General features: G+C 41.7%; 2 protein-coding genes and 1 pseudogene across 2 annotated transcripts; 2 read left to right on the top strand and 1 right to left on the bottom strand.

The window, feature by feature from the left end:
• Positions 1 to 6,715: 6,715 nt before the first annotated feature.
• Positions 6,716 to 24,386, top strand: Npc1l1 (NPC1 like intracellular cholesterol transporter 1). The gene is made up of 19 exons (XM_076864335.2): positions 6,716 to 6,766; positions 7,522 to 9,050; positions 11,294 to 11,394; positions 11,746 to 11,918; positions 12,143 to 12,271; positions 12,732 to 12,914; positions 13,462 to 13,576; positions 13,737 to 13,864; positions 14,287 to 14,424; positions 14,781 to 14,870; positions 17,726 to 17,916; positions 18,124 to 18,248; positions 18,789 to 18,915; positions 19,092 to 19,147; positions 21,028 to 21,178; positions 21,449 to 21,680; positions 21,830 to 21,943; positions 22,028 to 22,190; positions 24,190 to 24,386. Exons 1-19 carry the CDS (start codon positions 6,716 to 6,718, stop codon positions 24,384 to 24,386), a joined length of 3,993 nt encoding a protein of 1,330 aa, XP_076720450.2.
• Positions 24,387 to 34,066: 9,680 nt separating this feature from the next.
• Nudcd3 (NudC domain containing 3) lies at positions 34,067 to 143,352 on the top strand. The gene is made up of 6 exons (XM_076836600.2): positions 34,067 to 34,543; positions 39,515 to 39,840; positions 104,873 to 105,005; positions 122,545 to 122,688; positions 135,249 to 135,437; positions 140,656 to 143,352. The coding sequence occupies exons 1-6, from the start codon at positions 34,157 to 34,159 to the stop codon at positions 140,764 to 140,766; spliced, it is 1,290 nt and encodes a 429-aa protein (XP_076692715.1). The 5' UTR covers positions 34,067 to 34,156; the 3' UTR covers positions 140,767 to 143,352.
• On the bottom strand, positions 77,474 to 77,943 carry LOC143405904 (V-type proton ATPase 16 kDa proteolipid subunit c pseudogene; annotated as a pseudogene).
• Positions 143,353 to 144,179: the final 827 nt, after the last annotated feature.

Here is a 144,179-nt window from a genome sequence, read left to right as displayed (position 1 = left end):
GGGTCTTCCAAAGTTGCCAAGTCTGGCCTCAAATTTGCAATCCTCCCACATATCTGGGATTATAGGTGTGCACCATTGTGCCCAGCTCTTCTTTTCTGATGTTTTATTTAGAGCTAAAAATTTCCCTCTTAGCCCAGCTTTGTTCGCATGTGCTATGCCATATTTTCACTTTCATCTGTTACTAGATATTTTAAAATTTCCCTATGGTTTATTATTTAATCCATTTGTAGCAAAAAGTATGTTCTTAAATTTCCATGTACTTATGAATTTTTCAGTTTTTCCTTCTGCTATTGAGTTCTAGTTTAATTCCACTGTGATGAGAAAAGATACTTTCTACTATGATTTCAATCATTTTAAGTGTATCAAGGTTTCTTTGTTGTTGTTGTTGTTGTTGTTGTTGTTTTTGGTGGCCTAACATATTGTCTACCCTGGGAATATTCCATACATTCTTGAGAAAAATGTGGTCTACTGGTGCAAGGCACCATGCCTGACTTACAGAAAATGCCTTGAATGTCAAGGGCTAAACAAACCCACCCCCCCACACACACACTTACACAAAAAGAAAGAGAAACATAAAAACAATCAAATGAAAAAACAAACCTCTCACAGTTTTTTCTGATTGTCTGTGAACCTTTAATACTTAGGTAGGTTTGCTCTGAGCCCAGGGATCAGCCTGAGGTGAAAGCTTAAGGGCTTTTCAAGTCTTTTTTGAGCCTGTGTCCTGCCCTGGGTATTCATGTGGCTTTCCAAATTCTCTGTAAGCATAGTTACTTGTGAATGTCTTACTTTTCAAGCTTCTGTTTCACAAAAGTTCTATTGTATGTCTCTACCTGTATTATCTTGACCCAGGAATGCTTTCTGAGCATTGGCGTGCTTCTAGGTAAAAGAGAAACAGTGTTTGCATTGGTCCTACAGGTATCCCCTAGATACAGGTCTGAAAAATTTAAACAAAAATTTGCCAAAAAAATCTGCCTTGCTGGGTACAGTGCCACATTCCTATAATCCCAGTTACTTTGGAGGCCCAGGCAGGAGGTTTGCAAATTCCAGGCCAACCCCAGCAACTTAGTGAGACCCTGTCTCAAAAAAATAAAAGGGCTGGAGGTGTGGCCTAGTGGTAGGTACCCCTGGATTCAATCTTCAGTACCAGGTGGCAGGGGGTGGGGATAGGAAAGTCCTTCCCTGCTCCTTCTGGATCAAGGGAGGGAAGTGGGAACTGTGCTGCTATTGCTTTAAGGGCAAGGCTGCTGTCATGTTGGGAAGGAGGTGGGGCAAGTGGGCGTGTAAAACTTTTCTAGTGTTTTCAAGTTGGCATTTTTTTGATTGCTTGGTTGCTATAGACCTTTGTTTTCTGGAGATACTACAAAGTTTGTTATGACATTTCTGATTGTGTTGTTAATGTGTCTGGGAATGAATAAGAGTTTGGAGCTTCCTAATCTGCCATTTTTCTTATGGCACTTCTAACTGGCATATTTTACATCTTTATTTTTTTTCCCTCATATGTGATGCCTCAGGACAAAAATATAGTTGCTACAGCTCCAGACTTTCCATCAACATCTAGAACAGTGAAAAGGAGGGAAGGCTAGAGTACCATACAGCTGCATATATCTCCTTTAATGAGGATATTCAGAACTAGATCGCATGGCCACTGCTAGTTGCAAAGTGGTCTGGGAAAGCAGGGAGCAGCCTCTCTTTCTTTTGAATTGTAGGCAAGCACAGTCCTTCACAAAATATAGAGTCTTGGTCCCAATAGAAAAGAAGACAGGGCTGGGATTGTGGCTCAGTGGTAGAACACTCGCCTAGCATGGGCGGGACCCAGGTTTGATACTCAGCACCACATAAAAATAAAGGCATTGTGTTGTGTCCATCTACACCTAAAAAATAAATATTAAAAAAATATTAAAAAAAAAGAAAGAAAGAAAAGAAGACAAAGGTGCTACGGTAAATTGGTTATCCTAAAAGAGCCAGAAGTGAGGTTGCGACTATTCAGATTCATACTGGCCAGAGAATGCACACATGCCCAGTAATGGTAACCAGGGCTCCAGTCAAGTGACTGATTTATCAATACCACCTACCCTGCCTTACTTTCTGGACCCCCAAACCCTCTGAATGCTGCTGAAGTGCAGAGAAGCAAACTATCTTTATATCTTTAGGGCCTGTCTACACATTAGCTGGGCACACTCTGCTTAGCATCCACCCCAGATCCAGCCACAGAGGGCTACTTTGCTTCAGGGTGTGTTCCCTGACTTGGTGATGAGTGCATCTTTGGGACACTCTCTGGACTACATTTCTGTAATGTTCAAAAAGAGAAAGTTAAAAATGAGGAATTGGGGGTATAATTCAGCATTAGAGAATGTGCTTAATAGACACAAAGTCCTGGGATCAATTCTTAGCACTAAGAACTCTGCCCCTCATGAGATTTTCCAAAAATGAGGTGCCTTTTTACAGTTATTAAGTTAGTAAAGACAAATAAACATCGTACATGATGGAGTGAGACACTGCCTATAGTTGCTGGTATCAGTGGAGATAGTCATAAGGCCTTAGGAAATCACTGTGTGCCTGTCATCCAAGGTTGGTATCTATCCTTAATTAGACACCAATAACTAAGAATGTAATAATCACTGATAATTCTAGATTAGCCTGAGGGAAGAAATGATTAGCTGTGTACTTGAGAATCATAATCATAAACGTGATTTGACTCATAAATCTCATCTCTGAAAATTGAGGAAATAAATGAAAAAAAGAAGAAACATCATTAGTTATGAAGAAGTCAACCAAAACTAAGTTATAACAATAAAATATTGAAAACCAGTTCAGCTATTAGCATCAGGAGAGTAGAAGATCCATCACACTGTGGGTCATAATCAAAGACAAATGTGCTAGGGCTGGGGTTGTGGCTCAGTGGTAGAGCGTTTGCCTAGCATATATGAGGCACTGGGTTCAGTCCTCAGCACCACGTAAAAATAAATAAAATAAAAGGTCTTGTGTCCAATTACAACTAAAAAAATTTTTTTAAATAAGATAAATGAGGGCTGGGGTTGTGGTTCAGCAGTAGAACACTCTCCTTGCACGTGCAAGACCCTGGATTCAATCCTCAGCACCACATAAAAATATATGAATGAAATAAAGGTATTGTGTCCATCTACAACTAAAAATAATAAGTAAAAAAATAAGATAAATGTGCTGATCAGAGATTTAAAGCAGCAAAGAGTGTTTGTTAAAGGACTTAAAATCAGCATACTATAGTGATGCAGCCACATCAATGTTTATAGCAGCTCATATCACAATAGCTAGACTATGGAACCAACCTAGGTATCCCTCAATAGATGAATGAATAAAGAAAATGTGGTATATATACTCAATGGAATATTACTCAGCTTTAAAGAAGAGTGAGGGGAGGGGAGGGGAGGGGAGGGGAGGGGGAATACTAGAGGATAGGAAAGGCAGCAGAATACAACATACACTAGTATGGCAGTATGTAAAAAAGTGGATGTGTAACTGATGTGATTCTGCAATATGTATATGGGGTAAAAATGGGTGTTCATAATCCACTTGAATCAAATGTATGAAATATGATATGTCAAGAGCTTTGTAATGTTTTGAACAACTAATAATAAAAAAATTTTTAAAAATGAGTAAAAAAAATAAAGAAGAGTGAAATTATGGCATTTGCCAGTAAATGGTTGGAATTGGAGAATAACATGCTAAGCAAAATAAGCCAATCCCACAAAACCAAAAGCCAAATGTTTTCTCTAATGTGGATGCTAATTCACAATAAGGCAGAGGTGGGGCACTAGGGAAGAATAGTGTTACCTTAGATTAGGTAGAGGGAAGTGATGGGAGGGGAGGGGAGGGGATGTGGGGATAGGAAAGGTAGTAGAATGAAACAGACATTATTACTGTATGTATATATGTGACTACCTGACCAATATGACTTTGCAACATGTACATTCAGAAAAATGAGAAATTATATTCCATCTATGTATGATATATCAAAGTGCATAAATGCATTCTACTGTCATGTATAACTAATTAAAAGAAATAAAAAATTTTTTTTAAAGTCAAGGGGAAGCTAGGCACTGAAGCACATGCCTGTAATCCCAGCAACTCAGGAGGCAGAGGCAGTAGGGATCACATGTTCAAGGCCAACCTGGGCAATTTAGTGAGATCCTATCTCAAAAATAAAAAGGGCTGGGGGCTGGGATTATGACTCAGCGGTAGAGCGGTAGAGGGCTCGCCTAGCACGGGTGGGACCTGGGTTTGATCCTCAGCAACACATAAAAATAAAGGCATTGTGTTGTGTCCATCCACAAATACAAAATAAATATAAAAAATAAAATAAAAAGGGCTGGCTGAGCATGGTGGTGCACTCCTGTAATCCCAGCAATTTAAGAGGCTGAGGTAGGAGGATCTCAAGGTCAAAGCCAGCCTCAGCAATTTAGTGAGGCCCTAAACAACTCAGTGTGATCCTGTCTCTAAATATAAAGTATGAAAAAGGGCTGGGGATGTGGCTCAGTGGTTAAGTGACCCTGGATTCAATCCCTGGTACTAAATAGATAGATAGATAGACAGACAGATAGATAGGGCTGGGGGTGAAGCTCTGTGGTAGAGCACCCCTGGATTCAACAGTCAACCCCCAGTACTGAAAAAAAAATGGGGAAAGTAGGGTGCCCCAGTGTACGTATCATGTAATCACAACTTGACACATATGCCAGGGTGAGACCTGGAGGGACAGGTGCACAAGCAGATGGTAAGATTTTGTGTTGTTTTATATCCCATGTCAGACCATGCTGCTTTCACATTTTTGGTGTTTTAAGAAAGACCCCATGAGACCATAAACTTGAGCTGCATCTATCTGTGGTTTTGGGCTGGAAGCAGCTAGGCTCTGGTGGCATGGGCAGACATAGGAGCTGACATATGGAAGACCTACTGCAGCAGGTAAGGAGCCTGTGACCTAGTACATGTGGTCCTGGTAAGCCAATTGAGTGATTTCTTGCTATCAGCGTTCTTTCTTGCTTTCTTTCTCATTTTTTTCTTTTCTCTTTCACTGGTAATTGAAAACAGTGCCTTGCACATGCCCCACAAGTGCTCTGTAACTGTGTTACATCCTTTTTATTTTGAGACATTCTTGCTAAGTTGCCCAGGCTGACCTTGAACTTGCAATCCTCTTGCAGCAAACTCCTGAGTAGTTTTGATCACAAGCAAGTGCAACTGCCTTTAGCAAAGGTTCTTGACCCAGACATGTGCTGGTTACATGTGCTTGGGTCTAAAACTTTTAGGAGTGTCCTCAATCAGTGACCAGTGTAGGTAGGAAAAATGCCCACATCTTTGTTCTTTGGAAGGAACACTATGGAGTGGGTCCCTATCATCTCCTGAAGGTTCCTAGGGACAGCAGCTCTTCTTTAATCACTTCAGTTGTCTTCCTTTCAATCTCTAGCTCTACCTTTTCACCTACTGCTGTCACCTGGGGTCATCTTCCAAATAAACTGTTCGCACTGGGATCTTTGTCTCGGGGTCTGTTTCTATTTCTGGAGGAACTGAATGATAACACCTAAGACAGACAGAAAGAGACTAGGTTCATGGTGCCAGCCATGGAACAAAGAGAGAGCCAGGAGGTACTAGAGGGGAGTCATCCCTGTACAAAGGCAGGCCTCTTTTGTCCACACCCAGGCTGAACAGCTCTTCCAATCAGGGTCCATGGAACACAGGAGACAGGTGGGGTGATAAGAGTAAGGAGTAAGTTCCTCTCTACAGCTATCTTGGGCAGGTGGCCACATAAATGGCCTTGCAGCATTATCAGCAGCTCAGACTTGGCAATAGGGGCCAAGGTCCTGGCCCATCCTGGTGATAGCAGGATCCCAAGGGAGGCCTCAAAGATCCCTATCAGTAGGGAACAGATGGTATATATCATGTGCCGGAACCCTGGTTTTGGGGGGACACCACCCAGGGATCCCAGCCAGGGTTGGCCAGTGGGACAGGTCTGGTCCAGGGACAAAGGAGAGATGTGAGAGGAGGAGAAGAGGAACAGTGAGGTGAACAGAGGAAAGTCTTAAATATCTGTCCTCTGTCAGGCCCTAGAATGAGCCATTCATTTTCCCAGTTGCCTGGAGGGGACTTTCGTCACTATATCACGCCACTTTAACTGTCTCTTTGTTATCTGGCTGTTTTAATATTAATTAACAACAGTTGCCAAGGATAACAGTGCAGAGGGTGTGTCTCAAGGCATGGTTGTCCCTGGTTCCAAGAGGAGTGGGACAGAATGGGGGTTTGAGGCTGTTCCAGGGATCGTGTACACATTCCAGGAGCTGTGCTAAGCCCCAAGGCCAGAGCCTGGCCAGTTCATGGTTCCACCTCTGCCCCCTGCTCCAGTGCCAACTCCAACAAGGGCTAAGTAAGGGTGGGGGATGAATCATGGGTCTCTGTCCCAGCTGGCTTAGTCTTCCTAAGGCTTCAGTAGCATTGGAAAGTCAGTGGGGACTCCAAGCACCTTCACAAAGAGGCTCAACTAAGTGGGGCGGGCATGGAACAGGGCCAGTTGGTGGGAGGGATAAAATCAGGTAGATCATTAACCAGCAGGGCTCAGTCCTATTGGTTCCAATCAGACAGGCCAGGGCTGTTACTTAGGGATAGGAAACTGACTTAATGCATATTCCTAGGGGCCATCCCTCTGTTGTCTCCAGCTGTTCCTGTTTCCTGCTAATTCCTGTCCTGCCTTAGGATGGTGGCTAGCCTTCAGGGCTGTCTGCTCTGGGGCCTGCTCCTGCACTTGGTGAGTCCAGTGCTCATGGCAACTCCCTACTGCCTTCCTTGGGGCCTAGGCCAGCTGGGTAGCAGGCAGAGGCTGCTGGGTGACAGTGAGAGAGGGCCTCAGGGCCTGGAGGGGGTCCCAGGCCCCACAGAGGAGGGTTGCTAGTAGAAGGTCTCCAGTAACAGAATTGAAGAGACACAAGGTCAGGAGAGGCAGCTGGATAAAGTCCATGACCCTGTGGTAGAGTCTTGGCCTATAATTAAGGGAGAACTGAGTCAAGGAGGTATTGAGGGGATGGGGTCCTGGAAAATATTACCTGGAGCATCCAGAGGTTGGGAGGAAGTCTGGCTTTCACCTGTTAAGGTCTTAATTTACTTTCAAGTCTGGGAGGTAAGTGATGACATTTGGCTGTAAGCAGAGAGTGGGACAGGGAGATCCTGCACAGACTCTCCACAAGAGCCTTAGCCACTGACGTGATAGGGAGGAAGTTCAACAGGTTTATGAACACCTTGGAATTGACTCCATCAGCCCTTCCAGTGTGACCTTCCTAAACTGTAGTCGACAGGGTTACCTCTTTCTTTGAGTGACCCTGTCACTTCCAGGAAGAGTGGTTTGACTGCACCTCGGTCAACACTCTAGGTCCAGCACATGCCTCCAGGAGGCTTCCCACAGCCCCCTGCTCTGTGTCCTTTCTTCCCCCACACTCTCCTTAGCAGCTCACTGCCTAGACAGTGACTGGCCTCAGGGTTCATGCATGATGTCTCTCTGTTCTGCAGGTCCAGGGTGAGCTGTACACACCCCTCCACCAGGCTGGCTACTGTGCCTTCTATGATGAATGTGGAAAGAACCCAGAATTGTCTGGAGGCCTCATATCACTGTCCAATGTGTCCTGCCTGTCCAACACACCGGCCCGCCATGTCACAGGTAACCATTTGACCCTCCTCCAGCGCATCTGTCCCCACCTCTACAATGGCCCAAACAACACCTATGCCTGCTGCTCTGCCAAGCAACTAGTGTCACTGGAAACAAGCATGTCTATCACCAAAGCTCTGCTCACCCGTTGCCCGGCCTGCTCTGACAACTTTGCAAATCTGCACTGCCATAACACCTGCAGCCCCAACCAAAGCCTCTTCATCAATGTCACCCGTGTTGTCCCAGTGGGCACAGACCATCCCCCTGCTGTGGTGGCGTATGATGCCTTCTACCAGCGCAGCTTTGCGGAGGAGACCTATGAGTCCTGCAGCCGTGTGCACATCCCTGCTGCTGCCTCGCTGGCTGTGGGCAGCATGTGTGGTGTATATGGTTCTGCCCTTTGTAATGCTCAGCGCTGGCTCGACTTCCAGGGAGATGTATCCAATGGCCTGGCTCCATTGGACATTACCTTCCACCTCGTGGAGCCTGGCCAGGACCAAGGGAGCGGGATCCAGCCATTGAATGGGGAAATCTCACCCTGCAATGAGACCCAGGACAATGGCATGACAGCCTGCTCCTGCCAAGACTGTGCTGCATCCTGTCCTGTCATTGCTCGCCCCAGGGATCTGACCCCTTTCTTCTACATGGGTCGGATGCCAGGCTGGCTGGTCCTCATCATCATTTTCTGCTCTGTTTTTGTGTTGCTTAACACTGTCCTTGCACGCCTTCGGGTGGTTTCTAACAAGGACAAAGGCAAGATGGAGGAGCCCCAGGCAGCCCCCAGCCTCTCTCACAAGCGCAGACTCTCCCCCCACACCCTGCTTGGCAAGTTCTTTGAGAGCTGGGGCACAAGGGTAGCTTCATGGCCACTGACCATCCTGGCAGTATCCATCATGGGAGTGGTAGCCTTGACAACTGGCATGATGTTCTTAGAACTCACCACCGATCCTGTGGAACTGTGGTCAGCCACCAAAAGCCAAGCCCGGAAGGAAAAGGCTTTCCATGACCAGCATTTTGGCCCCTTCTTCCGAACAAACCAGGTTTTTCTGACTGCTCCTAACCGGTCCAGCTACAGATATGACTCCCTGCTGCTAGGGCCCAAGAACTTCAGTGGAATCCTGTCTCTGGACCTGCTGCTGGAGGTGCTGGACCTACAGGAGAGGCTGAGGCACCTGCAGGTGTGGTCAGCTGAGGAGCAACGAAATATCTCCCTTCAGGACATCTGCTATGCCCCTCTTAATCCACACAATGCCAGCCTCTCTGATTGCTGTGTTAATAGCTTGCTGCAATACTTCCAGAATAACCGTACACTGCTGCTGCTCACAGCTAACCAGACGCTGATGGGCCAGACTTCCCAGGTGGACTGGAGGGACCACTATCTCTACTGTGCCAAGTGAGTCCTTCATGGGTCCAAAGGTAGGAGCAGGTAGGGCTACCATAGACTCTTAGGAACTGGCTAGCAACACAGCCCTACCCTATTCATATCTCTGTACTTGGGCTATCATGTGCCTGATTCTGCACTCCTCTGACCCATATTCTCCTTTGTTGGAGTTCCAGCTCCTTGGAGCAGATTTGCATGTGGCTATCCAGTCCCTCTAGCTCCAATTCCACTTGATCTTTCTGTGGAGATCTTGGCAGGGTCTTGGTTTAAGTCTTCAAAGGAATCAGATTGGCCCAGCTCATGGTTATGTATGTATTTTTTTTTTTTTTTTGCCTCTGTACCTGGCTTCACAGGGCCATTGGTAGCCCAGGAATGACTTAGGGTGAATAGAGAAAGGTGCTCTCAGGACAGGACAGAGCTGTGGTTTGTTTCAGGCCACAGGCACAGGTCAGGGAGTCTCAGTGCTGGTCTCAGCCACATTTTTATTTTGTTTGGAGTTTGGTCCCTGGCCCCGCCTATTTTGAATGGTACAAATAGGATGTGAACAAGGCCATTGGGCAGAGGAAAAGCAGCAGGAGTTCCCAGTAGTAGAGGCTGAGGTGGCAGTGGACAGAGTTCCTCAAAGTGGACTTCAAGAACAAATGAGAGCTAAAGTAGCCAACAGTATATTTGTGCTAATATGAAAATATTTTTTTTAATTTTTAATTGATTTCTTTAAAAAAAATGACAGCAGAATGCATTACAATTCTTATTACACTTATACAGCACAATTTTTCATATCTCTGGTTATATTTAAAGTATGTTCACACCAATTCATGTCTTCATACATGTACTTTGGATAATGATGTCCATTCATATTCCACCATCCTTGCTAACTCCCTGCTCTCTCCCTTCCCCTCCCACCTCTCTGTCCTGTCTAGAGTTCATCTATTCCTCCCATGTTCCCCCTCCCTGCTCCACGAAAACAGTTTTTTTTAAAAAAATATTTTTTAGTTTTTGATGGGCCTTTATTTTATTTATTTGTCTGTGGTGCTGAGAATCAAACCCAGCTCCTCATGCATGCTAGGCAAGCATGTTACCGCTGAGCCACAACCCCAGTCCCTGAAAATAGTTTTTTCAAAAAATATTTTTTAGTTGTAGGTGCACATAATACCTTTATTTATTTATTTATTTTTAAAATGTAATGCTGAGAATCTAACCCAGTGCCTCACCCATGCCAGGCAAGCACTCTACCACTGAGCCACAACCCCAGCCCTGAAAATAGTTTTGACCTTGCAGTCTCTGGCAAGAGACCCCAGGACTCCTGGGATCCCAATTCACACAATATTTGAGATCTACTGGATTAGATGAAAGTGCCAATGGCTTCTGCCTCCTCCTTCCTGCTACTGGCTTTTTATCCTTGACCAATCCCCAAGTATAGGCTGCTTCCCAGAGTGTCTATGCCACAAGCCAGATACTAACTGTCCCTCAGAAATGGCAGAACAGAGAGGAGCTATTCTCTGCCTTGGGGGACGTCAATGATCAGATGTGCTGCTGTTGTATATTATTTTAATTTTGCATGCTTGCAACTCTTGAGTGATCTGATTATGCCCATTTCATAGACAGGAAAAAAGGCTAAGAGGAGTATGGTGTGCGCTCAAGGTCACACAGCAACCAGAACTCCCAGGAGGAGCTGGTGACCTACACACTTACTTGCTCAGAGCCCAGAAGGCAAGTAGAGAGCTTTGTATCCTACTGTATTTCCACAAAAATATACTCCACAGAAAGGGTAAAGTTGAAGGGGACAGGCCTGCCCAAAGGTAATAGTCTTTGTACACACAGATTCTGGGTTCTGGGACCCAGAATCTTAATACAGCATCTATAGGGTTTTGAGGTCTGAATGGGAGAAAGAAGCCAACAAGTGGTACTGAGACCAGTGCAGGACACCATGGCTCAAGTCTTGACTCCCAACCCCTATGCTCATCTGTGAATCAGATAATGGTAGGCATGGAAGGTCTGGCTGTGCAAGGGGATGTGGGAAGCACAGACTCAGCCTTCAGCCCCTGCCTGGCACAGAAAGGTGCTTAAGGGCAGCTTTAACATTGAAGATTGGGGCCTAAATGCAATATTTTTGGTTGTGAGCCATTAGGGACTCACTGGGCCAGGCAATCAGCAGCCAGTGTTCCTCTAGGGTACAGTGGACATGGGATGGGGTGGGCCTGAATGAACTTAGGCAGGGCCAGGAAAGGCTCCTTCTTCTTGTGGTCTCCTTACAGTGCCCCTCTCACCTTCAAAGATGGCACAGCCCTGGCCCTGAGCTGCATAGCTGACTATGGGGCCCCTGTCTTCCCTTTCCTCGCTGTAGGGGGGTACCAAGGTAAGCTGGGTGGGCCCTGGGAGGCCAAGGAAGTGGCAATATTAGGGCAGGAACAATTGGTGGGGGTGGGGTGATGGGTGTTCTAATTGCCTTGTAGTGGCCTGGTTTGTGGGGGCTGCAGATGAGCTGTACTGCCTCCCCTCTATGTCACCCCGTTTTCTCAGGGGCTCCGGTTTTGTGCCTATGCCCAAAGAGTTTGCATTTGGCTTAGAGAGGGAAGTGGGTGTGAGGGAAAGGTCATGAGCAATGGGAAGGAGCAGGTGTGGAGAGGAAGGGAGGGAAACGGATGTAGCTGGAGGTGGAGAAAGGCAGGGATGCAGCTGCAAAAGGGCTGGATGTTACTTATCACAGGTAAGGACTTTTCTGAGGCAGAGGCCCTGGTCATGACCTTCTCCATCAACAACTATCCTGCTGAGGACCCCCGACTGGCCCAGGCCAAGCTCTGGGAGGAGGCCTTCATAGAGGAGATGCGAGCCTTCCAGCATAGGATGGCGGGCACATTCCAAGTTGCTTTCATGGCTGAGGTAGGAGCTCAGAGTCTTTGGCTCTGCAGTTACAATCCCAGTGATCTTGGGTCAGTTCCAATGTCCCTTCTAGTCCTGCCCCTTCCTGGGTGGCTCTAGGAAGTGAATGCCCACCCAGACAGGGTGTTTGTGATGGCCATTCCTGGAACCTCACTTGGGCTCCAAGCAGGTCACCCAGTACCTGGATCAACATGTAGATAGTGGGCTGGCTGGTATGTTTGCAGCGTTCTCTGGAGGATGAAATCAACCGTACTACCATCAAGGACCTGCCCATCTTTGCCATCAGCTACATCGTCATCTTTGCGTACATCTCTCTGGCCCTGGGCAGCTACTCCAACTGGAAACGAGTGGTGGTGAGAGTCAGATGGACACAGCAAGGGGTCCCGGAGTCTGGGACCTCTCCAGTCAATCTTCTAAAACCTTCCTAACCAGGGTACCTCAAAATAGTAAGGTGGACACATCCAAAAAGTCTCTCCCAAAGGGTGATATTTCTTGGAAGTGTTTTATGTTCAAAGGTCAAGAATTTTCCTTCTGCTCCATGACATATCTCCACTTGTCCAGATGCAAAGCTAATAGTTAAAACTTCTTGCAACAAGGGCTCCAAGATGTGGCAGGTGTACCTGTGCTTTTGGGTACAGTGGGCCTGTCTTAGGAGTATGGCTCTACAGAGGGGCATCAATGCAGACATGAACTCCCTGAGGTAGGCGTCACTGAATACCTGCGGGTACTAAGGGTGCCTGCCTGCCTCAGCCCCAGGGAGTGGGGAGGATAGGTCCTCTGGTGTCCAGGAGATTGAACCTAGTTGCTTTGCAGGTGGAGTCCAAGGCCACCCTGGGCCTGGGTGGGGTGGTCATAGTGCTGGGAGCAGTCACGGCTGCCATGGGCTTCTTCGCCTACCTGGGTATTCCCTCCTCCCTGGTCATCCTCCAAGTAGTACCTTTCCTGGTACTGGCTGTGGGAGCTGACAACATCTTCATCTTTGTTCTGGAGTACCAGGTAAGAAGGGAGGAGTTCTCCACTCCCACATGCATCCCCAACATCCCCATCAGACAGAACCTCACATCGAGTTTTTTCTTTTTTTTTGCTGGGCATTTTTGTAGACTCTTCTATACATCAACACTCAGGTTTATACCTCTAGAAAATAGCATGTATTGACATGTACACATTCATTTGGAACTTGTTTTATATCAAACTTATGGAACATCTGGGAAAAGTTTTCTGTGTTAGCATATTAACCACAGTAAGCACAAATCAGAGTCCATTTGGCCACTCACTACAGGCAAATGTTTAGGGTTATGGGGATGATTGGAATAAGCATATTATTGATATCCTGGAAGTACCAGCATTTCTCCAGGCCAGACCTTGGAAGCAAAATGTGCTTCTGTAGAGTGTTAGCAGTGTCAGTCCCTGACTTGAGAAGGTCAATTCTCAGGCCAATTCTTAGGCCTAGTCAAGTCTATGAGCAACCTACTAGCCTACTGCTGATCTTTGAGGGCCAATGCCCTTGGTGGATCCTGGACCCTCTGCCTGCTGTTCCCCACAGCGGCTGCCTCGAATGCCTGGGGAGCAGCGAGAGGCCCACATTGGCAGAGCCCTAGGCAGTGTGGCCCCCAGCATGCTGCTGTGCAGCCTCTCAGAGGCCATCTGCTTCTTCCTAGGTGAGTTGGGAAAAACTCTCCCCCAGGTGCTAGCCCTCTGGATTGGTACTAGGAGCCAGAAGTTCTCGAAGGCAGTGGGTGCCAGCAGACTCCTTCCCTGTGCAGGCACCCACTCTGCCTGTGATGCTAGAATACTCTGACAATCCCCTCCCTAACACAGGGGCCCTGACTCACATGCCAGCTGTGCAAACCTTTGCTTTGACCTCTGGCCTTGCAATCATCCTTGACTTCCTGCTTCAGATGACAGCCTTTGTGGCCCTGCTTTCCCTGGACAGCAAGAGGCAGGAGGTAGGGTCAGTTGGGTTAGGACCAAGGGACCTACTCTGACTGGGTCCCACCTTGGCTGCAAGATGTGGTCTCATTGCCACACAGATGGCCCAGAGAGTGGGAGGGGGGTGGATATTATGCTGACAGGGGATATTGTTGGGGCCATGTATTACAACTTCCGATGGAAAGATAATTTCTTTTTGGTAACTCTTGGAAATAAGATAAAATCTCCTGAAGTACACAAGGTTGTAAAATAAAACATAAATGAGAAGTTAACACAAGTTAGTTGGTGGTTCTGTGATGGGTGTAAAATTCAGATATTTGATCAAGACAGATAACAAAAGTAAAGAAAACAACACACTGGCTGTCTCAGTGACAGTGGCAGTCCTTAGGGGTAGGCAGCCCCTGAGGTCTGCTATCCTGAGAGGTTGCCTCCCTGTCAGGCTTCCAGGCCCGATATCCTCTGCTGCTGCAAGTCCCAGAACCTGCCTCCACCTGAGCACAGTGAGGGGCTCCTGCTACGTTTCTTCCGCAAGACATATGCTCCCTTCCTGCTGCACAGGATCACTCGCCGTGTTGTGGTGAGTTGGTTGAGGGGTGCAGGACCACACCACCCAGGTAGATTACCAGAGAGGAGAATAAAGAGTGGAAGGGTTGCTTGGGAGGCTGAGGCAAGAGGATCATAGACTTGAAGCAACCTAGTGAGACTCTGTCTCAAAATTAAAAAGGGCTGGAGATGTGGCTCAGGGTTCAATCCCTGGGTACCTAAAAAAAAAAAAAAAAAAAACAGTGAAGAGGTTGCACAAGCCAAGGTGGCTGGAGCTTGAGTCAGCCCAACTCGAGGATGTTTCCCACAATGCCCCAGCCAGATTCACTCTGGGAGAAAATGGGAGGTGTGGAAGGTGGTGAGGTTCTCATTCAGCAGTTCTCTCCCCAGCTGGTATTGTTTCTGGCCCTGTTTGGAGTGAGTCTCTACTACATCAGCTACCTCAGTGTGGGGCTGGACCAGGAGCTAGCTCTGCCCAAGGTGAGCCTGGGGAATCTTCCAAGCCCTTGGTCCCCTGAGATTTGGGAGGGGAAGCAGCACCCAGCAGGTGGGGGTTGTGTGGGCCAGGGCATGCAGAATTGCTCATTATCCTCTGTGAACCTGGAGTGGGAAGCCACATCCATGTCTGAAAAGTGCAAAAGCTGAGTGCCAGCTTCAGTCCATAGTAAGAGAGATATCCTGAGTCCAGAGGGCTGATCATGAGTTGGCTGGTCACATGAAGTGAATTGTCAATTTGCTGAGCACAAATCCAGTTTGTAAAATCCTCATCAACACTTGTTGTTTTCTAAGTTATCTCCAGTGGTGCTGGGGACTGAACCCAGGGCCATGCACTTGCTAAGCAAACACTGTACTACTGAGTTAAACCCTCAGTCTATTTTTTTAAAATAATAATCATCCTAATGTGTAAATGAAGGGGTATCTATTTCATTGTAATTTCGACATGCATTTCCCTAATAATTAGTGCTTATTGGCCATGTGTATATTTTCTTTGGGAAAATGTCTATTTCAGTCTTTTACTCATTCGTTTTTTAATCAGGTTGCTTGTTCTTTTTGTTGTTGAGTCTTAAGAGTTCTCTGTGTATTCTGGATATCAGTCCTTTGTCAGATATGTGATTTGCAAATGTTTTCTCTCTTTCTGTGGGCTGCTTTTAAATTCTGTTTATAGTATCCTTTTATGCATGAATTTAAAAAATATTCATAAAGTCATATTTATTCTATTTTTTGTTACCCATGCCTTTGGTGTTGTATCCAAGAAATCATTGCCAAATTCAATGTCATGAAGATTTACCTTTTCTTCTAAGAGTTTTATAGCTTTAGGTCTTATATTTAGGTATCAATTCATTTGGAGTAATTTTTGTAATATGGTGTTGAAGGTCCAAATTTAATTACTTTGCATATGGATATCCAGTTTTCCTGATACATTTGTTAAAAAGTCTGTTTCCCCATTAAATGGTTTTGGCTCTCTTGTCCAAAATCATTTGACCATATATATGAGAAGTTTTTCCTGGATTCCTATTCTGTTCCATTGATCTATATGTCTGTCCTTATGGTCATATAGATCCTGCCAGTACTACACTATTTTGAATACTGTAGCTCTACTTCAAGTAGAGTATGCACCAACATGTACATGATTTTAGTCCTGGTTTCGACTAACACCTTACCATTTTTTCAACCAAGTGCTGCTTTTATCAAGTAGAAGCCCAGGGACACTTTCTGTTGATTATTTTTTTCTGTAGAAATGGGCCGTATTTTTATTTTTCTTTGTATGTTTTGAAATTTTATTTTTGTTGTTGAAAAATGAACACTGAGTCTTATAATGTACTCTAATTTGAGTTTTACATTGTAGCTTTATAATATATTCTGGAGATCAGGCTCTCAACCTGGCCCAAGATTTGCTTTTTAAAATTGTTCATTTTCTTATTTATTGTTAGTATCTCTGTGCTGGGGATTACCTAAGGTGTAGAGTTAATATCTTCTTAGGTATTTTCTGAGCCTGCAACTTTCTCTGGGCACATGTGCTGGTGTCTAAATTCTCCCATTTTTGTAGATCTTTTTGAATATTTTAGTTTAAAAATGTATGGCCCAGGGGCTGGAGTTGTGGCTCAGTGGTAGAATAGTCACCTCACATGTGTGAGTCGAGTTCAATCCTCAGCACCACATAAAAATAAATAAATAAATACAATAAAGTTATTTTAAAAAATGTATGGCCCAAAAGGAGAAAAAGGGAAAAATAAGGGAGGAAAAACAAACAAGTATTTACTCTTTGAATCTCCTTGAAGTCACTTTAGCAGGAGGTAAAAAATGTTGCAACAATGGTGGTGGGAATAGCAATAAGGACTGCTTGCCTCTGTGTCAGCATCACTAAGATAGAAGCAAAGATCAGTGGTCAGAACTCAAGATATTTGATAGCTGAAGGACCTTATTTCCTATCCTGGCTCCTGTAAAACTTCTGCAAGTTGCTTCTGAATGCATACACAGATTCATGCCTTGGATGGGGTGGAGAATGAGTAGTTATTACTGTGCTGAGAGCTGAAATTGACAGAAGTAATTATAATTTACCATGAAAGCTTTACTCTGGAAGCTTCCATCCCTCAATAGAGTTCAGAGTCCTGAGTTAGTTAATTAGATAGGCCAGTGCCTTTCCTGGTCCTTCCTATTCTGCCATCTTCCCTGTTTTCACTGAGTTTTTACGTTATAGAAGGAAACAGACCATGAAGATGCCTGGTGCGTGGCCTCTAGTGTATGCACACAAATATTTACAAGTATATGCAAATATGGGCCAGTCACAGTTCAGCTTGTTAGACTGACTGTGGCAGACTGGAGATAGTGGGAAGGGATAAAATTATGTGCTATATATGTCCATGTTCATGAGTTTGAGAGTGGGGGGGTCGTGTAGGGTGGGTGTGTTGCTCTGAGCTTGTTCTTCCTTATAAGCATATTTCTGTGCATGTACCTGTGATTATACCTATATGCGTGAACATCAGAGTATGTATATCTGTAGGTATACCTGAAACCTCTGTAACTGCACTGTACATCTGTGAGAATATTTCTGATTGTGTACTTGTCTCTGTCCCTCTTTATGTGTACCTTGTGTGTGACCTCTGAACATTTACTATGTGTACCTCTGAGTGTACTTCTGTGTGTGTCACCTTTGCATGTACCTCTGTGAGTACCTGCATGTTTCCTCTGAGTATACCTCTGCCAGAGGCTTTACCTTGCCCCCTTGTGCCCCTTTGGATCCATCCCCTTCTGGGGTCCACAGGTCTACCCCCCCTTGAGCATGTACTTCTAGGGGCACATAAGGTCTCCTGACACTCTCTGATCCTCCTTCCCAGGACTCATACATGCTGGATTACTTCCTCTTTATGAATCAATACTTTGAGGTGGGGCCCCCGGTGTACTTTGTTACCACCTCAGGCTACAATTTCTCCAGTGAGGCGGGCATGAATGCCATCTGTTCCAGCGCAGGCTGTGACAGCTTCTCCTTAACCCAGAAGATCCAGTATGCCACTGAATTCCCTGATCAGTAAGTGCAGGCCAACCCAGAACCCCAGCCTGCTTCCTGTCTTCATCCTCCACTCTCCTCCTGTGCCCTCTTACTGCCTGCTTTGCTACTGCCTAGCCCACCTGCAATCAAACGCCTGGGGAGGCCTAACATGGGGGTTAAGCTACAGGAATTACCCACCACCCTCCCTGTTAGTCCTGGCCCCTCACTTCCTCCTGCTGTCCTCAGGTCTTACCTGGCCATTTCTGCCTCCTCCTGGGTGGATGACTTCATTGACTGGCTGACCCCATCCTCCTGCTGCCGCCTTTATATCTCTGGTCCCAATAAGGATGAGTTCTGCCCCTCAACCGAGAGTAAGTGTGGGGCCTAGGGGGCTCACTGCCCACTACAGCTTGGGGAAACTGAAGCAAGAGAAAGGAAAGGAGTGGTGAGCCTCTCTCTCAGCCCGCAACCTCTATAGCAGTGACCATTGGGGCCAAGGGCACAGAGTAAGCCTCAGGAGTCCCTGAGGAATACTTGGGTGTGTGACCCACCAGCATTTATACCCTTGTGTCTCTTAGAAGTATTGTGCCATGCTCAGGGGGCATGTTTACCATGGGCATTGGGTGGAGGAGTCAGGAATAGAGCTAAGGCTGGTGCACGATTTTGCATCAGTATCTGCTGCATTTGTAGGTAGAGGGAGAGCCTGTGTTTCCTACCCCAAACTCCCCTTCCCCACCTGCCCCTAGGTGCCAGGGTTTCTATAACTGAGGGGATCATTTCCCACATTTAGAAATGACAAATGCAAATATCCCTAGGAGCTGGGTGCCTTAGATAGGGGCAGAGGAGAGGGGATTCAGAGCAGGAGCTGCATGACCTGAGGTGCTGCTGCCCACAGTCCCCCTTCTCTACAGACTCCTGGAACTGCTTAAAGAATTGCATGAGCTTCACCTTGGGCCCCGTGCGGCCCACAGTGGAGCAATTCCACAAGTATCTTCCCTGGTTCCTGAGTGATGTGCCCAACATCAAATGTCCCAAAGGGTAGGCTCAGAGAGGGGCTTCCACTGGGAAGGGTGGGTAGACCTGTGGACCCCAGAAGGGGATGGATCCAGAGGGGCACAAGGGGGCAAGGTGAAGCCTCTCTGGGGTGCAGAGAGATGAACAGACAGGAGGAGGCCTCATCCCACTAATCCTTTGTCCTGGCCTCCTCCTTACAGTGGCCTGGCAGCATACAGCACCTCTGTGAATTTGGGCCCAGATGGCCAGGTTTTAGGTAAGCATGACCTTGTTTGGTGAGAAGACCCAAAGTCAGCTGCTTCAGAGGTCCCTAAGGGTCCCAGAAATAACCTTTCTAACTTACATCTTCTTTCCTCCCTCCTATGGGGAAGGGGACAGATTGTAATTGTTCAGGCCCTGTTAGCAAGAGTCCTATTTCCCAAGTCCACATCCTCACACTTTACTCTTTCTTCCACCTCAAGTTCATGATCAGCATGAACTTTGTGACATTCTTTCAGCAGCTTCTGTCATACTTAGGAGCCTCCTACACTAACCCTGGGCTAAGCACCTTTTCACAAATGCATAAATCATATCCAGATGTCAACAGAAGGCAGATGGCTGAATAAGTTAGGATGTCTTGCTATAGTGCAATCCCAGCAACTATCAACAGCAAAAAGGGATACACACAGGAAAAAAGGACCATGATGTTAGCTTCATACAGCAGGTGGTAGAACCAGACAGCTATCTGCATGAGAAGCCAGCTGTATCTAACTCTCTATATATACACTCAGCATAGGGACCTCAGTGGAGCAGGTGTGGAGATGGGTCTGAGGGTGGGTGAAGGAGCTACCAATGGATTCTCTCACTTTGTAGTGAAACAAGTCACAGTTTGAAATCTTAGGTACAAATTGACTGTGTAGCTTACTCACTTACCTTCCCAATTAACTCTTCCATGAAATTCCCATCTTCCAAGAAAGGCACCCCCACATCTGCCCCAGCCCTGGTCCTTGGGCAGTACAGGCTATGTAGAGTCAGTGTGGACAGAAAGGGGTGGCATGTCTCAGTTAGGAACAGAGAAGCAGGTCATGTCATGGAGGGGGCATGCAGGGAGCCATTCTTCCATTCCATGACCTGGGGCAGGTTTGTACCCACCTCCAATCTTAGTCTCCTCATGTGTGCACTAGGTTATTCTACAGCAACACTTCTCAAAGGGAAAACCCTGGATATGCATCACCATCACCTGGAAATTGTTAGAAATGCAAGTTCCCAGGACTCACCATGACCTACCAGACCTAAATCTCTGGTTTGGGGTGGCCATCTGGGTGTGAACCACTTCCAGGTGGTTTAGAGGGCTAGTGAGAAGCTCTGAAGTCACCTTCCTGCTTGAAGATTGTGTATGTCCAGGTCCACTTCTCTTCTTTTTTCCTCCACTTCTCTTCTTTTTTCCTTTTTTCCTCTACATAGATCTCTTATTTCTTTTCCTGATGCTCATGCCACTGTACACAATTGAGAAATAACTTTTATTATACTTGCTGGCAGGAGCCATAAGCCACAGCTATTATAATTCAGTGGTTTTCATTTTTCTGTCTTCTTTTCTAGTCTTTTCCTATAGGAATATATGAATTTTAAATACAATTAATTTGAAAAATCCAATGAATATTTACAGGGAGGGATTTGGGTTCACCAGGGAGATTTCTTTGGGTTCTATCTATCAAGGTCAGGCCTGGACTTGGGCCTCCCACATTGGTAGGACCAGCTACAGAATTTTTGGGGCTGGTACAAAATGAAAATGCAGGCCCCTTACACACAAAATTTACCATGAATTTTGGATGGGGGTGGCAGAGCTCTGAATCCTGTCATTGTCCCTAGAGTGCTGTGAGGGTGTCCTGAACAATTTTGACTTTTTTTGAGGGGTTACCAGGGATTGAACTCAGGAGCACTCAATCACTGAGCGATATCCCCAACCCTATTTTGTATTTTATTTAGAGACAAGGTTTCACTGAGTTGCTTAGCACTTTGCTTTTGCTGAGGCTGGCTTTGAACTTGTGATCCTTCTGCCTTAGCCTCCCAAGCTGCTGGGATTACAGGCATGCACCATCGTGCCTGGCTACCTTATGACCTTTGACTTTCCTTCTCCCATGCACCATGGCCATCTAGCCTCCCAGTTCATGGCCTACCACAAGCCCCTGAAGAACTCACAGGATTACACAAAAGCTCTGCAGGCAGCCCAGTTGCTGGCAGCCAACATCACTGCTGACCTGCGGAAGGTGCCCGGGACAGATCCAGACTTTGAGGTCTTCCCCTACACGTGAGGACCTAGTGGGCTGGGCCAAAATAAGGTGGGGGTATCTGTAGGAAATGGGAGGTCAGAGCAGCAGGTTTTTGAGCAGTTGCAAGAGACAAGGATCAGCTTCAGATCTGAAGGCTCCAGTAGTGGCCTGGAGCCTGATCATTTCCCATGCTGGTTAATATACCAATTTGTGCCTCTCCAGGCCTTAGTATTGTCCTTCTGAAATGGGGGGATCCTGCCCATTAGAAAGGCACTCAAGGCCTGTGCTGTGACCATGCTCTCTGGCAGGATCACCAACGTGTTCTACGAGCAGTACTTGACTGTTCTCCCAGAGGGAGTCTTTGCTCTTGCCCTCTGCTTCCTGCCCACATTCATTGTCTGCTACCTCCTGTTGGGCCTGGACACACGATCGGGCCTCCTCAACCTGCTCTCCATCATCATGATCCTCTCGGACACCATTGGCTTCATGGCCTTGTGGGGCATCAGCTACAACGCTGTGTCTCTCATCAACCTCGTTATGGTAACTTGCTAAAGAACCCTTGGAGGGGTGGTTGGGGATTCAGAGTCATTGGATACTCCCAGTTCTATACAGAATTGATGCCTGCCACTCTTGTCTCATTCCCCACTTCTTCCTCTGTCTTCTCAGACAAAGCCCCCTCTCTTCTATAGGCAGTGGGCATGTCTGTGGAGTTTGTATCCCACATCACCCGCTCCTTTGCCATCAGCACCAAACCCACCCACGTGGAGAGGGCCAAGGAAGCTACCATTTCCATGGGCAGTGCAGTGAGTGGAATGGGGTGGGTTTCCCTGTGCCCCACCTAATACTTTGTGTCCTAATTAACACTTGGCTGTGATCCATTCTGTCAGGTATTTGCTGGGGTGGCCATGACCAACCTGCCGGGCATCCTCATCCTGGGCTTTGCTGATGCCCAGCTCATACAGATCTTCTTCTTCCGCCTCAACCTACTGATCACTCTGATGGGCATGCTGCATGGCCTGGTCTTCCTGCCAGTCATCCTTAGCTATGTAGGTGAGTCCTGGACCTGTTTTTTCCAGGGTGTTACAGTTATGATAAAAACCACAACAATGGTATGTGCCCTTCAGAAAAACTCAGGGAGACACAGCACTAACAACAAATGTCAGGAGCATGAAATGGCAGAGACCTTGAGTTTTGGAAGTTGCTGTTTTTAACTTGACATGTTGTGAGCATCCTTCTTTGTTAGTGGATCGTATCTCAAAGACTGCTTCAGTGGCCCACTCCCTGCACTGAAGTCAGATTTTAAAAAACCCGATCTTCAACAACCATGACAACAGCAACAATTTTGTTTTGAATTGCTGTAGATCAAACCAAGGGCTTTGCACATACTAGGTAAGTGCTCTACACATACCAACCAAGAAATACATTTTATGTTGAGAGGTGATGAGTGTGAGCAAATAGGTAGATACATAGAACTAAGACAAATGGTTCACAAATAAAATAATGCTTGTCTTTACTATATGTGAAACATTCTGACATTTTTGGTTCTATCCCGTCATTAATCTAAAAAATGCTGGTGTTAATCTAAGTTAATTTCATGACTACTTAATGGGTGGCAACCCATAGTTTGAAAACATCATATTATTGTATGGTTCTACCATGATTTATTTAACCAGCTTCCAACTGTTGGACATTAAATTATTTCTGATTTTACACTATTATTACCAGTGCTGCAGTGAGTGAACTCGTGGCTAAGTCTTTGGCCTAATCCTCCAATATTTCTTTAGAGAAGGCCTGTGGATGTTGATTGTTAATACCAATTATTAATACCCTTCAGAAAATTTTACCATTTAAACTTGTACCAGCAGCTTGTGCAATTGCCCATTTCCCTGTATCCTTATGATGGACATGGTTATTAAAAGTCATGTTCTACACCAGGTACAGTGGTACATGGCTATAACCTCAGTGGCTTGGGAGGCTAAGACAAGAGATTGCAAGTTCAAAGCCAGCCTCAGCAACTTGGCGAGGCTCTAAGCAATTTAGTAAGGCCCTGTCTCACCAAAAAAAAAAAAAAAAAAAAAAAAAAAGGGTGGGGAAAAATCAATCCCCACAGAGATTTAAACTAAGCCCCTGAGGATGAGGGTTTTTCTGGCTCTCAGGGTGGCGAAGGTGTGAGGAGTTCAATTTTACCCCTTCCCCATTAGACTGTATTAGAAATATAATATTATTAGAAAACATTTATAGAAGGGTATGTTTGTACATCAACATATTTGTGATTCTCTTGTCATCCCCAGAAGTAGATTTTATTATCATTCTCACTGTACAGATGAGGAAACTGGGACATCTACCCCAGATCACAGACTTGGTCAGATGAGAAAGGGTTGTAGCCCACAGCTGCAGTGTTCCCACTGTGACACCATATTCTCTTATAATAACTTCATGACCCTCTTTGAAAGAGAAGATATGTGCACTGGGGATGGTGGGTGATACCCAAGAAAGGGGCAAGGAAGACCATCTCCTCAGGTCTGCTCTGAGAAGGGAAGACTCAGGTCTCAAAGCCACAGGTGGTACTGCTTCTTGGAGGTTCCCAGAGTGCCTGGGGGATGTAGGGGTGGCCAGGAGTTTGCAGAAACCCACCCTTGCACATCAGTCAGCACCTCCCACCTTGAGGCTTAGACCACATAGGCAGTGACCCAGAAAGGCAAGAACAGTCAGCACCCTGTGGGATCTTTGTGTCCTGAGTTTGTTGTACATAATAAGGAATAGCATCTCTTAGAGTAAGGTTAGCTATGGATGTTGGCACCAGATGTCCCAGGAAGAAAGGGAGAAAGAAATTTGGTTTCAGGGTTTTCCCTAAGAGCATGCTTACAAAAGCAGATGGGTGGGGTACCATGGAGGCTGGCTGAAATGGATACTGGCGGGGTAGAACAAGTGCAGGGGAGGAGCAGGGGAGGTGCAGGGGTTGGGGACTCAGGTCCTCTTTGATTGTGTCACTGTCTGTGTCCCCTGCCTGCCTACCAGAGTGTGGGTCTCTGTCCCTATCTCTCTGCAGGGCCTGATGTCAACCCAGCTCTGGTGCTGGAACAGAAGCAAATCAAAGAGGCAGCAACAGCCAACACAGCTTTCTGCCGGAAGCACTCCTTCCCTACCAACATGACCAATGTCTATGTCAACCACGGCTTTGAGAATTCTCCCTCTGGGGCTGGTGCCATCAGCAGCTCTTTGCCTAGTCACGTGCAGGAGTTCTGATGGAGTCAGAGCCCATCTAGTCTCCTTGACTCTGTACCAAGGGACCATGAGGGTCTTCCCTGTGGTAGTGGTCTCTTAGCTCACACCCTCTGAGGGTCTGGGGGAGGCTGTTCCAGGAAAGTGGCTGTCACTCTGGTCATGAGGTACCCAGCAGCACTACTGGTGGCCCCTCTGCTCCTATAGCAGGTCCCTGAAGTCCATGTCACTCAGGTGTCTGTCCCTGTGAGGTAACCTCATACTTGAAGGCTCAGGTTTGGGGGCTGCTGGGCACAGACACATCCTGTGTTTGTGTCAGGCCCCAATTCTCTCATGGGTTCCTTCTTACCCACTTTCCCTCCTTTAATTCTCTTGTCAAAAAAGTCTCCATTCTGTGTAAGCCTTTAACATTCACCACTGTCCCTGAGAACAGAAACTGACCCCTCATGGGCTATTGTAGGAAGGCATCTGTGAATTACTTGGGGGGCCTTCACTTGGTATCAAAGCCAAGGAGATTTAGGTTTTATTTTGGGAACTATCTTAGGCTCCCCTGAGCGCATTAGACTGCCCAAGGCACATGACCTCTATCTCTGCTCTACTAGGAAGACCCCTCTTGTAGCTCCAGAGTTGGGCGTAACCCAATGGGACACGCCCACCTCCTACCTTATTTGGCAAAGAACATTCCATGGAAAACCTCTGATGTTCCCCAATATAAATAAAGCAAGTGGGGGGCTCCATTTTGCTCTTTTTAGTGTGGAAGCTCCATTCCTAAGATTGGTTAGCCTGTCCTGCCTGGCTTTTAAAATTACTTCCTGTGTTCTGTGGTTTTTTTCACCGCCCTACTTTTCACAGCCAGCCCATTCTATCCAGAGGAACCCCATTTCCACCACCCACGAGGTGGATGTGGGTGGGAGGCTATGACATGGCAACAAACAAGGTAAAACAGATCCCTTCAGACCTGCCCTCTTGTGTTTTTTTCTGGTGAGTCACAGAATGATGTTCTCACAAATGCTTTGGTCATGGGTCATGACCCCACCTGGAAGATGGTGTTTGGTTTGGTCTCTAGTTACAGTGACTAGTAAGGCTATTCCTCCAGTTGAGGCCACTGCATGTCTGAAGGCTGGGAGTTTTAGGGGTTAGGCGGGTCCTACCACCTCAGTCTCATGCTTAGAGCAGAGCTTAGTTGGCTTCAAGTCAGCTCAATATGAGCCTCCATGGAGAACTCTCCAGAAGCAGAAGCTATAGTGGAGAGAAAAAGATGACTTGCTTTGTTGAAAGCACACAATTCAGGGCTGGGGATATGACTCAAGTGATAATGCACTTGCCTGGGTTCGATCCTCAGCACCAAATAAAAAAAAAAATGTTGTGTCCACCGAAAACTGAAAGATAAATATTAAAAAATTCTCTCTCTCTCTTAAAAAAAAAGAAAGCAGAGAATTCAATAAATATTTGTTGAGCAGAAATAGTATTTTAATGTCACATATTGTATTCTGGCTGCCTTTTTTTGTTTTTTGCAAATGACATAAAAAATACATGTGGTGAAGGAATTTATGGAGAGCTTATGTTAAGTTCTATTTCCTTTCCCTCTTTAAAAAGATTAACCAGCTGGGGAGAATGGTGCATGCTTATAATCCCAGCCGCTCAGGATGCTGAGGCAGGAGGATCACGAGTTCAAAGTCAGTCTCAGAAACTTAGTGAGGCCCTAGGCAATTCAGTGAAACCCTGTCTTTAAATAAAATACAAAAAAGGTGGGGGAAATACAAAAAAGGGCTGGGGATGTGGCTCAGTTGTTAAGTGCCCCTGGGTTCAATCCTAGTACCAAAAAAAAAATAATAACCAGACAATGATGTGCCCTTGCCTTGTGAGTGCCTATGATGAGTAGGATTAATTACCTCTCAGAGAGTGCAGAGACTGGGAGTCAGTGAGGGTAAGAGGTGCAGCTTATCCCTTTCCAGGAATAGTCTGTAAGTAAGGAAAACCTGAGGAACCAGCAGAAGAACCTAAAGATGTGTTCAGGAGGGAGAGACCCATATGCAAATACCAGTTTCTGGGAAGGTTTTTTACCAGGACAGTGGATAAAACTGTCAAGGAACTATCCAGATCTGCCTTGAGCCTCTTGGCTTCCCTCTGTGTCCAGCCCTTGCTTGGCTGAGGAGCTGCTGTGGCTTCCTATGCTTAGAGGGCCTGACTGCCTGTGACAGAAGAATGAGCAAAGGAGTGAAAAGGAGTTAGAATTTTTGGAACATGCTGTTTGCTTTCTGGTCCAGAAGAGCCCCAAACACCAGGTGTTGTTAGTCCATTTTTTCAAAGGTCACAGGCTGGACAGGAGGAAAAAGGAGGTCTGATAAAGGATGAGTTGCCAGGGAATAGAGGTTGTGGAGAAACTGCATAAGTTACCCTGTTAAAAACACCACGGGCTGGAGTTGTGGCTCAGCAGTAGAGCGCTCGCCTAGCACGTGTGAGGCCCTGGGTTGAATCCTCAGCACCACATAAAAATAAAATAAAGATATTGTGTCCATCTACAACTAAAAAATAAAATATTTAAAAAAAATGCCACAGGTGCAAGATAGATAAAGGGATCTGAGGAACAAAATAGCTTCTGAGAAGAGTGACATTTCAGATCAGGACAAAGGATAGTTCTTTTCAGTAAATAGTGTGAGAGGGATGGGACTGTGGATCAGTGTTACAGCACTTGCTTGGCATGTGTGAAGTGCTGGGTTTGATTCTCAGCACCACATTTAAATAAATAAATAATAAATAAATAAATAATAAATAAATTAATTAATTAAATAAAGGTCCATTGACAACGAAAAAAATGTTTTAAAAAACCCTACATTTAGGGCTGGGGTTGTGGCTCAGTGGTAGAGGGCTTGCCTAGCATGTGTGAGACATTGGGTTTGATTTTCAGCATCACATATAAACAAATCAATAAATAAAGGTCCATCATCAATAGCTAATCAAATTAAAAAAAAAAACCCTACATTTATGGGTCTGGGTTGTGGCTCAGCAGTAGAGCACTTGCCTAGCACATGAGGCACTGGATTTGATCCTTAGCACTACATAAAAAAATAAACAGATAAAAAACAAAGTTAAAAAAACCCTCTACATTAAACAAACAAAACAACACAACAAAACAGTGTGAAAGCAGTTGAGGAATCATTTGGAACAAAATAAAGTTATATCTATACTTTATACCACACATGAAACAAAAGTACAGATAGATTATAGAACTAAAAATAAAAACAAAACTGTACAGCTGTCAGAAGAGAACACAGAAGAATATATGATAATCTTGGGGTGGAAAAACTTTCATAAGCACAGAATCAAGAAGCTATAAAAGTAAAGACTAAAGGTTTGACTACATTGTAGTTGAAAACTTGCATAAATATATGCACAACACAAAAATAGTGAAGAAAGCTGAAAGATAAATGAACTGAAAAAAATATTTGTAACATATTTAACAGGGATTAAAATCAAGACTACATAAACAGAGGAAGTGGTTACGTGGATAATGTGGCTAATTGTCCCATTGAAAACAACAAAAATTCTGGCAAAAATAAATCCTATTCTGTTTCAGTCAGCTTTTTGTCGCTGTGACCAATATACCTGACATGAACAACCTAGAAGAGGAAAAGTTTATTTTGGCTCATTCTACATAAACTATTTGGAATTATTTTGAATGAGAATTCCACTTATTCAGTATGATAGACATGTTTCTATGTATCAATATATAATAAATCATATATATCTGCATTTGTATATTATCTATCAATCAATGTCAGTATGGACTCAGGTATATTCATTTTATGTTTTCGGTTCTAATATAATACTACTTTGTCATTAATACTATTGCCAGGAAGCAGAAAGAGATTGAGTTCAAGAAGTCAGGGATACTATAATCCCCAAGAGCATACTGCCAGTGACCTACTTCCTCCTGCCATGCCCTACGTGCCTATAGTTACCACCCATTATTCCATTCAAATTATTAACCCATCAAAAAGATGTACCCACTGATTAGATTACCACTCTCAAAATCTAATCATTTCACCTCTGAACATTCCTGTTTTATCTCACATATGAGCTTATCCAAACCTCATATCCAAACTGCAATATATCCACTAGATGACTACTAATTTAGGAATGTTATAGCATCTTGATTAATAGAAACTTTTATAGTTATGAAATATCTACAAAATATGCCTCTTTATCTCTATCATTTGTTCAATTCTATTAAGTTATATATACACATATATGTATGTTTTGTGTATACATAAGGGTTACTTACAGGTTGCTTAAAGGGTAAGTAACCCTCTTTTTTCCTCTTTTTATACTGTACCATTAGGAAAAAAGTCACTATGCGTATCCTAAGCATAAGGAGTGAAGTCATGTTCCACCTCCATGAGTGGAAGTATCTACATATACTATTTGGAATTATTCTTCTTTCCTCCCCCTCCTCCTCATCCTTTTTTTTTTGTTACCTCAGATTGAAACCAGTGGTATTTAACTAGTGAGCTACATCCCCAACCCTTTTCATATTTTATTTAGAGACAGGGTCTCACTGAGTTGATTTAGGACCTAAGTTGCTGAGGCTGGCTTTGAACTCACGATCCTCCTGCCTCAGCCTCCTGAGCCACTGGGATTACAGGCGTGTGCCACCATGCCTGCCACTATTTGCAATTCTTCTGAACAGCTATTTGACTATTCTCTTCCATTTATTTGTTCAGTATGACATATATATATATATATATATATATATATGTACATATATATTTATCTATATATCTGTATATGTGTCTTATATATCAATCAATATAAGTATGGACTCATATATATTCATTTTGTACTTTGTGTTCTAATATAATGCTACTTTAGTTTGTTGCTTGGCTTGTTCCAGCTCTGGTTACTGGGCACTTTTTCAGTTGACTCTTATTCCTTTGTCATACCTTATAAATGTGTGTTTTACTGCTTTTCTATTTTGAGACACTGCAAGATGACCCAGACTAATCTTGCATATTTTCTGCAGTAATTCTAGAATCACTTCTCCAAGGAGTCCTGGTTTTCTATTGGAGAATAATATTAGAAACCAAGATCTGGGTTCTGGGGTGTATTTATTGATGCTGAGGCAATGCTTCTGGATTCTTTCAGCTGAGAGCAAGGAAATATGCATGTACACTAACCAGTATAGACACATTTCTATAAATGATTCTACATGTAGTCATATTTATCTATAGTAAGCTAAACTTAAATTTATACCAATGTCTCCAACTTAGACTCATTATCACATGGATCATTCTAGCCTCTTTCCTTTGCTTTTCTGTAACCTCCTATTCCAACAGTGAAAAATCTGGCTTCTACTACCCACAACCATTTACTTGATTGTTTTTTCCACCCTATATCTAGTGATTTCAGAACTGATAATCTATATTCTTCTGGGAAACATAAGGATACTTGTGTTAAACTCTTTTTTTTAATATTTATTTTTTGGTTGTAGGTAGATGCAATATCTTTATTTTATTTTATTTTTATGTGGTGCTGAGGATCAAACCCAGTGCCTGACGCATGGTAGGCGAGTGCTCTACCTCTGAGCCACAACCCCAACCCCAACCCCTTGTGATAAACTCTTATTGGCCACAGTTCAAAGTCTGTGTACTGTTCCTTTTGCCTTCAGTCTTACTGACTCTGTTCATTTCCAAAGTTACTTAGGTCACTAACTTTCTACTACTCCCTTCAGATAAGACATTTCATACATTTGTAATAAAGTTACATTATTACATTTGTCATATTCTGCATTCTGTTCTCAGATCCCTCAATTTCCTAAGCAATTTTGCATATATTAACACTCTACGCCTTAGATTTCTGAGTTTTGACAAATTTACAGTGTCATATATCCATAATTAATATCTTACAGAATAGTTTTACATCCTAAATAATTCCCATACTTTGCTATTCAATCTTTTCTCACAACTGAGGCCTGGAAATCACTGATCTTATTACTCTTTCCATATTTTGCCTTTTCCATAATGTCATGTAATTGGATGATAGGATTTTCTGACTTCCTTCTATTTCTTAGCAACATGCATTTAATATTAATCCAGTTTTTTTTGGTAGTTGTATAGCTCATTTTTTCTTATTGCTGAGTGATATTTTGTTTTATGAATATACTACACTTTGCTTAACCATTTATTTATTGAGGAAATCTTGGTTGCTTCCAAGTTTTGACAACTATGAATAAAGTTGCAATAAATATTTATTGTAGGTTTTTGTGTGGACATAATTTTCAAATAAGTTGGGTAAATACATAAGAGCACAATTGCTGGATTGTATTGTAGGATTATATTTAGCTTTCTATTAACTGTATTTTCAAAATAATTTTATATATTTTTTGAATAGGTAATGCATGTGGTAATACCATGTGGTATCAGATTCAAAAGTAAGTCTCTGTTCTCTTTCTTTTTTAATTTAAAAAGTTCTTGTTTATTTTTTTTAATTAGTCATACATGACAATAGAATGCACTTATATACTTTGATATATCATACATAGATGGGATATAATTTCTCATTTTTCTGAGTATACATATTGTAGCATCACATTGGTCACACAGTCACATCTGTTCTCTTTTATACTGCAGTTTCTGTTGATTTTCCCTCTCAGGAGACTATTTTATTTCTTATGATAATTTTAGATGTTAAAGAAATTATTAAAAATTTTGAAATGTAGTGAGATGACAGCAAGTCCTTTCAAAGTCTATTGAGGCTCACCCAATAATTCATTACTTCTTCAGGGCAGAGATTCTCAGAATGTAGTATGTGAACCCTCCGGGAGGTGGGGTGGTGGGGTGGTGGTGTTGGTTTGCTTTCAAGGTCAAAATAACAATATTATTTGCCTTTTTACTATGATAGCATTGGTGGTAATGGCCCCAAAGCAACGAAGGTAAAACTGTAATTGTCTCAGCAGAAATCAAAGTACTTGCATTGCTAGGGTATTGTAACAAAGCACCATAGACTAAAGTGGATTAACAGAAATGTATTCTCTTACAGTTCTAGAGGCTGGAAGTTCAAGATCAAGGTGCTGTCAGGATTGTTATCTGGTGAGGGGGCTCTCTTCCTGGCTTATAGTAATCTCATTGTATCCTCATTTGATCTTTCTTTTGTGTAGAGATCAAAATGGAGATCCTTTAAAATTAAAAGCTTCAAATAGTCCTCCCAAACCAAATATTCCTATGGCAAGTATGGGGGACAAAGGAGCTAAAAGTGACATGTCCTCTTGGCTAGTACAGTCTAACTAAATCTACATCTATGTATATCCTTACTTTTGTTTCTATAAATTGCAACAGTGTTCATAAGACTAAAGAGAAACAATCTAGCTGCTTCTCCCCAGTTTGATCAAACTGCATAAAATTCATTTTTCCTTTTTATATCTTTTGCTTATTTCTTAGGCAGGCAGGCCTAGTGGCTGCCAGTAACAAGGTTGCTAATCTCTCTTCCTTTTGGTATAAAGGTATCATCCTGGCGCCAGGGATATAGCTCAATTGTTAGAGTGCTTGCCTTTCATCACAAGGCCCTGGGTTCTAATCCCCTAGGCAACACACACACACACTCCTCTAAAAAAGAAAAGGTATGAGCTCTATAGGGTTGGGCCCCACTCATTTGACTTCATTAAACCTTAATCACCTTACTGAAGTCTGTATCTCCAAATACAGTCACAATGGGGTTAATGCAACAACATATGAATTTGGGGGAGACACATTCAGTCCATAAAAGGCACCAAACTCCACTAGTAGGCATTGTAGCACTGTATTATTCACTGCTTTGCACTTCTGGTAAAAATTAAAAATACATAGTTCCACTTGTGAGTGCTCCTGATGAAGTGTTGAATTTTTAAATTTTATTAATTATTGACATTTGACAAAAAATCTTAATATTCTGTGTCATGAAAAGAGAACTACACATAAAATACTTCTGCTTCATTTTGAGGTGGCAGTTGCTTCGATGCAAAGCACTTGGACAACTGAGTTGTCAGTAAATGAGTTAAACCTCTTTTCATGGACTATCATGTCTACTGCATGATAGAATGAAGTAAGATTGTCACCTCCAGGCAAACAATTGATGGTATTTAATGCCAATAATAAAGTTCAAGTTTTAAAGCCAAAATTAAAAAATTTTGAAACATACATCCTACCTCTATAAGCTTCCCAATAACTAAAACATTCTCTGGTGAGGTCAATGGGAAACTAATCCAATGTGACTTTTTTTTTTTTTTTTGTACCAGGGTTTGAATTCAGGGGCATTCAACCACAGAGCCACATCCCCAGCCTTATTTTGAATTTTATTTAGAGACAGGGTCTCACTGAATTGCTTAGCACCTTGCTTTTGCAATCCTGTCTCAGCCTTCCAAACTGCTGGGATTACAGGGTGGGCCACCTCCCTGGCCCAATGTGACTTTTTTTTTTGACATTGTGTAATAAAACTAGTGAACATTTGGAAGAACTGCATAACATAGTGTATCATGTGAGGATCTTACTGTCTTTCATTAATCCAGACATTAAAAAGATTTGCAAAAATGTAAAACTGTTACTCTTCTCACTAAATTTTCACTGCTTTGAAGAATATTATTTTTTCCTGCAAAATAATGTTAACATATGATGTGTTTTTATGGTTATTTAAAAATGAATATATATTTGAAAAACTAATTTTAATTTCCAATATGATAAATACTGATAAACAAAACTAATACAAACCAAAATTTTTGGAGTCTTCAACAAATTTTAAGAGCATAAATGGGTCCTAAGTAAAAAAAAAAAAACTTTTCAGAACCACTGCTCTAGGGCAATTTACTTCAGTGTGACTTAATTTAAAATTCATCAGAGACCATACACTGTGAAGATGTTAACTTGCAGATTTTAGACCAGTATAGGTGTAAGTCATTTGTCCACTAGAAATGATTACCTACAGTTTTATCATCTTGTAGAACACCAACCTGATTAGCATATATTCCAACCATCTTACATTTAACATTTTCTTAAGATATCTGTAAACATCCAGTTCCTCAAAAAACTCTTTGAAGCAGTTTTACCTCTGGTAAAGTTTTTTTGAGATTATACTTTGACACACACTTAGGTACATATGACACATAGATATAGATCATAGTACACATAACAGACTTTTATTTCACAATGATAGCATATTAGATTCTTTATTTTGCACGGGGCATTTCCAACTTATAAGTGGATGCGTTCTATGTTTTTTTTCTTGTCCTTTTAAAGTCATCTTTAATTTCTTCTGTTGCAACAGGCCTGAGTTTCACTCAGACTCTTTTATTGGGGGGTGCGGGTTTTCTGGGGCGCTTTACCACAGAGCCACATTCCCAGCTCTTTTTATTTTTGAGACAAGGTCTCTCTAAATTGCTTGGGCCCTCGCTAAATTGCTGAGGCTGGCCTTTAATTTGGAAATCCTCCTGCCTTCGGGCTGCCTGAATTACGGGCATGCCCATCTCGCCTGACCACAGCTCTGTATTAATAAGAAATTCATACAAATAACAAGCACAGAACTTCCCTTCTCCGACCTACTACCAACTAAACAAGCACCACGGTCCGAGGTTTACCTAGGGGCTAGAGATATTTGGGCGGGAAGTTAACACCACAACACATGACAAAAACCAACCGATCATGTGATGCTACTCACTTCAACTCTTCCGCCCTCTTCGAACATGGCCGCCAGGCACGCTCTGCCCAGTAACCATCGGCTTTCTTGTGCGTAGGAGCCACAAGGGGGCTCACGTCAGGCTCTTTTAGCGAATGCTGCTCTGGGGCAAAGCCCAGTGGGGCCGCGGGGGCCGCGGAGAGCATACTCAGTTTGAAGGCAGGAACAGGCGCGGACCGGAAGTTCCACGGCCTCGCTGTCCGGGGGAGCCGTTAGGAGCGCACGCCGGAAGTGGTCAATTGGCCGGTCCGTGTTGGTGCCGGTGGTGGGGTCCCTCGGACTGCGGAGACATGGAGCCCGGGGCTGCTGAACTATATGACCAGGCCCTGCTGGGCATCTTGCAACACGTGGGCAATGTTCAGGACTTTCTGCGCGTTCTCTTCGGCTTCCTCTACCGCAAGACTGATTTCTACCGCCTGCTGCGCCACCCATCGGACCGCATGGGCTTCCCGCCCGGGGCCGCACAAGCTCTGGTGCTGCAGGTGAGAAGGGGAACGTGTGGGCCGTGGGGTCACCTCCCGGCACGGGGCCAGGGTCCCATACCCTCGACCCTGCGCGCAGCTCCTCTCAGGCCTCCGCTTTTCCCCGGGATCGCCGAGGTGACCCCGAACGAATGGCCGTGGGTAACTTGTGCGGATCAGATATCAGGCTGCTCTGCGGTGCGAGCATCTCTGGCCCTATGTCGGAGGTACCTGGGTGTCCGAAGCAGCCAGTCGGCTATTGGCCCTGCTTCACGGTTACGATCATACCCTATACAGTGAGGGGGACTGCTGGGTATAAGGTGAAAACAGTGTTAGGAGAACCAGAGGAAAGACATTTACAGTAGCAGAAACTTGCACGTTCCAGAGCTACCAGACCAGAGGTGGCAAGGATAACCGAAGTAATGTGTTGATCTGTGGGTGTGGCCGCTTGTTCAAATATGATATCCCAGGTCGATATGATTATTAAATTTGCATTTGGATTTAAATCTATACATCCCAGGTTAATGTGTATGTGTGTGTGTGGTTGAAGCACTCTTAATTCTTACTGAATTAAGAGTGCTTCAACCTTACTGAGGTTGACCGGGTCCTTTTGAATGTAGTAATAAGCATTTTCTGAATATGTTTTACAGTCGGCTGCCACAGACACTGGTGATGTGGGTGTTTAAATACTGGTCTTGTTACTTGTGACGCTTACAGTTAAGAAAATAAAACACAGAATATAATAAAGAACTTGCAGGACCACTTAAGCAATAGAGCTGGTTGAAAGGAAAGGAATAGGGAATTGAGAAGGTTTTGTAAGAGAGATGGGGCTTTTGACAAAATTGAAAGAAGTATTCAGGTGAGCATTGAGTGTAGGAACCTGAGAAGATGGAAATACTGCTGATACCTCCCATGGTTCTCTAACACCTATAAAGTGCTTCGTATTTCTGTCTGAAATCTTATTGCAGGCTCCAGGATGATGATCAGGTTTTACTTTCTTTAGCACCTCCAGGAAGAAACCAAAGCTTAGAATGACCCAGTACCTACAAACATAATGATGGTCAGGTGAGAAGTAAGGTTGGCACTCCATTAGGGTTTCAGTTTCAGAATCAAAGGCCATTATTTCTCAGCCTTATTGGAGGCCCAAGTACCTTCTGAATGACCAGAGAGCTGTCATTGGTGGTTTTTAGCAGGACATTAAGGCAGTTTAATGAAATCTTGTTTCTTGATCTTCAAAGTATCTCTGAAATAAAGTTGAATTTTATGTGTAGTTCAGTAAGGTTGAATGATGTGATAAGAACACACAGCTTATTCATCATAGATTTCTTTGGGGGGTACTCTTTTTGGAGGAGGGATTGAGCTCAGGGGCACTTAAACACTGAGCTACATCTCAGCCTCCTGAGCTACTGGGATTATGTGTGTGTACCACTGTGTCCAGTAAAAGATTGCTTTTTGATTACAAATCTCTCTGCGCCCTCTGCCCCCAATCACTCTGCTACTGAGCTATATGCACAATCCTTTCCTTTTTTTTTTTTGGTATTGGGGATTGAACCCACAGGCACTTAACCACTGGACCACACATCTCCAGCCCTTTTTTGTATTTTATTTAGAGACAGGGTTTTGGTGAGTTGCTGATAGCCTTGACAAGTTGCTGATAATCCTCCTGCCTCAGCTTCCCGAATCACTGTGTGTGCCACTGTGCCGCCTTCCTCTTTCTATTTTTATTTTTGGCAGTACTGAGAATGGAACTTAGGGGTGCTTTACCACTGAGCTACAACTAGCCCTTATTTACTTCTTATTTTGAGTCAGGGTCTCACTAAGTTGCCCAGGCTAGTCTTGAACTTGGAATCCTCCTGTTTCAGCCTCCTGAGTCACTGGGATTACAGGTGTGCACCACCATACTCAGCCTGGGACCAAATCTTGCAGGAGATGGAGGACTGGAGAGATTTGAAGTAGAAAAACTAGAGGTGGAGAACATTTTGGGAAATAATCATTGAAGGGCAGTATGTTTCACAGAAACCAAGGGGAAAGTCTCCAGCAGATGACTAAAAGGGGTGTCTTTTTTTTTTTTTTATCCCCCTGGAAGTCGTTCGCAAACATTAGCATTACCCAAGAAACTTTTAAAGTACATTCTTTGGCCATTTTTGTTGGATAAATATGGGTGAGTTCTGTGTAATCGTTTTCACAGAAGGTCATGTGGCAGGAGACTTGTAAAGGTGATTACTATATTGGCAAAGGTGTTGAGGGTAGGACAATAAAATATTGAATCAGATTAAGTGGTTTGATAACAGCACAGCATTATCTTTGGGTGGGGGTAGGTCATCTCCTGAACATTTCCATTTATCTGCCTCTTAGATTGGCTCTCATAAGATTCCTTTCTGTGACTCCCTCACCAGAGGTGGGATGCTTCAGCTGTCTGTGAACATAGGCAAAGATGGGTTGGATGGGAGTGTTGTTGGACTGCTTTCTGGAACTTGAAAGCTTTCCTCTGATATTTTGGGGAGAGGACTGTTGGTATAGTTAGTGTAGGGTGTCTCACACATTTCTTCCCAGTCTAAGCAAGTATGGATGTACAACTTGAAGGACCCTTAGCATAAATGATATATGTGAAAATTGTATTCCATTCCATAAGGTAGTGTATGTTTTAAGAAAATGCCATTTTTGGTAACTTGGTGTTTATCTTGGAGTTCAGTTTGAGAAGTGCTGCTAAGTAGAAGTCCTCAGTATAAGAATTGGGAAAGCCTGCTGTGTCCTGTTCCTTATATAGCTTATTGGGAAATATTGGGAGAGTCACTTCACCTATTGTCAGGTGAGGAGGTTAATTGGAGGTCGGGTATATCTCTTAATCTAGTATTCTGTGACTCTAAAATGAGTACTAGAACATGTGGTAGCTGGGAGGTCTTTGTAATTTGAGAGTACTTCTAGGTTGTGCTGGTCAGAGAAGGTTGGATGTGCTGAGTAGCAGAGGTAGTATGCACTCTGAGGACCATCTGATCCCCCACAGTGGGGGTCCTGTGTTAGAAGTTTTAGGTTGTGAGAGAGATTCTTTGCTACTTTGCTTTTTGGAGTTAAGTAGATCTAGGACTTTGAGAGGTGGAGTGGCTCTGAGGGCAAAGGGACCTGAGCTGTTGTCAGGATGAAATGTTGGAGAGAAATGAGTCAGGACTTCCACTTATCTGCAGAATAGAAATGGGTCTAGGATTGTCTCCAGTTTTTAACCTTATAGGATTTTATTATTTTCCTCTGTTTACATTACCTTTTGCTGCTTGTTGTGTCATGTGTAATTTTTTACTATCCTTTTTATTGACAGGACTGTGGGTGAGTTACTTGATCCCTCTGAACCTTATTTGTCCTCATTTTTTGAATGTTGGTGGAGTATTCTTCCTGTGTTATTTAATATTTTTCTTCTAGCAATGGGGATTGAACTCAGGGATTCATGCATGCTAAGAAAGTGCTCTTACCACTGAGCTCCATCTTCAGCCCATTCTTCACAGAATTTTCAAGAGTGTTTTATAATTGTTCAGCACAGTTCCTATAGTAGCACCTGTCTTTTGTTCTTTCTTCCTGTGTAGTGTACAGACATTGTTATTGAATGCCTTCTGCATTTTAGCCTTCTGGAGTCTGACTCCCACCCGTTTCTCCCGTTAGTTTCTTAGCTATTCCTTCAGCTACTACAGAGGCTCTGTTTCTTGATGAGCCTACTTCTTAGAGCTGTAGCATTTGGAAGATATGCCTCTTCTTTCAGGTCCAATTGAGATCCCCTTTCTACTTCCTCTGATTTCTTTCATCAGAAGTGCTCATTCCTGCCTGCAGTCTTGACAGGATATCAAGTATTCCATCATGCCCCTCTTGTATCAGAGTTGTTGGGTGTGGATCTGTTTTAACTTTATACTTTTTTGATGGAGGAGTCTGAGTATCTTCAGGGGTATGACTAAGATACAGAAAATGATAAGGACTTGTCTACACACGAGATCTGCAAACGTAGAAAGTTGTTGATTTTGTGTTCCTCATATATTGTTAGGCACACAGTGGATGTTTGTAGAATCGAATGCCCATGCCTCCTTTCAGCCCTCACAGTGTAAGAGGGTAGCAGCAGTTCCGTAAGATTAGGTGCATTTTTTTTAAACACTTTGTGTGTGTGTGTGTGTGTGTGTGTGTGTGTGAGAGAGAGAGAGAGAGAGAGAGAGAGAGAGAGAACTGGGGATTGAACTCAGGGGGACTCAGCCCTATTGTGTATTTAGAGACAGGGTCTCACTGAATTGCTTAGTGCTTTGCTGTTACTGAGGCTGGTTTTGAACTCGCTATCCTTCTGCTTCAGCCTTCCCAGCTGCTGGGATTACAGGTGTGTGCCACGGCTCCCAGCTAAATAATTTTATTTTTTTAATTTATTTTTTATGTGGTGCTGAGGATCAAACAGTGTCTCACACATGCTAGGCAAGCATTCTACCACTGAGCTGTAACCCCAGCCTAGCCTAGGTGCATTTTGAGGATTGAAGTTCAACTATATTTTCGTCTTTCATTTTTTTAAAAAAATTTTTTAGTTGTCAATGAACCTTTATTTTATTTATTGATATGTGGTGCTGAGAATTGAACCCAGTGCCTCACACATGCTAGGCAAGCACTCTGCCACTCAGCCCCAGCCCCAGCCCCTCATCTTTCATTTTTGAGTCTGAGTTGTTGGCACTTTCACAGACCCACAGTACCAGGAGAATGTTCTTTGCATTGTGACTAAGATTGGGGCCTATAAAAATTATGATAGCTAAGATCATCTATGTAAATATTGTTAGTCTTAGCTTGTTTTTGATTTTGTTGATTTTGATACTTTACTCTTAAAGGTTTTTGGTGAAGTTGCAGCACATTTCCATTTTTCCAAAGAAAAGTTTTCTGTTTACTTCTTTTTTATTCTATATTTTATTTTTGCTATATTTCTACAGGATGTGTGGGATGGTACTGGGCAAATGAACTGACTGCTGGATTACTGTTTGATTTTAGGTATTTAAAACCTTTGATCAGATGGCCCGTCAGGATGATGAGAAGAGAAGGAAGGAACTTGAAGAGAAAATCAGAAGAAAAGAAGAAGAAGAAGCCAAGGCTGTGGTAACTGGTACAGCTGAGAAGGAACCGGTCCCAGTCCCAGTTCAGGAAATAGAGATTGACTCTCCTGCAGAATTAGGTGGGCCTGGGGATACACAGAAAGTGCAGCCTCCAGGTTCACAGGATGCTGAACAGGAAGTGGCTGGTGGCTTGGAGGAGGCAGAAGCTCCAGGAGCAGCGGCTGGTGCTGCTGTAGTCCCTCAGGAACCACCAGCGCTCCCCAGGTAGGAAATCCTCCTCTGCAGATTCCTTCTTTCTCTCCTAACAACTGGTGGTTGGGTTTATCCATATTAGTTCTCATTTGTAAAGCACCAGTTCTTTATCTCGGTATTTACTTAGCTCTGGGAATACAGTTGACTTGTCTTCTTTCTTTTTCTCCCTTGTAGGGTAGTATCTTTCCACAATCATTTAACCAGTTGAGGGCCAGGGCCAGAATTAGACATAACATGTAGAGGTTTAGCATGAGCATCTTGATTTTCACATTCTCCCTGTAGGAACACTGCTAGGGTATGTGTCACATGCTCAAGATATGATGTACACTTGAAGAGGCAGTTCAATGTAGGAGGCCTAGATTCACATCCTTTCTCTCCCATTTCCTGAATGCATTACTTTGGGTAAACACTGTAATCTTGTGATCCTAATAGGACCTGTCTCATAGGGCTGTTGTGAATTTTAAATGAACAGCAGGTCAAGCAGCTAATAAGTGACAGAGCTTGAATATGCCACTGGGTTTTTCTGCATCAAGGCTTGTGCTGTATTGTACTTAGTTTTCAGGAGATGTTTTCCATATAACATCAATGAGTCATGCAGTCTTTCCTTGTGGTCTGGGTAAGGAGAGCTGGTAGGCCTTGTGTGTGACTTGGGGTAGTGTCTGCAGGACAGTTGTGATCTTCCTAACCTACTTTGTTTTTAGAAAAATTTACTCTTTCCTCTTTGATAGAACTGCTTCTTGCTTTACTTCTTTTTTTTCCTTCCCGTGCCTTGCACTCCAACCTGTTTTGGGTGAAGTTTTTTCCTCCCCATATTTTTGGTTGGTGCATTATAGTAGTACTCAATGGCAGGATTTTTGTGTGTGGGGGGGTGTTGAATCTAGTTTCTAGTTAATGAAGCAACTGAAAAACTTGTAATGACTTGATATGAAGTTCTATAAAGAACAGGATAGGGTAAGGCTACAGTTTTTTTCAAGGATTGAACCCAGAGATACTTAACCACTGAGCTATATCCCCAGCCTTTTTTAATTTTTTATTTTGAGACAGGGTCTCACTAAGTTGCTCAGAGCCTTACTAAGTTGCTGAGACTGGCTTTGATCTTGTGATCCTCCTGCCTCAGCCTCTCAAGCTATTGGGATTATAGGCATGTGCCACCATGCCCAGTGTAAGACTACAGTTTTAAAGGTCAAGCTAAATAATGGTGTTCAGAGAAAAAAAAAAATTGTATGGGAAACCACATTGATGAAGAAGGGCAACAGGTCTTGAATATGGAGTTCTGGAAGAGAAGGTACAAAATAAAGCTTTGGAGTCCAAAAGTGGGGGTTTAGGGTAGAGAGAGACTTCTGATGTTTCCTTTTAGCTTGAAGACCTTTCTTAACATTTATTGTAGTGCATATCTATTAGTGATGAATTCTGTCTGCTTTTGTTGTCTAAAAGTGCCTTTATTTCATCTTAACTTCTAAGGATAATTTTGTGGAGATAGAATTTCAGGTTGACACATTTTTTCTTTCAGCTTTTTAAAGATTGTCATCCCATTGCTTTTGGCTTGCCTTGTTTTTGATGAGAAGTGAGTGGAACTTCTTTATTCCTTTGTATGTGATATATTCCCCATTCCTACCCACTGGGCTGCTTTTAATATATTTTCATATACTTCATGAGTTTCAGAAATTTGATTATGATTTGCTTTTCTTTGTGTTTATTTTGTTTGGGGATTTTTGAGCTGCTTCTAGCTCTTATCTTTACTTCCCACCCCCTAATTTCTTTTCTCATTGTGTTTCCTTTGAAATAGTTTCTGTTGTCCTCTCTTCAAGTTTACTATCTTTTCTCCTTTAGTGTCTGTAATCTTTAGTTAAATTCATCCAGTACATTTTTTTGTTTTGGTTTGTGTTTTTCAGTTCTACATGTCTCTTTGATTCTTTTTTGTGGCTTTGATTTCTTCTAATATTGTTTTCTTTAAATCTTTTTGTTTATCCGTATGGGTAGCTAGTCAGCCATTCAGGTATTTAAAGTCTATCTGCAAATCCCATTATCTCAGTCATTTCTTGATTTGTTACTCTTAACTGAATTTTCTTCTAATTTTGGATCATGTTTTCCTACTTCTTTACATGTCTGGTAACTTTTTTGGGGGAGTGGAGTGGGATACAGGGGATTGAACTCAGGGGCACTCAATCTCTGAGCCATATCCCCAGCCCTACTTTGTATTTTATTTAGAGACAGGGTTTCATTGAGTTGCTTAGTGCCTTACTTTTTGCTGGGGCTGGCTTTGAGCTCATGATCCTCCTGCCTCAGCCTCCCGAGCCACTGGGGTTACAGGTGTGTGTCACCACGCCTGGCATATGTCTGGTAACTTTTGATTGGATGTTAGATATTAGGAGAAGTGTGTTGTTGAGTCTCTGGATTTCATTTTCTTCCCTTAAAGAGTGTTAAGTTTGTTTTTGTAGGAAATTTGTTTGCATATCAGCATTATCTTTCAAAGTTTGTTTTCAAGCTTTATTAAGGCATGTCTTGGTACCTTCTATTCTGGAGCGATTTTGGAATATCTATTTTGGAATGCTTTGGGTGTTCAGTTAGGTCTTCCCATTTTGACTTGTTAAAACTTGAACATCTTACTGCCCTGTGTGAACTCTAGGAATCATCTAGATCATTTACCCAGGTATTTTCTACTTGCCTCATGGAGTTACACACTACACATGTGTAGTTTAGTGTTCAACCAAAGACTAAAGGGACCTCTAAGCAATTTTTTTTTTTTACAATGTTTTTAGTTGTAGATGGACACAATACCTTTATTTATTTATCTTTATTTGGTGCTGAGGATCAAACCCAGTGCCTCATACATGCTAGGCAAGTGCTCTACCACTGAGCTACAACCCAGGCCCCACTAAGCAATTTTTTGGAGTTCTATGTGTACTTCTCTTTAAAGAAATCAGACAAGAAGATGAAGGTTGAATAGGCATAGTTGTTTGTGTTAAGGCTGCTGTAACAAAATAAAATAGCTTGGGTGAATTATAAATAGTAGACGTTTATTGTACGCAGTTCTTGAGGCCATTATTCTAAGATCAAGTTTCTGGCATTCAGTGTCTAGTGAAGGTCTATACATCTTAGTCTTCTCACTATGTCCTCACATGTAGAAAGGATAAGGGAGCTCTCTAGAGTATTTCTTAAATGGTACTAATCCCAGTCATGGGGAAACCCCTTAACCTAATCGGGACCCGGAGTACCATCTCTTAATAACACCATTTTGGGGTTTGGATTCAACATATGAATTTGGTGTGTGTGGGAGGCTTAGACAGTCAGTCTCTAGTGATGTGCACTTCAGTTTTATTTATTCTAGTATTACATCAAAAAATTTTGGAAGAAGTCCTCAGAGATTGGGTGTTTGATTTGTTGTCTATAAGTTGGGAAGCCCCAGCTAGTACAGTTCTAGACCACTGTAATAGAGGAAAAAAATGCAATAAAATGAGCCACAGGAGAGTTTTGATTTCTCAGTGAATATAAAAGTTATGTTGACATTATATTGTAGTATATTATGAATGCCATGCATCATGTCTAAAAAAAGTACATACCTTACTTAATTAGAAAATACTTTTACTTATAAAATAATAAAAAATGCTAGCGATCATTTGAGCTTTCATTAAGTCAATGAATACATAGTATCTTTATTTTTATGTGGTGCTGAGGATTGAACCCAGTGCCTCACACATGTGAGGCAAGCACTTTATCACTGAGCTACAGCCTCATCCCCAAGTCATAATATTTTTGTTCGTGGAAGTGTCTTATCGTAATGTTGAAGGCTGCTGTGGTTGCTAAAGGTTGGGGTGGCTGTGGCAATTTCTTAAAATAAGGTAACAGTGTTTTTTTTTTTTTTGGTACCAGGGATTGAACCCAGGGGCACTTAACTACTGAGCCACATCCCCAGCTCGCTCTCTCTGTCTTTTTTTTTAATATTTGTTTTTTAGTTTTAGGTGGACACAATATCTTTATTTTATATTTATGTGGTGCTGAGGTTCAAATCCAGTGCCTCATGCATACTAGGCAAGCACTCTACCACTGAGCCACAACCCCAGTCCCCCCAGCTCTTTTTATGTTTCATTTTGAGACAGGGTCTTACTAAGTTGCTTAGGACATTGACAAGTTGTTGAGGGTGGTTTGAATTTGCCTCATGGAATCACACACTACACATGGGCAGTTTAGTGTTCAGCCAAAGATCCTCCTGCCTCAGCCTCCCAAGCTGCTGTGATTATGAGCGTGTGCTACCATACTTGGTAACAACAGTGAGTTTTGCACATTGATTGACTCTTCTTTTCATGAAAGATTTCTCTGTGGCAGGTGATACTGTTTTGATAGCATTTTACAGACAGAACTTCTTTTAAAATTAAGTCATTCCTCTCAAACCTTGCTGCTGATTTATCAACTAAGTTTATGTGATATTCTAAATCCTTGGATTTCATTTCAGTTGTATTCACTGGAAATAATTTCCATCAAGAATATTTGCTCATTTATAAGAAACAATTCCTGTTAATGTTAATCTGTAAAGAAACAAATCTGTTAATGTTTTATCGTGAGATTGCAGCAATTCAGTAAAATCTCCAGGCTCCATTTTTAATTCTAATTCTCTATTTCCACCGCATCTGCATACAGTTGCTTCCTCCATTGAAGTGTTAAACCCCTGAAGTTATGCATGGGGATTGGAATCAACTTCTTCCAAACTCCTGTTAATATTGATATTTTGACGTCTTGCAGTGAATCACAGATTATTTTAATGGCATCTAGAATGGCAAATCCTTTATGGAAGGTTTTCAGTTTACTTTGCTCAAATCCATTAGAGGAATCATCATGGTAGTTATAGCCTTACAAAATTTATTTCTTAAATAATATGACTTGAAAGTTGAAATTAGCTGGAAATAGTGGTGCATATGTATAATCTCAGCTACTTGGGAGGCAGAGAAAGGAGGATCACAAGTTCAAGGCCAGCCTTGTCAATTTAGCAAGTCCCTGTTTCAAAATAAAAAATTTAAAAGGGGGCTTGAATGTAGCTCATTGGTAAAGCAAGCCTGGGTTCAATCCTTATATTGCAAAAAAAAAAAAAAAAAAAAGTTGGTTGAAATTTTTCCTTGACTATTGGTTAAAGAATGAACATCGTATTAGATATGAAAACACTTAATCTCATTATACATTATCAGAGTTCTTGGGTGACTAGGTACATTGTTGATGAATTCAATCATATTTTGAAAGGAGTCTTTTTCTGAATAGTAGATCTCAATAGTAGGCTTAAAATATTCTGTAAATCATCTTGTAAATAATGTGCTATCATGGGCTGGGTTTGTGGCTCAGTGGTGAAATGCTTGCCTAGCATGTATGAGAGGCACTGGGTTCGATTCTCAGCACCACATCTAAATAAAATAAAGGTCCATTGAAAACTAAAAAAATATAAAAAAAAATGTGCTGTCATCTAGGCTTTGTTTTTCCATTCATAAAATACAGGCAGAGTAGATATAGTTTAATTCTGAAGGGCCCTAGGATTTTTGAATGGTGAATGAATACTGGCTTCAATTCAAGTCACCATCAGTGTGTAAGAGAGTCAACCTGTCCTTTGACTTTGAAGACAGGTATTAGGTATTGTCTTCTCTTTAGCTAAGAAAGTCCTAGATGGCATTTTCTAATAAAGGCTGTTTTATCTGCATTGCAAATCTATTGTTTAATGTAGCCACTTTTTTTTTTTTAACCTTTATTTATGTGTGGTGCTGAGAATTGAACCCAGTGCCTCACATGTGCTAGGCAAACTCTCTACTACTGAGCTACAGCCCCAGTCCTGTAGCCACCTTTTTCAATTGTCTTTTGAGTAAATTGCTGGAGCTTCTATATCAGTACTTGGAACTTCATCTTGCATTCTTCTGATAAAGGGATAACTTCTTTCATTAAATCTCCTGAACCAATCTCTGCTAGCTTCAAAGTTTCCTTTTGCAGCTCTCTCACCTCTCTTAACCTTCATAGAAGTGAAGAGAGTTGGAGCCTTGCCTTGGATTAGACTTTTTTTTTCTTTTTAGGTAGATGTGACAATATATTTTGACATATTATACATACATGGAGTATAAGTTATTCTAATTAGGATCCCATTCTTTTGACTGTACATGATGTGGAGTTATACTGGTCATGTATTCATATACAAGAATAGGAAAATTATGTCTGATTCATTCTTCTGTCTTTCTTATTCCCATCCCCTCTCCTTTTCTTTCATTTCTCTTTGTCTAATCCAGTGAACTTCTTGGATTAGAATTTGGCTTAAGGGAATATTATGGCTGGTTTGATCTTCTGTCTTCACCATAAGAACTGTCTTGATATCAGCAATAAATGAAAGGGCTGGGAATGAAGCTAAATGGTCAAGTACCCTTGGGTTCAATTCCCAGTACTGCAAAAAAAAAAAAGAAAGAAAGAAAAAGAAAAAAGAAAAAGAAACGATTGCTGACATGGATATTGTGATGATCAGTTTTATATGTCAGTTTGGTAAGACGACAGTCCCCAGTTATGCAAACACTCATCTGAGTGGTATTGTGAAGGGATTTGTAAATGATGGGTAAAACCATAATTGGCGGGCTGGGGATGTGGCTCAAGTGGTGGCGCGCTCGCCTGGCATGCGTGCGGCCCGGGTTCGATTCTCAGCACCGCGTACAAGCAGAGATGTTGTGTCCGCCGATAACTAAAAGATAAATATTAAAATTCTCTCTCTCTCTCTCCTCTCTCACTCTCTCTTTAAAAAAAAAAAAAAACCATAATTGGCCAACTTTAAGCAAGGGAGATGGTTATCTTGCTGCTGGTTCTGTTTCTTTGGATGATCCCTGATTGATAACATGTTTTCAGGGTATAATGTTAAGTGAGAAAAGGAGAATTCAAACTAGTACCAAATTTGAAAATTATTTAAAATTATATACATCCAGAGGAAAGGAAGGCCTAGAAGGAAGTAAATATTTAATGGTGGTTATCACAGTGGAGAAATTATGAATATGTTTTCATCTTTGTCCCTTACTGTATTTTAAAATTTTCTACAGTGAGCATATATTTTATACATGTTTTTTTTTGTATTTTATAACTTATAGTTTTCTTCACTTTTTTTTATATTATTTTTTAGTTCTAGGTGAACACAATATCTTTATTTTGTTTTTATGTGGTGCTGAGAATCTAACCCAGTGCTTCACGCATGCTAGGTGAGCGCGCTACCACTTGAGCCACATCCCCAGCCCCTATAATTTATAGTTTTCAAAGGAAATTTGTTTTTGATTGCCAATTAACAAACTAGAATAGCTGTGTTATTGTTCTGTAGAGATTCTACTTTTTTGTTCTTGAATCATGGAGTTTGGTTCTGGGTTAAAATTCAGGTTAATTTTGTGAGTTCTGCCCTAGTATAAAGTGAAGACTTGGGTGTGTTTCAGGAAACTAACATTTCTGCTTGGTAGCATTCACTATGGGTCAGATTGGACTGCTGCGGTAAGAATCCTGATTTTCCAGCACTTACCAAGGACTGAAGCCTTCTCTCTCTTCAATTACTGTTTTTTCATGAACAAAATAGCAAGTTGAGGCACAAATCTAGAGAATGCTGCATCTAAAACATATTTTGGTGGAATTTGAAAGTTCATCTTTTTTTTGCATTCTGTCTGAATCTGGACCCCAGGTTGTTCTGTCAGTGTCCAAGGTAGTTCTGTCCTGCTGTCAATTGAATACTTTAAGAGAGTCTTCCTGTGAACACACTTCTGGGTACTGTGTCCAAAGTTAATTGCCTACAACCTAGGTCCTAGATTGCTATTTCTAAAACCCCTGTTGGGCCCATGTTTGCTGCTGGTTCTATATTTCTTTAGCAGACACTCTTTTCTTTTATTCTACAATAAAGTCATATCATGTACTTATTTAATTTAAATAATTCAGATAGAAACTGGAGAAAAAAATGATAATAAGGATAATAAAGATTTTGGGGCTGGAGTTGTGGCTCAGTGGTAGAGCACTTGCGTAGCATATGTGAAGCACTGAGTTTGATTCTTAACACCACATAAAAATAAATAAATAAAGTTAAGGTACTCTGTCCATCTATAACTAAAAAATAAAGAACATACAGGAAATAAACATTAACAAGAGATAATAAAGATTTTATGTATTTATATTTTGCATGTCTTTTATAAGCTGTTTGTTATTGTTTGTGGTATACTTTTTTGTGTTTTACTGAAGTATAATTTACATGACAGAACAGTGCACTCTGTTTTGGAATATAGTTTATGACTTTGGGCAAATACAGTCTTGTCATGAAAGTCCTTAATCATGTTAGAGACATTGCATCATCCTGGACTTCACTGTGCTTCTTTGTCTCAACCCTCAGGCCCTGCAATCTTGGAAGTGTTCATCCCTAAAGGTTTTCTAGTATATATTTTTATTTATATATAGTATTTTTATAATAAAATCACAATTATTTTTTTGATTTGGGGTTTGTGAGGGAATTTTAATTAGACTTTTTTGGGGGGGGGGTACTAGGAATTGAACTCAGGGACACTCAACCACTGAGGCACATCCCCAGCCCTATTTTGTATTTTATTTAGAGACAGGGTCTCACTGAGTTGCTTGGTGCCTCACTGAGGTTGGCTTTGAACCCATGATCCTCCTGTCTGGGCCTTCTGAGCCACTGAGATTACAGGCATGTGCCAATATGTCTGACTTAATTTTGCCATCACTCTAATTTTAGTACTTTCCCAGCTAGTAAGCTGCAACTGTCCTGAAATTTCATTCTTGGTCTACTATCATTGCTATTATCACTTGCTCTACTATCATTGCTTGGACACGTCAAGGAAAGATCAGAAATGCCCCAGAGCTGAGCCTGGCATGGTGGTGCATACTTATCGTCCCAGTTACTTAGAAGACTGAGATTGAAGGATCCCTTCAGCCCACAGGTTCAAGATTAACTTCAGCTTGAGTAATAAAATGAGACCTTGAAGAATGCCCCAGTACTTAAATTGCTACCTTATTCCTCAAAGTAGAAAAATTTGGCACAGAAAAATTTTCCTATTTGTACAGGATAGTATTGGAGAATGTACTTAACAATATTCTCAGTTTTTCAAGAGTTGTCTTTGTCTATAGACAAAACTGTGAAAATACTATTTGAGTCTCAGGGTTTATATTGTACTTGATCAGTGACCAGTGCTTGTAGGCATGACTAGCACTGCAGAGGTAGTGGGACACACAGTCTGCAGCATCTTACATCTCAGTCATAATCAGGCAAGAGTTGCCTGTTAGGGTCTGCCTTTTGGGTTCCATCTCAGTAGGTTTGATGTTGGCTGACAGCATGAGCTTCACAGTACTTGTAGTTCAGGCTGTTGACCTGCAGGTGTCACTGCAAGGCAGTAGAATGTTAGTGGTATTTGGTGGTGCTGGGATGCTGACGAAAATCTGAAAGGCTGTGCCAGTTTTGAGTTTTTCCTTGTATAAGACATGAACAGAATTCTTTTAAAATGAAGGAAAAAAGAGTAGCAAATAATGTCAGTTATCATCTGGAAATAGTCACCTTGAGTGCTGGGACTGGGTGTCTTGTTGTCCCTTGGTTGAAAGACATGGTGCTCCCATGCTGTTATTGAATGGGCACCTTCATGAGCCTGTGCCCAGTCAGGCAATCCTTCCTTCTCTGTACATGGAAGCAAAGTAGGGGCAGTGTGAGAAGAGGGTATCATGGAACTATTTGACCTATGAACCATTTCGTACCATATAAACTGGTATTTTCTTTTATTTTTAATGGTGTGCATTTGTGCCCAGCTATTACAGGGACCTACATGCTTCTTGGGAAGTGAATGACATTGTTTGGAAGAGAAAGATTGGGTTTCCTAATAGCACCCTTGGCAGATGCTCCATCTCCATTGTTTTTTTCCCTCCTGCTTTAGTCTTTGCAGTCTCTTCACTCTCCTTCATGCTTGCACTCATTTCTACCTCATCAGCAAGGTCTCTCCAGTGCTGTGCACCTCTGCTTTGCCCAGCAGGTAATCATGTCTTCTCTGAATTTGCACCTCATTTCATTTTTTTCCCTTTGGGGAAAAAAAATGGCTATTCCCATGTCTTCAGTGATGGGGGCAGACTTATCCATCCTTTCTTATCTCCTAGCCCTGTGCAAGGGGAGTACTCTAGTGGTGGATTTCTTTTCTTAGCACCGTTTCTTTGGATTTACTTAATGTCTTAGTTCCTTCAGACTGCTGTAATGAAATATGATAGCTATAGCTAGGATGATTTATTAACTGTAGACATTTGTTGCTCATGGTTCTGGAGGCTGTAAGTCCAAGATCAAGGTGCCATGAGACTCAGCATCTGGTGAAGGCCCAGTTTTGGGTTCATATACCTCTATCTTCTTGCTGAGTCCTCTTGTGGTAGAAGGGACCAGTGAGCTCCTTGGGGCCTCTTTCAAGCCCCATTCACGAAGACTCTGCCCTCATGACCTAATTATCTTCCAAAGGCCCACCTCTAAATATCAACACCTTTAGGATGATTGCTAGGGGCAGGGAGGGGGAATTAGCCCTTATTTTACAGTTTCATCACTTATCTTGACATCAGTACCCCTTGGTGTTCCTCAGGTGGATTCTCAGAGTAGACAGAGGCCTGAATTCTGGGCCTTGGGCTGCTGCTGCTTATATAGTCACACTACTGGAGAAAGTTGGACTCTTGCCTCATCTCTAAGGGAATTCAGGCATAAGAGGCCTTCAGAGGAGTTGATTTAAAGCACAGGTCAGCTAAACCTTGATATGGATTGTTTAGAGGACTTTTTTCCCTCCAGACACATTGCATTTTTATTTTTTATTTTGCGATTCATTTATTTTTATCTTGTAATACAGCTTTACTGGCTTCATTTTTAAAGAAAGCATCAGTTTATGTTGAGTTTGTTGGGTACTGAAGCTGTATTAAAAAATGACCTGGTAGGGCTGGGGTTGTGGCTCAGTGTGAAACACTGGGTTCGATCCTCAGCACTACATAAAAATAAGTAAAGTAAAGGCATTGTGTCCTTCTACAACTAAAAAAAGAGAAAAGAAAATGACCTGGTGGGCTGGAGTCATGGCTCAGTGGTCGAGCGCTTACCTAGCACATGTAATGCACTGGGTTCCATCCTCTGCACCACATAAAAATAAATGAACAAAGGTATTGTGTTCACCTACAACTAAAAAAAAATATATTTAAGGAGAAAAAAGAAAATGACCTGGTGTTCTGGCACATCAGAGTTGGAGGGTCTCAGGGAGCAGACAGGTTGGGGAGGAAGGAAGAGGCATGATACTATCACCTGAAAAAAATGTATATTTCAAAATATTGAGAATCACTGATCATCCTTTTTTTGTAAATGAGGAAATTGAGATCTGTTGTGCTTTGCTTAAAATCCTACAGTTAGTAGGGCTAGAGGTGTTGAAATTAAAGTGGTACTACATCCATGGGCTGAACATAGATTGATCTGCTTTGCTTTGTGAAGAAAAAAGCAATTACTACCAGATTATCTGAGAGATACTTTTTAAAGCTAAACAAAACAAAAAACTTATTTGAATTTTTTTCTATATTTTATGGTAGGGCTTTTTCCCCCTCTACATTAAAAAGATAATATTTATACCTCACAAAAAATTGTTAGAACTTGAAATAGAAACCACTGTAGATGTAAAAGTGTAAGATTCCTTTGTATTCATTGTCAAGCAATACCTCAAATCTCCCTGTCCTGTGTTATTTTGAAGCAAATTCTGCCTTATACCATTTCATCTGGTAATGGTTTCAGCCAGTGTTTAAATTTTCAGTTTTCTCAGTGTCCTAATTAAAAAAAAAATAGTTTGAATTAGACTACAAAATAAGACTGCAAACACCAGTGGCTCATAGTTAACCCTCTATTTCTCTTTTTCTTTACCCCTCAAAATTTCTTTGTTAAGTGGGGTGTGGTAGTACACATCTGTAATCCTAGAGACTCAGAAAGCTGAGACAGGAGAATCACAAGTTCAAGACCAGCCTTAGCAAATTTAGCAAGACCCTCAGCAACTTAGCAAGATCCTGTCTCAAAATAAAAAGGGTTGGAAATGTAGCCAGTGGTCTAGTACGCCTGAGTTCAATCTCCAAGACCAAGAAAATAATTTATTTTAAAAGAAATCAGGTTGGGTTGGGGATATAGCTCAGTAATAGAGTGCTTTCTTGCCTAGTACAAGCAAGGCCCTATATTTGGTCCCCAGCATTGCAAAACAAACAAAAAAAGAAAAAGAAATTAATTTGTTTGTTGGCTTTGCCATTTTTTTGATTTTGCTGATGGTTACCCATGATATGCTTTAACATGTCCTATGCCCTATTTCCTGGAGTTTGATTAAGAGAGTAACATTTTTTGAAAGTTACAAGTGTAATTAAAGTGAATTGCTTTTCCTACAGGTAGCCATTGTCAATACCTTCTTTTGTAAATATGTGTGTGTGTGTGTTTGTGTATACTTTACTATTATATACAGTATATGTGTACACACACCACATCTGTGAGTATTGACTTTGCCGCATCCCCAAATGTGCTGTGAACACTTGTGCTTGATAAGCAGGTAGCACTGTTGCTAGGCACCCTTTTCCTTTGTGCACAGGTGGATTTTTACCAGTCTTTACAATTCCATGAGGTAGATTGTTTGCTTACCAGTTTGTAGTTAAGAAAAATGGCTCATGCTCCTGTTGATTATGAGCAGTGGAAGCTGGGCTTGTCTTAGGATGGTTCACTCTGAGATTCTCCAGGTTGGTTGTCCTTGCAATCACTGGGGCTTTAAAATGCAGATTATTGGGGCTCTCTCCTGAGAGATCTGACTTAATTGGTCTTAAATTTTAGTTTTCTCAGTGTCCTAATTTTAAAAAGTTGTTTAAATTAGACTACAAATAAGACTGCAAACACCAGTAGCTAATAGTTAACCCTCTATTTCTCTTTTTCTTTACCCCTCAAAATTTCTTTGTTGGGTGGTGGTGCACATCTCTAATCCTAGAGAATCAGGAAGCTGAGGCAGGAGAATCGTAAGTTCAAGACGAGCCTTAACAGTTTAGCAAGACTGTCAGCAGTTTAGCAAGATCCTGTCTCAAAATAAAAAGGGCTGCATGTCATGTATGGATTTTTAGAGGCTTTCCAGTGACTTTGAAATGTTGCCAAGATTTTTCTTAACTGCCATATAGTATTCCACCCTAGAAACATTAACATAATTTTTGAATGAGTATAAGGGGGTGTATTTAAATTGTTTCTAATCTGCCAGTGTCTTAACTGATGCTGCAGTGAATATGCTTGTGTTTCTTGGAACATGTGATTGAGTATCAGTTGGATGAATTCCCAGAACAGGAATTACTTGGTCAAAGGGTTTTTAGTTTTGATCGATGTTACTAAATTAGCCCCAGAGAGATTCTACCAGTTTGCTCCCACTGCCAGCTTGTCTGAGGAAACCTGATCCCATCCAAGTTCTAGCAAGGGGTCCTAACCCATTTCTGGGTTACTTTTACCTTTTTTTCTTTGGATTTCTTTGAAATGCCACTAAGTTTGTTTTGGTACTGGATCTGAACCCAGGAGTGTTCTACCTCTGAGCTACACACCTCCACCACCCCACCTTTTTTAAAAAAACATTTATTTTTTAGGTGTAGATGGGCATAACACAATGTCTTTATTTTTTTATGTGGTGCTGAGGATTGAACCTGGGTCCCGCCCGTGTGAGGTGAGAGCTCTACTGCTTGGCCACAATCTCAGCCTTCTCCACCCTTTTTTAAATTTTTGAGTTTTGAGATAGGGTCTTCCTAATTTGCCCAAGCTGTCTTTGAACTTTTGAGCTTCTTGTATCAGCCTCCTGAGTAGCTGGGATTTCAACTATGCACCACCACACGGGGCTTCCCTTCACTTTTGACATATTTTAGATTCTAATTTGGCATTGTATATGTTTCTGGGTTTTTCCCCTTTACTGTTCTGTTTATTGATCAATACTGAACCATTTATTTGTTTGTTGGTATTGAGCTTTTTAATTTACCATGGCTTTATAATACATTTAACACTTGATAGGATTGGAGTTTAATCTCCCCCCCACCCCCTGACTTTTCTTGACTATTCTTTGAAATTAATTTTTTCATATGAAAATTCTGTTGAAATTTTCCTTAGGAATACATCAAATTTGTTTTGGATTAGAGAAAGTTGACTTTTTTTTTTTTTTTTTTGAGAGAGAGAGAGAATTTTTAATATTTATTTTTTAGTTTTTTTGGCGGACACAACATCTTTGTTTGTATGTGGTGCTGAGGATCGAACCCGGGCCGCACGCATGCCAGGCGAGCGCGCTACTGCTTGAGCCACATCCCCAGCCCAAAGTTGACATTTTTATACTTTATTTTTTTAAATATATATTTTTTATAACTTTAATTAATTAACTAATTAACGTGGTGCTGAAGATCGAACCCAGTGCCTCACCTGTGCTAGCAGCCCCGACATTTTTATACTTTCTAAGAACAGTTTTTGTCTTATTTACTCAAAATTTGTTTTATGATGTTCTGTAGAATTTTAATGTTTCTATTCAATAGGTTCTGTACACCAAATACTGAATTCTCTTACTGGTTGCTGAAGATTTTCTAGGTAGGTAGACTGTTTAGTATTTATTACATTTAGTAATAAATGATATTTTATTGCTATATAATAACTATATTTAGTAATAAATTATATGTTTTTCACACTTAGAAAATTTTATATGTAACTGTATATTTTTCTCCCCCTCAAATTTTGTTGCCAAGCAGCTGGAAGGATGAATCTGATAATCACAAAAGCATAGGAGGGGGAACTTCTGTGGGTTTTTCTGGCCAGCAACACAGCTTTGCTGATCTGAGAAGCTGACCCACCAGTCTACGTCGTGTTACCAGTAGACATGGGTTTGGAGTTCTGGGGAGAAAGGGAATTGAAAAGCATTTGAAAGTCATTAGCATTTAGATGCATTTAGATTGGATGAGTATCATTGAGGCAGAGACTGCAGGAAGAGGAAAGAAGAGGTCCTGGGATTGAGCCTGGATTTTGTGGACACAAGAATTTTCTGCTCGGGTGAGGAAGGAGGGGCCAGGAGAGTGAGGAGGGAGACTCTGCTTACAGGAGCAAGAAGGGGACTGGGAGAGCCAGCCTGGGAGCTAATGGATTGAGGTCCAGGATTAGAGAATCCTGGAAGCAGAGCACCATTGAGGTCAGACTTGCTGCTGCAGCTCTAATGTGTCCTGAAGTCTTCATGAGTGCTTTTGTTAGACTTTGTTGCCCTTTCACTGAGATGCATATCTAGGATCTCTGTGCCATCTCTGCTCTGTGGTTGCCTTGAGTTGTTGTTCTCTGCTTTCTGTCCTGTGCGTGGTGGCTGTGCACGTCCAACTCGCCATGTATCTGTCCATTTGTACACTGCCCTTTGTATCTTTTCTTTCTGCCCCTCCTACTGCTGTGCTCTTTTCTGTGGGCAGAGAGTATGGAGGAGACAAGTCAGGCATGCATAGCTGAGCCAGCTCCATCACTGGCCCTAAGCTGATGTCACTGACTTTTCCACTGTGGCGTTGTCTTTTCCACTGAGGCATTCCATTTGGCGTTGTCTTACTTTCCCATGCAAGTGGGAATTTTATCTACTTGTTCACTGGAGAGCCCAGCACCTGGCACACAGTGGGGCACTTGGTAAAGAGCTGAACAAGTTAATGATGGGAGTTAAAACTCATGTTTAAAATGATCAATTTTGGAATTTTAACATAGCTCATGAATGGTTTCATATAGCAATCTTTAACCTTTTTAAAAAATACTTTTTAGTCGTTGATGGACTTTTATTTTATTCATTTATTTATATGTGGTGCTGAGAATTGAACCCAGTGCATCACACATGTGAAGCAAGCACTCAACCACTGAGCCACAACTCCAGCCCAACATTTGACTTTTTTCATTTTTCTAAATATTTATGCATATTCTTTACTTTCCCATCATCTTAGAGCAATTCTGAGTTGTTTTTTACTTGTGAATGGAGTCCTGAGGCCATTTCTCCATTCTACTCTATACTGAGCCTCAGGCTGTGAGGTCAGAGGAGGCTCTATTTTTTTTTTTAATATTTATTTTTTAGTTATAGGTGGACACAATACCTTTATTTTATTTTTATGTGGTGCTGAGGATCGAACCCAGTGCCTCCCACATGCTAGGTGAAATGCTCTACTGTTGAACCACAACCCCAGCCCGAGTCTCTGGTTTTTGATGTGTGTACTTTTGCCCATCTCTCTCTTCCCCTAATGCATGTGGCCCTTGTGTGACAGCCCATGACTGAGCAGACCACATTCCCATGGCCTTGAACTTTGAACAGGCTTGAAAGAGTTGTAGTGTCCTGAGTTTTCAGTGTTTTTATTAAGCTGAGGAACTTACTGTGGAAGTAGCATCTGAGTATCTGACTGATGTAGGGCTTCAACTTAGCACACTTGTGGGGGCAAGTCTTTCTTGCAGAGTTCTTGAGATCCCTTAGAGTAGGGCATCTTAGATCAGTTGATTCATTATCCTGTGAACTGCAAAATGAGATCTGGAGCTCTGGTCCCATGAGCAGAAGCCATGGGTTCTGGAGAGAAAGGGTCAAGCATGTGTCTTATATGCTGGCAGCTGTGAATGGAGCCATCTTGTTGTTGGCTAACCACGGACCAGCAATGTAAGTGTCAGTGTCTGATGATAATGATGATGATCTGCTTTTAAAAAAACACTTTGATGATTCAGATCTATCAAAAAATTTTCAAAAACCATATTAAAAATCCTCATACTTTCTTCACCTGGCTACTCAAATGTTGTTAGCATCTTTTTTTTTTTAACCTTTTTTTTAATAGTTGGAGATAGACAGTATGCCTTTATTTATTTTTTTATGCTGTGCTAAGGATCACACCATGTGCCTCATATATACTATGCAAGTGCTCTGCCACTGAACTCCAGCTCCAGCCCCAAATGTTAGCATCTTTTATAACCAGGGACTGCTATTAGCTCATCTGTAGACCTTGTTTAAATTTCTCCCATTGTTCCAGTTATATCCTGTTTTCTTGGTCTGGGGTTCAATCTGTTATTGTCATTGCATTTTTGGTTATGTCTCCTCTGCCTTCTTTATCTGGGACAATTTCTTAGTCCTTGTTTCTCATAACCTTGACACTTTTAAAGAGAACTACCTAATTGCCTTACCATTTGGCCACATCACCAGCCCTTTTTATTTTATGTTTAGAGACAGGATCCTGTAGAGTTGCTGAAGCTGGCCTGAACTTGGGATCCTCCTGCCTAAGCATCCCGAGTTGTTAAGATTATAGGCTCCGGGAGCACACGGACAAAACTTATTATAGTTCTGTCTGATGCTTCTTTATGACTATATTCATGTTACATATTTTGGGTAAGAATACCACAGAACTGATGCTATGTTATGGTCACCTCATGTCAAGAGGCTCACAATGTTCATTTGGCTCATTCTTGCTAATGTTAACTATGATCACTTTGCTGATGGTGGTGATTGCCAGCTTTTTTCTACCATGTAGTTACGATGTTTCCCAGTGTTATTAATAAGTTTCTTATAGGTAGATACTCTGAGAGTAAGTAAATATTGTTTTTCAACAGACTTTTGCCCACTAATCTTGGCAACCATTGATTATTCTTGCCTGAAACAATATTTACTTTGGTGTTTGCCAAATTATTTTATATTTTCACCATTCTGCATTTATTAACTATAATCATACTTGTCAAAAGAAAAAATTATAATGAATTTAGTTTAAAGATCAAATTGGCTTTTTATTTGTGACTCAAGAATCAGGAAACACCTTATTTTATGAAATAGAATGAGTGTTCTCTTGAGCTGAGAAGGGGATTGGTTTGATAGAAAATGGCTGAGGTAAGCAGATATGGAGCAAAAAATAGACTGTCAGAGTTCCTTATTCTACTGACTCAGGTTGACTAGAATTGCCTTTTTTTTTTTTTTTAAACTGGCCCATTTTAGAGTTTAGTTTGGGTGATTTTTAGCATGAGTGACTCTATTTTGGTCTGGTCTGTTGGGACTTAGTGTAAGAACTTCAGTGCAAATCAACGGCATTTTTAAATTTTTGTTTAACGTCCTGAAAGGAAGAGTTCTTTTTTCTCTTCTACTTATTTATTCATTCATCGTTTGTTTGTTTATATTAGTATACATTTGTTGATATTTATCCCATAGTTTATGATCCATTGCTAACATATTTTATTGCTCAAGTTGTTCCTTCTAGTTGATGTAGTCTTTTTTTAAAAATACATTTTTTTTTTTATGTGATGCTGAGGATCGAACCCAAGGCCTTACATGTGCTAGACAAGCACTCTACTGCTGAGCCATAATCCCAGCCCCTAGTTGATGTAGTCTTTAGACATGTAATCATCATTTCAAAGCACTTCTTTTTGTTCTTACCCATGAGATGTTCCAGGTTTATGTTGTTTCCCTACTTTAACTGTGGAGTAGATCTTTTCTCTAAAGAGGCTTGATGTTTTGATTAGAAACCAGAAGCTGGGCCTGTATGTGCCTTTATACTTTTAGCCAGTCCCAGTGATGAGCAAGAAAAGTGCCTATCTCCTGCTCTTTTTGTGTTTTGCTTCTTTACCTTTTAAATCATTACATTCATCTTTTATCTTCTGATTCCAGCCTTTTTTCCCCTTTAAAATTATTATTATTATTATTATTATTATTATTATTATTATTATTATTATTATTTTGGGTACCAGGGATTTAACCCAGAGGTACTTAAACACCGAGTCACATCCACAGACCTTTTTAAATTTTTAAATTTTGAGACAGTGTCTTACTAAGTTGCTTAGGGCCTCACTAAGTTGCTAAGGCTGGTCTTGAACTTGCAATCCTCCTACCTCAGTCTCCTGAGTTGCTGGGATTACAGGCATATGGCACTGCACATGGCCTACTTTAAAAAATCTTGTGGTATAGAGTGTAAATCTTGGAGTCTGAAAATGCTACATTTGATTGGTAGCTCTGGCTCTGATAAGCAATCTGGCCTTGTGTAGATTCCTTCATTGCATTGGGTTTAATTTTCTTATATATAAAAAAGGAGGCTGTTGTAAGGGTTAAATGAGATAGTTTAATTAAAAATTTCAGTACAAGCTCAATACAGTTACATATTGCTCAACAATGAGGTAAGTTCTGAGAAAAACATCGTTAAGTGATTTAGGAGTTGAGTGTACATTTTAGAGTGTGCTTACTTGAAGCTAAGCCTACCACAAACCTAGGCTGTATGGTAAAGCCTATTACTCCTCGGGTATATACCAGTATAGCATGTTATTGTCCTAAGTACTGTTGACAGTTGAAACACAATGGTAAGTATTTGCAGACCTAAACATAGGAAAAGTACAGCAAGATAAAAAATGGTACACCTGCATAGGGCACTCACCCTGAATGGAGCTTGCAGGACTAGAAGTTGCTCTGGTGAGTACGTGAGTGAGTGGAGAGTGACTATACAGGCCTATTATGTTTATCACACTATTCTAGACTATATAAACACTGTACACTTAGGCCAAACTGTTGATAAAATTTTTCTTTTTCAATAATAAATTAACCTTAGCTTACTATAACTTTTTAACTTTATAAACTTTTTTATTTTTTAAAACTTTTCAACTCTTGTAATAATACTTAGACAAACACATTGTATAGCTGTACAAATTTTTTCTTTCTTTATATCCTTATTCTATAAGCTTTTTTTGGTGGACGTTGGGTACTGGGGATTAAACTCAGGCAAGGGCACTTAACCACTGAGCCACATCCCCAGCCCTTTTTTGTATTTAGAGATAGAGTCTCACTGAGTTGCTTAGGGCCTTGCTAAGTTGCTGAGGCTGGCATTGAACTTGCGATCCTCCTGCCTCAGCCTTCTGAGCTGCTGGGATTACAGGTATGCACCCCTGTGCCCGGCTCTATAAGCTTTTTTTTTTTTTTTTTTAAAGAGAGAGAGAATTTTTTTAAAAAAATATTTATTTTTTAGTTCTCGGCAGACACAACATCTTGGTTTGTATGTGGTGCTGAGGATCAAACCCGGGCCGCATGCATGCCAGGCGAGCGCACTACCGCTTGAGCCACATCCCCAGCCCATCTATAAGCTTTTGTTGTTGTTGTTTTTAAATTTTAAACTTTTGAATTTTTGAACTTTTTTTGTTAAAAATTAAGATACAAACACACATATTAGCCTAGGCCTGCAGAGGGTCAGGATCATCTTTATCACTATTTTTCACCTCCATGTCTTCAGAAGCAGTAACATGCAGGGAGCTGATATTTCCTGTGACTCAGTGCCTTCTGAAGTCCTTCCTGAAGGACTCTTCTTGGGGAACTGTCACTTTTCAGAAATATATCTCTGGTAGTTTGCTTGTTTTTTTTTTTTTTTTTCATCATAGAACTCTTCATAAGCAGATAATGTACCATGAACATTCCTCTCATATTAAAAAGGTTTTTTTTTATTTTTAATATTGGTTGTAAATGGACACAATACCTTTATTTTATTTATTTTTATGTGGTGTTGAGGATTGAACCTAGTGCCTCACACATGCTAGGCAAGCACTCTACCACTGAGCCACAACCCTAGCCCTAAGAAGGTTTCTTATATTAAAAGGTTTCTCTTAAGAAACCTTCTGGATTTGGGATCATGTCTTTAAGACTTCTTAAGGACTTCGTTGAGGTCTGCAAAAACTTCTGCTGAACTCTTCACAGTGAGTTTTCTTGTAAATTCTTCTTTTTTTCCTTTCTTGAAGTTTCCTTTTTCTCTTGTCTTGTTTTCAGCTTTGTGTCCTGTTCCAGTTCCATTATAATCTCTTGGGACCATCATTGTATTTGTGGTTTGTTGTTGGTAGACACATCATTGTCTGGTGCATGACTGTACTAAATTTGATTCTTGGATTCAGTAAATATTTATGCAATGAATAAACATTTATGTTTGTTTCAGGCCCTTGGGGTAAATTGGGTTTGGGAATGCCAGCTTGTTCCAGTCACCTCTTCTGTCTTTGCTGGCCTCTATCAGAGAGCTTGGCCTCTGGCTGATGGAGAAGAGCCTCTACTTCTCTGTTCTTTGTTCCCCTGAGCTCTTGTATGGTTTGAGTCAGGAAGGAAAAAAGGAAGGATTCTTTCTGGCTGCCCACTACCAGGAGTTTTGGAGTGGGTGTTTTGCTGTCCCCAAGTTAAATGAGCAGTCCTGATTCTGTCTGGGCACATTCTGCTTCTGAAAACAAACCCCCACACTGATCTGTGGGTGGTATTACTGTGTTGTACTTTGGAAGGGACTCCTCCTTCCTCCCTCCCTCCTTTTCTGGCATAAATTTTGTGTCTTTTTTTTTTTTTTAATTTTTTAAAAGTTTTTAGTTGTACATGGACACAATACCTTTATTTTATTTATTTTTATGTGGATATGAGGATCGAACCCAGTGCCTCACAAATGCTAGGCAAACGCTCTACTACTGAGCCACAACCCCAGCCCAATCTTGTGTCTTTATTGATCCATTCTTCTCTAGGGGTGTGGTGCTGACCAGTCAACAGCAGGTGCAATCAGCCCTCTGGGGACTGGAGGAGGTGTCAGGCAACCTTCTTTACTACAGAGCCTGTGAGAGTAGATACTGGGAAGGAAACTTTTTGATGTCAGTCTTCTGCAGGTGGCCAGGCCTCACTGTAGCTTGGACCAGAGTCCTTTCTCAGGGAGAGTCAGTGCTCTCATGGGCTGTGAGCAGGGTCTGGAACATGTGTCTGATTTGATCACACATCCTGGTTGTCCTCCCACCTCAGTTCCTGAAGGCTTTGTGACCTGGTGATTTCAGAAAGCAGCAGTGTTTGCACACTTTCCCCCTCCCACCCCCACCAGCGTGCCTCCTGCTTGGCAGGCTTATCCAGAGCTTCCTGTTCCGCTGCTGCCAGAGCTCCACAGTAAGTGGGTAGGTAGGACTAGCTGTGACCTAAAAATACTTCAGCATTATTTGGGCGTCCCTAGTGAGAAACTGAATACAGTAGGAGAAATGTCACTTTGGAAGCTCAAGTTCTCCCAGGAGAGCAAACTTCCACATTCTTTGTTTCCCCTCAGTTTTGCAGGTAGTGTGACTGAGTCTAAAGCCATGTGGCTGAGGCTGATGTTTGAATGATTGGTAGTAGGGCCTGTACAGGTGACTATGGTGACCAGTGGTCTCACTGGATACTTGTGAGGGGGGGGAAGCCTCCTTTCTGAAACCTTTGAACCCCCTCCCAGCGCAACGAAAACAAGCCTCAGTCTTTCCAAATAACAGAAGCAATAAAACCCATTAGGTACCTCCCAGAGCTGAAGAGCCAGGAGCATGCCTCAGAGGTGTGTTCAGGTTATAGGATGTGATTACCACCCCCACCAGCATATTGATTGGTAGTGCCTTTTTGAGAGGCACTTAGCACCAGCTGAGCATTTTCACATTAGTGTGGCTCTGAGGAAGAGGACTCTTAGATTTTCTATTTTTCAGCTTTTTTTCTTCCCTTAGATTGACCCTGGGTGGTTGTCTCTTCTTGTAGGGACATTTTGAGCTTTTCATTGAGGCTGTGCTATATGGGAGCACCTGGCAACTGGTGTCTTGTGTAGGCTGCTGAAGCATCTCATTTTGAATGGCCATGACACTTAGTATCCATGGTCATTTCTGTCCCTAAACTGTACTTCTTAGGTAGGCTTTTTAGCTCTGGGGCCAACCATCTGCAATTTTGCTGCTTATACCTTTATTTAGACTTGACTCTTTGGATACCTCCTACCCCAGAACTTCTTTTTCCTCAAAACTTTTCTTCCATTCTTTTGAGAGATGATACATACACATGCCAGAAGTGATTAAAGAAGTGCAGGAATGTGTGTAGTGGAATTTCACTGTCCTTTTAGCCATAGCCCAGTCCCTGCTGTGTTCTCCATAGAGAGACTGATTTATCCCCTACCTTACATGACTGCTGTGATCAGTGTCTTATATATTAGTCAGGAGGTATTTTATGGAAATATAAATGCACTTATTTATGTCTCTCCCCCTACTATTCTTTTAATAGACTTATTTCTTTTTAAAGTGGTTTTAGGTTCACAGCAAAATTGAGCAGAAAGTAGAGTTCCTTCATAACCTGCTCCCCAACTTACATTGTCAAAACCCTGCATTCTCTACCTTTAAAATTTTCTCTTGAGACTGGGGCTGTGCCTCAGTGGTAGTGTACTTGCTTGGCATGTTTGAGGCACTGGGTTTGATTCTCAGCACCACATATAAACAACCAAAAAAAAATTATCTCTTTCACAGATGATAGCTACTGTTTGTATTACTCTTCCTTTGCTTAATATTCTTTACCAGAATGGTCCTTATCATGTTATGCTACATGAACTGTGCTTTAGCTGTCTTTGTGTCTAGTCTTTTCAGCCTCATTCCTGGTGGAATTATAGGGACCATGGTGACCAAACAAATGATTATGAGATTTAAAAAAAAATCCTGAAATATTTTATTAGAAGTAATGTTGAGGAAAATTTGAAAATACAGGTTAAAAAAAGGGGGGATTTAAAATGCTTCCTGAAAATTTCCAGGGAGTATCTGTGGTATAGGCACGGGTCTTGTTTCTGCTGGCACCTGCCTTTGGACTGGATACTCTTCTACATCTGTACTGGGCTTTGTTCATATGCCCAGGTACTTCTATGCATGTGAATTTCTTTGTTGTATTGCAGATACTTTGAATTGAAAATCCAAAATAAATGACACTAATTTTAAGTTGCTGTTGCAGCGTAGTGTTGTGTCACATGTTGAAAGGTTTCAAACTCCCCAACTTCCTAAAGATGGAGGTTGCACTTTAAGAACACAATGGGAAATTTAGAATAAGGAATAGAGGGCTGGAAATTATGTGGTAAACACCAGTGTTGTTGGGAGTCTTAATCTAAAAGCCAAGGAATGGGGTTACCTTCCTAAAAGATAATTGACCACATAATAAAAAAATAAGTAGGGCTGGGATTGTGGCTCAGCGGTAGAGTGCTCGCCGAGCACGGGCAGGACCCGGGTTCGATTCTCAGTACCACATAAAAATAAAGGCATTGTGTTGTGTCCATCTACACCTAAAAAACAAATATTTAAAAATAAAATAAGTAAAGCTTATGTCAGAATTTGGTGGTTTCTTGGTTAGGGTTCCTATTTCTGTGACTGTTTTCAGTGAATGAGCTGTGTCATTCTAACCTAGAGCTCCTGAAGTGAAAGAATATGTAATTTAATCCAAATTAATGGGGCCATGGAGCCATTTTCCTTGGTAGTTTTTCTGCTGTCCCTTTGAGAGACTGTTATTTGGAGGCCCAATTTAGGAAATAATTTTGTTGGTCCTTTATACTACCTGAAATTCTCCTCACTTCCTCTGGAAAATATGTCTTTGAAAATGTTCATTAATGTGTTTTCCTCAGTACTGTGGATTGGATCCAGGTTTTGCTCATGCTGGGCAAATGCTGTACCACTGAGCAATATCCCCAGCCTTTTATTTTATTTTGAAACAGGGTCTCACTAAGTTGCCCAAGCTGGCTTTGAACTTGTGATCCTTCTATTTCAGCCTGCAATTCATTGATTACTATTATTTTTGGGTATGGGGATAGAACTCAGGGGCACTTGACCACTGAGCCACTTTCCCAGGCTTATTTTGTATTCTATTTAGAGACAGGAAGGGTCTCACTGAGTTGCTTAGAACCTGGCTTTTGCTGAGGCTGGCTTTGAACTTGTGATCTGCGTCAACCTCCCGAACTGCTGGGATTACGCCTGTGATGATGATGATGATGATGATTTTTAATATTTATTTTTTAGTTATAGTTGGAAACAATACCTTTATTTCACTTATTTGTTCTTATGTGGTGCTGAGAATTAAACCCAGGGTCTCAAATGTACGAGGCAAGCGCTCTACCGCTGAGCCACAACCCCAGCTCCTGATTATTATTATTATTATTTAAAAAATCTTGTAGTTGTAGATAGACACAGTACTTTTATTTTATTTATTTATTTTTATTTGTCGTGAGGATTGAACCCAGTGCCTCAGATGTGCTAGGCAAGCATTCTACCACTATGCTACAACCCAGCCCCATTAATTTTTTTTTTAAAGAGAGAGAGAGACAGAGAGAGAGAGAGAGACAGAGAGAGAGAGAGAGAGAGAGAGAGAGAGAGAGAGAGAGAGAGAATTTTTAAAAAATATTTATTTTTTTAGTTTTCAGCGGACACAACATCTTTGTATGTGGTGCTGAGGATCGAACCTGGGCTGCACGCACACCAGGCGAGCACGCTACCGCTTGAGCCACATCCCCAGCCCCCCATTATTTATTATTTAGAAAGAGTGTACTCCTTTTGTAAACATGTAAACCTCAAGACCCCTTTGACCAACCCCCAATCCTAGAACCCTCCTAGAAATAACCTCTGTTCTTAGGTTCACCTTTTATTTATTTAAAAAAATTTCAGCAATCCCAGTTTTTTTAGTGTTGAAGCTCACTTGTTCGTCCCTATGAGGGCAGTGCCCCCTCTCAGCACCAGGAGGCTATTTGTTGGGCCTGTCTGAAGCCCAGATGCTTATTAACTCCATGTCCTTATTAACCTCTGTCAGTATAGAATTTGTTGCCCCCTTCTCAGGGTTTAGAGATTCTCAGTTTTATGCTCACTTCTATATTTGAGGTGGTTGTCAGCCTGTCTGGAAGTTGTATCAGCTTTCCGCAGCTGATCTTGGATGGGGACTTGATGTGAACTTAACTATACCAGCTGCTAGTTCTCAGGAAAGGTAAGGGCCCTGTCTTCATGAAGTGTCTGTCATCAGCCTTACTCTTCAAACTGAGTGTCTGCTTTCTCCATTTTCCTCCCCCTGGTCTTGATGCCTCTTGTCTTTCAGTGTGTATTCCAGTGTGTAGAGTTATGTGTGTGTATGGGCATGGGCATATAACCATTCTGTAGTTATACCCCAACTCCATCAACTCTCAAAATTCCTCAAGTCAGACTAGAGTTGACTGGATTTCTAGCCATCTCTGTCTCCCAACTCTGTTGGGATGTATCTTTTATATATCTCAGACCAGGGTGTTTGAGGACTTTGTTCTAACTGACCCATATCCTCCAATGGTCTGTGGTTTTCCCTCTCTGGATTGTTTTTCCCTCTAGCTTATAAATTGGTTTAAGTCTCATCTGCACACATGTACACTGAAATAACAGGAAACCCCAGTACCACTCCTCCTTCATCTAAAGCTTTTGGTTAAGTCACCCCTTCCCTTTACTCTGAGCTTCTTGAAGTCATGTTTATCTCTTGCTTCTTTTCTTACCATATTTATGCCTAATGCACTCTCCTTCCTCAGCTTCTAGCACATTTTTCTCCTAGCTCCCTTATTCCTTTTCTGTTTCCCTCACCTTACAGGCTGTCTCCTCTTTTCCGTCCTACTCTGTGGACGCACATAGTCCCATCATATCCAGGCTTGGCACCTCACACTGATGTCCAGTAATCTCTCTCTCCAGCTCCTATCACATCCCTCCTGTGGATCATTATTACTTGATGTTTGAAGTCTACAGTTCACTTTTTTTTCCCTTTTCAAAATATGTTAGAAAATCTGAAATTTTAGAAAATCTTGGAAAAGTTAGAAAAACTGAAAATCTCATCCTAATGGAACTGTGCTTGTTTCTTACTGCTTTCCTGATTTGGGGGAGAGAAACTCTGACCACACTCATGCACCTGTTGTCCTCCCCAGCATCACAGTGCTGTTTGTGGAAAGCAGGCTATGCATGGCACAGTTAAATAAACTCTGCTTCCTTCCTCCTCCTTCAATCAGCAGTAAATCCAGAGAAAGAAGAGATTTCTGCCAAGGTTACAGGGTTGCCCTGTGTGTTACTGAGTTCTGATTATGTGATCTTTAGATATCTCCGCATCACCAGGCCTGGCCATTCTGCGGTTCACTGGCTTACCTGGGCTTAACCTTCTAGGTCCAGACCTATAGGATCCTGGCTTATCTCGTGCATTGGCCTAAGGGTGTTTTGGGAAGGAGGTTCGCAAATTCTTGGTGTATTTGGCTTTTTCTGCTGTGTAGTGTTAGTGAGCATTCTTGCAGGTCTGACAGCATTTAGGACTATGTTAATTAACCCCATCTTCTAAGGGTTCCCAGTTAAACACAAAGCTGGGAAATACAGCTTCTCAGTAGAACCACCTGCTAGGGAACTAAATTGAATGTGCCCAGGTAAGCCTGAGGCATCACACACCTCTTGCCTGTTTATGATAGTGTCAGATTATGAGTCTTCAGATAGTCATGGTGCTTTGGTGCCCTTCTCTTGAACCTTCTGAATCTCATCCAAGGTCTGCTGCTGGTCATTAGTACAGTTTGATGATTTTATAAACTATCTATGGAATTGCTACCCATAGCAAAGTATTACCAAAATAAACAGTAATTGAAAGTGTGCCCCTTGCCTCCTCCTAGTCATTAACTCCCACACCCAGGTGCTCAACTGTCCTGACTCCTGGGGCTGTAGTAACAAATCACCACTAACTTGGTTGCTTAAAACAAGATAAATATAGTCTTTCATGGTTCTGGAGGACCGAAGTCTAAAATCAAGATGTGAGCATGGCCATACTCTCAAGAGGTTCTATGGGAAGATCCTTCTTATTCTTTCAGCTCCTGGTGACTTCCAGACTTTCCTTGGTTTGTGGATGCATCACTTTGTCCTGCCTCCATTGTACATGATCATCTTTGTCTCTTTTAAGGTTGCTTGCCTCTGGAGATAGGGCCCATGAAATTACAAGGACAACATCACCTGAAGATCCTAAACACAGTTACATCTGCAGAGTCCTTTTTTCCAAATTAGGCTACGTTCACAGGTTCTAGGGATTAGGACATGGACATATCTTTTTTGTGGGTTGCCACTCAACTCACTGTAGCCGCACAGTAGCTTTACCTGATTTTGAAGTTTACATATGGAATCATATGGTATGGACTCTTTTCTTGCTGACCTCTTCTGTTTTTATGCTTGTAAGACTCATTTACAAACAGAATCAATAGTTCTTTTTCATATAATATTTAATTCTGTGGCTATAATTTAATTCATTCTATCATTGATTGTTGTTTTTTTTTTCTGTTCAGAATTCAGAGATCACATATTGCATTTGTGTCTCTAGACTCTTAAACTAGAATAGTTATCATTTTTTCTGTTATTTCTGACCTTAGCTTTTTATGAAGTTGAAACCAGTCTTTGTCTGGTTGCATCCCATGATTAAATTCAGATGAGTCATTTTTGTCCAGCCCTGGGTCTTATTGCACTGGAGGACTCTGAGGTGGAGAGCCCACTGTTGTAACTCTGGATGGGTGCCCTTGGAAGGGTTGGTTATTTGCTTTTCAGGAAAGACAGTTTTTTCTTCATCATTAATAAAGAACTTGCAGGGAGACAATCTGAGGCTACTACTACAGCTTTATGTATCCATTGATGGTTCTCCCCCCCAGTATCAGTTATGCTATTGGTGGTTGCAAAATGATAATTTAAAAGATTCCTTAGTCTGGGCATGGTGGCATATGCCTGTATTTCTGGTGACTTGGGAGGCTGTAGTAGGAGGATCACAAGTTGAAGGCCAGCCTCAGAAACTTAGTGAGGCCCTAAGCAACTTGGTGAGATCATCTCAAAATAAAAAGTAAAAGGGCTGGGATGTGGCTCAATGGTTAAATGCCCCTGGGTTCAATCCCTGGTTACCTCCCCCCCAAAAAAAGATTCCATTATTCTACCCATAATAGCTGGCATTCCTTTCTCTATTATTATTATTATTTTATTATTATATTAAACTACTGTGGACTTAAGGATTTTCATTCTGTTTCTACTGTTATTAATTCCTTTGATTTTTCAGCCCATTGGTTTGGCCAGTGGGAACTCCTTAGCCTGGCTTGTTTGTCTGGCATGTCTGTGTTGTTCTTTGAGCACTCCTTGATCTGACACGGAATGTACTAGGGTCACTTGTGTGTTCTCTGCCTCAGCTGTGGGACCAGTTATTTTTCCCAAGAAGCTCTGGCTTTGTTCTGGTAGGATGATATTTAATGTACAGACAGGCAGTGTGCTCACAGCTGAGAATAATTACTTCTAGATCCTTCCAGTGGACAGAGCTAGGAATCATATTTTTGAATCACAAGTTCCTTTTGACATTTCCAGTTCAAATCCACAGGACTGCTCTCTCTGTTTTGGTTTGTGCTTCTCTTCTCTCACAGTAAGAACCCCAGTTTCCAAGATCAGTGTTCTGTTTCTTCTATTTTAATGTACATGCAGAGTATTTTAGAATTCCTATACCTGCACCATTGTTGTCATCAACAGCAAACCTATCAGGAAAGGCTAAGGATTTCTCTGTAGTTGCTGTTGTCATTAGAACATATCCCACTTAGAAGTTACTTGAATTCTTTTTGTGGTTGCAACATAGTTAGGTTCATTTCAGTTTGTATTCAATTTCAGGGCTTTTTGAAAATTGGCTTTTTGGGGCTGGGGCGTAGCTCAGTGGTAAAGGACTTGCCTCGCGTGTGTGAGGCATTGGGTTTGATTCTCAGTACACATAAAAATAAATAAAGACACTGTGTGCTCATCTACCACTAAAAACATTTTTTTAAAAATTTACTTTTTGATTTTTTAAATCATTTCATATTCACAAGTCAAAGTTTTATGAAAAGATGTCTGGAGAGCAAGTTCATGCCTGTCTGCTTCAATGACCCCACCCCTACCAGGAACAGTTTTGAGCAGTTTTTGGTATACTTTTCTTGTTTTTCTGTCAAAAATAAATAATGCTACATCATATGTGTGCATGTTTTTTAAAATTTCCTCTTCTTTGTTATAAATAAGCTAGTGTATTCTGTGTACTCTTACATTTTTTATTTTTTAAGCTGACAGTGAGTATGTCCTGGAAATCCTCCCCTCACAGTTTATTGAGATCTGCACTGATTATGATTGCAGCATCAGCCTCCAGTGTATCACTTATTGATCCTGCAATCTTCTGTGAAGGGGCATTCACACAGTGTCTTATATTTTACATATGATTTCACAGTGATAACCTTGTGCTCTCTGGTGTTTTAATTTGGACAGGGCTTATATCTTCAGGATACATCCCCAGAAGCAGATTCCTATGGAAAATGGCTGTATAGTTTTGGTAGATAATGCCAGCCAAACCTCCCTTGAGGGTCGTGCCATTTTGCATTCCTTCCACCATGTATGAGCAGCCTTGTTTCCACAGCTCACTAGCCAGTATGTGTATAAAATTTGAATTTTACTCATCTGAAAGGTGGTGTGCACTGATGTTTTAACATTTTGTTTTAATTGTGTTTTAAGATATACAGTCTTAAGAGTACTTTTTCATTTTTCTTTTGGGATTTTAGAACTTCATCTATAATATATATTATTTTTAAAAAAAATTTTATTAGTTATTGATGGAACTTTATTTATTTATTTGTTTATATGCAGTGCTAAGAATCGAACCCAGTGCCTCACACCTGCTAGGCAAGTGCTCTACCATTGAGCCACAATCCCAGCCCCTATAATATATATTATTAATGTTTTCTCTCACTTTATCTTTTTGTTTCTTTTTGGTGGTACTAGGGATCAAACCTAGGGCTTTGAAAATACTGTTTATTTTATTTTGTTTTATTGCTTCTGAGTTTTTGTTTTTGTCAAGTAGTTTTTTTTTTTTAATATTTAAAATGTTTGTTATAAAATATTTAATATTTTTCTTTTGTGGTGTCTGGAATTTTGAATCAGAGAGATTTCCCTTTCCTGAGGTTTTGAAGGCTTTCACCCATTTTTCCTGTAGTGCTTGTATTTTTTACCTGTAGTTCTGTGAAAACAATCTTTGTGAGTTTTCAATTTTTATATTTATATTTCTGGTCTATTTGGAGTTTACCCACATTGTGAAGTATGGATTCAATTTTATCCTTTCCGAATGGCTGTTCAGTTGTCCTAACAAAATTTATTGTAAAATGCAGGGACTGTGTTTAAAAGAAGACTCAGGCAGTACCCCAGAAACGGAGAGAGCTGTAGGCTGAGACTTTGAACTACATGAAGATGGGGACCTGGCTCAGGTGTGCACTTAAGATCTTGTGATTCAGTGAGGGTATGAAGTCCACTGATTTTCCTAGAAGTTCACAGGGTGGGCCATGGAACCTATAGTGGTGCTCCTGCTACTGAGGACTGTAACTTCTTAGCACCAGATACCATGGGAAATGGTCAGCAGGCACTATTTATAGAGTTCCTGCTCCTAAAAAAGTGTCTTGAGGCTGTGTCAAGGCTGGGGAGAGCCCTGTATACTTAAAGATAATCACTTAAGGCTTGCTATACCACAGTTTCCTCATTTAGAAAATGACAGAATTGTTTTAGATTATTTCTAGGGTCCTTTGAACCATTAAATTGTATAATTCTGGGGCTGGGGATGTGGCTCAAGCGGTAGCATGCTCACCTGGCGTGCGTGCGGCCTGGGTTCGATCCACCACATACAAATAAAATATGTTGTGTCCGCCAAAAACTAAAAAAAAAAAATTAATCAATATTAAAAAAATTCTATAATTCTTTGAAAACAGTATTTGTATTGAACATCTATCTACACTTCATTGAGTGGTAGAGTTCCTGGCATTTGAGGTTTTGCCAGTGGTTGTTTGGATGATGCCTCATAACCTATTCTTCAGGACTGTGTCAGTATTGTGGCCTCTACCTTGATCAGGAGCTCAAGTTGTGGCCTAGGCTGACTTGAAAATTAGCGGAGCCTGTGGGTGTCTAGCCTTTTTTCTTGGTGAATGCAGTGGGATCCAGGTTATTTTTTTCTATAGTGAGAAGCCATGTTGCCAAGCTGAGTGTTCTACTTGTCCTTGGGTCTTGTTTTACTTTTCAGACCTGTAACACTTCATCTCCAGAGAAGTGATTGTACTGAAGAGCTCCAAGTTTCTGTTTATTTGAAATGTAAAAACTTCCTAAACTCCACTGTCTTGACTGCCCCCAGACCAATCCTCCATTTTTATTTTTATTTTTTTTGTGTGTGCTTGAGATTGAAATCAGAGGCTCTTTACCACTGAGCTACATCTCCAGCACTTTTTTATTTTTAAGATAGGGTTTCACTAAGTTGCTTAGGGCCTCACTAAGTTGCTAAGACTGGTTTCAAACTTTTGATCCTCCTGCCTCAGCCTCCTGAATTGCTGGGGTTATAGGTATATGCCATCGTGCCTGGCAGTGCTCAATTTTTATAACAGATATTTTATAGCGTCCTTCTTTTCTATCGTGAACTGAAAATAGATGACATAACTTATACCTTATTTTATTTTATTTTACTTTTTAAAGAAATTTTATTTTTTAGGTGTAGATGGACACAACACAATGCCTTTATTTTTATGTGGTGCTGAGGATTGAACCTGGGTCCCGTCTGTGCTAGGTGAGCGCTCCACTGCTGAGCCACAATCCTAGCCCCTATACCTTATTTTATAGTAACAGATAATATACATGTATACACACATACTTAAAAAAATCAGGGATTTATAACCACTTTTTCATTATATAAATGCTGGCTTCCCTAACAAGGTATTTGCTATTATGGACAGATGTGAGTAAATGCTACATGTGAAGCCTGGAAGTGTTTGGATCAACTCAAAATATAGGCAGTCCTGCAATGGTGATAAATTTTTGAAGAATGTGACTAAATTTTACTAATGGCCAGAATCGGACAATTTTGCACAATAGTTATATTCCTGGAAAATTCGCAGTATAATAAAGCCACACAAAAAATAATTAAGGTTTTTATGTAAAATCAAGTTAGTTTCCAGGCTCAAGTGGATTATGAATAGGTTCCCACCTCCCTGAATGTCTGAAAGTACACCTTAAGATAGTACAGGACAAAGGATAGTTATTTACATGCCTGAGGCATGCTTCTGTCCAGTGATGTGGTTGAGGGTACCCTCTGCTGTCCTGCATGTCCCTACACTCCTGGAGGCACCCAGTATTCCCTCATAATTTTCTGTTTTTGTTCACATTTGAAAAGTTGGAATAATTTGCTTTATGATTTTTTTTTTTTCTATGAGAACTTAAGTTATATATTGGTCAGTGTTTTCTTACTTAGGAATTTTTCTGGAGACATGATCATTAGGGGATTTTAGAGGTATAAGTTGTATGTGTTCATATGTTCTGGCTAATTATATAGTGAAATGTTAATTTCATGCATAATGGTTACATTTGTTCAGGAACTGTAACTAAAGTCCTGTAAATTAGGTGTTTTGTATGAAATTTCAAAGCAGTTCATAAAATGTTGTTTGTAAGCAAAATATAGTTTGCTCCTTGATAGAATTACCTAAAATATCTTCAAGAATAGATAGGTAGTACACATTTCCCTTACACTCTCTCTCTATATGTGTGTATGAAAGATGTGTGTGTATGTGTGTACCTGTCCCTGATAATTCCTATCTCAGAATAGTGAAGTGTCTGAGTTTGAATATAGGCCTACATGAGTTATATTTATAATACTATAAAACATCTCCTTGGGGAGACTACCTGTGTTCAGGGACCATCTGCTTGTACAGCTGAATTGTCTGAGCCCTGATTTTGTTTTGGTAGAGCTGGGCACTTGGACGCTGTCCTGTCACCACCTGTTCATCTCAATTGTGAATAACTCTCACATGGCCCTAGGTCAGGGCCTGGCTCCTAGACTTCCCTCTTTCTTTGTTTCTGCCCCTTTACAATCACTTTTGCTGAGGCATGGCCACCCTGCATGTGGACTCCTTTCTTTCTGCCTTTAGTGCCTCTTCAAAAACTGCTTGACTTTTAGCAGCAGGGTGCAGGTTGTCTACAGCCATCTCACTCAGCACTGGGAGCTTTTCAGTGCTTTCCACAACATCCATGATGAATGGGAAATTGTTAGTACTTATTAGAATATCTCCAGCATCAGGGATTTCAGGATGATTTGAAATGACCTCTTCCTTTTGCAGATCATACTAATTTTTAGAGAAGACTTCTCTTCATATGTGATATACCCTTCCATTCTTCCATTCCTTGTGTTTGTTGAGTACCTTCTGTGATGTGTCAGGTCTTGTTTTTAGGATTTGCACACACATAGTGGGAGATGCTTGTGGGACTGACAGTTTAGGGGGACTTGGGCAGACAGCTGTAGTCTAGCATGATGAGTGTAGAGGAGGGGATCATACCCAGTCCCTAGAATCTCAGAAATGTTTCCTAGACTGGGGGTGCCTTTGCTGGCCTTTGAGAATTCTTGGTCTGGGGAACCAGGAGAAGGGAAGAAGAGAAGGATGCAAGATTTGTGTTAAGGATTTTCTTAGAGGGGTGGAGTTTGGAAGGAAAGTTTGAAATGAGCAGAATTGGGTCCATTCTTGTTCTTGGGTCTGTTGTCAAGGGGCCACCTGAAATGTGTGATAATAGAAAAGAATTATGAAGGAGGTCAAATATGTTTTTAAAGACATTGAAAGATATTTCAATGGAGGAAACCAAAAATCTCTTAATGCAGATCTTGCAAAAAAGCATAGTGGCAAGGACCTGACTAGTGTAGTCTATACAGTTAATTCACTTGGAGCCTTATTTCATGATATTTGTGAAATTCAGGGTAGGCTGGAGTTGAATCCTGAATACATGACTTAAGTTTTTGTACCCTCACTCCCAGGTTAAAGCATTCAGTCCTTTTCAACTTTATTTTCATGGTTCATTCATTTCCTTTTTTGGATAGTGGGTGTAGGAGGGATATCTGGTTCTGTTTTCTTCTGTGGAAATAGAGGCATAGATAGTTTTAGAGTCTCAGGTAGCTTAAAAACCCAGATGTAGTCAGTGGTGAAAGATTTTTTTTAAAATTAGTGCATTATAGTTATACATAGTATTAGGGTTCATTTTGATAAAATAATACATGCAAGAAGTTTTATTCAGTCCCCATCGCCTCTTTTCCCGCCTTCCCCCTATTCTGCCGTCTCTCTTCTATTGGTCTTCCTTTCACTCTTGTATTTGTTTTTGTTGGTATTTTCTACATATACATACAGGTGAAATTCTTTTTAGACATTTATATACATATATAGCATGGTATTGTTAAATTCATGTGAAAGATGTTTTTCTTTTGCCTAATGTAATTTTGGTGATGGTACGAATTCTAAATGCTGATGGTTTTGAAAAAGGGCTTGTGGTACATAAAGTTTGATATCTTATTTGCAGGGTCATGTGGTAACTGCCCACGTATTGCTAATGCCGTGGAACACTTTCATAATTGGTGAAGCAAGTTCCTAATTGTCTTCTGCCCTTTCCTTTTTGGGAGAGGCCAGGTCTAGGTCATAATGGTAATGTTTTCATTTTTATTTAAAAAAATTTTTTTTTCGTGGTACTGGGGATTGATCCCAGGACCACATACATGCTAGGCATGCACTTTCCTGCTGAGCCATATGCACTTTCCTGCTAGCCTTGTTTTTAAATTTACATTTATGATGATACTTTATAGTTTAATTTGCATTCCTTTATTTATAGGAAAAATTATATTTTCTATCTGATTTTACTATTGGCATTTCCTATTTTGTTAACTCATTCATGAGTGTCTGGATATTGCTCTTCTATAGAATTTTACAAATAAAATGTTCCATGTTTTCTCATTCACTGCTTTCCTTTTTCTAGTTGGTTTGCTATTTTGTCTTCAGTGATTTAATTTATATTAAGATTTTAGAAAATTTTCTTCCTTGATTGTTGTAGGCTAAATGTACCATTTCATTATCTACAAAAAGGCTCAAGACTCTTCTTCAATATTGCTTGATTTCTTTAAAGTGAATTTCACTGGAACTTGATGAGGTTCTATATTATACCTGTTGAGGATATCATTTTAAAACTGCATATTAACTTGAAGAATATGATTGCTTTTATTCATTAAATATTCCTTGTAAGAAGTTCTATCATTCCATTGTTGGTGGCTTTCTTTTTTCTTCTATTAAAATCAGTTACCAAAAGTTAGCCCCTAGGCACTGGGATCATAACTCAGTGGCAGAGCGCTTGCCTAGCATGTGTGAGGCCCTGGGTTTGATTCTCAGCCACATATAAATAAATAAAAAATAATGGTACATTAACAACTAAAAAATATTCAAAAAAAAAGTTTGCCTACAGAATTGTTTGCAAATCTCATGTGCCCTGATTGCGTTAGTAGATAGTTAATGTTGGTGTTGTTTTTAGGAATTGTGTCTTTTCCAATATTTATTATAAGTGGATGACAGGGAAGCAGTTATTTAATTAATTATAAAAGTAATAAGATCAGGTTTTAGATAATTTGAAAAATGGAGAAAATTATTCTAGTTTGATCCTGCTAGTATCTTGTTCAGTTTCCCCTGATTTTAAAAAAAATTACATTTGCTATTAGATAATTTTAATATTAGAAAATACATGGTCAATGTGACAAGTGAATTACAAATATGTAAAAATAAACATTTGCTCTGTCCCTTCTAATTGTGCAGCCAATGACAGTATAGTGTGGATGCATGCACACAGTTTTTAAATTTAGATGTAATTCACATATCTTAAAGGTTACCCTTTATCATGTACAATTGTGCATTTTTAAGTGTATTTACAGAGTGTGCAACTATCACTGTTATCCAATTCCAGAACATTTTTATTACTCTAGAAAAACTTCATACATATTTCCTCCCAAATTTTTCAACCTTACACAATCACCAATCTATTTTGCCTTTATAGATTTGCCAATTCTGGATTTCATATAAATGTAATAATATGTGGCCTTTTGTGTCTGACTTCTTCACTTAATAGAATGTTTTTAGAGTTTATCCATTTTGTAGCACATACCTGTGCTTTGTTTCTTTTATTGGTTGAATGATCTTTTGTTGTATGGATAATTCATCAGACATTTGAATTGGCTCTTAGGAGTAATGGTATTATAAATATTCATATACAAGCTTTTATGTAGACATATTTTTATGTAGGCATATTTTGATTTGTTTTGGGTATATTCTTTGGAGTGTAATTGCTGGGCCATTTTGAGTAACTGCTGGAGTGGTGTTTTATGAGATATGCTTCCATATCCTCACCAACACTTGTTATCCTTTTAAAAAAATTTTTTAGTTGTCAATGAACCTTTTTTTTTTTTTAACTTGTTTATATGTGGTGGTGAGGATTGAACTCAGTCCCTCACACGTGCAAGGCAAGCCCTCTGCCACTGAGCTACAGCACCAGCCCCATTATCTATCCTTTTGACTATAGCTATTCTAGTGAGTATGAACTGGTATCTTGGTATCTCATCATGATTTCCCCCCCACCCCAAATCTGAACACTTTATTGTACACAGCTTGGAGCCAGGGCCTGGTAGCTGACCTTTCGCCTCCAACCCTGGGCACTGGGCACAGGGGGCAGTTCCATCCAAGGAGTCTTGGCAAGGGGAACCCCACAAGGCAGCACTCTACCTAAAGGGTACTATATAGTTGGGAGATAAGGGTTGCTCCACAACTGACAATTCTACTTCATCTTTTACACAGAGCACTCTGGGGCAGTATGTGTGTGTGTGTGTGTGTGTGTGTGTGTGTGTGTGTGTAGGGATGGAGGCTGGCATTCTCACTGGTGGGGCCTGGATGGGAGATTAGTGGGCCCAATGTCCACAGCACAGGGCGGAAGGGGCCATTGCCAGTGCATCTGTGTCAGCCTGTTAGCTCTGGAATGAGGGAGGGGGTGATCTTTACATTGTGTTCTGTGGCTGGTGACTTTGAGAGGCTACTTTGTGGAAAGTATGAGGGCCATGATGAGACCTTAGAGGCCAAGCACCTCAGTCAAGATTAGGATCAGGATCATGCCCACAAATAGTCAGGGCTGCTGGGCAGTGCCCTGAATACCAGCATCCCCCACAATGCCAATGGCAAAGCCAGCTATCAGGCCGCTGAGGCCCACACTCTGACCTGCACCCAGCTGGAGTAAACTCCTGTAGAGGCTCATACCATCATTCAGGGAGTTGGCAATGAGGACTGCCACCACCAGGCCATAGATGGCAAAGATCCCAGCCATGAACACGGGGTGATGGACTTCATGATCCCCTCTGGCTTCATGACTTACACAGCTGCGATGCCGATGCCACTCTTGGGCATGCAATAGGCAACAGCCAGGGCACTGAAGATCACGGCTGACGAGGCGCTGATGATCTCGAAGAAGAACGATGCATACTCAGGGTTGTTCTTGGTCTCGGACATGCCGGGCAGGGACAAGCTCAGCGCGCTGCAGCTGGTTAAGAACAGCGGGCCAACCAGGGGGTGCAGAGGTGAGCGCAGGCATCTTTTTCTTGTTCCTAGGTCTTCAGGGAGGAAGCTTTCAGTCTCTCACCATTGAGGGTGAGGCAAGCTGTGGTCTTTATTCTTTGTTTGCTTTAATCATTTGGTTGAGAACATCCTTTAGTATCCTCATAAGAAAATAACTATGAGAAAGAAAGTTTTTGAGACCTCATTTAGTTCTACTCATCTTTCTGATTTTCCTGGAAGAGAGGGCTTCTTGGGACATGGGAGTTTTAATTTAAAACCAAGTCAGTTCTTAGCAAATGGTTTGTCCAGGATAGGTGCAGTTCTGGGTAAGTTATAAAGAAAAGAGGTTTATTCGGGTTTATAGTTCTGATTCAAGGTCAGGGGTCCACATCTGTTGATAGCTTCTTGTTGACAGAGTCCTGAGATGGTTCAGGTGAAAAGGAATATATGGAGACCTACCCAAACTGGCTTTTATAGCGGACCCATTCTCAACATAACCTGTTAACCTATTAACCTATTAATCACGTGAATGGAGTAGTCATTCATATAGACAGAACCCTGATCACCTTGTCCTACCTCTTAATTTTAAATTTCGTAATGGGGAATAAATTTTAACATGAGTTTTGGAAGGGACAAACAATATTCAAACCATAGCTGGGACTGATGGTTCCAGGCAAATTAGGGTGAGCTGGTCACACTGCCACATGCCTGCATGTATACATCACTGATAATTGAATATTAAGTTGAAAATATTCCCTGCATTGCTCTGCTTTCTTCTGGCTTATTGCATGTCTCTTAGGTAGCTGATACATTTCTGATTTTGCTCTTGGTATAATATGTACTTCTTTACTCTCTATAAGCTCTTATTTCTTCCTGCATTCAGTGTTGTAAAAGTACATTATGCTTTATCTGAGTTTGGCTCTAATTTAATCCTATGTACTGGGTGCTTGCTGAGTTTTTAGCTACAGAGTCTTGTCATTTATCTCTGAATTTATAGATTCCCTTAAATTCATGTAATTTCCTTCCCTTTATTTGCTGTCTAGATCTTCTGTAATTATGGAATTGGTTCACTAGTTCTTTTATTCCCTTTCTTCCTCTTATATTCTGTGTCTCTGACTTTTTTGCTCTTTTTCCTGGAAACCCATACATGATTTCCTCAACTGTGTATTCTAGTCCTCGCATGAAGTTTTGATTTTTTCTTTGCTATCATTCTTAGTTTCCAAAAGCTCCCCCCTCCCCGCCCCCGGAAGTGATTCTTATTATTGTTTACATGATATTGTGTTCTAGATTCAAGGGTGCAATGTTGCATTGTTGAGAAGATGGACATACAGATACACTCAACATTGCTCTCACAGCTCTCTCACCCTTACACAGTGTTCTTGCATACAACCTCTCACATGTGTTCACACATGCACTCACACACATGCACACACAAAAATGCATGCTCTTATACACTTCATTATACACCAGAAGGATTGGGAGGGAAGGAGAGGGGAAAGGCTAGCATGGCTGGGAGTGTTGCTGGAATCCCAGGCCAGGAGCAGGGAGCTGATGTCAGGGATTGTCAATATACCAGGTACATATAGTATAGCAGTATGGTCACTTGTCCCCAAAGAAAATGAAATGGCAAGAGTAATGGTGAAGTAAGAAAGAAATTTAATATTCAGTATTGCCATACTGGGAAGACAAAAGGGAACCAAACATCCTCAGCCCTGTTTTAGGGGTATTGACGTGAGCTTCAGGTTTGGGAGGAATTGGGGAAGGGTGCAAGAGAGATGTATAGTTAAAAGGTCTTGATCAAATTTGGTCAGATTGATGATAGGTCTGGTTCTGTGAAGTCCTGGAGAAGTTACTGCTTGAGGAGACAATTTTGTTCCCATCACGAGATGATTGCTTCTACTTAGTGGGGAAACAGCCTCAGTTCTCTTACAGGATAATTGCTTCCACTGGGTGGGTGGGTGCATTCAGGGGTGATCTGCCTGTAGGGCTTGCTTTTCTTAAAATCCAAGGTGACTGCAGGAGAGAATGACTTAGAGAAAAGGACAACAGAAAGGCAGGATGGAGTTAGTTCCTTTAGATTTAGGACAGTGACTGGTAACTTACAGTTGCTACTCCAGTTACCTGAAACAGGATGCTGTAAAAGCGGACAGTTGACAATTTTCTGACTATGATGTCCCCGCCATCTTGAAAATACCTTAGTTATTTCCTATCTGGTGTCATCAGCCTTAAAGGAGAACGAGAGAGGTAGGTAAATTTTAAGGCCAATCAATCTTGCATTACCAGTTTTTAAACAGACACTCCTTAAATGATTGACATTTCTATGTGCAGAGTTGAGCAGGAATCTCACCCAAAGTTTAAGATAGAAAGGAGATTGGTAACACAATGGAGGCAGAGATGTCAAGTTTTTATTCTGCTTTTAGTTACCCCATTGGACATTGCAGGGCTAAAACAGTGCTTTTAGCAAAGCAGCCTATAAGTCCCTGTTATAGGAGGTGGCTATCCTGGCCCAGGCTGGTGGAGAGATGTGAGTTGGGGGTTGGACAGTAATGGGAAGGAGGGCTTGAGGGATATAGGAATACATAGAAAGATAATCCTGGTCCCTAGTATCCTTTTTCTTCAGGCAGATAGGAAATGTATGTCTGTTTTCAGCTAGGAGAGGATGGTTGGAGATATAAATGGAAGATTCCAGTGGACAGTTGGCAGTGGGTTCTGAAGTTCTGGGAAATAAACAGAGATTTGAGCTAGAGTTGGGAGTTATCATCTTAAAAAGTGGTTGTGGCCATGACAGTGAAATGTCCCTGAAGGGAGTGAGGAGAGCAAAGGAGGGAGGTCTACAAGGGGTAGAAGAGGGCTGAGAAGAGTAGCTGTAGAAGAGGATAGGACAGATTGAAGGTGAGTCTGGAGGTTTCTGCATCAGAGATTTAATAGGAAAGTCCTATTAAGGCCTCAATGACCTCTGAGGCTAAAGAATTGGAAGGAGAGGGCAGAGGTGGTGGCAGACCTCATTGGAGGAGAATGCTGGTTTTAGTGGTTATTTGCCTTGGGTAGGAAGCAGGTGAAAGGAGTCAAATTCATTTGATCAACAGTAATGTGACTGAGGTGGAGAATACATTTTATTCATGTGCTCTTTGCAAATTTTTGGAGGTGGGAGTTTTGTTCTCTACATTTAAAGATGTTTGGCAGTCCCAGCCTCTTGGTGTTGGGGTGTTCATACTCCTGCGCACCGCCTTTCCTTTTGCACATGGTCTTGTGGGTGTTAGATGTTGCCTGGGTATGTCCTTGCTGGATAGGTGTGCTGCTGTTCAGAGCCACAGAGGCCTTGCCAGTCTTAGCACCATCTTTACACTTATCATGGTGTTAGATTTATAGTTATAGGGACAATAAAGTCCAGAAAGAAATTCTTCATAGTGACTTAGTGAGCTTATCTTCCCAGGGCCCACCATGGGGTTCTATAGAGCTTTTTTTAAAAAATCACTTCTTCCCAGCAGTCTGTACTATTATGCAGTACCTTGCTGTGCCTCTATAATAGTCACTGAGTTCTTGGACTGGGAAAGGAATGCCACTTTAACCCCACAGCTGGTTCTTTCTCAAAGCTGCCCAGAACAGCAAAAAGTGGTGGGATTCAGCATATGAAGGACTTAAGAGTTCAGTGAGTCTGCATTCCTGGCCTCAGACATCAACGGTTTGTATGTGAGTTCTCCCTTAGAGGAGCCACAGGGCAGCCAAAAGGCTAGTTCTGCTGCCTGGTCAGTCTCTCTGTCTGCCCTTCCTGCTCCTTCTGACTCGATTATATTAATCAAACCATTCATAGCAAAGGAGTGACATTACAACCTTGCTTGTCTGCTCCCTAAAACAGGAGAAGGAGGTACAGAGGCAACGTTGTGAGCCTTTGCCTGGCTGCAGCCGGCTCCTGTTCTTTTGTTGACTTCCTGGGTTTTGTGCCACCCCAGGAGGAAGCTCCTTCAAGCTGTCTTGACAGTGTGGGGCTGTCTTCATTGTCCTGGTGGAGTGCTGTGCCTCTATCATCTCTATACCTGGTCTTGACTTCTTACCTTAGTCATAGAACCTTTTTTGTCTTTGTCCTTGGAACCTTCTTACCCGTGTCTCAGGGAATCTGCCTTCACTCTGGTTCTTACTTAGTTTTGAGCCACACTGCTCAAAATTTTGTGTCATCCATATGGTACAGGAAAGGCATTTTTCTCCTCGTCAGTGATATTTTCTCTCCCCTGGGCCTTTTCTCCTTTTCCTTAGATACTTTTCCTGCACAAAGAGATGTTATGCTGAAATCCACAGTGCATACTTTTGTGTTCTTTCTTTTGGGGTGACTCTGTTAGCTGTCACAGATACTGCTCTGACTTCCTTTCCCCTTTCTGTCCTTCCTCTTTGCCCACCTTCTTTTCAATTTAGCCTGTTTTATTTTCTTATGTATTATATACTAAGTTGCATGTCTTTGTAGTATAATAATTAGGTAAGTTATGATGTGTATACATGCATAAGAAACCATTGCCCAGAGTCTCCATGTGCTCCCTCTGTGGCTGGCTTCCTTCATGTTCATCTTTAGGTTACCACTTATTTGCTTTCTGTCATAACAGATTAGTTTATGTATTCTAGAATTGTGTAGGTAGAATCATAAGAATGCACCTTGAAAAAACTTAGTTTTAAAAAATGGTGGTAAGATACATAGCACATAAAATTTACCATTTTAGCCAATTTTAAATGTACCATTCAATGGCATTAAGTACATTCACATTGTTGTGCAACTGTCACCAACATCCATCTCCAGAATTCTTTCATCCTCCCAAATTCAGACTGTCCCCACTAAACAGCACCTCACTTCCCTGCCAGTCCCTAGCAGTCCCCATTCTGTCTGTGTGAATTTGATTACTCAATCATACAGTGCCTTTTTGTGACTGACTTATTTTGCCTTGTGTAATATCTTCAAGGTTCATCCATGCATCAGAATTTTCTTTCCTTTTAAATCTGAATAATATTCTATTGTATGGATAGACTATATTTTGTTTATCCATTTATCCATTGATGGATATTGGGTGCTTCCATCTTTCAGTTGCTATGAATAATGCTGCTATGATTATGAGTGTACAAATATTTCTTCAAAGTATATACTTTTCTTGGGTTTGATTTCTTTCAGGATAATTATTTTGAGATTCAACCATGTTATATATAACAGTGATTCATTTTTTTAAACATTTATTTTTTAGTTGTAGGTGAACACAATACCTTTATTTTTTATGTGGTGCTGATGATCAAACCCAGTGCCTCACGCATGCTAGGCAAGCTCTACCACTGAGCCACAACCCTTGCCCAGTGATTTATTTTTATTGGCTTGTTCTTGTTGTTCTCTATCCACTTGTCTGTTGGTTGTTACAAAGCTATGAAGGAACATTTGTGTACAAATCTGTGTGGATGGATGCTTCATTTTTTTGTGAATAACCTAGGAGGGGAGGCTCTGCCCAGGGCACGCCACCATTCACCAGCATTTTAGGGTTTCAGTGGCTTCTCATCCTAATCGCATTTGATATTTAAGTCTTTTTAACTTTAGACATTCTCATAGGTGCACAGTGGTATTTCATTGTGGTTTGAATTTGCATTTCCCTAATAAGCAATGATAGTGCAGTTCTTTATACCTTCTTTGGTGATGTGTCTGTTCAAATCTTTTGTCTATTTTTAAAAATTGGGTTGTTCATTTTCTTTCTAAGTTTTGAGAGTTCTCTGTATATTCTAGATATGAATACTTTATTAGATATATAATTTGCAAATATTTCCTCCTGTCTTTGGGTTGTCTTTTCATTCTCTTAACATTGCCTCTCTTTTTGGTGGTGTTAGGGATCAAACTCAGGGCCTTGTGCACATTAAACACATACTTTACCACTAAGCTACACTCCCAGCCCCAAATTGCCTTTTGAACAACAAGTCTTTTGATGTCATTCAAAATATCAATTTGTTCTTTTATGGATCACATTTTTTTGTGTCACATTTAGGAAATCTTTGCCTAATACAAAGTCACAAATATTTCCTTCATTTTTTCTATGAGAAGTTTTATAGTCTCAGATTTTGAATTATTTTTAGTGTATGGTGCATGGTGTGGCTTAAAGTTCATCTCTGTATAAGGATGTTCAGTTGGGCCAGTATCATTTATTGAAATGACTGTCCTTCTTTCCTGAACTTTTGTTTTTTGATGCTACGGATTGAACCCAGGACTACCACTGAGCTACACCTTTAGTTCCTAATCACTGAACTGTGTGTGTGTTTGTGTGTGTGTGTACGCACGCGTGTGTGTGTGTACGCACGCGTGTGTGCATGTATGCGTGTGTAATATTACTGAGCTATATCCCCAACCCTTTTTTTTTTTTTTTTAATTTTTTGTTTTGAGACAGGGTCTTGCTGAGTTGCTGAGCCTGGCCTTGAACTTGCAATCCCCCTGTCTCAGCCTCTCAAGTTGCTCAGATTACAGGCTCATATCACCAAATGTCCCCCCACCTCCATTTTCTTTTGTCATCTATATTTTTGAAGGGTAATCCTTCCTTATTCCACACCTCTCCTCAAGCAAGTTATTCCCTTTTTCTTTATCCTGTGTCTTCCTTCTTTGTCCGTGGTTCAGCCCAGTCCTTGTCTCTTACTCTTGTGTTAGCAGTTTGATTTTTGTCTTTTTAAGTTAAAATCTGGCCCTTGGGCTGGGTTGTGGCTCAGTGGTAGAGCGCGCGCCTTGTGTGTGTGAGGCACTGGGTTCAATCCTCAGCACCACATAAAAATAAATAAAGGTATTATATCCATCTACAGCTAAAAATTTTTTTTAAAAAAATCTGGCTCTCTCACACTGTGGAATGTTTCTTGGGGCAAGAGTGAGTGACCTTTCTTTAAGTTTTCAAGTTTCTTGATCTCCTCCACATTTGATGCTATTGACTGCTCTTCCTTGAAATAAGTGCGTTTGGTTTCTGTGCTTTTCTGGTTCTTTTCCTCCCAGTGATTAGTCTTTCAGCCTCTTGGGCTTATCTTCTTTCCACCCTTTAAATGTGGGTGTTCTGGAGATATGTCTATAATCAGCCCTTGTCTTTCTTCTTGCTGTAATCTCCTCCCTTGGAAAACTTATTCACTTCCAGAGCATGAAACTGCACATCTGTGGCTCATTCCATATTCTCTGTGTTTGGCCCTATACCTTGGTTGTCCTCATATCCTGCAAATCTACAGGATCTTGTCTGTGAAGGATCCTACCATTCTCCCCATTGCCCAAGGTCAGCACTGAGTTATGACTTCACTGTGTTTCTCTTGATATCCTGAAAAAAGTGAGCATATCCTTGAGGAGAAAGACCTACAGATCATTTTTCTCTACATCTGTTCTTTTGGAGTGAGGATGGGACAGTGAAGGTGGTAGGCAGTCTATGTCTAGTTCCTGCCTTAGCTAGAACAGGGCCTCTGGTCAGGATGGGTCATGTGGCTGGGCTTATGCATAATGGGGGGACTCAGGAATCTGTCAGTCAGCTTAGACTAGATTTTACTGTGGAGACAGTTCCCACGTGTCAGCAGAGTCTAATTTCTCTCTGATGTTACTGTCCCCTGTGGTTTGACTACAGTTCTGAAATCAGGGAAGCCAAGAGTCTTCTCAGAGCCACAACATTGGGAAGTGGAATCATCACCTGTGAATTAAACTTAAGGTGGAATTACATCACACCCACTCTTTCTCAAGTGCCTCTGACAAATGTTCTGGGACTCTCTGAAGAGCCTTTGGTCAGGTCATCGGTCACTCTCCATGTCTCTCTTGGGGCAGGCAGGGTCATCTGTCCTGGGGAGTGCCTATGGGAAGACTGATGGAAAGGCAGCCCATGGCTCCCAGAGGCTTTGCTGATGCTCATGTTCATTGTGTGCTGTAAACCAGGAATTAACATTAGCTTCTGCCTGTTAGACTCCCAAAAGGACTGGCAGGAGTGCAATAAGGAAAAGGAGAGAAACCTATTAAGTGCAAGGATAGTAGAATCTGGAGGTCACATGAACATATCACAGAATGACCACAGTGTGGCAGCGAGTGTTAAGGATCTGACTCCATCTTCAGTCCCTGAGTCTGCTAGGTGCAGTCAAGGACCTGGTAGACTTCTTGCATCTTGGAGAATAGGGGTGAGGCCAGGATTTAGCTCAGTTACCCAGAGTTCACAACCTTTGACTGTTTCTTTAGCCTCTCTAGGAACCTGTTTTGTGGAGATGACGGTCCCCTACAGTTGTGGTGAATCTTACATGTAGTCCTGTGTGCTGAGGCAAAGATACCCCTTGCTGGTGGCCTGTCCTTCTTCATCCCCTTGCACTGCTATTATGTATGGGTGGTCCGTGGTATGAACTTGACATCACCTAGGATCTATGGTTATAACAATACCTGAGACTGGATAATTTATATGTAAATCATTTTCTCAATTTTGAAAGTCCAAGATCAAGGTGCTGGCAAGTTGGGTGTTGGTGAGGGCTTCTCTCTGCCTCCAGGATGGCTCCTTGTTGCTTCATTGTCTGAAGGGGAGGAAAACTGTGTCCTTGCATAGTGGAAGGGATGGAAAAGCAAGAAGGCCTGAATCAAAGTGTGAAATATGATATATCAAGAACTATGTAATGTTTTGAACAACCTACAATAAAAATTAATTAAAAAAAAAAAAAAAAAGAAAAGAAAAGCAAGAAGGCCAAATGCTGGGATGTGCCTCTTTTATAAGGGCCTTAATCCCATTCATGAAGGAGGAGCCATGATAGCCTAATCACCTCTTATACCATTACATTGTTTCAATACCTGAATTTTGGAGGGGACACATTCAAACCATAGAAGATGACAAATGTCATTTAAAGAAGCATTTTTAATGCTTCATCTGGAGATATTTGGCTTTGGTAAGTGAAGGTCACAGCTGTTGAACATGCCTGGACTGTCCCATGTCAACACTTCCTGATGGACTTTCAGTTCTGCTTATACTAGGCCTGCTCCAGGAAATGAAATACTCTTTCTTGTTAAAGGCTTTTTTTAAGCCAAGAACTAATTGCTTTTCCTCTGCAGCCTGAGCAAATGCTCTTTTGTCAAATTTGACTTTATGGCATTTGTTTCATTGAGGCTGTACTTATTGAAAAACTGTATAATTTACTACAAAGATTTCTCAAATGAATTTGATGAATATTGCCAGAAACCAGGTCGGAATTCTAAGGTATTGCTTATTTACTTCTCCCCACCCCGTGAGTTTTAGTTAAATCATGCAATTATGTTTGATGGAGTATGCAGTTCTATCATTAAAAAAGGTAACTGTATAAGGATTACTAATTATACATTTGTTAAAGATCTTCCTCTGAAATACATTTAAGGAAGACAATAAAAAGTGACTGGTGGGTATGTAGCGAGTTAGACAATCTGTTACCTGGATGTCAAATAGAAACCAAGACAACAAAATACACAGTTACATCTTACATGTTGGAAGGACTCCAGTTGAATGGCCTATGGCCTGGGTCTTTGGGTATCCTAGGCAGATATCCAGCCCTATCAAAACAGGCTTGTCTGGAGGATCTTAGCCCATTTACATGCAGAAGAGGATCAAATTGGCTAACACTGAGACTTTATAAATAGTAGGACTGTTTCTCCAGCCTGTCTTCATTCTGTTCAGCGCTAAAATTCCCTGGCAGCTTGTAACTAATGAGAATGGAAAAGTACTGTTTGCAGAGATTTAAGCTGGCTGACTCGAGTGCTCCCATGGTGCCTTGTCATCAGTGGTTGCATTTGCTGCTCTTGAGGGTGGCCATCCTTTCCATGTTGAGCTGTTATCTCAGGTGATGAAAACAGCAATATTTTACCCAAGACCCCAAAATGGTCTCAGGGAAATCCTCGTTTGTCATTGTGAGAATATGACCACATCTTGCTGAGCAAGAGAAGGATGGGCCAGGGCATCCACTTGGACTTGAATAGCTTAGCCTTGTGTTTCAATTTTAGAAAAATTGGACTGAAATTGTCTTAGGCAAGTGTGTAGAATGTCGAGCACACGTGAGCTCTGTATAGCTTCTGTAGTGAAGATGCTGTTTCCCCCATTTTACTGATGAGCAGACAGAGGCTTAGAGCTAGAGATAACTAGTCCAACATTGTACTGCTAGACAGTAGCCAAGCAGGGATTTTTGACAAAAGTCTATGCCCTTAAGCACTAAGTGGTGCTGCCTCCTCTTTTCTTTTATTTGGAACTCTTGAGATGTGTATTGCTTTAAATCTCACTTTTTTTTTTTTTTTTTAATAACTCTTTGCCATGGCTTTTCATTTTCTCATTAGGGAATGCATTGCTTCATGGGACTTCACAACAACTCAGAGCTGCTGAACCTAGTTCCCAGCTGCATATATGCCTGTTTGTGTTGTGTTAATCTGGCCAGATACGTGCACACCTGTGGGGATATACACAGTCACCCCTTCACCCTTCTAAGAAGCAGTCAGTGTGGAGAAACCTTTAGAGACTTTCCAAAGAAGATGGTATTGGAAGTTAACAGATTGAGAAGGGAAAAGCAGGGCTGGGGATGTGGCTCAAGCGGTGGTGCGCTCGCCTGGCATGCGTGCGGGTTCGATCCTCAGCACCACATACAAACAAAGATGTTGTGCCCGCTGATAACTAAAAAATGAATATTAAAAAAAAAAAAAGAGAGAGAGAGAGAAGGGAAAAGCACCCAGCCAGAAGGAATAACCTGTGCAAATAAATGATGGCATTAAAATAATGTTAACATTTCTGTATTCCTGGGGGAAGAGAATGAAAGGAACCATACTTTCATTTGCACACTGTGAAGACCCAGATACATGCTAAAGAATTGGAGTTTTGACTTTAGAAAGTAGAAACACCAGTGGTCTATAACTCAAGACTGTTGTGTTTTGGTTCTTTAGGAAATTAGCAGGTAGTAGGCAGAGTGGATAATGGACCAGGAAAGACATACATCAGGAAGCTATTTAGGGCTCAGGGTTATTTGTGCAAGTCACAGGGATTTTATGTCCTTTGGAGCTTGCAGGGCAGGAGGAAAGGTTGGTCAAAAGCAACCAGGTGGCAGTGCATGTGGTGGTTGGGGGAGAGGGAAAGCCCGGGAAGTCCAGGGGTAAGGGCATTGATATCAGATGTTTTAGCAGTATCAGCTGGACAGAAGTTATAAGAAGACAGGTTTGGATTTGAGGCTTGGAAGTCCCTAGTGATGAGCAGAGAGGTGTGGTGGAAGGTAGGGTGAGGAGAACATGACTCAGGATCTTTAATTGGAAAAAATAAGGAAAAAGGTAGTGCAGGCCTGAACAGAGGATGATTTAAGAAGAGTTGTGAATCCTTTTGTTTGATTTTAGGGAAGGGTGAGTTATGAGTGTATGAAGAGCATGATGATCTTAGAGACAAAGGGATATTGATGTACAGGACTGCTAGAGGTGGGAGCAGGAACCCTTCACAGGCCCACAGGATTCAGCATTAGTATTAGGGATGCTTAGTAATCGATGCCAAAGTGTGTTTCTACAAATGTTCAAAATTAGGATTCTGTCAAAGTAATTTTTCTCTTTATAAAAAAGGATTAACCCTAAGATTCCATTGAATAGCAAATTCCTGAGTTTGTTGGCATTTTCTTTTTGCAAATGTATAGTCATATCCTGCATAATGATGATGGTCTTATAAGATTATAATAAGGCTGAAAAATTCCTAACACTTAGTGAATGTATGGCTGAAGAAGAGGCAAGGGAAAAGGAAAGTACAGGAGAAGAAAAAGAAGAACCTCTAAGAAAATTCATAGAGGAGGGTTTAGCAGAAGCTTTTGCAGACTTCAACAAGCTGCTATTTGAAAACATGGCTCCAACACCCAAAGGTTTTCATTACTAGAGAAGAATGTTGATGGTTTATTATCTGCTTTATAGCAAATCTATGATGCTGAAAAGAAACCAGGCAAACCCCTATGGACATATTTCTGGAAAGAGTGCCACCTCAAGAAGAGCCTCAGGGACATCTTTCAGGAGGAATTCCCAAAGAAGATGTTGTTACCATAGGAATGGGACATAGGAAGGTCTATTCTGAAGACCTTTCATTGGGACAAGATGGTGGAAGTAGAAGACAGTTAAAACGATCATCATCCTGACCTTATATAGGATTAGGCTAATGTGTGTGTTTGTGTCATAGTTTTTAACAAAAAAAAATTCAAAATATAAAAAGAAAATTTAAATACTTAAAAACAGATAAAAGGCTACTGAATAAGGATACTAATATACAATATTACATTACTTTAGGGCAGTTGTATAATGTGTTTGTGTTTTAAGCTAAATGTTATTATAAGAGTCAAAAAGTTTTTATAAAAAATTAATTTTATAAAGTTACAGTAAACCAAAGTTAATTTATTATTGAAGAAAAAATTTATAAACAATGTAGCCTAAGTGTACAGTGTTTATATAGTCTAGTAATATCTAGTAACATCCTAGGCCTGCGCTTCACTCACCACTCACTCATGTACTCACCAGAGCAACTTCCAGTCTGCAAGCTGCATTCAGGGTGAGTGCCCTAGAGCGGTGTACCACTCTAAATCTTTTGTACTGTCTTTTTACTGTACCTTTTCTATGTTTATATATGTTAAGATATACAAATACCACTGTTACAGTTGCCTATAGTATAGTTTTGTAGCCTAAGACCAATAAGCGGTATGGCTAAGATATATTGTAGGTTTTACCATCTAGGTTTGTATGAGTACACTCCACAATGTTCACACCACAGAAAGGTGCATTTTTAAACATTCTTTTGTTTATCATCTTGTGACTATTTGTCAGTACCTGTTATGGTTTAGATATTAGCTGCTCCTCAAAAGCTCATGTGTGAGACAATTCTAGGGGATTTAGAAGTGAAATGATTGGGTTATTCCTATTAATCTGCTGATAGGGATTAACTGGGTAGTAACTATAGGCAGGTAGGGTGTGGCTAGAGGAAGTGGGTCTCTGGGAGTGTGCCTTTGGGGTATATATTTTGTCCCCAGTGAGTGGAGCTTAGTCTCTCTCTCTTTCTCTCAGCTTCCTTATTGTCATGTCCTGAGCTGTTATCCTCCTCCACACCCTTTTGGCACAGTGTTGTGCCTCACTTCAGGCCCAGAGAATGGAGTTAGCCATCTATGGACCGAGACTTCTAAACCATGAGCTCCCTAAAACTCTTAACTCCTCTAAAAACTGTTCTTGTCCTTTGGTCACAGTGGTGAAAAAGCTGACTCAAACAGTGCTGTATCTGTACAAAGATCCTTAGGGATTGAATAGTTTATTGCATTCGTGACAGTTTTCTGTTCTTTACATGTACTTTCCCCAGATCTGGGGCATGTGGGTGGGGGGAGCAAAAGTTGTTTTATATGAGTGACTTCCCAGATAAAAGGTGGTGGTGTGTTACAAAGGGGCTGCTTTACCTCTTTTGGTGGGTCTGGTAATAGGTGATATAACAAGGCAGTGAGGTGAGAAGGTGAAAATAGTGGTTGGAATCCTGTACCTGCAGACACTGGCCTGAGCCTTCTTTATTCCACAAACATTGTTCTCAACAGGGTAGATTTTCTTTTTATAGAAAAAGTGCTTGTCTCATTTTGTGATAGCTTTTCATGAAGCTGAGATGTATCTAAGTGTGTTGCTCTCAGATGAGTACACTGGGATGTCACTTGAATAAAATACCATAGATTATATTCTTGCATTTCAGCTGCACAGTTTTATTTACAAACACAAGCATTTCAAGGTATAATGAGAGGAGGCTGGTATTCATAAAGAAGACTGACCTTAAAGTTGACACCTTGTAGGAGAACATGACTGGGCCTTGAGTTGTGGTAGGGACTCTTCACCACTGTCTTTTTTTTTTTTTAATATTTATTTTTTTAGATGTAGTTGGACATGATACCTTTATTTATTTTTATGTGGTGATCAGGATTGAACCCAAGGCCTTGCAAGAGCGCTCTACTGCAGAGCCACAACCCCAGCCTCCTCAACTGTCTTAAACAGAAGCCAGCCTCCAGATCCTTACTAGGACAGTAGAGGACATTGAATTAAACAGCATCCAGTCCTTAGAATTCCAGAGATGTTTTTGTAAATTAGAAACAAAACTCAGAGTTTGGTTTACTTTTATCTTGTTTAATAATGTCCTAGGAATCCTAGACATTTCTAGAATGTCTTCTAGAAAATTATTATACAGTTTTATTGCACTTATTTTGTAAGTTCTGTTTTTTATATTGACTGTCCCAGTTGTATGCAAGGTATGTTGCAAACTGTGCTAGATATATTTTGTTCTCTTTTCTAGAAGATTGTAATCTCATATGGGGCTTGCATAACAACTATAAATAATCCCTTGTGGCTGTATTGGTTAATGTAAAATGAACCAGTGAAAAAATGACTGCTCTCTATGTTTTGAATAAAATATGATATTTGATGTCATGATGTTGAGTGAGAAGGAGCTGTAAAGAAAAGGGAAAAATCCCTGCCCCACTCTCTCTTTTAGTTAAGAAGGAAGTTCAGTTTTGATAGAGGCTTGAAGGCAAGAGGACAAATGAGCTGAGACAGGAGCAGATGGGCAGGTCAAGGTAAACTTGAGTCTAGTTTCTGCCATCACCCACACTTGGTTTCTAGAGTCCTTGGTTCTGTCACTTGTTTCCCAGGTGTATACCCCATACCCGACATACATTCTTTTTTTTTTTTTTTTAATATATTTTTTTTAGTTGTTAATGGGCCTTTATTTTATTTATTTGTATGTGGTGCTGAGAATCGAACCCAGTGCCTCACGCATGCTAGGCAAGCGCTTTACCACTGAGCCACAACCCTAGTCCCCCATACATTCTTAAACCCTCAGGCTTGTACCATTTCTATAGACTGGTACCCCCAGACACCCTCTAGATCCAAACTCTTTAGCATTCTGCTGCCCACTCTCCACATGTCAATTGTATAGTGACTTTTTAAAAACAATCAAATAATGTCACTCCATTTCAACCCTGCAGTGACTTATGATCACTTTGTGATTAAATTCTGAGTTCTGATTTAGAAAGTCCTGTACTGATATCACCTGGTATGACAGCCTCTTCTTTGGATCATAATAATATTAATAATATTGGTAATCCACATTGATAAGATTATTATTTGGATATGAACAGAGGTGGTGGCAGCTGACACTCTTAAGTCAGATGCTGTTCTGAGAACTTTGTATCTACCTACTCATTAACCCAGTAGCAGTTTTGGGACTGGCACTCATACAACCCCATTTTACAGGTGTGGAAATGGAGGCATGAACCTACAATCACAGTGGGTTTGTAGAGAGCTGGGTCCCAAGTTGTCACTGTAGCAACCAGGGGTTTTGAGGTGCCACTTTGTGGCTTTCAATTGACTGTGAGTTTGTGAGTTCTACTTTATTTCCTCATGTGCCCCTGGCATCTGCAGTAGTGCAGGAACCTGGCAGGTGTTGGGCTAGTGCTTATGGATGGCAGGTGGGGCAATCTTTGATGGGCCAACTGGCTGCAGAACCCTATCCTGGGACCCTGGGATCCCAGCATGGGCAGAGGAGCCCGAGGCAGTGCCTAGGCAGAGTGAGTGGGGCATGGCAAGGCCTTGGGCAGGTTGCTTTCACTCCTCATGCACCCATATTTCAGACAGAATAGATTGGTGCTATTGCTGTGGTAAGCAAAATTAAACGGTGTAAAGCTTATTTTAAGCTCTACAGATTAGGTAACTGTAGGTACTGAAATTCCTTCCAGGATTTGATATTCCCCAGGAAACAAAAGACCATCTCACTATTCCATATTGAAGTATTTAGGCTTAAAACCCATCATTGCTCTACTATGAGTAAAAGAAACCAACACCCTCCACACACTAACTATTGTGAAAATAGAAGTTGGTTATTTATGGAACGCCCTGTTGGAAGATCGCTAACAATTTCGCCCCCAAAAACAGCAGGAGCAGAAATAACCACCTTCTAGATAAAGCAAACGGAAAGACATTGCCAGCACTTGCTATGTCAAGTGCCATGAACAATGGCAGCCAGCGGGGAGTTATGCAGAGAGAAAAAGCCCTTCTATTTGCTTTTCAGAATTGGTGGGACTGGGGAAATATGGGAGGCAAAGGAGGAAAAGAGTAAATACAGTAATCTTGAGTTAAAAGTGATGCTAAATCTTTCTGCTTGGAACTGTGACTCAGTATCCAGGACTGAAATCTAATTGACCAACTCCAGTCTTATTAATTACACAGAAGAAGGGCATGCCCCTCTTAACACTTCACATAGGGTGCATGATGTCAACACACATTAGTTCTCTAAAGTTAGCCTGGATCATGTGACCAAGGCCTGTCTACAGGTTCCTGCACCATCACTTGATGTATTCCTATTTTCTTCTTTCTTCACTGGAGTCATTATGTCCAGTCTCATGCCAGGGCATGAAGTTAATCCACCTCCTAGGAGGATGGAAAATTTTCAAGGAATTTATGAGCATGTGTTAAAACTGCCCAGTAACTGATAAATGTCTTTGGGTAGATACTTAAATACCCTGTTTCCCCTTAAACTCCATTGCTCTCAGATTCATTCAGTGTTATTACTGTGATAGTATAGCAGCGATTTCCTAATTCTTCCTTCATTTTAAGTTGGTGCTCTTCTGTAAGAAAGAGTTTTGTACCCTTCCTTTCATTCATTTTTTAAAAATTGTAGATGGACACAATACCCTTGTTTTATTTTTATTTTTATATGGTGCTGAGGATTAAACCCAGTGCTTTACATGTGCTAGGAAAACATATGACACTTGATTTTCTGAGTCTAGCATATTTTGCTTAACATGATATAGTCCAGTTCCATCCATTTTCCTGCAAATGAATTTTTGAGGTATTCACTCTTTGAGCAGTGCTTGTAATTGTTGTTTGTTCATTTCTTCACAAGATACTAGATGATCTCTGACCATGTGACATCCTCCTTGCCTTCTCCTTGCCCCTTCTGTGGTGCAGGAGAAACTGCAGTGCTGTGTGATGAGTTTTCACGGCCAGTGACTTTCAGACTTTGACTGCAACCTGCAGTCATGGTGAGAAATGCATATGACAAGGCTCCCAGGTAACACATACAGGTGGATTCACAAAACAACTTGCTCTTTTCTCTGTGCTGTGCATCTGCAGGTGTTCACTCCACTTTGTTCAGTTCTAATCCACAGGGAGATTTTATACAAAACACTGTTCTGAGGCATACATCCTCCAACAGTTTATAATTTATAGTCTTATTGTTCTAATCCTTTTGTTGTACCGAGGATAGTGGTCTGGATTAGGACTAGGTGTAGAGGTATGGATTGGGACTAAAGTTGGGGTGAGGGTCTAGATCAGGACTAGGTGAGGCCAGTCTGTGAAACTGTGATTTGAAGGAGGGATTTACCAGGTCTGAGTTGTAAATTGTGGTTGAATTGATGGATTCCATTATAGAGTTGATGGATCTTTGGGAACAGTTGTGCCATGGCCCGAGCTAGAGACTTTGAGACCATGAAGGTGTTTGGATTCTTTTGCAGCGCTGCATTACCCTGCCTCCCTTCTTTGACCCCTGTCTGATGCTGGGCTAAAAGCACTTGCACCTTCCCTACTTTAGAGAAAGATGTTTTTGAGAAATTGTGCTACTGGGGGTTTCAAAAGCTTGAGTGGTAGTAGTTTTCCCTGGCTTTATTTCTCAGTTTGGCTTTTTGGGAGTTGAATTAGTAAAGCTGATATTAATGCTTCTGATTTTGAATAAGAAAAGAATATTGAGTTAAAGACTAAGAGATAGGGCTGGGGTTTTAAGCAGTTACTATAAAACTAAAAGCAAATTTTCAAAAGTGTGAGTTTCCCTGACTGACCTATAGCAGATAATCTCCTGACTGCTCAGGTGGCTTGATAGGACCAAAAGGCTACCCTGGTCCCTGGAATGTTGCCTATATAAGTTGAGGGCCTGTTCAGAGTGCAGCAGCCTAGCAGAGGCAATTCAGAGACAAGGGAGCTGCAGGGGACTCTTTGTTACTCAGCTAGGCTGCATGGCACAACACAGAAGGTCAAAAAAGACAGAAATTGATTCTTTGGACAAAACAAATGTTAAACAGACAAACTTCTGGTAAATCTGGTCAAGAGAAGAAAGGAATTCAAAAGAAACCAAGGTGGAATGAAAAGGGGGTAATGACTCATAACAAACAGAGAAGGAAAAAATTATGAGAACATATTCTTGGTAGAAAATGGGTTCAACTCCCTTTTAGTTCTTGAGGAAGAACTAAAATTGGTGCATTTGATTATATTAAAACAAAGAGCTCGTGTTTAGATATCTTAAAGTGTAATGACAACTTGCAAAGCAGGAAAAGGTCTTAACAAACTATTAAACCAATGAAGAATTCTTACCAAAATATATAAAGAGCACTCACAAAAAAAGGAATTACAAGTAAAACCACAAATGACATGAACGGAATTTCACAGATATAGCCAATAAGCATATGAAGGAGCATCATGAGTAAGCAGATAAAAGTGAGTTAAGACTATACTGAGGGGCTGGGGTTGTGGCTCAGTGGTAGAGTGCTTGTCTAACATTTGTGAGGCACTGGGTTTGATCCTCAGCACCACTTAAAGTAAATAAAATAAAGGTATTGTGTCCATCTACAACTAAAAAAATAAAAAAAAAAAAAAGACTATACTGAGATCCAGGCTAGTGGCACATGTTACTGCTACTGTTCAGAAGGCTGCAAAGTGGCACATGTTACCACTACCGCTACTGTTCAGAAGGCTGAAGTAGGAGAATTCCAAGTTTGAGGACAGTTTTGGCAACTTAGCAAGACCCTGTCTCAAAATAAGTAAAAACAATAAAAAGGATTGGGGATGTAGCTAAGTGGTAGAGCACCACTGGGTTCAGTCTCCATTATTGGGGGTGGGGGGTAGGAAGGAAGGCTATACGAGATACTGTTTTATATTTTATAACTGGCAAGGATTTACAAATTCTGACAGTATGAAGCAGGGCTCCTGTGGGTTTGCAGCATTACATTGCAGGTGAAGGTGAGTTGGGGCAGTCCCTTGGAAAACAGTCTGGTATTATCACTTAAAGTTGGACAGGTATACACTTTTGACCCAGCAGTTCTACTCCTACGTGTATAGCCAAGACAAATTCTTCATATTTTCAAAAAAGGAGGGAATAGCTAACGAACGCCTACGAAACTTTCGACCTGCTTCATCACTTAGCAACATGTTATGCTTCCTGCTTCATCTTTCTCTCTTCTCCCAGACATTTGTTGGTTTTGTTTTTGATAGAACAAATCCCAAACGTCATATAATTTCACTCGTAAGTACTTCAGTAAAAATAAGAACTTAAATTTGATGTAATTATCATAGCTTTAAAGTTTATAATTCCTTTAAATCATCTGATACCTAGTCTGTGTTCACTTATTCCTGATTGTCTTAAAAATGTCTTTTTGTGGGCTGGGGATGTGGCTCAAGTGGTAGCGCACTCGCCTGGCATGCGTGCGGCCCTGGTTCGATCCTCAGCACCACATACAAACAAAGATGTTGTGTCCGCCGAAAACTAAAAAAATAAACATTAAAAAATTCTCTCTCTCTTTAAAAAAAAAAATGTCTGTTTGTTCTTGTTTTCTTTTTTTTCCTCCCTCACATGAGCATCTGAGTAAGCTCTAAATACTGCAGTTGGTCACTGGGTCTCTAAGACTCTTAACTTAGATTAATTTCTCTTCTCTTATCCCATGCCACATATTTGTCAAAGCAATTTGTGACTTTGTCTAGTATAATTTATCAGAATCTGGGTTGATTGGTTGTTGTGTATTTGTGGTTTTGGTGACCATGTTTTTCTTCCCCTCATTTTTTCTACCAGTTGGTGGTTAAGCCTTTAGGTTTAAATAGATTTTAGGCCCATGTTTAGAGGCAGAATATCTCCCAGTTAGTGTTTGGCATTAGGCCATCACAGACCTTCTGAGGTTGTTCTGGGTCAGTCCATCAGCAGGTTTCCTATCAGCATTTCACCTGGCGCTTAGCTGTAGAGGAATGTTGCCAACTCATTGTTTTTATCATATATCACAAGATTGTAATTTTTCTCATTCTGTTTTACCTTCTTCATTTATTATTTAGAATTCTCATTTAGGACCTTGACTCTTGTAGAATTATGGTTCCTATCAGTTTACTAATGAATTTTTAGAAAAAATTGTACTCTTGCCAAAGCTGTCCCTTGGATTTTTGTTTTATGAACTCATGGACTTTAAATGTACTTTGTGATTCAGTCCACTCTTGACTTTTTATGGTTTTTGATGTATGGATTATATCCTGGTGGAAGCCCCTTGAAATTGGCTCATGTATCCTTCCAACACGACCCTTCAGATCTTTGAGATTTCCTTGCTTGCTGGGAGGATATGCAGCTCAGGCTTTCCCTGTGCATTCTGGCTACCTCTAGAGGAACACGGACCCCTCTTGGTGGATTACCATCATCTTTGAAGTAGGTCAGCTACTGTCCTTGGAAAACTAATCATGGTAGATGCTAAACTGGTGATATCAAGTGTAAAAAACATTACTGATGTTAAATTCTTAGAAAAAGAGGCTCAAGGGTAAGAGTGTGAATTATTGGGCACAATGTATAATATATCTCTCAAAATGTCTCAGAGGGTCAGGAGTCATCCCTTATTCATACAAATTGCCTTGTGAGTCTTCTGTCCATAGCCAGAGGCTCTCTAATAGGCAAGTACTCAATAATAAGAATAGTGTCATGAGACCCAATTTTAGCCATTTTACATGATTTATCTCATTTATTCCTCCCACCAACCTTTGAGACAGATACTGTTAGTATTTTCATTTTATAGATCAGGGGACCAAAGCATAGAGAGACCCAGTGACCCACTCAAGATAACCTGTTTTTGCACAGAAATGCCAAGCTTGACCAGGGTTTGAATCCCACAGACACACTAGGCATGTGAAATACAATATTGAGGGAAAGCCCTTGACTGCTCAGGGACTGGACTGGCTTGGAGACTTTGAATTGTAGGACATTTTGAGACCAGAGTCCATGGTCTGTGGTAGTTGCCACAGTAGCACCAGCAGTAGCAGTAGCGCCTGGTGTGTAGTTGGCTGAGGTGACATGGTGTCCACAGCTTTGGCCTCTTGAGGGTTCACATCACTGTTAATGCAGAAGCATGAACTTAGAAGTAAAGCATGTGTAGCAATGAAAGGAGCTTGTAAAGAAGGGGAGGAAGATCCCAGCAGGAGGTAGAGATACCGCCCAGCAGAGAGCTGACCTGGAAGAGTTGCAGGAGAGCTGCTTGGGAAGCTGGATGGGAAGCCTGGAGTGATGACCCAGTCTGACCCTATCCCTTTGTAAGAGAGAAAGTTGAAGGTATATAAGTATAGGCTGTGTCCTAGGCTGCATCTGTGTTGCTAGGACTGGGGTATGCATGGCAACTGGGAGGCCAGGGCCAGAGTGTAAACATCATGTGTCATGTTAGGGGATTGAGAGTAGCACACAAGGATGAATATGTGGAGTGGACACTCCAAGAAGGTGAGACCAAAAAAAAACAGGACATGGGCCAGGCAGGTGACAAGTAGGAGGCTTCAGGAGCAGGGCAGTGGGCCATAGGGTGGGCCTTCTTTATAATACTTCAGAAATGGAAGAATCCCGGAAGAAAAGTCATTATATTTTCACCAGGTGGAAAAGATTTTGTTAAATCTTTGGTTGAGACTAAGCATAGGCAGGAAGAGGTTGACAGAGCGTGGAGGAGGATTCCTTTGTAGGAGCAGAGAAAAAATTGGGGGGAGGAGGAGAAACCATGACAACTAAAACTGTATCTTTAGGGCCTTGCTGAGGTATTAGACTTTGTCTCCAGGCCTATGGGGAACCATAGAAGGTTGTTGAAGACCACATGGTCACAGTGGTAGAAGAAGAGGCCAAGAAAGGCCATGGCTGTGACTCACATGGGGCATATAGGGTCAGTGAGAAGAGAAGGAATTGTGTGTGAGAGATGGAGAGAGTGAATGGAGAGAATGATCCATTCTCTCTACTGACTGCCTTGTACCTATGGCATGCACCTGCTGCAGGCATGCACACCACACATGTATAATTTGTATGCACACAGCACACTCACATGTGCACATACCACATTTAGACATACACTGTCAGTCTGCTGGAGAGTCTGTAAAAATATTACATAGACTGGGTGGCTTATAAACAACAGACAGTTATTTCTCACAGTTTTGGTGGCTGAAAGTTCAAGATCAAGTTGCTGGCAGATGCAGTGTCTATTCAGAGCATGCTGCTCAATAGATGGTGCCTTTTTTTAAATTTTATTTTTTATTTTAATTTGTTATATATGACAGTGGAATGCATTACAATTCATATTACACATACAGAGCACATTTTTTCATCTCTCTGATTGTATACAAAGTATATTTAAACCATTCGTGTCTTTATACATGTACTTAGGGAAATGATGTCCATATCATTCCACCATCTTTTTTAAATAGATGGTGCCTTTTATGGATCTTCCTTCACATGGTGGAAGGAGGGAGGGAATCCCTTTGAGGTGTCTTAATAAGGACATAATCTCACTCATGAGAGCCCATCTCCATGACTAATCACCTCCACACCTTCTCTCCTACAGACATCACTTTGAGATTGGAGTTCAGTGTGAATTTTGAGGGGACACAAAATTTCAGAGCACATACATATTGTAGTGCTTCTCCTAAAAGTGCAGGGGCAGTGGAGTTCAGGTGGGTGGTGAGGTGTGATGTGAGTAGTCAAAGCTGGGGTGACTCAGGGCAACAAGGATAATAGGATGTTATAATTGACAAAGTGGTTGTGGTCTTTGTATCACACGCAGGGTGAGTATGAATGTTTAAAGTGTGGATAGAATTGATTACAAGACATGAAGGAACGGCTTTTTGGAGGGTAGGAGATGGGCAACAACACTGTGCTCTGGGATGGGAAGGTGTCAGGCCCAATTTTCTGCTACTGACATCTTCACTTTGACCATGACTTGGGAGAGCCAACCCCTGGTTTCTTCTATCAGATAATAAATGCCTAATGTGAGCTTGAAGGCAGCACTTATGGCCCCATTGAGTTATAAATCCATTGCCAGTTTAGGGCTCCATCTTTCTTGACAAATATCTTTAGGTGAGGGTTTGGCTTCTTTTTGCTCATCGTTTTTTGTACTTGGCACTAAATGGTACTTGGTGTTCTAAATCCAGAATTTTTTTTGTGATCCTTAGGCTTTTAAAAACAAATGGAAGGAGAGAGGACTTTTTGTTTCCATTGGTAGTACTGGGATAGGCTGACTGGGTGGGATGGTTCCCAATCCAAGCACGAGTCCTGTTCCTACATGCTGGCATGCTGTACCCACCTCTGCAGGTGACTGTCTTCTGGTTCATCCCAATGCAGAAGTGCCCTGGCTTGCTGGGAAGGACTTTCTGCCTGGAAGGGTCTGGCAGTCAGAGACAGGATCTGTGGCCATAGTGCTGGTTGTGGGGTCGGTTCTTCATTTTTCTATTAAGATGTTAAAAATCTTGTTGTCCCAGCTCATCAGTAGTGGGAGCCTCATTGAGACCTGCTCCATAATCTGCAGCCTGGCTGCTGACTCACTGTCTTACTCCCACCTTTGGTGCTTAAGCATTGGTGCATTCTCGTACCCGCCTCCCTAGGCCCACAGCTGCAGGGGTGGCCAGCGGACTCTCACTTGGAGGGGCCCAGAGCCACCTGCACTTGACAGGACGCTTATTTTTATATACTGTTGGCTGGAAATAATCAGTTTTATTTAAAGAGAATGTGGATTCAGAGTGCTAAAAAAAGCACCCAGCAACTTGCTAGGGCTGTTTTAAAAGGAGTGATTCTCTTGTCTCCTTTGGAAGGAAGCTGCAGGACCATGCAAAGGGAACTGAGGATTCGGAGGGAGGATGGGTCAGGTGGGTCATGCATTACCAGAGTTCTCTCCAGGAGTATAGAGCTTTGGGAGCAGGGCATGGGATCAGTCTGGCAGATACCCACCAGACTGAGACTGGCAACCCTTTGTCCTTAGAGGAGCAGAGCCCATGTCACTGCTGGTGGAGTGAGTGTCCTCTGTGTTGGAGCAGCTGTCCACAGCCCCTCCCTTTTACATTTTCTCCTTTCTAGAGGACCATCTTCCCCCATCCTCTGCCCTTTCTTTTGAAGGTACTAGGGATCAAACCCAGGGCCTTATATGTGACAGGAAAGTACTGTATTGCTGAGCTTCATCCTCAGCCCCTTCTCTCCACTTTTGAGGAGTCTTTATGTTTATTCTCTGATCTCTGTCAAATGCTAAGGCCATGTTGGCTTTCATTTTGTGTGTGTGTGGATATTTTATTAATGTTTTCATAATTTTGATTAATTTCACAAGGTAACATCGATGTAGGCTATCTGTGAAGGACATCTATTTCCTCCCAGTTCCCAGCTTTAGAGGGTGTTGCTGCTGCCTTTTATTCTTTTGGAGAGTCATTCATTGATGTTCATGTGTGTCCATATTAGATGGGAGCTTAATGCTTCAGTTGGAGCTCACATGGGAGGGTCCTGTGGACACTGGTAGCTAGGCAAGTCTCTCTGGCTATCCCTGCTCCTCCTCATCCTGATTCAAGGGACTCTGGGATTGATTCAGGAGGGCACTGGGTATTAGGTCCGTAGGGAACATTACTGCCTCCTGTTGACACTTTTCAGAAGAGAATTATTTTTTTCTTGTTGGTTAAAATGTCTGCATATTATAGGGAATTTGAAATAATACCTAAAGGTACAAAGAAGAAGGTCAGATTCTTTGTTAATCTACTACCAGAGCTAACAACAGAGATTTAACCTGCTTCCTTTCAGTTTTTTTTATATGTATATGCACATATATCATTTCTTCTTCTTAGAAGTTGAGGCTATACCATACATAAAAATTACAGATCTCTTTTTCCATTTTTATAGTATGTTGAAAGCTTTCTTTAAATAGTCTAACTAGTCTTTGAAAACAGTTTATTGATTGCATATATATTATCTTTCGTTTGCTGCCTTCACTCCACCCTGTTTTCTCAAATCATGGAGGCAAACATGCTCTGTGTTTCTTGGTTCCTGTGTGTCATCTCCATGCAGTACATTACTGTCCCTGTGGGCAGTTTCAGGCTGGCATCCATACTTATTGGTCCTGCTAATATTCAGTGCTGAATTTTGAGTTTCATCTCTGAAATCAATTCCATTAGCTACTGTGGTTGTTTGGGCTGCCACAACAAAGTGCCACAGAAAGGCAGCTTAAATGACATTGATTCTATCATGGTTCTGAGGCAGGAATCAGAGATTAGGGTGTTTGGCCTCAAACTTCCTGAGAAGGCTGTAGGAGAGGATCTTCCAGCGTCTTCCAGCTTCTGGCTGTGGCCAACAGTCCTTTTTGTTCCTTGGTTTGTAGCCTCATCACTTCAATCTCTGCCTCTCTTCACATAGCCTTCTTCTCTGGGTATGTTTCCCCTTTGAGAACACCAGTCATAGTGGGTTAAGGCCCACTCTAATGACCTCATTGTAACCAGATCACGTCTGTAAAGATCCTCTTTCCAAATAGATTACATTTTTAGCTCTTGAGGGTTAAGACTCTGACATATCATTTGGGAGGATACAATTCAACCTTTAACAGCCATCATTAACCAGCTCAGAGAACTTGGGCTGGATTGAAGGCCCAGCCTCATGCATGTATAGAGATAGGCACACCCAAAGTGGGCAAATATATTCTTATCTCAAAATTTTAGCCAGAAAAAGGATATCCTCTTTTACCATCCCTTCCTGACCCTTGTTTTATGTCTCCATCAGCACAGATATAAGCAAATGAAATTTTGTTTTCCCACATGATTGAAAGGACGTGTACCTGTTGTTTTTGGGTCCATGGGGCTCTCTACCAGATTTCATCTGCTGTTCTCTGAGCAGGCCCTGGAGAAGGTGACTGAGTATACTCACTTCAGGATGTTCAGTGTCTGGCTGCCTCTTCTGTTTTAAGGCTTTTGTCTGTGACTTAGATCCTCAAATGAGTAAGTGGAATTGTGAGTCTAACCTCATTTTAATTAAGTATGTATATGACTAACATTGTTAAATTTTATGACAGATATTTTCAACATCAGCTTCTTGGCTAGGCATGTTTGCATATTGTTTGTAACAGATATTCAAAGGGATTTGGTTGACTGGCTTTTTTTAGGCCATCTTAGTAAATATGTAGCTTATGTCTTACTAATGATGCAACAGCGTAATGCAGTCCTTTGGCTTTGACTTACTAGAGAAAATAGAGACTCAATGTCAGAAAAGGATTGAAGTCTGATAGTTGCAGAATTAAATTGTTTTGCCTTTTTAAAAATATAGGCCCTGCCAAGCAGTGTATAAGAAATCAAGCACCACTTGGGGCAGTGTTGCTTGCCTATAATACCAGTGATTCAGGTGGATTGCAAATTTGAGGCCCTAAGCAACTTAGTGAGGTTGTGTCTTAAAATAAAAAATAAAAATGACTGGGAATGTAACTCAATGATGAAGTGTTCCTGAGTTCAATTCCTAGTCCAAAAAAGAAAAGGAAAGAAAAACCAAGCTTCCATGAGCAAGGATTTTGTTAATGAGAGCATATTTGACTAGTTGGCAGGCCTAGTTCTGAGTACTGTGGCAGCTGGCAGGACCCGGCTGTGCTTTGATGGTGGTCATAGTTGCTTTCCTAAATGTGAGGATTCACATATGGGTTTCTTTTCTGTAGCTTTTCTCTTGTCCTGTGATTTCTTAGGAAACCATGTAGAAGGATCAGAAAGGAAATCCTCCCAAAATAGAGGGGGTTGCAGATGCAAAAGCAAGTGAGCTTGACATGAAACTTGGGTCTGTTACTTCTCAGGATGTTAGAGTGGAATATGCCAGGCTGCCTTCGGGGCCTGCTGCTCATGTCTGCCTGGCTGCATCTCTTCTTTCTTATTCTTTCTTAGGATTCAAGAGCAGTTCCAGAAAAACCCTGACAGTTACAACGGTGCTGTACGTGAGAATTACACCTGGTCGCAGGACTACACTGACCTGGAGGTCAGGGTGCCGGTGCCCAAGCACGTGGTAAAGGGGAAGCAGGTAACAGCTGGGGCAAGGGAATGGTTCAGCCAGTCTGAGGTGTCTCTGGAGGGACTCAGCATTGTTGCAGGAGGATTAGGATCAGCTTCAGAACATGAGGCACATTCCTACTCCTGCCTCAAGCCTCCTTCTACCAGTGAGGTTCTTTCAGCTGTCTGCAGGACAGCAGATCTAGTTCTCATTCTGAGCAGCATCAACCCCAAGAGGGAACTTCATATATTTGATTTCCTCAACTGACTTAATTAAGTCATAGGCATTCTCAGGGCCCCATTGAAGATGGTCAGCTTCTTACTTTTTTTTTTTTTTTTTTAAAAGAGAGAGAGAGAGAAAAATTTAATATTTATTTTTTAGTTTTCAGCGGACACAACATCTTTGTTTGTATGTGGTGTTAAGGATCAAACCCGGGCCGCACGCATGCCAGGCAAGCACGCTACCGCTTGAGCCACATCCCCAGCCCTCTTACTTTTTTTTTCTAATATTTTTAAAAAATTTTTTTAAAAATATTTCTTTTAGTTGTCAATGGACCTTTTATTTATTTATTTATTTATTTATTTATCTATTTATTTATTTATCTCTCTCTCTCTCTCTCTATTTATTTATATGCAGTGCTGGAGGTTGAACCCAAGGCCTTACACATGCCAGGCAAATACTCCACCACTGAGCCAGCCACAACACTAGCCCTTCACTTTTCAAAAGTATACTCAAACATTACTTTGGTGAATTCTACATTTCCTTTAAAGATCAAGTCTGCCTCAGTGTGCCCAGGAAAAGTCCAGTCGGCTGAACTCATGAGGACTCAGGTGCCTGCATAGTGGATGGATGTCTTGTGGGTTTCCCAAATTCACCAGTCTAGGGCCTAGCAAACTCACATTAGAGAAATGACCAGTGGGTAACACCCCTCCATGTATGGTGAACTATGTGCCATGTAGATAAAAGATTTGTGATGCGATCACTGGGCAGGAGGAGGAAGAAGGAGAGACTAAGTATGTGTATCCTAGACATTGCAGTCCTCCCAGGGCAGCAAGATGGCTGTACAGGAAGGAGGGACAGGCCCAGTGTGCCTCAGCATCCCTATCTCCTTCTTCTGATATCTGTTTATTATTGCTTGTTTCACATCGGTGACACATGAGCACTGAGGGCAGGCTTCCCTGACCCCAAGCCTCCTTTCCAAAGTTGGTTTAGGTTCCCTAAAAAGCATCCTGTCCCTGCCAGGGCCAATGCTCTGGTGTTGTTGGATGCAGCCCATCACTGGTTGGGCTTCGTGGCCCGGCCTATCATCACCAATGCTCTTGGGAAACTGGTCCCACTTATTCAGGTATAAGTGCCACACTATGATCTTTTTCTTTCCTCTTGATAAGCACTAAACTGCTTCTGTATTTTTTAATGTGGACTCTCCCTACACCCTCCTTTAAACCATGCCAGGTCATGTTTGAACCTCTTTGCAGCCCTGCCTAGTCTTGAAGCAAATTGAAGAATCTGAGGTCACAGTAACTGAATTGCAGTCCCTGTGGGCTGTGCCCTGTGGGCTCTTTCATGGGACAGAAGGTGTGTCAGGTGTAGCTGTAACATGCACATCTTGAGTTGATTTCTAAAACCTTTATCTAGTGAGCTAGAGTGAGTAGAATTTAATCTTTTAGAGGGAGAAAAATGTTTCATCAGGAAACTGTGATAGGAATATTGTTATAGGTTGTTGTAAATAGGTAGGCATCTTAAAAAAACCCAGGTAATAATGCCAAATGTGACATTACATAATTCCAATCCATAGTATAACAGACTTGATTTGTGTCAGAACTGTGTCCTTACTTCAGACTTCCTAAGAACCTGCAACCAGCAAAGTATTATTGTTTTATAGATGAGATATTGAAACTGAGAAAAGTTATTAACTTACAGACATGTGTTTCCGTCCTTGTTTAGCCTAGAATAGGGAGCATTCTGGATACAGGTTTGGGTGAATGAATAGATGAATAAAATATAGTTTGTAGGGTGTGGGATGCTATACTATAAAATTATGCTTTTATTCATCTTGAATAGATGTATAAAGAGCAGAGCTGTGGTTTGGTTTATGTGTGCCTGCTGTAAACTATACTTTTCTCTCTGGGCACACTCCTCACTTTATAAGTAATCAGTAATGTCTGATGTTGTGGTGCAGACCTGTAATCCCAGCTGCTGAAGAGACAGAAGCAGAAAGATCACAAGTTTGAGGCCAGCTTCTGCACCTTAGCAAAACAGTGGGAACATAGCTCAGTGGTAGAGTACCCCTAGGTTCAATACTTAGTACTGGAGGAAAAATAACAAACAAAAAAGAATAAATAAATAATCAACCAGCATTGCTACTTTATGGAAGAAGAGATTTTGTAGAGTGTGTAACAGGAAGTTGAGTTGCATTTATTTTTGTGGGGTACTCCCTGCTCTGACAGTGGGGTCAGACTGGCTGGCACCCCACACCCTACAAAGTGACAGATCACTAGGCTCAAGGTAGATGTAAAATCCAAGCTGGGTTTAAGCAAGAACCTCCAGCCCTCCTGCTGCATGCCTCTCCTGCATGCCTCTCCTCAGCATTCCAGTCTCTGCTTGGAATAAGCAGACGTCTTGCACCTGAGCTGTTGGATAGGGCCATGGCAGGCCCACTGTGACTTCTAATAAAGAGAAATAGCCAGTTTTGGATGAATGTAGTTCATTCTGTGACAGGACAGATAGGGCATGCTTATTTGCCATGAACAGGGCAAAAATAGGAACCACGAACCTTTATGATATCACAACTGTGAATCAGTGAACTGTGGATGGTGTAGCTTTGGCAGAAGCAGTTCTCTGCATAACTCTTCCTTTCTCACCGCCCCCCACTCACCACCCATTATAGTATACCTTTTACCAGTACCTCATGACCCCTAGAATTAGAGTTCAGTATAACTTTAGGTTGCAGATCAGATCAGATCAGTAGGGATTATCTGCACAGAATTCCAGCTTCAAATGACTCCACCATGTCTGGTTTGAATAAATCAGGAACAGGTGCTGGCTGTCCTGAAGAATTTTCTTGGGGAGGAAAAGATTAATATAAAGAGAGTCATGAGGTCAGAGGGAAAGGGAGAGAAAAGGGAAATTGCGTGGAAATGGAAGGAGACCCTCATTGTTATACAAAATTACATATAAGAGGTTGTGAGGGGAATGGGAAAAAAATAAGGAGAGAAATGAATTACAGTAGATGGGGTAGAGAGAGAAGATGGGAGGGGAGGAGAGGGGGGATAGTAGAGGATAGGAAAGGTAGTAGAATACAACAGTTACTAATATGGCATTATGTAAAAATGTGGATGTGTAACCGATGTGATTCTGCAATCTTTGTAATGTTTTGAATAACCAATAAAATAAATAAATAAAAAGAATTTTCTTGGGGTGTTAGTGGGTTTGGTGTTATTTCCATTTCATTGTCTGATAAGGTTTCCAAGTTCACTTTGGGGAAAAAAAATATATATATATTTTGGGGGGGGGGCTTTAATCTGACTTTTGGGGCTTTCTCTGAAAGGGTAGAAAATAGGTCTGTCCTTAAACTAGATTTTTTTTTTTTTTCTGGACTCAATAGACCCAGGTTAGCTGACTACTCTTGCCATTCCTTCCCCAGAAACCGTGCTAGCCCGCGAACTGGAGGTTGGAGCTATGACTCCTACTCTGTGAGCACCAAGTTATAAGGGTCTTGCCCTGTATATATTGCAAAATGACAAACTGTCCTGCCTCAGATTTAGATTTATTTTCTCTGAAATGCTTTTGTTATGACCTCTAGATTAATTGGTCCTGTTTTTTTTTTTTTTTTAAAGTAAATGGGTTTATAATCTTTTTTTAAAAAAATTTTAAACCACAATTTCAGGGTGGTTTGTTTATTTGTTTGTTTATTTATTTACTTATTTATGTTTTTGGTACTGGGAATTGAACCCAGGGGTGCTTAACCACTGAGCCATATTCCCAGCCCTTTTTTATATTTTATTTAAAGATAGGGTCTTGCTAAATTGCTTATAGCCTTACTAAGTTGCTGAGGCTGACTCTGAAACTGTGATCCTCCTACCTCAGTCTTCCAAGCCCATGGGATTACAGGCATGCACCAGCGCTCCTGGCACAGCCCTGCGTTTAACAATTATAACCCTAGATCTGGCTCATTCTGCAGTGGATGTTTTCTGAGCACATGACCTATTTGGTGATTACCAAGACAGACCCCAGACTGCAGTACAAAGTATATATACCTTTTATTGCATGGGTAGTAAGTGTCAGCACATAATGAGCAAGGCAGTTCCAGGTAGCAGCATGATACAGAACATAAAATGGGTAGTTTGTATGTGTATCCAGAACTAATGGAGTGCCCATCTCTGTGATCTTCCTATCCTACTTTCTGGCCCACTGCACACTTACTGAAGATGGTGAGCAGTATGTGCAGGTCTCAGCTGTCAGAAGCCAGCGCTTCCTCCTATGGCTCCCTCCTATACATAGAAGTCTCTGAGCATTTCCTTATCACACTGGATGGAAAGGTGGAAGGAAGGGGCTTTTTGCATCAGCCACTGACTTATTTAGTATTAGGGTATTTGTGAAACTCACTGATGTAATTTGCAATTGTAACCTACTTGTGAAAACCTTCATGGCCTACATAGTGGAAATTTTTCTTTTATCAATAACATTTTTTCCATGTCATTTTTATAATACTGTAAACATCTCTTTAAAATTTTGGCTTCTCATTTAGTGATCTGAGAGTTTTAGTCATGCTTAATTTAAAACTTTGGAGTAAGTTCATTTCATTGGGTTTCACTAGTCTAAGGGCTTTTCCTTAGAGTTGCACTTTCTTTTTGGACTGGCTCCTTTCCAGTTGCTCCCTAACCGTACCTGTCATAGCTGCCTGTCAGCAGTGTTTATTTTTGGTTTTTGTCTTTAGCACCTATCAGATATAATCATGATGGTAGCCACGATTGTAGCACCTCGACAGATTGAGTCAGAATTGGTTCTGTTGGTGATGGAAAGGCCTTATGTAGGCAGCTCTGTTTGTGTTGGGTCTGGGCAGGGTGTGAGACTCAGGGTGTTACTGGATGGAGCATTGCAGCAGAGTCCAGGTCCTCTATCCTCCAGCTGTAGTTTGATGCCTTGCAGACATCAGCAGAGCTTTTCCTTTCTAAAGTTTTTTCACATTGATCTCTTTTCTGCAGAAATTGGCAAGGACACATTTGCTTCTCAAGGGTCATGGGAAACAAATGAGAGTATGTGCACAAGGCATTAGTATTGGGGTATTTGTGAAACTCACCAATGCAACTTACAAGTGTTTTCAGAGGAAAAATAGAAGATTTCTTATTTTACATATAGCATTTTAAAAAATCACTTCACTGGCAAATTGAAAGAACAGTTTCCCAGTATGAAGCTTTTTTTTTTTTTTGGTCCTGGGGGTTGAACCCAGGGCCTTGTGCATGCGAGGCAAGCACTCTACCAACTGAGCTATACCCCCAGCCTCAGTATGAAGCTTTTAATCTCCTGCCTCAGTAGAATGTGGTTTAGTCATTTCTTCACCATGTTCTTTGCATAATCCACTTTCTGATGTTCAGGAAAAGCTGCTGACTTCTTTCCCTCCCTTTCCTCATGTACCCTCAGAATAGGGACAAGGAACTCTGAGTTGATGACAGATATTCATGTGATTGCTTATCTGACCAGGGTGGTTATAAACCTGGCATTTAATTGAATCATAAAATTTAAATGCTTTTGAAAATTGAACTGTGGAGATTTTTATTTAACCTCTCATTTTGCAGTTGAGAAAATTCTCCTGGTGAAATGGCAATAGAATGGAGACCAGAACTCAAGCTCCCACCCCACCCTGTTTTATTGACTGTTTTGCATGGAAAATGCTGAGAAATTGTTGTAAACAAAATCATTATTGAATGATAAGGAAATCTGTTTCTTCCTGAAATGTCCTCATTCTCAAAGATACGGGTGGGTGCTCATCACCCTATTGTATGCCCATACCACCTCTGTCTTCATCCCAAGAACCTTCCAGAGCCCCTGGACATGGTTTATATGTCTTTTACCAATCCTCAGGTTTAGACCTGTGGTAGCATTTCCTGAGCTTTGATGCTGATACTGGAATTTGTGCTGAAAGCTCCATAACATATGGCATTCTCTTCTTAGAACTTATTTGGAAAACACCGTAGGAAGACTTTTTATTATAGGAAACTTCCATAACAGAAAAGGCTAATAGACTACATTTATCTACTTTATTTTTAAATCTCCCTAATTTTTGAATGCATGACACATTTGTATGTTCACAGGTATAACATGGCCAATGAAAAGTTACTGCCCTGGCTCTGTGCTTTTTCTGCCCTGTATTGACCTAAGTCATCATGTAACAGATTTGGGGAATATTTCATCGGATATTTTAATGCATATTTAATCAAGTGTGAATGCATATTTTCCCTTTTTGCACATATGTTATGTTTTTGAGATGACCTGGCTGCTTCTGTTAACCAAGTGCTATGCTTGGTGGACTCCACTGTCCATAGTCACCTGGCTCAGGTGGCCACCCCTCACACCTGAGGCTTCCATCCTTTGCTTTTGCCCCCTATAAGCAGCCAGACTGGTTATTAAATAAGTCCCCTGTTAATGGATATTTAGGTTACTTCCAGTCTTTTATAAACACTAAAGCAATAAATGTGTATTTTATTTTACATGTATGCATCTCCATATGAGTAAATTCCATGAAGTACAGTTGCTAGATTGAAAGATATATATCTTTATATAGAATATATAATATACATATCTTTAAATATGTAGAATATATTCATATACATATTTATATGTAAATATAATGTTTATATATTTACATAATTATACCTATATATTTATAGAACATATAAATTTATATACTTATATATTCTTTAATCATATAGAATACATGTATATATTTCTTTTTTTTTTTTAAAGAGAGAGAGAGGGGGAGAGAGAGAGAGAGAGTTTTAATATTTATTTTTTTAGTATTCGGCGGACACAACATTTCTGTCCGCATGTGGCGCTGAGGATCGAACCCGGGCCGCACGCATGGCAGGCGAGCGCGCTACTGCTTGAGCCACATCCCCAGCCCCCATGTATATATTTCTATAGGTATTACAAACTTGCCTTCAATGAGGGTTGTACTAACCTACATGCCTACCAACAGTGTACAAAAAAACCTTGCTTTTTCACAAATTTGCCGGCAATATTATCAGACTTCTGGGTTTTTAAAGTTGAATCGGTGAAAAATAGCATCTAGGTATAATATAAATTTTTATTTCTTTTAGGAATAAGCATCTTTGTACTTGAGCCTTTTCTTAGGATAAATTGAATCTTCTGCCCATTTTGTTAGGTTATTACACTTTTTCTGAGAGTTCTGTATGGATTAGAGATCAGTTTTTTTTTAACGATATGTATATACCTGTTCTCCTTTATCCTTGGGGGTTACATTTCAAGACTCCTAAGTCACGCCTCAAACTGGTGATAGCACCAATCCCCCCACCCCCGACACACACACACACACACACACACACACACACAGAGTTTTTACTATACATAAATTACTGTGATAAGATTTAATTTCTACTTGGCACAGTAAAAGATTAACAACAATAATAAAATAATAATAAAATAGAACAACTTTAACAATATATGATAATAAAAGTTATGAGAATGTATATGATCTTTCTTTCAAAATATCTTACTATACTCACCATTCTTCTTGTTATGATGTGACATTATATAGTGCCTATATGATGAGATGAATGGGGTGAATGACATAAGCGTTGTGATGCCACATTTGGCTACTGACTTTTTGATAATGCGTGAAAAGAAGAGTCATCTGTTTTGGGTGATCCTGGATCATTGAGCTTTGGTGATGTCAGGGTTGAAGATCCTCCATAGTTAAACATTTTCCATGAAACCTTTTAGAAGAACATTGTAATTGGATTCTTAACTTATCAAAATGTTGCTGCAGAGGTTGGAATCCTGGTAGTCATATGGGTAACTTTAATGTGTTCTATCTGAGGATTGTTATCCATAATTTTGTCCTTTAATGTCTCTCCTTCATTTTCCTTTTCCTCTGTAGATGACTCAACATCTTATTCTTCTTCCTCTTCCAGTTCCTCATTCGTTATCACTTCTTACAGGCCTTTGATATGTTCTTCCACATTGTCATCAAGCACATCCCCAAATCCTTCTCCATCAACTTATCTTGCTGCATGAATGATTTCCCCAGCTACTGTCCCCAGGAAGCATTCAAACATAATTTACAACTCCTCTCCATAAGTTCTTCCAAAAGGCATTTAGTTTCTGGTTTTAACTCATCCATTACAGCTTTGAAATCATTCACTACTGTGCCAGCAGTAGTGAATGATTTCAAGTAGTACATTATGTCCAGATTGTGGTCTGCATCAATTGTTCATCATATGTGACCAGATACCAGGGGTTACATGTGGCCTTGACAAACCAAATTAATTCCCTGGTGAAGGGGCTAAAGGTGTGAGATTGTTTCAGACCTCCACATTTTATTTTCATAGCAAACAGATTCAGGATGGCCAGGTGCATTGTCTAGTATTAATAGGACTCCGAAGTCCAGTTCTTTCTCATCCAAGTATTTTTTTCATTTCTGGCATGAAGTATATTGGTGGAATCATTCCATAAACAAGATGGCTGTCACCCACGCTTTCTGATCATGTTGCCAGAACACAGGCAAAATATCTTTGTTTTTGTTTTTGAGAGTGTGTTGGTTCTTTGTACACTATGCCTAGCTTTATCATATGCCCCACAGCATTGCCTCATAGTACCGGTTAATCTGCCCATCCATGTTTTATGCCCTTTTGCCTCCTTTGCACTTTTATGAATGTAGGTTCTTTTGGGCATCTTCTAGAAGAGTTTGGTTTTATTGTAGTTGAAAACTTGCTTTCTCCACATTCAACTTCTTCCACTCTTCTAGAAATCTAGTAGCAGCTGTTTCTTCAGCAAAAGTTGATTTTCCAGTAATTGTTATATACTTTATATTGTTCAGTAACTTCTCCAGTAATTTTTATATATTTTATATTTTTTAAGTCCCATTCTATTCTTGAATCTGTGTAACCATCCCTTACTTGAAGTAAATGACTTGGTAGCACTCATTTCAGGATACCTCTTGCTGAAGCCTTTATATAGGTTCAGTGGTTCCTGATGTAACAAAGTGCCATCAATTAAAAACACCTACAGATTTAATGCCTTTTCTATCTTAACTAAGTACTTATATGCTGTGGCCATAACTTTTGTAGTTTGGAGTGTGAAAGTAAAACTATCACAAGTTTCCTTTTGCTTCTTCACAATTGCATGGATAGAAGATTCATTTTTAACATTGATCTTAGAACCTCAGGACAATTTTCTTCTTTCTTTCTTAAGTCAAGAACTTGCGTTTTTTGCCCCTAAAAGGAAGCACTTTATAACGTCTTTTTTGCATATCTGCACTGCCAGCATCACTACTTTTGTGCTTCAGGGCCATTATTAAGTAAAATAAGGGTTATTGAACACAAGTACTTATGATGCCATGACAGTAGAATTGATAACCAAGATGGCTACCAAGTGATTAATTGGCAAAAAGCATATAAAACTGAGATGCAGGATAGTAGGATGATTCATGTCTCAGGTGGGATGGAGTAGGGTGGGTGGGTTGGTAACAAGATTTTATAGAGTTGCTCAGAATATTATGTAATTTAAAACTTATAAATTATGATTTCTGGAGTTTTTTCATGTAATATTTTCTGATCACAGTTGATTGTGGATAAATGAAATCACAGAAAGCAAAACTGTGCATGAGGAGATCTACTGTATTGTACATCTGTTGTTTAGTTTTGCTATTTAGAATCTGAGTTGGTTTATATATTTTCCTTGCACAACGTAGTAATTTTTTTATGTAGTCATAATAATTTTTTTGTTTTGTTTTTTGTTGTACTGGAGATGGGACCCGGTGGTGCTCTACCAGTCTGCTGTACCTCTTTCCCTTTTTATTTTTTATTTTGAGGCAGATTCTTTAAGTAGCTAAGGCTTGCTTTGAACTCTATTGATCCTCCTACTTTAGTCTCCTAAGTTGCTGGATTACAGGTGTGAGCCATCTCACTCAGCTAATCAGTTCTTTATAAAAATGCCTCTGGAGTTTGAATCAGGATTGGAAAAGGGAAAGTAGATAGCATTTTTACAACGTTTCAATGATAATCAGTTATTTGAGCTTTTGCTGCCTTATAATCTACTTTGATCTTCTTATTCCCCCTTACAGCAGTCTTGTTCTACTAATATTTCCAATTTAATTGTTAGGAACATGAAATATTATTTTTTTCCTCAAAGAAGACCCTTCTGTATAACAGTTTGGGCTCTATCTCATGCATTAATAACCAACAGCCTAACAGTAAGAACTTTATCACTTGTAGTTGACTTTTCTATTGTGTTTGTTAGATACAGACATTCTAGAATGCAACTATTAAAAATATATATAGGTGAAGGTTGGGAGTGTAGCTCAGCATTAGGACTCTTGACTAGCATTCTCAAGGTGTCCTAGGTTTGATCCCCAGTGCCACCAGAAAGAAAAAAACATGTGAACTTAAAATTGAACAAAATTAGGGAGATAACAACTGGAGTTGGAAATGGACACTAGTGTTGATTTTTAAAAACTGTTGTAGATTATATGCACCATCTGTTACAAATTGTTGTATGCAGATGAGGCTGGTATGATGTGTTGGTGGGGAATACTTTGGGTTTTAAACCAGTTCTTGAATACTTTATTATGCTTAGCATATGTGAATGTGCTCCTGGGATATAACTACCCAGTGCACTTGTGTACAATCCTATTACAGTAAGGATAATGAATCACTCGGCTTTCTGGATATCATTTCTAATCTTAGAGGATTCGTATCAGTACCCCAGGTGACATCTCCCTGAGCATGAATGTGCCACAAGGTTGTTTCGGATGTAGCCTCAACCTTTGTCCCTCTTTCAGATGCCTTGCTAGTCCTTCACTTGTGTCTCTGGACTTGTCCTGTGGGCTGAGACTGAAGAGAAGAGAACATCTTTGTGTTCCCCACTCTGTGCCCAGTTGTACCCCATCCTGTTCCTCCGCTACCCATCCTTGCACATACAATTTTAGTTCTTATAGGTAAATACCTAGACATAGAATTGCTGGGTCATATGGTATCTTTTTTTTTTTTTTTTAATATCTTTATGTGGTGCTGAGAATCGAACCCAGCACCTCACGCACACGGGGCGAGCGCGCTACCACTTAAGCCACATCCCCAGCATCATATGGTATCTTTATTATTATTATTATTATTATTATTATTATTATTTTGGTATTGGGGTTTGAACCCAGAGGTGCTTTACCTCTGAGTTATATGCCCAGTCCTTTTTTTTTTTTTTTTTTAATTTTGAGACAGGGTCTCACTAAGTTGCTAAAATTGGCCTCAAACTTGCCATCCGTCTGCTTTAGCCTCTTGAGTCTCTGGGATTTCAAGTGTGTGCCACTATACTTAGCTATAATTAACTTTTTGAGGAATTGCCAAACTATATTCTAAGATGGTCACACTGTCTCACATCTTACATTACCATCAGAAATATTCAAAGTTTCAAACTTCCATATCCTCAACAACACTTGTCTGTTTTTGTTTTTGTTTTTAAATTGTAGTTATTCTACTAGATATGAAGTAGTGTTTCATTGTGGTTTTGATTTGCATTTCCTTAATGACTAATAATTGAGCATTTTTTCATGTGCTTTTTGTCTACTTGTATATCTTTGGAGAAATGTCCACCTAAGTCCTTTGTCCATGTTTTAATTGGGTTGTTTGTGTTTTTGTTGTAAGAGTTCTTTACATATTTTAGATAGCACAGCTTTGTCATGATGTTTTCTCCCATTTTGTGGGTTGTCTTTTCACTTTTTTGATTCTCTAAGGCTTCTCATATTTTCATTTAGTTCTTTACACGTAGTTTTCTTTAGCTTTTTGAGCATATTTTTTAAATAGCTAATTTATAGACTTTCTACTGAGTCCATGTTTAGGCTTTGTCAGGGGTAAACTTTGTTGATTGCCTTCTTTCCCCTGTGTATGGACCACACTTTCTTGTTTCTTTGCAAGTATTGTAATTTTTTTTTTTTTTTGGTATTTTAAATAACACAATGTGGTAAGCCTAAGAATCATGTTTCCTCTTTTCCCCATGGTTGTTTGCTATTCGTACTTAAAGTAATTTTTCTTATTTGTTTATTTACTTAGTGTCTTTCCTGAACTAATTCTGTAAAGTCTATTTTCTTAGATATAGGTGGTTAGTGAACTCTACTTGGTGAACTTAAGGATCAGCTAATGATTAGGTAGATTTCTTTAAACATCTGAGACCAGTAAATATTTCAGCCTTTGTCAAGGGGCTCTGTGTGCTTATTGGAGCTCATCCTTAGCCTTTGCCTCCTTCCTACAGAGTCAAGGTCATTCTAGAGATAAGAGCCTCAGGTCTTACCACGCTTTTCCTGAGCATGCACTGAGCTCTGCACATTTATGTGTCCTTCTAGATGTCCTGGAATATGTCAGTTTTTCAAAGCTGTGTGAATATTTTATTCCCCAGACTTTTCTTTTGTTTGCCTAAGTTGTTACCACTACCTTCAATAATTTCAAAGTTAAACACTTGCCCATAATTGTTCTCAACAAACACTCCCTGAGGGTAAAACAGTCTAGTTGAAAACAGTCTTCCAAGCAAGGTCTTCCAGTGAGTCCAACAGACAAGTCAAAAAATGGCCTTTGTTGGAATAAAGTTTTGAAAGAGCTCTAGCTTTGTTTTACTCCCTATGATGGCTGCTAGGATGCACTAGGAATGCAAACTGCCAAGGAGCCAGGGAGTAGGGATGCATCTGGCACAAATTAAAATGTCACAGAGCTTACTGTTCTTACTAGGGTATGGTCATTTTTTTGTGATTAGATATTTCTTGAGTTCCCACAAACCTTTGGTTAGTTTCCAGAGTTCATAAGAAATTGATTCCGATAATTTTTGCCATTTTTCTTGTTGCTTTTATGTAAGATAGAGATTTGTAGGAGTTATTTACTTTGTAATTTTTATTGACATACCTTTGGATTTACTGACGTGCCTTTGGGTTAGGAATTTTCCATTGTTTTGATTTTCCTGGAGTTTCTTTTTGCCGCACTTTTTATCTTGTCAAAAGTAGTATACTTTCCTCATAACCTCAGAGTTACTCAGACTCAATTATACTGTGCTGTCTAGAAATCACCTTCTTCCTGAAACTATTACCTCTGACTTCAGTCTGACTGATTTCTCTCTAGTTCTGCTATTTAGCTACCATTCTATACGTCTAGATTAAGTGCACTGTTTTTGTTTTTATGGGGGAGTTGGGTGGGGTCCAGTTGACTTTTTTGTTTTACGTTTTCATTCTCATTTTGTTTTTCTCAAAGTGATATGTGACAGAGTTAAAAAAAAAATGCTCATGGGATTCAAGTCAAATGACCTCAGAGTTCTTATATGTCTTAAAGTGTTAATATTTTAACCTTTTGTTTATTTCATAATTTCAACACATTTAGAATTCTGTCATAAAATAGCTCTCCCATTGGAAGATTAAAGATGCTTCTTTTGGGGGCTGGAGCTGTGTAGCGCAGTGGTAGAGTGCATGCTTAACACATGTGAGGCACTGGTTCGATCCTCAGCACCACATAGAAATAAATAAAGATATTGTGTGTATCTACAACTTAAAAAAAAAAAGACACTTCTTATGTCCAGTGTTACTAAGTCTCATCCTTTCAGATTCTTTGTGAGTAAACTTTGTCTCTTCCACTTTGGAACTCTGAGGACCTTTTTTAAAGCATTCAATGTTATGAAATTACATGATCTTATTTAAATTATTCTTCATTCATTCTGCTTAGCTCTCAGTAGATTGTTTCAATCTGAAGGCATATTTTTCTTCAACCCAGGGAAATTTGTTTATTATTGTTATAATTTTTGAAATGTCCAATTAATTGCTTAAATTGATCTCTATATCTCTATTTTTATTTCTTTGACTTTTATCTTATGGCCTTTCTATTGAAATTTTTATTTTAGCCACTATGTTTTTAATTCTTGTGTTCTTTCTTTTTGGTTTACTATCTCTTTTTTATTTATTATTTATTTTTTAGTTGTAGATGGACCCAATACTTTTTTTTTTTTTTATGTGGTGCTGGGAATCAAACCTAATGCCTCACATATGCTAGGCAAGCGCTCTACCACTGAGCTACAACCCCAGTCCCACTGGCTCTTTTTTCATATTTTATCCTGGCTCTACTGATGCAGTATCTTCTCAGATCTTGTAAGGATATAAAATTGAAATATTTGAATAAATGTTTTTCTAATTAGCTCTGTAATCTTTGTTTTTAAGTTTTTCTATTCATGCTGCTGGTTTCAAAAGCTGTAATGCCCCCTAATAGTTCTTTTATTTCTTTTTCTTTTTTTGAATTTTATTCATTGTTTACTGTATAGCTCAATATTCAGCTTAGGCTGAATTCAGAAGTTTGAAAGTACTATTACATGTCATACCATTTTGCAAAGGTAATTTACCCACAACTTAAATTCACCCTATTTTTATTAATTATATCTACAGATGCTGAACTTGGTTTTTTTTCTTCTATAGTTGACTCTGTCCCTCAGAATCTTCAGCATTGATTCTGAATCTTTTGTTTCTTTTCTTTTAAATTTTTTCCCTGTTCTCTTGAATGTGGGGCAGTGTTGACAGTTTCTCTGTTGTGTGTCAGTGATCTGTTCTTCCCACCATATGACAGCTGAGTGGTAGACCGCTTAGCTTTGCTTTATAGGGTTTGAGACCTTGGGTGTCCCAGTGCTTGAGTGAATAGGACTTCACTTGGGGCATTCATATCCATATCACGCTCCTCAGATACCTGGTCGATTTCTGAAAGAAGGCTATCCTTTGCTCTGTGACAAACAGTGGAATCCTGCCTCTCCTGGCAGGGCTTCCATGCGTGCACCTGTTCCCTGGGGCTAGCTCCCAGCTATTCCCCTGTGTCCCTGACCTCACCTTTGCTTCCATGCCTGCTGATTCCGAGCTGGAGACCTTAGCTGTCCCTGACTCTGTAGATCTATTGCGTATTGCCATTCCTTTTTCTATTTTCCATAGATTTGTTAACATCTCAAAAAAATGGGAGCTCCTAGGGAGCTCCCACTTTTTCTCCTTTTACTAACTGAGATTTTGTTCTTTGTTAATGTCATTTCTGTAGGCTGCAGGTCAGAGTGATGTCCTTCTTTTCAAGGTGTGACATTTTCAATGAGCATATCTTGTCTGATTTTTTTTTCCCTTGAGGATTTAGTTCATTCTCCTGGATAGGCCATGTGAGAATCTTGCCCAGAGTTGGAAATTATCATGTCATGTAAAGCTACTAGGAGAATTTATTTGTTAAAGTGAGCTTGGTACTCCAGTACTAAGGGAGTCTTGACCTGCGGTCTGGTCATCACCCACAGAAATTCACAGACTGGATTTGGCCCAGGATTTATGAGGATTCATCCAGAAATGAGCTGAGCTTCATCATGTTTTCTTATGTTCTTTTGTTGTTAGAAGGTGGGCAGTGCTGTGTGATTCTGCTCTACAGGACCACAGCTCTCCCATGTGCTATGGTCTAGACTGAGCTCCTTTAGCCTCTGGGGTTAAACACCTACTTCCTGCCTGTCTGTCTCTCTCTCTCTCAAGAGAGAGAGAGAGAGAGAATTTTTTAATATTTATTTTTTAGTTTTCAGTGGATACAGCATCTTTATTTGTATATGGTGCTGAGGATCGAACTCACTGCTGCACACATGCCAGGCGAGCATGTTACCACTTGAGTCACATCTCCAGCCCATATTTCCTGTCTCTTCTGCTCACCTTCTTAGCCTGAGAGAGAGTCTCCCTAATTGAAGATAGTAGAGGGATTTGGGTAGAAAACCAGTAATTTCCACCATAGCACCTGATGTTGTACTTATGTTGAGAAAGATTTTCTGGTGTGAGCTGACAAGTTACAGTCTTTTCTACAGTGAATACTTGTATGAGAGGTTAGTGCAAGGGGACCTCCTGGGAGGATGCCTCTCTGAGTCTGTACTTGAAACTGGCAGTGTAGCCTGACACAAGTGGAATGTTGTGGCTGAGTTTTCCCAGGGGTCCTGTGTCCTCTGGGGCAGCACTCCTGCCACCTCCTCCCCTGAATGTACACATAGTCTTTCATTGAGAAGCATCTGATGGGGCAATCGCTGCATATAGTCACTCCCTTTTCTTTTGTATTCATGGGTATTTGAACTATACTTAAGCTATAGTATCATTTAATTTGTAAATATTAAACTCCACTCAGAAAATTTTGAGGGTTTTATTTTTCAATCATTTTTGAAGCATTTAATGAGCACCTGCCAGATAGTCTCTAAACTGTTGTAATTCCACAAACTTACTAGAAAAATGCTTCAAAAGTACTTTCTGCCGATTTCTATTTAACATGTACATTGTACAAATATAGGTTGAACATCTGTAATAGAAAAATTTCATATTTCTGATTTTTCAGATTAGGGATACTAAATCCTTGAAGTCTATAGAAATATCCCCAAATCTGAAAAACTCCAAAATTGGAAATGCTTATGATCCCAAGCATTTCAGACAAGAGATACTCAGCCTTTACTCTTACAAAAGGATTTTTACATGATAAAACACATAGATTTTAGAATTTAAAAAGAGTGAGTGTAACATTCAAAGAAGAGTTCTGTTTTCTTTCCTCCTTCATTTGCTGATCCTAGGACCTCTTGTGGGCATTCACCCTGCTTTGGAGAGTGTTGGCTGGGCTACATGGTGTGAAGTAAAGAGAACCTGTTCCCAGTAGTTCCCAATCAAGTGTGGAGACAGGTGGTGGGACAGGGAAAAGTGTGCCCAGGACAAGGCAGGCATGTAACTGTTTCTTCTCAGGACATGCATAGAAGGAGGAGGATAACCTAAGGCTTCTCAAAACATGGTTTTGTAAAGAACCAAGGCAAAATACAAAGCAGAGTAACTGGACTCATTGTCCTAGGTGAAGGCTGACCTTTTGGTCACAGGCTGTGCAGCGACTTAGAGAAAGAGGCTGTGCTTGATTTTGCATGACAGCAAGCAGTCCTGGCATAAGGCTGTATAACTGTCCTGGATGCTGTGGTCCAGGGCTGGGTTTCTATATCCTCCAAGGGAAGCCAGGGAAAACACCCACCACCTGTCCCCTCTGCTTACCTTCCACCCTGACAATCAGTTTCCCTAACTGGAGAAGGTAAATGGGACTTGGGTAGAAAACTAGTAACTTCCACCATAGCACCTGGTGTTGTCATTTGAGAAAGACTTTTTGCTGTGTTTGCCTGAAGGAACTGACAAATGTGCGGGTAGCTCTGGGTATGGTTAGTCTGGAATGGCTTTCTTCACACAGATGCCTAGTTAAGCTGATGAGTGTTATAGTATGCAGATGTGTACCAGAGATGATTGTCTTTCCATCATACAGCACACCAGTGACCACCCTCACAGGTGAGATAATTTTCTTCTGTGTTCCAGGTCTCGGTGGTCCTTAGTAGTGGCTCCATCCGTGTGGCCATGCTGGAGGAAAGCGGGGAGCGGGTTCTCATGGAAGGGAAACTCACCCACAAGATCAACACGGAGAGCTCCCTCTGGAGCCTCGAGCCAGGGAAGTGTGTTTTGGTAAGTGTGGGTATGTGTGTGCAGAGCTGCCAGGTAGGTTTCGAACTTGATGAAATACCCCTTGACCCAGTCTTTACATTTCAGCAGCCAGATCTTGACATTCATGCAGTCAGGGCAAATGGAATTTCTTGAGCATTTCTGCTTACTGCTCAGAGTGCACCTTTGTGGGTCTTCCCATTTGCAACCTCAGCCTTCAGGGTCTTGGTTATTCCGTATATGTAACACAAAAACAAGTACACTGAAAAAAAAAAAAAAGTGGGTTGAATTTTTCCAAATACCAATCTAGTGGGTGAGAGCTAATAAATTCAGATAAACAGGTTTATTTGACTAAGTGATTCTCACCCAAAAGCTGGTAAAACATGACTTAAATGTTGGAACAGTGAAATTAAGTTGTAAATTCAAATTAAGTTGTAAATTCAAATGTTATCAATTAACGGTCTCCCACAAATTGGGCTGCACACCAGAGCCAGGTATGTCAGCTGCTAAGTCACCTCTTCTGTGGCAACTCTGATCCCTGCTAGCAGAAATTGTGTGCTACCTAAAAGGAGGCTTCCTGCGGGAAAATTGGTGCATGATGTATTTTGAACTAACTTTTTGTTTCTTCTTTCCTTCTATGGAGGTGCTTAAGTGGAGCATGGTAGAGATGAAAAGAAAAATATAGTTTCAAACCAAAAAAACCTCAAAGTTTTATACAAATATATTCTTTATATGTGCAAAGTGTTCAGTAAAAAAAGAAACAAGGATCTATTCAATTTCTGTAAGAGGTACTCAGTGGTGGTGGTGGACCTGTCTGGGCCATCCTGGCTGGTGTCAACAGGGCAGAGAGCATTGCAGACCCATAGGCACTCTGTCCTGGCTGCCTGCATGCTAAGAGGGAATACATGGTCCAGGGACTAAGTGGGGAAGGTGCTGTCAATGCCCTAGCTCCATCTCATCATTAAACCTGGAAAATGGTGTTTATTGTGGATTATGTAGGGGTACCCACTGACCCAAGCACAGATAGCAAGTGCTCAGTGCTGCCAGGGCTGTGGCTTGCTCTCTCACCTAAGGTCCTTTGTGAGATATGCAGAGTTTCCAGCAGTGGGACTGGACTCTTCCTGTCCCTGGTTCTGATTTTCCCAGGCACCCAGGCACACCTCTGCTCACAGAGGTGATACTCATGGGGTCTGGCACAGGGCTCCAGGCAGCCTTGTACAATCCAAGGTAGTTCAATTTTTGTTTATATCTCACTCTGTCCCACATCCTATGCTGAGGTAGCATTCAGCCAGAAAGAAGAAAGTGCTCTTCTGTTCATGAGTGCTGTGACAGTGTGTCAGTTGACTCTTTAAAGGTTGACTTTGGGCATCAGCTTGACTGGCTTGTAAGAACTGGTAAATATTTACAGATATGTCTGAATATATTTCAGAAAATTGGCATGTTGGCTAGAAAACTTGAAAGGAGAAGACCTGCTCTGAATGTAGGCAGCACCATCAGGAAGGCTGGGGCCCAGATGGAAGAAAGGAGAACATCTTTCTCTCTGGCTCTTCCTTCCTGAGTGGGCATACTTTTCCTGCCCTTGGACATCAAACTCCAGGTTCTTTGATCTTTGAACTACAGGACTTGCACCAGTGGCCCAACAGAGGGCCCTTGGGCCTTCAGTCTCTGACTGTATCATAGGTTTCTCTCAACCTGAGCATCTGGTTTCTTGTACTAAGTAGCTTTAGCTTCCCTGGCTTTCCAGAATGCAGATGGAACTTTTCAGCCTCTGTTACCATGTGAGACAATCAAATAAATGAAAACACCACACACACACACACACACACACACACACACACATATGGCGGTTTGGTTCTGTCTCTCTGGAGAACCCTGACTCATATAGCTCTTATCATCCTGGCAGCTTAGTCCCTTATCCCTATACCAAACCATATAAAACCTAGGTATCAAGGCAGTACTGAGATAGCTGCAGGCTGCAGCCTCCTGTGAACACCACTGACTCCTTTCTGTTGAATCCTGTTTGACATCCAAGTATCCTCACAGCCTGTACTTCACTTGGGCTTTGCACAGTTGTTGAGGTTTAAGAATGTGAGCAACACACTGACTGTACTGGCCACCTGAACCACACTGGGTCTTTGTGATCCTAGGGCCTCTATCCCAATGTACTGTCTGGAGCAGCCCTGCCTCCTGCCTTTGGTTGTTGAACTTTCAACAACCTTTCTTCTCCTTTCTTCTATCTGGGCCCCAGCCTACCGGATGGTGCTGCCTACATTCAGAGCAGGTCTTCCCCTTTCAAGTTTTCTAGCTAACCTGCCAATTTTTAGTACAGAGTGTGGGGAAGGTCTCAGTATTCTGAGTAGTCCCTCTGTGAGTGGGGATCCCTTGGCAAGCCCTCCTCACGTGGTCTACGGCACTTTGAAGCTGATAACTTCCTCACCTGTGACAATTATGACTGACATTTGTGACTGGTCTCTAAGCCCATAGCCATGATATTCAAAACCTGTTGGAGTTATAATCTGCCAGAGATTCCTTTTACTTTACATTATTTCTGTAAAATATGATTATTGCAATATTGCTCACCCCTTAAGGGTTTTCATTGCTAGAGGTGACTCTAACTTCTTCATGGATATTTCAAAGCCATATTACTTTTTTTGAGTGTCTTGTAAACTTGTGTGTACAAACACAAATGGAATAAGATATGGTCAGATCCCAAAGCATTAATTTCTAATACTAATGGTCATCATTTATTGAACATGTTGCTGAGCCAGGATTCAGGTGAGGTGCCTTACAATGCTGTTTGGCGCTTTGCAAACTTGTTTTATAAGTTATGATATTGAGATTCTAAGATGGTAAGTAGATGTCCAGGGGTGGAGGTAGGCCATGAAGCCACACCTGCCTAATCCTAGAGGGCTCATTTCCTGGGGGAAGGCTGTTACTGCCAGTGGATAGCATTATATTTCTATCATAGCTGCACTTTGAACTACAGAACTTGCACCAGTGGCCCAACAGAGGGCCCTTGGGCCTTCAGTTTCTGACTGTATCATAGGTTTCTCTCAACCTGGGCATCTGGTTTCTTGTACTAAACAGGGTCTATAGAAAAAGGAGTAAAGGGTCTACTGAAAAAGGAGTCATGTAGAGCATCATAACCCTCTTGCAATGGCTCTCCCATCAGCTAGGTCCCAACCTGCACCTGGGGTCACCTCTGACTGGGATGTAGAGCTCTGCCTGACTTTCCCTATTCCTGACCATATAGCTCCAGCATAGTAAATGTTGAGTGTTAAGGAATGTTACTATTTATGGGAGCTGAGGGCTTACTGTGTTTTTGATTTAATTATTTATTTATTGGTGACTTTTTGGGGCCAGATTTGTCTTCTGATATTGTATCTGAGATAATATTGTAAATCAGTAAGCAGATTGTTTTGATTCATGAAGATTCTGATTACCTTCCATGTATTACACTGCATCTGCTGTATGGGACCTGACACAATGTCTCCCCTGAGCATGTAGATGCAGAGAGGGGGTTGCTAATGATTGGGGGCTGGCTTTGGACCATCACTGTAGCCTGTGGGAGGCCATCCTCACGCATGATTTGAATTACCTCCCTGGCTGGTAGAGAGGCACTTAGGCACATCCTGTGTCTAGAGCTTTCCCCACCCTTCTCAGGTCTGAGGGCTTGTCCATGCGGAGGCGTGTCTGGCCACTACCCCGAAGACCCAAGAGTCGCCCCTGACCTTGGGATGCTGCCCCCCTTAATCTTTTGGATGGGATTTTCCCCAGAATTTTTTGTTCCCCAATAAAAATCCACTCCCTGGCGTGTTCTCTCTCGCTAGCCTCTTTAGCAAACCTTGCTACTACAATAGGTGGCTGGAGGCTGGAGCTAGGAGGAGCCGTCCTGGAGCTGGTTTAAAGGTAATTAGGGTCTTGTCTCTTTAATTCAAAACTCCCTGGAGATTTCTCATGTTTCGAGCCTTTATTCATGAAGCCGGCACTGGTCGTGGGCTAAAGTAGTCACTATAGACTTCTTTTCTTGTCCTTCAGACAAGGCAGAGCGCCTGGCCTGATTGATGTCCACATTAGTTGGCTACTTATCTTTAAAATCCAGACCTCTATAGGCACAGATTGTAGTCAAGGAGATGAAGTCGAGGGTATGTTCTATGGACTCCAGAAGATATTTTATGACAGGACCTTTTTGCTGGTGTGATTAAGTTAAAGACCACAAAATGAGAGTTTCCTGGGTTACCTGGGTTGACCCTAAATCCTGTGACAGGTATCCTTATAAGAGACAGAAGAGAAAACACATATAGAGAAGGCATATGAAGACTAGGCAGAGACTTGAGTGATGAGGCAATAAGCCAAGGAATGCCAACAGCCTCCAGAAGCTGAAAGAGACAGGAGGGATCCTCCCCTGGAACTCTCAAAGGAGCACAGTCCTGTCAATACCTTGTTTTGTGATTTCTTTGCCTCCAGAACTATAAGAGAGTGGATATTTGTTTTTTACATCCCCTCGTCTGTCATAGCACCTTCTTTTTGTCATAGCAGCCCTGGAACACTTGTGCAGGGCTCCCCTTGCAGCTGCTATGAGGAGGGATGGTATTTGGAGCCATCACTATCACTCCTAACTTTACAGTAAGAGCTTCTGACCTTCTCACCTCCTTAAAGGTGAGTGCAGACATGCCACTGGCTTATTAACAATTTCCACATGGACTGCTTCTCTTCTCCTGTGCAGTGGATCCCATACCACACAGCCAGGGCAGGCAGGGGTGGCAGCTAAAACCGTGTGACAGCTCTTGCCTCCCTCCCTCCCACACTTGAGAATGTTAAATGAGACTTCTTGACTCAGGCAAGCTACTTGCCTGGTTACGGCGATATAAAGTCAGCCGTGGCAACAGCGCCAGCTTCTTTTCCTTATGTCTCATTCAGTCCCAGAAGCCAGGCACTTGGCTTGTACATTGTCCTCATTTCTTCCTCCATTTGGGAGATGATAGGCTGCCCTACACACTGTGTAAATGGTTGTAGGAGGGTAGCCACTCTCTGCTGCGGGGGTGAGGGGTACTCTCAGACATGTCTATATTGAAAATGATGGTAGAAGCTACATAGGAGGAGATTGCCATTTCACATGCACATCTTCATGTACTGACAATAATGTACAAACAAAGCCATTTAACAGTGGTGAAGTAGGTCTAGAATATTCTTTGAGGAATTAAACCTTGAAGCTCAGGCTTTAAAATTCACTGCAATGTATTTGTTTATGATTTTTGAACCATGTGAGTATTTTTATATAAGCTGCACTCCCTTCCCTCCTCCTGATTGAGATGATTTCATGAAGTTATTATTTCTCAAAAGTGGAATTCCAGGGTAATTACAGTCTATGAGCCTTTTGCTGTGGCTCTCCCTAGAGGATGGATTGTTACTGGAGTGTTGCCAGTGATGCATGTGCCTGCATCCCCATGTAACCATAGACATGGATTTTTTCAAATGCCCGTATCTTTACTGATTTATCTGGACACCACTAGTTGTTCCAGTTGGCTTTCTTGTGAAGATGAACTGGTCCATTGTCTATCTTTCCTGGTTGATGAGCCATTTTCCCTTCTCGGATAATCTTTCCTACCCTGTGAGTCTGTCCTTATGGATCACTAAACAGACTTCATAAATTCAGAGTAGAAGCTACAGATTAAATTAGTTGAGCATTTTTGGCAAGAGCCTTAAGCCTGGGAATTCTTACATGAAATGAAATGTGAGCCCTTGTGTCTTTAGTGTGAACACTGTCTCCAGGGCATTATAGTGTTTCCAGGCATTACAGTACTTCACATTGTGCCTATCCCTGGATTCTAGTAGGGAGGAGCTAAGGCTTAGGGATTGCACAGAAGGTAGTGGCCCACGGTAGCCTGTCAAGAGTAGGAGCAGGATTATTTCCTGCAGTGCTGGCTTAAGGTGCTTTCTGAAGTGCCTATGTGGACAGACCCATAGCCCCTCTTCTCATGCAGTGGGATGAGGGCATGGGTCATAGTTTCGCATTGCCCCATCATCCCTGGCACTCAGAATATGAAGGTTTTCTGCTTCCTTGGGTAAAGCTATGTGCCTTCTAACTACACCCAGTCCATGGCCATGTGGCCCACATCTTCTCTGGTTGGTATCAAACCCAGCAAGGACCCCTGCCATGCTCTGTCAATCCACCCTGTTAACTGCCCTTGTTCCAAGGTGCCTTCCTGGAAGGAACATCCCACAACATTCCCATTGGCCCAAACTCGATCACACAGGCAGCTGTGAGGAGTAAAGCCGTCCTCACTGGGCACATTGCTTCCCTGAATAGAAATAAGGTTCCGTTACTAAGGAAGGAAAGGGATATAAATGCTGGTGAGTCATCAGCACAGATCGGGGGATGCTGAGGTAAGTTTATTCACGTTGAGGGTGAAGTTTCTGTGAGGACATTTTGGGAGCACTGTTCAGCCACCAGTCTGGGTTTCTCAGAGAAATGGATTGTGGGTGTAGGACCAGATAGATAAAAGAACATGGGGTGTCTTATAATACTGAAAAAGAGAATGTTCCCAGAAAATGGTGGGTCCAGAAGGTTACAGTGACCTCCATGGACCTCATGTGGGATCGTCATACTCAGCGAAGGTTGGCTTTGAGCAACTGTCTGTACCGTGAAGAAGCAAGGGATCCAGGAGGCAGTGCTGACAGCAGCAAGACAGATGGCTTCCTTATAGAGGAGAAGGTGCTACTTCAGTATAGCCCATGCCACCATCAGATGTCCCAACGTTTGTGGGAAAGGTAGGACCAGACAGGAATCCTCATAGGGATTCTGAGGAAGACAAGTTTGCACCTCAGTTACTGTATGGCAGGTGGCCCAGAAGAGCACCTCCTCAAGGTGCCTGCAGGTGAACATATGCAAGTCCAGCTGGGCATACACAGTCACGTTCATTGGTAGACACCAGATGAGATAGAAGAATTATGTAAATGTTTCAGATCAAAGTGGGTAGGAAGGGTCCTGTCCTGGAGAGAAGATGAGGCAAAGTTGTTACCTCAGAAAACTCTACCGTTAGGAAATAACTGTGGGCAAAGGGCAGGAAGTGGGTAGAGCTCTGTGGTAGAACTCTCACCTAGCATGCATGAAGCCCTGAGTTCCATCTCCATTACCAAGGAGGGAAAATAATAGGGCAGAGGGCCAAAACAGATTCAGCTTCCTCTTAAATGGTTCAGAAAAGCCATTATGTTTGTTTTATATGTTCATATATTACACATACAGAGCTGGACAGAGTGTACACGCAACTGCTAAACACCTGTATGACTGTCTTTGTACTTATTTTGTTGTAGCAACTTACAAATTTGAAATTATTTCCAAATAAAAGTTTAAAAAAACATGAGCTTATACTCTGAGCCCACCAAAGGAAACTCAGTATCATTAAGGGAATGAAATCACAACGACCGAGAGATGCCTCTTTACCTCCATGAGAATGGCTACTGAGAGGCCAAAGGTGCCATCCTGGAGTAGCTACGGTGCTGGCCACAGCTCTTGCACTGCTAGTGAGCGTGGACACCATGTACCAGTATGGACATAGCCTGACACTGCACTCTTGGTGCCAACCAAGGAAAAATGGAAGCATGCAGATTTTCACAGCAGCTTCTTATCTAATTGCCAAACCCTGGGAACACCCAAATGAACATGGACAGATGTGTGGTCACCTGCATCATGAAATAGTCTGGCCAGATGTCAAAGCCTACATACTCAGGGAAGGAAGTACAGACACAAGGCTGTAAGCTATATGATTCTTTGAAATGGCATTCTGAATACTGACAAGATGGACACAAGATGAACATCATAGGCTGAGGTGAAGGGGAATAGGGTGCCTAGGGTATAGGGGTTTACAGTGGCTTAGGGAGATGTAATATCAAGCGGTGAGTTACTGTGTGCACACTATACCGCCACAATAGTGACTTGTTATAAAAAGTCACAAAATGTTAAAACAAGTCAAATACTAAGCAAATCATCAGACTACTTGTCCAAGGGTGTTGTCCTTAGCTAGGGACCTGTGAAGTCCATTCTGGGAACATTTCTCCTCTGTCCTTTTGACCCCTCTGACCCACCCCCCCCATTCTGGCCCAGGTATCAGAGATGGCTTTGAAAGATCTGTGTACTCTGAACCCTTGAGTAGTTTTGAAGATTAAATGCCCCAAGATTTAGATCTGAGGCCTCCTAGAAGTACCCTCCAAGGAAAGTATTTAAATATGGGAAACAAGAGCAGTTATGTAGAATGTAAGGAGATTCCGAGCGTAAGGAAACTAGTCAGTTCTAAGACTTTTGGGGCATGGGGCCATTTAAAGAAAAGCAGATGGGGACCTACATTTGGGGGTTATGGGCCAGAATGAGAGGTGAATTCTTCAAGGGATCAGTGTGGAGGAAGACAGACTAGTGAAGTGAAGAAGAATGTTAGAATGAACTCATTGAGGATAATTATCATGTTAATAATGCCATTAATCTTACTCTTTTTACTAGTTTGATTATTCTTAAATAATAGAGTACTAGGAGATTAATTAAAGTGCTAAATAAATATTTACTAAAATTTTGGAAGTGAGACATTGGTCTTCTGGGCCTTTATAAGAACCTCAGGTCCTGTTTGCTGCTTCAGCACTGAAGGCAGCTCAAGCCTCTACAGTGATGAGAGGTCTACTGAAGGCAGAGGAGCAGGCATGTTTACATGCAGTCAGGGTAAAGGACAAGTGGTGCCAGTCACACACTTAAGAATGGCTGTAATAACAAAGATAGCAGGTGTCAGCGAGGATGTAGAGAAGTTGGAACCCTTGTGCCTGCTCGTGGGAATGTAAAATGGTACAGCCTCTGTGGAAAACAATCTGGTGGTTTCTCAAAAGGTTAAATGTAGAATTACCATATCACTCAGCAGTTCCATTCCTAGGTAAATGTACGCAAATGTTCTCAGCACCATTATTCACAATAACCAAAAGGTAGAGACAGCTCAAGTGTCCAGCAACAAATGAACAGATAAGTAGAATGTGTTGTATCCATGGAATGGAATATTATTCAACCTGAAATGGAGTGTAGTTCTGATGGATGAACCTTAAGGGTTAGGTGAAATAAGCCAGACACAAAGACAAATATTGTAGGATTTCGTTTGTGTGAAATGTCCAGAATAGGTAAATCCTATAAAGACAAATCATTCGCAGTTGCCAGAGGTAGGGGGAAAGGTGCTTAAGGGAAGGATTAGGGTGAAGTAAGGAGTGACCACTAATGAGTACAGGGCTTCTTTTTATGAAAATATTTTGAAGATAAAGGTGATGGTTGCACCCTCTAGTGAATGTGTTAAATGCTACTGAATGATTTGCCTATGAATAAAATTTTATGTTGTATTAAATTTCACCTTAATTTTAAAAAGTATATTTTTAAGGCTGGGGTCATAACTCAGTGGTAGAGCGCTTGTCTAGCATGTGTGAGGCACTGGGTTCAATTCTCAGCACCACATATAAATAAAATGAAGGTCCACTGACAACTAAAAAAAACATGTGTTTTTTAAAAAGAATATTTTTACAAAGTGAAACTCACATCTCATTTCAAGATATATCAATGGTGCCCATGAGAGGCATCAGACAGCAAGATAGCCATCTTCAAGACCCTACCATCCCGTATACCTGGCTACTTATGGTGGCCAGGTATGCCCTGGACATGTTGGAGGAACTGGATGTTTTTACTTAAATGAATTTTATTTTAAAATCTACTTGATATAGTCATTGGAAAACTTTTAAGTATTTTTGAAACAACATGAGCATATGAATCTGCTCTTAATTATAAATTTTGTGAAATCTAAATACAGATCAAACATTTCTGGTGAAAAAAAGTACAAGGCTCATCTCAATTTTTGTTGGGTTTGCTAATGCATGTGTGGACACAAGGACATGGTGGTGAGTCCTCTCCCTTCTGCTGAACAGACAGAATGAGCCCCCTTCATAAAATATGCCCTCTCCCTCTTCTTGGGCAGACCAGTGAATTATCCTCAGTTCATCTCCTACTGTGCTCAGTGAAATCAGGCATGTCTGTAGTCCTGTATCTGGTCTTGCAGTGTATAAAGGCCCAACAGCAGCAATGGGGCCCCCAGACTTGCTGAGTCAACCAGCTAACCTCAGGATGCTATTAGTGGGCTGTTGGCATAGCTGGGATTTGGAGGGTTTGCCCTTACTAAATAGGGATAATAGTGTGCATGTTACAGGGCTTCTGAATTCTAATAGTATGTTGTGTAGTTCTCAGTAATGATAATTACTAAAGAAAATAATAGTAAAAACTTTAAAAATCTTTTCAGAATTTACAGTTTTATAAGTGCCTCAAAAATCTCTGAAACCGGAAACAGTGTATTTCCCACCTGAGAGGGTTTTTTTTTTTTTTTTTTTTTTTTTAATGCTTTCTGCTCATTAAAGATGGGGCAGAGTTCTCAGCCTGGAGTCTCTGGAGGTACAAACTGAAGTTAGCAATAGGCCAGCTCAATGGAGTATCTGGATTGGAAGTTTCATCCTGAATTTAAATTGGGCATTGCAGAACAGGAATCATTTATTAGTGAAGCTGTCATCTGGTGGCATATGCAATCTCCCCTTTTCTTTATTCCCCCTCTGCTCTGGGAGCCAGGAGTAGAGGTTTTTGAGATGCTGACCTCATGTCATGATTGCAAGTTTTTGTGTTGATTTTCCTAGTTCTGAAAAACTTTCCCTTCTGTGTGTGTGTTCTACAGCCCCTTCTACCTCACCCTCTTATATAAGAGAAGGAGTTTATGGGAAGTTAGTCCAGAGGTCTGCAGGGCCAAGTGCCCAGCATGGTGTGGGTGGGTTTGGTCAGCAGGGGCTCAAAGGTGAGAGGTAGAGGGACCTTATTAGGACTCCATGCTCCCTATGGGGCGCACAACATCTCTGATCAAACAGGTGGCACCTTCTGTGGATACTCTTGGCCATCTGTCATGATTGCCTAGAGTGTGGCTTTCACCCCTGGTCAGTGGTTCTGTTGGATGCACGTCTGTGAGAAGAGCTACCCTCACTTGGCAGTCCTTGCCACCTTTTCTCCCTTCTGTGAGGACTAAACAGTTTCATCCCACTGGAGTCACAGGACAAGGTGGGGGAAAATCCACTTGTTCCTTCATGGTTTCTCTGGTAAGAATTTTTTTATGAACCCAGCTACTGACCATGAGGGATACAGCCAGTTTACCCACTCCCTGTGCATCCCTATGACGATTGACCTCAGGGGATAGTGTATCCTGGCTCTTTTCTGTTTGTCTCTGTGGATCTGGGGCCTTGCCATTTGTCTCCGTGGCATACTGAGCAGCAGGTGTCCTTGGGCACAAACTATGGTACACGGCTAATTCCTTGCTCCCTTGCTTTAGTCCTGCTCAGCTTTGTGTTTCTGTAATGAGTTTTGCAGATCTCAACACTAAGGACTGTACCGTGAGGCTGGGTGAGTCTGGGTTTTCCTGGAAAGGTGCCCAAATTGGCATGGACCAGGTTTGGGGCATTCCTAATGGGGCTTCTTCTCCCAGAGCCATCTCCGCCTGTGGAGCTGGAGAACTCTCACAGAAAGCAAGCCCAGCTCTAGGGAGGGAATGGAGATGGGCACGTGGGCCCCATCTTGGAGAGCGAGGGGGCCCTGGGAGATTCTGTCATACATTAGGCCAAGCTCTTCATCTTATAAGTCCCAGTCACCTAAACATGGCAGAAGACTGGTGTTCTCATAATAACAGAAACTCAAAAGCCAAGTGAAACTGCAGTGAGGGAGCAAGGAAGAACATCAAGAGATGGCAGGAAACTCTTGGAAGCAAGAAAGATCATTGAGGTAGGAGGTGGTTTATAAGAGTTGGGCAGGGACAAGATCCAAATAGGCAGTAAAGACCTGGAGAGGCACTTTTTTTGTGGGGGTGAGGCAGGGAGATTACTGGGAATTGAATCCAGAGGCACTTTACAACTGAGCTACATCCCCAGCCCTTTTTTAAAAATTTTTAATTTATATATATGTGTGTGTGTGTGTGTGTGTGTGTGTGCGCGCGCGCGCGTGCGTGTGTGTGTGTTTGTTTGTTTGTTTGTTTGTTTTGAGACAGTAGCTTGCTAAGTTGCTGAAGCTGGCCTTGAACTTGCAATCCTTCTGTCTCAGTCTCCTGAGTCACTGGGATTACAGGCATGCGCCACTGTCCACTGCAGATAGGCTTTTCATGGCAAGATTGTGGCAGGCTAGGGTGGACCAGGACAAGGTCAGATGGGCCAGGAGTATCTCTTAAGAGAATATCCTCTTGTGAGTATGGACAGGGTGGGCATATATTGTCAGCATCATTCTGACTCTGAGGATCTGGGACTTGGTGGTGAAGGTCTGAGGTACCTGCAAGATGTAGGTCTCTTTGCTCCCATTATGTTCTTGGGCTCAAAGGTGCCTGAGAGTGTTCTAGCACACTTTCCTGAATGGCACCTTCCTTTGAATGGTTGATCCTGGTCTCACCCTGAAATGTCTGTCTCTCAGCAGCCTCTCTGCTTTGTCCCTAGCTTTGGAGACCTGGCCTATGGCTGTCAGTTCCCATCCCTAATATAGTTCTCTATCCTGTTTGTCCCAGGTGAACCTGAGCAAGGTGGGTGAGTACTGGTGGAGTGCCATCCTAGAGGGAGAGGAGCCCATTGACATCGACAAGATCAACAAGGAGCGCTCCATGGCTACTGTGGACGAGGAGGAGCAGGCAGTCCTAGACAGGCTCACCTTTGACTACCATCAGAAGCTACAGGGCAAGCCTCAGAGCCATGAGCTGGTATGCACACTATGGTCTTACTTGCCCTGGTGACAAGACTGCTAGCAGCAGAGGGGTGGGCAGTGTTGGCGGTGGGGAGGAGGGTGGTGGATGGGCCAGCCTTGCTTCAGCCTGCTGTACCACAAGCTGCCCTGCCAGTCTTGGCTCAGGAGGCCCAGGAGGGGCCCCATCTTACCTGCTTTTATCAATTGTTTCCTGTCTGAGGATAGGTACACACTGGTATTCCAGCCACATTCTCATATCCAAGCCAAGAGCCCAGGAGGCAGGACCTGGAAGGATGTTATGCAATGTGCCCTGCCCACACTGGAGCCTAGAAATGTCTAGTGTTGACAGCTCTTACCTCTGTGCCTCATCCACACATAACTTGCCTAGAGCTCCATGGGCCCCTCAGTGGAGGAGGGGAGAGCCAGCCTGTAGGGCCAGCCTGGTTTCTGACTGTGGAGGGCCTGATATAAGGCAGGTAGCTAGCAATTCACTCATTGTGAATGAATGTTGGGGCTGTGACTGGGGAGGTATGAGGTCAGCAGCTATTGGGGGATCAGGAGGCTGGTTCATGTCCGACCCAGCAAAGAAAATGATTGATTAGAAAAACATGTTCACTTTTCCTTATTTTAGTAATCCTACAGGTAGCTCCTTAGGGAAGAAAAGGCTGCTTTTCCTATTGTCACCTTCCAGGGTTTATCCATACAGTGCTGTAGGTTTGGACAGCAGCATGCACATGGACCAAATACAGCCTTGGATCAGTAGGGAAGGGTCAGCTGCTGGGCATGGGTCAGTGTCCAAAAAGCCACACAGATTCGTATTTTCTTCTTTGTCTCTGGAAGAAGGCTCACTTTGTGGTTTGTCAACTTTTTGGGGTGGCAATACATATTGGGGACTTCAGTATACTCTGCTGCTTTTGTCAGCCACTGTTTCCTATCTTCACAGGTATGTCCCTATCTCTATAAGGTTGAGGTGCCTAGAAGTTTTGCTGCTTTCCTCTCCTTCCTAGGCCCTGCCACACCAGGGCATGTAGTGAGCACATACTATGTATGTGTAGGGTGGGCTGGCTAGCTGTAGGCTCTGCACACTACTCTTGGAATGATGGTTCCCCCCACCCACAAAAGCAAAATTGAGCTTTCTTTCTTGCTTGCTTTTTTTTTTTTTTTTTTGGTGTGGTGTTGGGGATTGAATCCAAGGCCTTATGCGTGTGCGGCAAGCACTCTACCAACTGGAGCATTATCCCTAACCCCAAGATTGAGTTTTCAAGGTCTCAGAATGTGGTTAGGCAGCTCAAGCAGCCTGGGTAGGGTTTGACCCCAGATCTAATTTCAGACCTTCCTGTCCTTGTGGACCTGGCTCCCTCAGCTCAGCCCATTCCTCTGTGGAAGAGAATGTTCCTTTCGGTTTGGCCCCCTTTTTCACCTAGGGCACAGTTTGGTTGAACAACATCTCTTCAGGGTCTTTGTGGTACAGAAGTCACAGAAAGCTCCCAGCATCATCTCAGATCATGTGGACAGCCAGAACTAAGTGGTTGCAATTTAATCTAGCCACTGCCCTTACCTGTGAGCCTTTGCCCTGTGGGTAGGGCCTGAGGACCAGTCCATCCTGTGTCTGGGGTCAGCACTGAGAGGGCTGAGGTTGACTTCCCAGGAAAGAGAAACTATTTTGACTGGAGAGCATACATGCAGATGCCCATTGTGCTGAGAAAGTGAGAAAGAAATCCTATCAAGCATTCTTCAGAAGCATATATTTGTGCCACAGGACAGAGAGAACAAGGACCCAAGATCCTCACATCTTCCCCAGATGCCAACATCAAGTTTTTGTTACAGAGAAACACTAAAAATTTAAATTTATTGTGGCTTCAGCTATATTTGCGCCAAGCTTCAGTGAGGTCTTGGTAGACTTAACTATGATATATGATATAAGCTAGAATGTTCTATGACTTTTTGCATCTCTGCCCTCAAGGTCCCTGTGATTACATCTCTTGCAGATGTAATCTGCAAAATACCAGTAATGTCATTTGTCTGGGAGTTGCCAATAGTACAGGATCTACATGGAGTATTGGGGCTTCTTGTTCTCTGTTTCCTTTTTTCCCCTCCCTTGTATCCTTCCTTCTTCTTGACCTTTGGCTCATTCTCTCTTTCCCTTCTTTACACTCAGTGCTGAGTCCTCTGGCTTTGCCCAGTGTCACTGTCCTTGAGAGCTGACATGAGCTGGACATGGTGTTAGTCTCTGCATCCTCAGCAAGAGCAGACACAGATCTGCCTTGAAAGCATGGAGAGTCCTGCCACTTAAATCTGATCTCTCCAAAGACTAGTTCAGTCCAGCTTTGCAGTCTTATTGATGGTCCTCTTCAGGAAAAGGATGCTCTGTTTTTCTCATTCTTGGGGTCCTGTTGGGGGAGGGGGTCGGAGGGCTACTTGTTCTGGTGACTGCTATTCTGCCCACTGCCCAGGACTGGGAACAGAATCATCTGCTGCTTATCCCTAGAAAACTGAGGCAGCTTCCAGGAAAGTTTTACCAAAACAGACTAGCTTCACCGGGCAAGAAGTAGCAGCAGCATATACCATACATGTGCACCATGTATTTGTGCACTTACATGCAGCCTCCCCCTGGACTCCAGGGTACTATAGAGGAAAAAGCACTACATTGGGCTATAGATGGCTTGCTACATCTATAGACGGCTGGACAACTGATTGTGACCAGCACTGGGGAGCCTAGGGGTTGGAAAGTAACTCAATTAGGAAATATCCAAAGAAGACCCTTGAGGACACTATAGTCTAGTGCATAGATCTGTGTTTTGAGTCTAAACTGATTCAGCCATGAACTTGCAACATGGTCCAAGCAGCAGGCCGATATTTGAGGGGTTGTATGACCTTGCCCAAAAGTCTACCCTGGGAGACCCTCAGCAGCCCAGGATTGGCAGCCCATGAGTAGGACTCTGGGTGACTCCTCACTGGTGACTCCTCACCAGTGTCAGCTCCTCACTGGTTTTGGCACGGCTTGGGGAAAGGTCCTCAGTTCATGGGGGCCCTGACAACCTATGGGTTCCATATAAAATATCCTTAGCTCCTTTTTTATCAAATGAAGAAATAGATCCAGAAAGGTCCATACCTTTATGTGGCCTCATATAATTTAGTCACACTTTACTCTTTGTTATCAGGGTACCTCATGGGCAGAAAGACCCTCCAAAAAGTCAGATGGGTGGTCAAGGTCGCTGCACTAGGATCATCAGGCCTCACTAGTAGAGAGAATGGAAATAGGGCCAGGTTCTCCTGTCAGCCTCCATCTGCTGCGCACATCAGCGTAGTCACAGTTACCAACGTGCTCTGGCATTGATGCCCATTTATGGTGTGAACTCAGAGTTTTCTAAATTTGCCAGGATTTCAAATTGTGCTTCTAATGCCACAGATGCTATGTATTTTGAAGCATTTTAATTTCAAAATGATAACACTTTTCTTTTGTTGCTTTAAATTTTTTGATGTTTCTGTGAATTCACCTCTTCTCAAGGTTAACAAGTTTCCTCCCCTTCATCTTTTTCCCCAGTTTAATTTCTTTGAGCAGGTTTCTCATCTAGAAAGGGAGGGTGGAGTGCACAGGTGTTCAGTCTGCACTCAGAGGTGTCTATTTAGAATATCTCCAGCTGGGTGGAACTCACCCTGAAAGTCAGTAACTGACATCGCACAAGCACATGCCAGCATTAATATGGTGGCTGGACCTATGAGTGAATTTGGTGACGTACAGGAATGTCTACTCTCCACCTTTGCCCCAGGGAACGTCTTGACACTGATCCTGACTCCCTGGGCTCCAACAATTTTAAGATCAAGTCTAAAAACCTACTCCTTACATCTGGCTTCCTACATTGAGCCTCTATACAGCCTCCAGACTCTTGGGGTGAGAGGAGGCTGCTATATAGCTCTGTAACTGTTAGCCCTCTAGCTGCTCCTCACCCTCCAGCTGACTACAGCTCTGTTAAGGCATAGAGGCCTCCTGTGGCCTCTTGCTTAGCATGTCAGGTCCATTCTTGTGTTTGGTTGAGACCATCCAGCTTCATGCTTCCTGTTGGCCAGGCCATCAGGGTTGTGCAGAGGGGCTTCCTGAAGTCCTCCTTGCAACCCCTGTCACTTGGTATGCGCTAATTGCTCTGACCACACTGCAGTGCCTTAAAGTGGTCATTCCACTGGCTCTAATCTGAGTTATCTATAAGAAGTTGAGAATACTGATCAGTCCCTAATATGTGTTATGGATCCAACATGCTCATTGCTACTAGGAAAAAGAAAGCCCCCTTGTCAGGAAGGTTTTATTTTATAAGGAGAAGCTGTGGTACGGAAAATCCAGAAGCTTTACCAGATGCTAGGAATTTTTGTTAGAGTTGTGTATCTGTCTTCCAGGCCTGTTCTTCAGGCTTTCTGCAACAGAAACTACAGACTCCATTGGTGGGATAACCCCTGGCCCTATACACGTCAGCCTCTTCATTTCTTGTGGTTGAAGGAAGAGATCATCCCCATCTGTGGGTACACTTGAAGTGACCAGGTGAGGAGGACAGATGCTTAGAGAAGGGCTGGCCCGCCAGCCTGGGCTCAGGTGCCTCCCTCAGGGTTACAGCCTTCCTGATGTCCCTTGACTACGGCCATACTTCTATGGTCTGCTTGCTGATCCTTGGAGGCTAGGTGTTCTGCAGTGGTCATGTGCTAGAAAGGAGCTAAGTCTGTCACCCCTGACTAGGTCCCCAAGGAAATAGTGGGACATTCTTGCCTGGTGGATTCCCTACTGGACATTCTGAGGTCTCTCCTCCTGCACCACATCTTGGGTCAACCTTGAATTGTCTGATGATGACAGTTGTCAATGACAAGAACTTTTTCCTTTGGGAAGGCAGTATGGGAAAATGCCTAGTGGGGTTCTAGGCTCTGTAGGCTGTTTGGAATTTGAACAGAAATCTTGGTAGAAAGGGAAAGAAAGACGTGAACCACAGAGCACTGTCATTGCTTTACTGGAGACAGAAGAGAGGATTAGAAATTCAGTCTGTGGGGAGCGCAGTCTTACAGGAATTGGCAGTCACCCAGTGCCTCCCTTGGTCTTGAGCTGCTCGAGGGTATACGGTCCTCCAGCCAGTTTGTCTTATGGGGCAAGTTCCCAATCCCTGAGGAAGCAGTTCTGTTCCTGCAGTCCATCTGCTCTGGGAGGAAGCATGCAGTCCCTTGTGATCCCCTTTAATCTCTCTATTTTCTGTTTGTAGAAAGTCCATGAGATGCTGAAGAAGGGGTGGGATGCTGAAGGCTCTCCCTTCCGAGGCCAGCGATTCGACCCAGCCATGTTCAACATCTCCCCGGGGGCTGTGCAGTTTTAATGACCAGAAGGAAAGGAAACTCGCCAGCAGGGAGGCAGAGGCTTTGTTCTCAGCTGTCCCTCTCTCTCAGCTCCCTGTGTGCCAGGGACTTGCTCGTCTCATTCACCCCTAGCCATCCTTTCTTTCAAGGGTGAACCAGGCCATCAACCCTGGCCTTGCACCTCCAGGCTGTTCCAGAGAAGGTGCGGGGCCAGCTGCTGCCTGGTGGCCGCTGCGGCCAACACTGAATGAAGGTGTTTGAAATGCAGGAGGGACACGTCCCAGTAAACTGAGAGCACATGCTTCGTCTCCACAGCAACCAGCCACTGCAGGCAGCATTTCTTTCCTCCTCTGCTCTCTGCTTGCTGTTGTTTTGATGCTATTCTGCTTGTTTTTCTTCTGGTTGGGAGTGGGGAGTTGCTGGGCTCTTGGACAAAGCCAAAGTTGAAGTGTGTGGGGTGCAGCACTTGCATGAAGGCAAGTGGGGAACAGCTGTGGAGCTGCTGCTGGGGCCGCTGTGGGAAACCCGTACCCCTTGACCTCATTAGGTATGTTCACGTGCAGTCTTGCTCATCCATTTGTAAATGTGCTCTGTTTGCCTCGGCCGCATAGGCAGAACAGCAGAAACTGCAGTCCTTTTTTCACATTCTTGATGTTGGGAGAAAGTCTGGGGTTCTGGTCTCAGGCCCAGATGCAATGGGAATTCTGTCTGCCCTCGGATTGCGGCTGCTTTGCTTTGTTTCTTGTTAAAGTGAACTGAGCCTGGCCACCACTGCATAGTACACTCTGCTTGGCTCCCTGTGTGACCTCTTTGGGTGTGCTATGTCAAAGCATGGGCAAGAACCAGGCATCCTCAGGAGACCACACCAGGTCTAGCAGCTCATTGGCAGATCATGTCAGCCACAGACCCTGAGCAGCCTTGACCTTGGGTGCCTCAGGAAGAGGAATTTCTATACAGGCACGAAGGCATACTGTCCCACTGTGACAGATCCCAAGAAATTGAAGACCCTCATACCAGGCACTGGACTGTGCTCCCTGGATCTCCTAGTCTGTCCCTCCTGTTGTCCATGGAATGGGCACCATCTCAGTATCCCCAAGCCCATGCCTTGAGCCACAGCACTGACTCTAGCCAAGTTATGAAGACCTGACTGAGGAGCTGGGCTCCAGGTGCTCTAAGTACTTACAGGACTCTCTCTGCCTGTTACCAGGAATGTGGTATCATCAGTGCCCAGCACTGTCCATTCACCTAGCTGGCAGCCTCAGTATATGAATAAGTCACACCACAAGTCTTTGTACCCTGGTTATACCCACGGCCAGCTGGAGTCAAAGCCTAAAGATGCTGGGCAGCTTACTCTTGGCAAAGAGCAGTGGCCTGCAAGCTCTCTGCAAATGCTCAAGAGGGACTGTCTAGGAGAACAAGTTGGTGGGACATCCTTCCAAAGGCTTCCACATTGAACTGTGTAGACAGGATCTAGTTTATTGTAGTCATTTTGGGCTAGATTTCTGGTTTACAGTGGTGGCTGACAGCCCTTATAAAAAGTACATCCTGGGGCTGAGGTTGTGGCTCAGCAGTAGAGCACTCACCTAGCATATATGAGGCCCTGGGTTCGATCCTCTGTACTACATAAAAGTAAATAAATAAAATAAATGTATTGTGTCCAACTACAACTAAAAAACAAATATTAAAAAAAAAAAAAGTTCATTCTGGGAGGTATTCTATGGGTCCAAAAATGTCATACTGACTGTCAAGGGAGAGCAGAGGACCCCAAATGTCCCCTTTGAAATGTGAGAGCTCTGCTGTCTGACATTGTCACCAAGCTAGTGCGGCCCCTCTGAAGAGATCTTGAACCCCAGGAAGCAGAACTGATTCACCTTCAAGAGATTCTGAAGAAATCTTTGTTGTTTTTTCCTGAAGTTTCATCAAGGTCCTAGGATTTGCAAAACACTGTCCCATACAACTGTCACACCTAACAAAAAAGAGGTCTCGGGATGAATGTGCATGTCTCCCATCTTATCTGTGATTCCCGAGTTGGCTGCCTCCTCCCTGCCCCCCTCCCTGTGGACAGTCTTCCAGGAGGGATGAGGTGTGTGAGCCCTGCTCCTCATTGTTTGGGAGACTGAGTTGTTCACTTCTCTGACTTGTCTTCCTTTTGCCTGGATTTACTTTCTGTGTTGCATTTCTTCCCAGTCCCTGCCCTTCTTTAACAAACAGTAAACCAGTGTTTAGGAAAGAGTAGCTGAGATGGGCAGCGTTGGGTGTTAGCTGTGTGGCAGGAGCCTGGTCTGGTCCTTGGGTACACAATGTGGTTGTGGGTTCTGGGCCCACAAGCCTTGTTCCTGGCCTGGCTCACTCCTAGCCAGGCTGGGGGATGATTCTCCAAGCTGGGGCTCCTGCTGGACCGTCTAGCCTCTGGAGCTGGCGCACTGCCTATTTTCTCTTTTTAGACACGACAGCCGCAGTTTGGCCACTAAGTCCCACCAGCTGAGGTCTGAGGAAAATGGGGTGACTCGTCCCCCTTGTCCAGGGGCCCAGGAGAGTGGGGTGTCCAGCCTGCAAAGCTGCTTCCGCTCCTCTGTGTTGGTTTGCAATAAATCTGTATTTAAGCAGTTCTGAGTGTGGCATTTGCTCTTTACAGTTCTGTTTGTGAGTTGTCATTACCCACAATTTCTAGTCATGAGGCTTTGGGCCCCAGTATACAGCCAACACCAAAATGGGGAATCTTTTCCATCCAGCCTAAAAGCCCTGGCAAAACTTCACACAGCTTTCAGAAATCCTATAAGCTTTTGATCAGGGAAAAGAATGTAACTAGCTCTGACATAATTTCAAATAGGTCTGGAATTCTGTTTACCTGAAGGCTCAGGTTGAGTGCAGAATTCTGAATGAATTTCAAATAGGTCTGGAATTCTGTTTACCTGAAGGCTCAGGTTGAGTGCAGAATTCTGAATGACCCTGCTGGATGGTGAACAGGACGCCTTCACTCATTATTCACCAAGCTCCCAGCCCGTGAGTCTCAGGTACCTCTGCACTGCCGCAGATCCTTCAGGTGCACATCTTCAGGTTAGCTGCATTGTCTTCCACCAAGACAGCCTGACATCTGACTCAGAACCCCATCAGATCTCAGATTATTCCATTCTGTGTCCTTCCCCCATTCCAGGGAGAACTTATTTCCTCTGACCCTGCTCATTCTCAGTGGGCAGGACCTGAGGGTGTGAGAAGTATTTATCAAATGAAGAATATATCAGAGGCTAACTGAAATTGTCCATTCTTAGGGCCATAAATAACCTCCAGAAAGGAGAGAGATCTTCAGCAATTTGCCCCTAAGAATGCAGGAGGGAAAAGCTCAAGAAGTGTTTTTGTGGAAATGTGTCCAGGAGGCGTCAGCTGCTGCACAGAGAACTCGCTGGCCAGGACACCATGCTTGGGGAACAGACCC

The sequence above is a fragment of the Callospermophilus lateralis genome, chromosome 1 (assembly GCF_048772815.1).
Source record: "Callospermophilus lateralis isolate mCalLat2 chromosome 1, mCalLat2.hap1, whole genome shotgun sequence".
NCBI classification, from domain to species: Eukaryota; Metazoa; Chordata; class Mammalia; order Rodentia; family Sciuridae; genus Callospermophilus; species Callospermophilus lateralis.
This window is presented reverse-complemented; position numbering and strand designations above follow the sequence as displayed.

What these genes read in the sequence shown, in the direction of transcription:
- Npc1l1 (XM_076864335.2), top strand. Translation starts at nt 6,716, where the DNA reads ATGGTGGCTAGCCTTCAGGGCTGTCTGCTCTGGGGCCTGCTCCTGCAC. An exon ending in TCTTTGTTCTGGAGTACCAG is followed by an intron (nt 12,915 to 13,461) that starts GTAAGAAGGGAG and finishes TGTTCCCCACAG; the next exon opens with CGGCTGCCTCGAATGCCTGG. An exon ending in AACATCAAATGTCCCAAAGG is followed by an intron (nt 18,916 to 19,091) that starts GTAGGCTCAGAG and finishes TCCTCCTTACAG; the next exon opens with TGGCCTGGCAGCATACAGCA.
- Nudcd3 (XM_076836600.2), top strand. Translation starts at nt 34,157, where the DNA reads ATGCTGCTCTGGGGCAAAGCCCAGTGGGGCCGCGGGGGCCGCGGAGAG. An exon ending in ACGTGGTAAAGGGGAAGCAG is followed by an intron (nt 105,006 to 122,544) that starts GTAACAGCTGGG and finishes TCTGTGTTCCAG; the next exon opens with GTCTCGGTGGTCCTTAGTAG. An exon ending in AGCCAGGGAAGTGTGTTTTG is followed by an intron (nt 122,689 to 135,248) that starts GTAAGTGTGGGT and finishes TGTTTGTCCCAG; the next exon opens with GTGAACCTGAGCAAGGTGGG.